The sequence below is a fragment of the Malania oleifera genome, chromosome 4, assembly GCF_029873635.1.
Source record: "Malania oleifera isolate guangnan ecotype guangnan chromosome 4, ASM2987363v1, whole genome shotgun sequence".
NCBI lineage: Eukaryota > Viridiplantae > Streptophyta > Magnoliopsida > Santalales > Ximeniaceae > Malania > Malania oleifera.
Genome location: NC_080420.1, coordinates 4316531 through 4460709, shown reverse-complemented (window position 1 = coordinate 4460709; position 144179 = coordinate 4316531). Strand labels below are relative to the sequence as shown.

The following is a 144179-nucleotide window of genomic DNA, read 5'->3' as shown; positions in this document are numbered from 1 at the left end:
CTATTATTAGTGACGGTTCTCCTAAACCGTCACTAATACCCTTAACTAATTTTTTTAATATTTTTTAAACAAAAACAGTAGTAGTGACGGTTTCAAAATCGTCATTAATACCCCATTATTAGTGACGGTTCTCCCAAACCGTCACTAATACCCTTAACTAATTTTTTTTAATATTTTTTAAATAAAAACACTAGTAGTGACGATTTCAAAACCGTCACTAATACCCTTAACTAATTTTTTTTAATATTTTTTAAATAAAAACACTAGTAGTGATGATTTCAAAACCGTCACTAATACCCTTAACTAATTTTTTTTAATATTTTTTAAATAAAAACACTAGTAGTGACGGTTTCAAAACCGTCACTAATACCCTATTATTAGCGACGGTTCTCTCAAACCGTCACTAATACCCTTAACTATTTTTTTTTTATTTATTCATAAATATTAGTAGTGACGGTTAGTTAATCATCACTAATAAGGGATTTTTAGTGACGAATTTAATCTGTCACTAATACCCTAGAATCGTCGCTAATATTTTTCTAGAAAAATTTTCGCACGAAAATTGTTTAACGTGTTGTTTTTAGTGACAAAAGTATTAGTGACGATTTTAACCATCACTAAAAGTTGGTATTAGTGACGGCTGCTAAAATTGTCACTAATGCTTACACTAATACCAACTTTTAGTGACGAAATTGAATTTGTCACTAATACTTTCGTCACTAAAAACCAGTTTTTTGTAGTGAAATTTTCGTGAAAAAATGGTGTAATAGAGTCGCCACTAACCTTTTAGTGTGGTTAGAACACTTGATTACTACCCAATTAAGGGTAGAATTGGTCTGCGTTACTAAAATGGGCTCGGGAGTACGGTTACGCAAGGGGAAGGTATTCGCACCCCCTACGCGCCCATTCTTATGAACGGTACTAGATTAGTCAAAAATTATCCCAAGATAAATTTAATAAGCCTTTAAAAATACTCCCTTTTTAAAATTGTAAAAACAAATACCCAAAAATAAAATAAAATATAGGTATTCCCTTAAAATCGGGGCATATCATGCTTTGAAGCTCAATGCCCTTCTTTGCAATCATTGGGCTCAGAAAATAGACAAAATAGGTTTTTACAAAAAAATAACTCCCAGGTATTTTGAAATTTATAGGATTTTTTTTAAGGAAAATTGACTTTTTTGAAACCTTGGGAGGTTTTGGGCTCATTTGGGGTAAAAATGATTTCTTGGACCTTGAAGAAAATGATTTTGTGATTTTTTTCTAAGTATAAAAACATTTTTGTGACTTTTATGATTTTTCAATATTTTTCTCGAACTTCAAAATAGCACAAATAAAATTAAGACAAAACTCGTAGAAGTCAAAGTTTGAAAATATTTTGGGAATTTTTCCTAAAAAACTTTTGTGATTTTTTTGGCATTTTATGATTATTTATGGGGTTTTTTTTTAATTATTAGACATTTAAAGGAAAAAATAATAATAATAAATAAAACATTAAATCGGTTCCATGTCGGCTTGGGGGTTCAAACAATTTGTAAAAAAATAAACAGGGTTTAGGTTCAAGGTTGAACCTAACTTTGGGTTTGAGTCCCGGATTCACAACTTCATACCCCGTTTATTACACTTCCAAATGTAACCCAAAAAGGAAAAATCCATTAGTTTTACCTCTCGTCTTCCTCTCCTCCAGTCTTCTTTTCCTGGCGGTGAGTCTACAGGGGTCAGTCTACAGCGTCTTCCCGAGGGTGGTTATTGAGCTCTAACTCGAGGCACTACGGAGTGCCTTCTTCAGATGGGGTAACCTGGCACCGGTAGGAAACTGGATCGGTCGACCACTTGATCTTCTAAGAAAATGAAACATAACTTCATTCAATAGAAGACTTCAATATTCTAAATCTTCTCCTTACCACTCAGAAAAACTAGCTTCACAAACTTACAATAGAAGACTTCAATATTCAAAATTTTCTTCTTACCATAACAAAAACTCCTCCCCCTGTGCTTAGAATGAGAAGACTATTTATAGATTTAGCTTGGGGCAAGTATGGTAAAGAAGATATATTGGAGTAATTATGGGGGAAACAAAACATGGAGTGAAAAATGATGGAGGGAATATAGCATAGAATGAATGATAAAAAGGGGAACAAAGCATGTGGTGAGTGATGATGAACGAACAAAACATGGGATGAATAATAATGCAAGGAATACAGCATGGGATGAGTGATAAAGAGGGGAACAAAGCATGTGATGAGTGATGATATGGGGAACAAAGCATGGGGTGAAGAATGATGAAGGAAATATAGCATGAGATGAATGATAAAGAGGGGAACAAAGCATGTGGTGAGTGATGATGGGGGGAGCAAAGCATGCTTGCATTTGACAAACTAGATAAATAATAATAATAATAATAATAATAATAATAATAATAATAATAATAATAATAATAATAATAATACTAATACAGGGGTCTTAGAAGCCGTACGGAGCCCAACGGAGATGTGTGGGGCCCACGCGCCATGTGGGGCCCAATGGAGATGTGTGGGGCCCACAAGTCATGTGGGGGTTATAGGAACCTGAGCTAGCATGCACCGGATATAGGGATCCGAGTTAGCGTACTAAAGGAGGTAACGTGCACCAAATGTAGGAATCTAAGCTAGCGTACCAAAATGAGTGACGTGCATCGGATGTAGGAATCCGAGCTAGCGTACCAAAGATGTGGGGCTCACAAGTCATGTGGAGCCCAATGGAGATATGTAGGCCCCACAACCCATGTGGAGTCCATGAGCCGTGTGAGGCTTATAGGAACCCGAGCTAATATGCATCGAATATAAGGATCCGAGCTAGCGTATTAAAGGGCGTAACGTGCACTGGATGTAGGAATCCGAGCTAAAGTACCAAAGATGTGGGCCCCACAAACCTTGTGGGAGTGTTTGACATGAGGTCTCTTTGGAAAGACCTGGTTAAAATTGGGGTGTCTACAGTAAGTACTTCAAGTATACACCAATATGAGATTGTTTGAAGCTCATTAAATATAAGAGACCTAAAGACCTAATTTTTAATCTTGAAAAATATTTTTTAAGTAAAAAAAAAAAAAAAATTTCAAGATTTGAGAAGCAAAAAGAGTTTTTACAAAGAAATCTTAAAAACAATATTTTGAACTAGACAGAAGCCTGACTGAATACCCTCAGTAGGTTGACATATTTAAATTTTTTAAGATTGACAGACAGAAGGTCATTAGGCGACTGACCATACCTTGATAGAAGCCTGACAGGGTAAAATAAGAAGCATGACTGGGTTTTGCCAGGCGACTGCCACCCTTCTGACTTTCAAATTAAATTGGGTTTTAAAGTTGACAGGCGCCTGACCTAAAGCGACAGGCTACTACCACGTGGTAAAATTCAATTTTTTTATAACGGGAAAGTTTTTAAAATTGATTGCTTGGGGCTCAAACTTATCTAAAACTTGGGCACTATTCCAAGTAAACTTGGGGACAAAGTAAATTACTTTTCTAAATCTATAAATAGCCTCCAAGGCCATTGATTTTATTCACCAAGCATCAATTTCAGCTCTCAAACTCTTTAAATTGCTCTCATCTTTCTAAGGATCTTTTGCTCACATATTGCTCACGAAATCCATTGAGATTTTCTAATTCTCAATCACTGATTGTGTGCTCAAATTCTGAATCTTTCACTCATTGAAAGAATTAGTCAATGATAAAATTCCTTGAGCTTCAATTTCAATTTCATATTGCATTACTTTGAAGTATATAGTTTTAATTTTGTACTAATCTGTTCTTTGAGAGAGTGTTCTTGTACGCAGAAATTAGTTTGTTTTTCTTGTAGTTCTTGGACGATTCCAGGTTGTTGGATCATTGCCCAAGCATGGGGTATTGCTTGGAGAGGTGATTACTATAGCCTATTAAAGGAGTGCCCAAGCGTAGGGTATCGTTTGGAGAGGTGATTACTCTAGCCTACTGAAGGAGTGTGTAATGGTTTTGTTCCGCTCGAAAAAGAACTGGTATAGTGGAATCTTTTGGTGGTATTGGCCAAAGGTGAGAATGTAGGGTGGGGATAAGCCGAACCTCATAATAAATCCGGTGTCACTCTCTTTCGCTTACTCTCTTTATTTTCAGCATAGATTAACTGCGTTGATGATTTATATTTCTTAATCATAAAAACTACGTAGATTGGATTTTAAATAAGTTGAAGTTTAATTTGTTTTTGGGATTGTGGAAACCAAAAGGAAGTATGTTGATTGATCAATAATTTCCAAATACCTTAAAGGAATACGTTGATTGGTTAACAACCCAAAACCTATTAACGGAAGGTTTATTTGAAATCTGAATTTTGGGAAGAGTGTGGATGTTATATTGATTATCATAAAGAAAAATCAAATTCATTCTCTGCAAGGCTTGAATCAAATTTCATTTACACAGGGCTACAAAGGTTGAAACTTATCTAAGAGCTGGAGCTCATATATTGATTGAATATATTATGGTTGAATGGTTTAAAGTTTGATATTGATTAGGGTGTGTTGATATTCCAAAGTTGTGGTTAAGCTAACTAAGTATTAAAGGTTAAATTAATCTTGATAGTACTGTAGTGCATATATTGACTTGTGCTTGATAAATCAATTGTTTGATTGGGTAATTAAGTTTTAATAAATTGTGTTTTGGTTTGAGGATTGAATAAGTAAACACTTTGCTGTGTGATTGTTAAATCAACAAGAGGTTAAGAATCTTAAAAAGAATTAAAAGAAAATTTTAAATAACCCAATTCACCCCCCCTCTTGGGACTACACCTTAGTTTTCAATTTGTATTAGAGCGGGGTCATAACAAATCCTAACAAGTAGTTATATAAAGATTTATATAGCACACTTAGGCGTAGCTCCCTTTGGAGATGGTCAATCCTCAACTAGGTCTTCCATCTTTTGTGGTTTAAACTATACATTTTGGAAACAACGTATGAGAATCTATCTTCAAACAATGGATTGGAAGGCATGGAAGGTAGTCACACATAGTGACTTAATCCCTACTAAACTAGTAGATGGAAAAGAAGTACCCAAAGAAGAAAAAGACATGAATGACAATGACCATACGATGTTGCAAGTAAATTCAAGCGCTATAAATGCTTTATATTGTACTCTTGATATAAATAAATTCAATAGGATCATGACTTGCAAATCAACCAAAGAAATATGGGATAAATTAGAAGCAACCTATGATGGTACTATTAATGTAAGGGATAATAGGATCGATATGTTAACTAGTGAATACGAAGCCTTTCGGATGAACCAGGATGAAACAATAACTAGTATGTACACTAGGTTCCTCAACGCATTAGAAAAAACCTACACCTCTTATGAAATGATTAAAAAAATTCTTAGAGGGCTGCCACCCATATGGGAACCAAAAGTCACAGCAATAACTGAAGAAAGAAATTTGAAAAACACTTCCCTAGATGAATTAATAGGTTCTCTCCCCACCTATGAAATGGCTATGAACGAAAGAAGTGGAAAATCTAAGTCCAAGAATTTGTTGCATTTAAAGCCTCAAATAAAAACTCTAGTGATGAAGATGAAGATGAGATGGATATAAATGTAATTGCCTGCATATCCAAGAAGCTTGCAAAAATCCTTAGAAATAAGAATAAATTCACAAGAAAAATCTGGAACTCAAAATTCGAATCAGATGAAGAAGAAACCAATAAAAAGAAATCAAGGAATAAAATCCCTACATGTTATAATTGTAAAAAGAATGGACACATAAAACCAGATTGTCCACAACTTAGGAAGGATTTCAAAAATAAAAATAAAAAGGCAATAAAAGTCACTACTTGGGACATCATGAGTACAAATAGTTCAGAAAATGAATCAAGTGACCAAGAGGTTACTTGCTATATGACATGGGATGATGATGACGAACAAAGTTCCTTATCTAAATCGGTCAATGAGCATAGTAGTGATTCATCTAATGAATCCAATGATGAGAGCATGCCATTTTATGAAGATTTACAAAATGAATTATTCAAAGTTCATAAGATCCTAGCCAATAAACAATATACTTCATTGAAAAATAAGAATGAAGGTACAATAAAGGAGTTGGAATCCTTTAAACTTGCTCAAAGAGAAAAAGATTTAAAAATCAAGAAAATAGAAAAGAAGAATGAAGTTGTGATAAAAGAGTTATAATCTAAAAATCTTGCTGAAAAATAAAAAGATTTGAAAATCAAGAGATTAGAAAGCAAGAATGAAAAGTTTATGAAGGAATTAGAAGACTTGAGATCCCAATACTATATGGAAAATGAGAAAGATCAATATATTTCGGAATTAGAGAATAAAATCAGAAAAAATATATCAAAATCAAGAAAAGGACAAAAATATACAAAATTCAGAAATTTATAATCTTAAGAGAGAAATTGCGGATTAAGACAAAATCATCTATAACTTCACAAAAGGAAAAGACAATCTTGACAAAATGATTGGGGCACAAAGAATGTCCTTAAATAAAAAAGGCATAGGATTTAATGTAGTAACCGGAAAAAAAATATATAATAATAATAATAATAATAATAAAATAATAAAATAAAATTAATTAATTAAATTAATAAGTAATATGAACAGTATGATAAGGAACAAATATATATATATATATATATATATGTGTGTGTGTGTGTGTGTGTGTGTATATATATATATATATATATATATAAAAGGTATGAAAGCTTCTTAAAGAAGCTTTACTTTACTTTACTTTACTTAAGGTTTATTATATATATATATATATATTATTAAATTAACACAAGCTTCTTTAAGAAGCTTTGAAGGTAAAATCCAAATTTAATTGGATTTTTGGTGGATGTGAGTTCATTCTCTCTCTCTCTCCTACGACTCTCTCTCTTCGATTCCGGGTTAGTTTTACGCCGGATCGACAAACCGAAACCACCACGACGCTCCTGGCGAAGTTCTCTACAAGTCTGCCGGAACGGATCGTCAGGAAAACAAAGTTGGATTTCATCCCAAATCCAAGGTAAGGCTTTATATTCAATATTTGGATGTTTGACAGTTGAAGAAAGTAATATACGCGTAAAAATACTGAACTTTAATACTGAAAATTTTCAGTTCCAGGGTATTGATTGGGAACGTTGGGAATCATCCCTAAGTTAAGGTAAGACTTTTTAAGTCGAATTTGATTTAGTGGTAGTTATAGAAAATATTGTACGTACGAAAATACTAAACTTTAATTCTGCGAGTTTTCATTTTCAGGGTATTGAGTTGAGAACCTTGTGGGTACGGGAAAGATTTTCTTAGGGGCTTTTCAGGAATCAGGTAAGGGGATAAACTAAACTAGTTTTGTTTTGAGAAAATGTATGTATATATATATAGCATCTGGTTTCAGGAAAAATAAATATATTTATATATATGATTTATATTTGGAAAATACTGTTTAAATGATGATATGTTGAATACGTAGAAAATTTGTTTAGTGTGGCATGAGTATAAAAATGTTGTGAAATACTGTTTTTTTTTTTTGAATGGGGACGATATGGATTTCTATGATGGAAAACCGGCGTACGGGCCGAGATATTTTTATATGTATATGTGATGTGCCGGCGTATGGGCCGTGCTATATGGATGAGATTTGCCGGCGTACGGGCCGTGCTATGTGATTTGCCAGCGTACGGGCTGTGCTATGTGATTTGCCAGCGTACGGGCTGTGCTATGTGATTTTCCGGCGTACGGGCCGTGCTATGTGGTTTGCCAGCGTACGGGCTGTGCTATGTGATTTGCCGGCGTATGGGCCGTGCTATGTTAAAATGTGTAATACCGGCGTACGGGCCGATGATTTTCATGATACACGTATATATGTAAAATGATATGATTGATGTGAAAATAAATGATATGAGATATTTATGTATCACGGTTTTAGTATATGTATATGATATCAGAACCTAGTTGGCTTGGTCTAGGCTAGTACTTGCACGGTACCGTTGCTATGTGTCCATGGTCCTCGTGATCATGATATCTGTGTTAACGCCGCTGTACGGAGTGGTGTGAGATTGGATGGTTGATGTGGTTATTTTCAAGAAGTGTGCTGTTATCGCCCCTGGTGTACGGACCAGTCTAGGTAGACCCATCGGACCTACAGACTACTGTTTGACTTGGCAGTGGTCGGCCAACCATTGTCAGGTCCCGCCTTCGGGCCACACAACCCAGTCATGTAGGGGTAATACATGACAACAGCCAGCTAACCTACCAAGATTGTTTTATGTTATCATTAGTGTATGAGATGAGATATGTTTATGAAAATGCAGTATATTCTGCTATGTGTTGATATGCATATGTTTTCCCATATTTGATAAACAGTATTGAATATGTTATGTATGGTATATGTAGAACACAGAATACTCATATTGCCACACACTGGTATTAGTTTATTTCCCTTACTGAGAGGTGTCTCACCCCTAAATCTTATACATTTTTCAGGAGCCCCTGATAGGAGAGCTGGAAAAGCCCCGCTGATCTAGATCAGTTGTTTGCCCTCTTTGGAAGGGTAAGTTTTTGGTAGGGACAGTTAGGTTTTGTGGGAGATTGTCCCTAGATTTCATTTTTGAGATGTATATACTGTGAGATAGTAATTGTAGTGACTCTGGTATGTGTTGTGCACAATATGATGAGATGTATATGATTTTATACTTTCTGCTGCGTAGACTTCTGCTGTATGTTTTGTTATATCCCTGGTGCCCACGGGCCCAGGTGGATTGTGACCTGCTGAGCTGGGATGTATAATGTGATGATAATTTATTTATAAAAAAAAAATATGTGAAAAAGGAGCAGGTCGTTACATTTAATGGGGCTGAGAATACAAAGAAAAAAAATCTCTATATGGGATACTTTACAAAAGTCTCTAAAGATTATGCTAGCACATCTTCAAATGCTTACACTCACACCACTTGCTTCCTATGTAAGAAGAAGGGACATATAAAGTTTGAATGTTCATTAAAAAAAAAAAAGGGTGTGAAAACTAAACAAGTATGGAAAGTAAAAGAAACATCTTTTGTTAAACCATCCGGACCCAAGAAAGTATGGGTACCAAGATGAAATACTATGACTAAATCCTTCAATTTCAATTGATATCAAATCTATGAAAAATCATACAAGGATATTGAACAAAATTGAAATAGATAATAAGGATAAAACTTTTCAAGCTTATTAATGTTTATCTTATTGAAACTAATGAAAATTGTTGGCCTCAATGAATGAATGAATCATACAAGGCTTAAATTAGAAATTATTAAATTTTGAAAAGAAATATGAATATTGGGAATCCATATGAAAGAAAATGTAAAGCAAAAATCAAGCTTATTGCATGAAATTTGGATTAAGAATTTTGAGCAAAAAGAAAAATATTTAAGAATGAGAACAATTTGAGCAATATTATAGCACAATGCACATAATAATGATTTGCTGATATACTTCTATACTAAAATGCTGAAATTACCAAAGACATGTATATGACTTGACTTGACTTATATTGATGTTTTATGGCTCACTATATATTGAAAATTTGAGCATGAAGTTATTGAGCATGATCATGAAGAATGAAATCTTGATATGATATATAAGTATGAGATTAATTCTTAACCATGTCAAATGATGGATCACCTTATATATATATCTCTTGCATGATGTGACATAGCATTGGTATTTATGAAGTATATTGGTATCCATGATTATTTCAATGAATATATTAATTGGTATTTGAGTATGACAACATACTTATATCCATGAGCAAGTTATGATATTAATGATATTGACATGATATTGGTATTAGTATTCATAAGCATATACATGATATGAATAAATATTTGAAGCATGGGATGATAAACTTAAAAGTATAATTGATATCAAATCTGAATATATTAAATTCAGGGGGAGTATTATGACTCATTGCTTGTATTATGATTTTTCCCTAATTTTCAATTGGTATCATATGAAATTATCAAAGTGGTATCATGAAATAAACAATTGGTATCATGAATTAATATTAAAAGTATCATGAATTATGAATGAAAAATATGACTTTTGAAGTATATTTAGCTAATATGAATTGTGTGCAACATATGCTTGTTTGTGAATTTAAAGATATTACAATACATATGCAATATGAATTACAAATATGAAATATGCATGACTATCAAAGAAGTTTTTGAGCAAATTTTGAGCTAATATGAATCTTTACTAAGATCTATACTTTTGAGTATGGTTGCTCAATGCCTTAGCATTTATGCGTTTTTTTTTTGTTGATATCTTACTCTTTTTTATTAATGTCAAAAGTGAGGAGAAGTTTTTGGTAAAAATTGAGCATGAGCACGATATTAAAAATTGAACAATCATTCAATATCAAGTACTTCTACCCCTTTTGATATATATATACTTGATATTGAATGATATTGATATTGAATGATATAATTTTAATATATGAGCATGGCATGTAAAAATAATTTATAATTTTTGAAATTGACCTTGATATTGCAAATATTATTAAAATGATGCTTATTGTAAGGGAGTGTCTTTTTAAGGCTTACTCAAATTTTTGCTCCTTATTTGTCATTATAAAAAAGGGAGAGATTGTTGGCTTTACAATACTTAAAATCTTTTTTTGATGACAACAAACAAGAGAAACTTAATATATTTGGTTGAGTAATGATATTTCAAGATTTAAGAATGAGAATACAAAGTAAAATGATCACAATTAATGAGTCAAAGCATGGATGCAAAGATGATCAAATAAAACTTGAAGAACATGAGAGCATGGATGTTACGAAAGGACTTGCTAAAAGTTTAAAATATATCAAAGCTTGAAGACAAGTAAGGGAGCCAAAGAAAAGCAAAGCAAGAGAGGTCAAAGAAAAACAAGCATGAAGACTCAAGCACTGAGAATGTCAAAGTCATAAGAAGTCTTTATGTAAGTACTTCAAGTATACACCAATATGAGATTGTTTAAAACTCATTAAATATAAGAGACCTAGAGACCTAATTTTTAATCTTGGAAAATATTTTTTAAGTAAATAAAACAAAATTTCAAGATTTGAGAAGTAAAAAGAGGTTTTGCAAAGAAATCTTAAAAACAGTATTTTGAACTAGACAGAAGCCTGACCGAATACCCTTAGTGGGCTGACATATTTAAAGTTTTTAAGATGAACAGACAGAAGGTCATCAGGAGACTGACTAAACCTTGACAGAAGCCTGACAAGGTAAAATGAGAAGCCTGATTGGGTTTTGCCAGGCGACTGCCACCCTTCTGACTTTCAAATTAAACTGGGTTTCAAAGTTGACAGGCGCCTAACCTAAAGTGACAGGCTACTGCCACGCGGTAAAATTCAAATTTTTTATAACAGAAAAGTTTTTAAAATTGATTGATTGAGGCTCAAACTTATCTAAAACTTGGGCAATACTCCAAGTAAACTTAGGGGCCAAGTAAATTACTTTTCCAAGTCTATAAATAGCCTCCACGGCCATTGATTTTATTCACCAAGCATCAATTTCAGCTCTCAAACTCTCTAAATTGCTCTTATCTTTCAAAGGATCTCTTACTCACGTATTGCTCACGAAATCCACTGAGATTTGCTGACTCTCAATCACTGATTGTGTGCTCAAAGTCTGAATCTTTCACTCATTGAAAGAATTAGCCAGTGATAAAAATCCTTAAGCTTCAATTTCAATTTCATATTGTATTACTTTGAAGTATATAGTTTTAAATTTGTACTAATCTACTCTTTGAGAGAGTGTTCTTGTACGCAGCAATTATTTTGTGTTTCTTGTAGTTCTTGGACGATTCCAAGTTGTTGAATCATTGCCCAAGCATGGGGTATTGCTTGGAGAGGTGATTACTCTAGCCTATTGAAGGAGTGCCCAAGCGTGGGGTATTGCTTTGAGAGGTGATTACTCTAGCCTACTGAAAGAGTGTGCAACGGTTTTTGTCTGCCTGGAAAGGAACTAGTATAGTGGAATCCTTTTGTGGTATTGGCCAAAGGCGAGAACGTAGGGTGGGGATAAGCCGAACCTCGTAAAAAAACCCAGTATCACTCTCTTTCCCTTACTCTCTTTATTTTCAGCATAAATTAACTGCGTGGATGATTTATATTTCTTAATTATAAAAACTACATGGATTGAATTTTTAAATAAGCTAAAGTTTAATTTGTTTTTGGGATTATGGAAACCGAAAGGGAGTATTTGGTTGATCAATAATTTGCGGAAACCTTAAGGGAGTACGTTGATTGGTTAACAACCCAAAACATATTAACAGAAGGTTTATTTGAAATCTGAATTTTGGGAAGAGTGTGGATGTTATATTGATTATCATAAAGAAAGATCAAATTCATTCTCTGCAGGGCTTGAATCAAATTTCATATACACAGGGCTACAAAGGCTGAAACTTATCTAAGAGATGAAGCTCATATATTGATTGAATATATAATAATTGAATGGTTTAAAGTTTGATATTGATTAGGGTGTGTTGATATTCCAAAGTTGTGGTTAAGCTAACTAAGTATTAAAGGTAAAATTAATCTTGATAATACTACAGTGCATATATTGACTTGTGCTTGGTAAATCAATTTTTGATTAGGTGATTAAGTTTTAATAAATTGTGTTTTGGTTTGAGGATTGAATAAGTAAGTAAACACTTTGCTGTGTGATTGTTAAATCAACAAGAGGTTAAGAATCTTAAAAAGAATTAAAAGAAAATTTTAAATAACCCTATCCACCCCCCCACCCCCTTCTTGGGACTACACCTTAGTTTTCAAAGCTTTAAGTCTTCTGACTTCCGTTTCCCTTTTGCCTTATGTGTGTGTTGAATAATGAACTTGTTCAAGTACTTAAAAACACACATAAGAAACTAGTGATTTGTCAACATCAAAATAGGGATCGGATTCAAAAAGTCAACATCATGTTTTATACCAAATTCTTTTTGTCCTTGTAGATTTTTGGACATCTTGAACCCAACACCAACTTCGTCTGTGATGCACTCAATGTTCTATTCTTTTCATATGTAGTCGGTCCCAAATCAAGATAAAGGAAGAGGGTTGTGTTAGATAACCGCAAATCAACCTAAAACTTGTCAGATCACTATGATATAAATCATTCTATATATCAATATATATATATATATATATATAATAAAACATTAAATTAAAGAACTAATCACAATCAAAGCAAATAAGTAATTACTAAAAAAGTGAATGAAATTTGTAAATGATCTTATCCTATATTTACGAACATGGAACTTCAATCCTGGATTTGGACAAAACATTAAACTACTTCTAAAAGACTAAAGAAAAATTTTTGATATTTTTTATCTGACGACTTTCAAAACACCTAACCATCCTCTAAGAGTTCTTCATTTTAGTTTTAAATTCCTTTTATGTCCTAAAATTTTATAAAATGTCCAATATACCCCCATTAAACAATTTTCATGTTATTAGATTCTTAATATGTCCATGTGATACAAATAGCCACATAATCGTTCATCTTCCCCATACTCTCAATTCCCTTTGTTTCCTTTCCTGATCAAAAGAAGATTTTTTGTATTCCTTTTGTGCCAACTTTTTTTCTTTTCTTTTCTTTTTTTTTTTTTTTTGTTAAAGAGAGCGGCACCTCCTTTTATTTATTAATATACCCTCACTTTTGGTGGAGGAATACCATGGTTACAAGACCAACCAAACTAGCACAACAAAACTAAACATAACTGACAAATAAGATAAAAACATAAACGCAACCAAACTCAAAACAAAATACATCAAACAAAACTCTAGAGTTAAACTAATGACGAACAGAAACGAGACCCCACCTATCCATCTGAAGAATACCTTTCAGATAACATGGTAGAAGGTGTTGTTCTTTGTAGATTACATTATTTCTCACTTCTCTATCTTTAGCAAGAAAATCAGCCGCATTATTGCCTTCCTTATATTGATGCATCATCATGACGTTCACTCCTTCTACCTGCACCACGAGCTCCTCCCAAAATTCCCAAAGATACCACAAAGTACATTTGTAATAACCCGAAAAATATTAATAGTTCTTCAAATTCCTTGTTTAATTCAATTGCATCTTTATCAGTTCTTTTGGAGAAGGTATTTGACTCATCGAACACTACATGAATAGATTCTATGACCGTCAATGTTCGTTTGTTATATACTCTATAGGCTTTACTATCTAAGGCATACCCTAGGAAGATACCTTCATCTGATTTCACATCAAACTTCCCTAAATGCTCATTGTCTCTAAGCACAAAACACTTACAGTCAAAGACATGAAAATATGATATGTTTGGTTTATGGCCATTCCATAATTCGTAAGGAGTCTTATTAAGTGATGGTCTAATTAATACTCTGTTTAGAACATAACAGGCGGTATTCACTGCCTCGGCCCAGAAGTACTTAGGTAATTTATGTTCATTAAGCATAGTTCTAGCCATTTCTTGTATAGACCTATTCTTTCTTTCAACTACACCATTCTGTTACGGTATTCTAGGAGCTGAAAATTTATGGGCAATTCCTAATGAATTACAATAGTCTTCCATGCCTTGATTTTTAAATTCTTTACCGCTATCACTTCGAATTTTAGTACTTGTATATCCCTTTTCATTTTGGATTTTTTTTGCACAGGTTTATAAATTGTTCACATGTTTCATCTTTGTGACCTAAGAATAGTACCCATGTGTATCTTGAAAAATCATCAATTATGACAAAGGCATATGATTTTCCTCCTAAACTCTGAATTGGGTTTGATCCAAATAAGTCTAAGTGTAGCATTTGGAGTGGCCTAGTAGTGGAGATCTTTTTCTTCTTCTTAAAGCTTGTTCTTGCTTGTTTTCCTAGTTGGCATACATCACAGATTTTATCTTTCACAAATTTAGTCTTAGGGAGTCCCTTAACTAATTCTTTCTTAACTAGTTTTGAGATTAAATCCATGTTTGCGTGTCCTAGTCTCCTATGCCAAATCCAGCTAATTTCATTCATAGCAGAGAAGCATGTCACACTCTGTGAGGTTAAGTTATCAAAACTTGCGGTATATACATTTTCATGACGTTCAGCAATGAATAGTATCTTATTATCAGTTTTGTGTTCAACTTTGCACTTGTCATGTTCAAACGATACTTTGTAGCCTTTATCACATAGTTAGTTTATACTTAGTAAATTGTGCTTTAAACCTTCCACCAGTAAAACATCATCAATAATTAATGAAGAATTATTACCAACTTTACCTACACCTGTGATCTTTCCCTTAGCATTATCTCCAAAGGTGACAAATCCTTCATCCTTGGGTGTGATGGATGTGAACTTTGCTTTATCCCCAGTCATGTGACGTGAGCATCCTCTATCCATATACCATTTGTCTTTTGGGGATGCTGATCTTAAGCAAATCTGCAAGACACAATCAAACAACTAGCCTTGGTACCCAGATTGTCTTGGGTGCAGGGGGGTTAGTACTAGATTGACCTTTAACCTTCCATACTTTCTTAATTTTTACATCTTTATTTTTGAAAAGACAGTCGAATTGTATATAACCCAACCTTCTACATTTAAAACATGTAGTATTTCTATAATAGTTCTTGGTTGGAGTATATGAATTTGACTCTTTTGTAAAATAACTCATGTAAAGATGTCTTTTCTTTAGATTTACCTTACCATTAAAACCGAGCGCTTCCTTTTCTGGGGAATTTCTTTGAGATCTTAGGAGCTTTTCAAAATTGTTTTGTCCTTCCGTAAATTTACAAATAATTTCGTATTTATCTTTCAAATCCTTTTCTAACTCCTCAATTTTCAAATCTTTATTTCTTATGAAAGATGCATAAGATTCATTTTGACGTTCAAGTAAGCTTGATAGTTCTTTGACTTTACTTCTCAACTCAGAAATTTTCTTTGTTTTCTTCTCAAGCATTTTAATAGTGAACAGGTATTCTTGTTTCAATTCATCATATGAAATCATCTCATTTTCATTTTCTGACTCACTAGAATAATATGAGGATAATGAAAAAGATGTTTGTACCTCAAGGTCATCATGTGCCATTAGACACAGATTGGCAACCTGGTCGTCGCTCGATTCAGATTTTGAACCGCTAGTGTTGTGAGTATCCTAACCGACTTTCAGTGCCTTCTTCTTTTTCTTTGAGGCTTTCACGAGCTTGGGGGCATTCAGGTTTGATGTATCCAACTTTTCGGCAGTTGTAGCATGTTAGTGGATCCTCCTTCTTTTTCTTCATGCTAATCTCTCCTCTTTCCAATTTAGAGTTTGAACTTCTTGTTCTTCTTCAACAACTTCCCAAACTTCTTTGTTAGCAAGGCCATGTCATCATCCATTTCGGAATCACTTCCTTCACTTGAGTAGCTTGATGATGCCTTAAGTGTAGTGACCTTCTTTGCTTTGCTTTGCTCATTTTTCCTCTCGTTTATTGCCAGCTCATAGGTGATGAGCGATCCAATGAGTTTGTCCACTAACATCTCCTTGAGATTTCTCCCTTCTGCTATTGCCATAGCTTTCTCTTCCCACACTAGAGGTAATCCCCTGAGTATTTTCCTGATCAACTCATAACTAGGGTAAGTCTTTCCAAGTGCATTTAAAGAAATAATGACGTGTGTGAATCTAGTGTACATGGATTGTATAAATTCATCAATTGTCATTTTAAATGCTTCATATTCACTGGTGAGCATGCCAATCCTACTATCCTTGACTTCCTTAGTACCTTCATATGTAACTTCTAATTTTTCCCAAATTTCTTTAGCCGAGGTACATGTCATTACCCTATTAAATTCATTTACATCTAATGCACAGAAAAGTAAGTTCATGACAGAGGCATTGATTTGTACTGACTTCCAATCTTCTTCAGTATATTCATCTTCAGTTTTAGGTACATTAATCTTATCAATTACTTTGATGGGAATGTGATTTCCCTTAGTCACTATTTTCCAAACCTTCCAATCTACATTTAGTAGATATATGCTCATCCTACATTTCCAATAGGTGTAATTTACACCACAGAAAATGGACAGTCTAGTGGATGAGTGTCCCTCACCGAATAGAGTTACACCAGTGTGTGTCATGTGAACTTTTTACAAATTAACTATCAAGTCTATGTAAACTCTCTCTGATACCAATTGTTGAATCAGGTGTAATCCCAACAGAGATGGTGAATTGAGTATTTAAAAATTTTTTGACACTTATTTACCACTTAAACCCTTCTTATATATTCACCAATGAATTCTTGTTATTCAATTAATTATGTACAATGTTATCCAACCTATACATGTAATATAAATAATTTAAATGCAGTGCTAAAAGTAAAGAATAAAGGGAAGAGAGAAGACAAACACGATTTTTAAGACGTTCAGCCGACTTTGCCTACATCCTCGCCTTGAACAACCACTCAAGGATTTCACTAAATCCCTGCTCCTTAAATTGGGACAAGACTTCTCTTACAATCCGCTGCTTACAAGAGGTACAGCTTCCTCCTCACCCGCTACTTACAAGAGATACAACTCTCTCCTCATACCCCAGTTCACAAGACGAACCGTGAATACAATGAAATCTGAAACATTCAAAATTGCTTCCAACAAAAGCTTGTGAGTACAATTCAAATTCCTAATACATTAACACATGATATAACTTGAAACTCAGAATGTATGAAACGATACAATCGTTTATGTATGATATGCTTCAACGCACAAATCTCTCCTTAACCAAAACTCCCAAGTAATGATATATTTAAAACTCTTTGGAGAATTTTAGGATTCTTAGTTCACTTTGCAAAAATGTACAAATATATTTGATGTGAACTTATTAATAAAAACTTTGTCTTGAATATTAAATCAATCAAAATCACAAAGTTTTCTTTCAAATATTCAAACACAACACAACCTTTGCAATCTGCAAATATATATAGATATGAATTCCAAAGATCAAAAACCAATGTGACCTATTTCAGAAAATATCCTTCTACACTATATGTATTTAAGAACTCCAATGATATCTAATCAAGTGGATTTGTACTATTAAAAGTATAGTCTTTGAATGGAAAAACTCACTTGAACCTAAAATATTTAATCAATAGCTAAACCAGTTTTTAAGTGGTAATCTTATCAAAGTGATTTAATATATATATGCACACTCAAGATCAACCTCTTAATACTTAATCAAAAATAGATTTTGCACTAATAAGCTCTATGAACAATATATATATATATATATATATATATATATATATATATATATATATATGTATGTATGTATATCTATATACTCTTGAATCAAAAAATCAATCAACCAATAGATAAAAAACTTTCTCAAGTAATGATCTTTTCAAAAGCAATTTTTATATGTATGTGCACACTCAAGATCAAACTTTTCTAAAAATATTCAATAGTAAGTGATGAGACGAGAAGCTCTTAAAAAATAGCTTGAATCACCAAACCCCAATACCAAGAAGAAATAAAGTTGAATAAATGAATGCCCTTTAATTTTCGGAGTAGATTTGCCCAAAGAAGATGAATGGAGAATGAAGTGCAGACAATTGTGTAGCTATGAGCTCAAGTTTCTCTACATTCTTGCAATAAGATATGTTCTCCTCTTGTTGTGTGTCTTCACTCTTTCTCTAGGATTTAGATATTCAGTATATATAGTGTCTTACCCTTGGAATTGATCTCAACCGTTGGATCAAAGAAATAGCTCGCGAGTTATTTTAATAAAAATCAAATTTTTTAAGTTTCCTGCAAGTTCAGACACTGAGGTCGAAGCCCAAGCGACCGAAATTCCTTAAACTTTTAAAAAATTAACTTGGAATACAGGGTCAGGTGCCTAAAAAGAGGTTCAGGCTCTTGAAGTGGCTAGTTAAAGCACCTGAAGTCCCAAGGTCAGGCGACCGAAGTGCCTCGGCCAACTTGCTGTGTTTCCCATTAATTCTTCAAGCTATCGAACTTAATCTTCAGGCTCCTGAAGAAATTCTTCAGGTGACTGAGGTTGAGTTCAGGCTACCGAAGTCCCCTTTTTCTCAATTTTTTTTTTCTAATTTAAAAATCTATTTTGCTCTCTTTCTTGGGTCTTTTATAAAACATATTTTTCATGATTTTAAAAGTATTTCTAAGTCCAAGAAAATCCCCTAATGATATACATGAAATGCAAGAATCCAAAAATCATTCTAAGTTATGTTGAGCCTCAAATTAAATCATATGAAAATGTAAGTACATGAGTTCTAAATACCCATTCCCAAGATGTTCTTGAACTTTGCCGCTTGCATCTTGATTCTCATACTCTTTGAGTTCTATGGATTTTGCCAAGATATGTTAGCTTTACTTTGTGACTTCCATGACTCGTTATCCTTCCGTGCATACTTAATATAGTTCATGTTCACAAACTTAATGCACAAATCAAATACCAAGTGATTTGTCATTATCAAAACTGGATTGGACTCATAGAGTCAACATGCTCAATATCATAACCATCCATCAGGGTTCACTACCACATACCCGCAATCATTATGCGGTATTGGCATTTCATCAATCATATTCAAGTATATCATAATTCAGATCAATATAAATATTCTCATCATTTTCTATGCACATTTCATCATCTTATAATAATATATATCATATTTCATGTATTTTCACATTTTTCCAAAATACTCATATTAGTAATTTGTACAAACTTATTTTTCATGCAAATAATTTCCACTCACATATAAATACCATATTTCATTATTTTCCTCTAATCATATCAATCATTCTCATTTCAATATTTTTTCAGAAAATACTCATCATTATATTTCACATTTTTCAACACATGTCATGTGCCACACAGTTTTTATCTAATATTCATAATATATTAATTTCAGACTCCAAAACATCACAAATTAATATTACTCAAATGCCACACAATTTATCTGATATTTATATCATAATAATTTTTAGGCAAAATACAATATGTTCATTTTCATATATTAATTCAAATGGTAATTCTAAAAATACTGCTATAATTTATTCTACTTACCTAGCTTACTGAGAGTCTCGTTAGAACCTCAAATCCTACGCTCTTGGCGCCCGAAATTCAAATCCTGAAATTTACATTTTTCTCAGATTAATTAACTCATTTCCCTAAAACACTACCCATCTAGCCCCTAGGCCCCATGCACTCCAAATTAACATTTAAACCAATACTTGACACCCCCACTTAATTTTCTGAATTTTGCCTGCGGGTCCCAAAATTACCCCCGCGGAGCTCACTCGAGCCTTAAATTCCAAAAATCCTACTTCAACTCTAAATGCTCAACATTTTAGCATTTTTAAATTAATCCTAATTAATTAATAATAAACCCCTTAATAACTAGCTACCCCAAATTTGGGATTTTACACACGATGATCCCACGAGAATTATGTCTCACTAGACTTATAGAGAATCATCCCTACATTCTCGTGGTGGTGTCTGTTCGTCAATTAGGCTTATAATTTGCAAGAAATTAAAGAAAAAAAAAATTGACTTGCCCCAGGAAATACGTCTACGCCGCTCCTACCACTAATCCGCTTTGGTAGAAATGACGGTAGCGGAGAATGGAGTCCAGTGGTATTTTTTGATTTTCGATCGGACGAAAATTCGTCACAAAATCGAGAAGAGGGGGAGAGAGAATGAGAGGAGAGAGAGAGTTCGGAGAACTGTGGGGGAGGAGGGGGTCTGGCGCAGGAGTCTTCCTGAAGAAGAAAAAAAAATTTATTTCTTTCCTTCCTTCAGGAATGATCCTGAAGGAAGTATAATAATAATAATAATAATAATAATAATAATAATATATTTAATTAATATTAATAATAATATATTTTATTTATAAAAATAAATTTTAATTATTTTATTTTTTAAAAATCATATTAATTAATTAATTTTTTATTTTTTATTTTTTATTTTTTTTAGGAATCATCCCACTAATTTTGTATAGCCCTTTTTTGGGGTTATTACAAATTATGTTTTGCTCGTTTTCACTTGTTTGAATTTGCTACTTGTTAAAAAGACAACTTGATTTTTCCTATTTTTTGTTATTCTACATGTTTTATTTTGTTATTATGTGTTGAAATATTTTTATACATTTGAGGTGAAGTTCTTATGAGAAGATTAGATAAATAGACATGGTTTTTTATGTGAAGTTTATAGATAGAAATCACTTATTAGAAGTTAGGCTAGAAAGTTTGTATACAGAGACTACACCTTAAAGGGAGATTATTTGTCATTCTCTTTAACATAACAACTAAATTAATTAAACTTGAATAATCATTCATTTGACATTAGCTTTATTACATGGTTTATTCATATCCATAGTAACTAACCATCATCTCTAAAAAAAAAAAAAAATTGAAGTGCAACAAAAAAAATATATTTGAATAGCATTATATATATTGTTGTGTGAATGAATAATGCATACGAAAATTACATCTTGAACTTTTGTTTTTTTGGGTAAAGTTGGCTTCAACTCGGTCTTTGATTTTTAAATTTTATATGATTTTTAGTACATAAAACTAAGTTATTAAATGAAAATGATCAATTCTAACTTTCTTTTCTAAGTAATTGGATCAAAACTTACATTCGAGATGAGCAATACAATCTTTTGAAAGTGGTTACTTAAGTAATTTGGCAAATCACGTAAAGATCATAGGCTCAACAACTATTAGAGAGACCTACTGTTTAACATTATGCACAACAATATATAATTCTAAGTTAGTAAAAGATACTATTGTTGGAACACTTTTGTAATAACTTCTTACTGAAGGAATGGTTATTGAAGAGTGTTACACGCTTCAATCAATTGGGAAAAAAATGTCAAATTCAGAGATTAGTGTGTTTTTTTTCAACTAAATTTCAATAGTAAATTATAATTTATCCCTTCCTTCTAAATTGAATATGACTTTCTCTTATCTTGTTCTTAAATTTAGTGCGAATATGTAACCTCTAATTTGTAATGGATAAATTTTTTTATTTTCTATTTAGTAAAATTATTTAAATATATATATATATATATATATATTTTTTGCATCCATTTTGACATCTTTATTCCATTGATGCTCATTTTAGGTTTTAGAGCTTCTTCTTTTTACATTATAATAGATAAATAACTTGACATTGCAAAGTTTTAGCTTGCTTAAAGAAATCTTACTATAATTCATTTTTTATGTTAATTAAACATTAAGAAATCAGTACAAATTTGACACTTCATTGTTGGACTAAAATTCCCCAGTATTGAAATGTTTATAATGGAACTTTGAATAGTTTAGTTTACTACTCTAAGTTCATTTAAATGTGCATCTATAATTTTTTTTTATCACCATAGTAATATAAAAATTATTACAATGTTGTTACAAAAAGTATCAAATGTTTTTTTTTTTCCATGTTGTTACAATGTTGCCTTTTGTTCAATTTGTGCCTTGCAACGCTTAACAAATTTTGTACCCAATTGTTATTTCTTCGTATCATCACAAATTGGACCATTTTCTATATACAAAGCTTGAATCCCGGCCTATTTTGAAATAAATGTTTATGTATTGCAATTATTAATTCCTCTTGGTTTCTTTCTCCTCGTCCCTAAGACAAAATATTTTTAATGTCCTTAGGGGATGACTTGAAAAGATTCGTCATGTGACCAAATGAAAAATATTGACAACTACAATTACTAAATTAAAGATTTTCCTTCACTCAAATTAAAAGAAGATATAATATATAACATATATATATTAACGCATCTATTTTTTGTTTCCAAAGTTCCGTGGGTTCCATTACTCAAATTATCAATATCAAGTGGTTTAGTCATATTATAAAATGATTCCTCTCCAACAAATGTCAAAGTTCATGTGTGTAAATAATGCACCATGACTAAAGAATATGAATTGGATGTTATCAATTAAGCAACTCAATACAGTGGTGCACGAGTATATTATAAATATTGTGTTTTGACTATAAAGAATAGAAAACTCTAAAATATTGCTTTCGACAATCCATTCAAGATAAAACTTCTTTTTATACAATTAACTACAAACAATATAAGTGTGCATCTTATTGTACTAACAATAATATTATATAATTTTTTTTATTACATAGGAACTCCAGCCACCAACGAGTCATTCAAACCCTCTGGTGCGGCACCAAACCTACATATCATCGTCCTCTGCCCCCCCCCCCCCTAGGTCTCTCAAATTCCTGCATCTAAATAAGTCTTGAATTTACATACATAATTATACTATTTTCTATCTAATATCTTACAAACTTAAATTCAATATATGAAATTTATGTTCCTAAACATAATTTTAATATTACCATTAGATGCTTCACCTAAGTGATAAAAATTAGGGTAAAAGATACCTACCTCCCATGAGATTTGACAAAATGATGAAGATTTTTCTTAAGGTTTTAAAACAGTTACATACCTTCTTTGAAATTTCGAAAATATTATTGAACTCTCGCCAAAAATATACTGATATGCCCATAATAAATCACACTAATGAGGGCAGGTCAACGCTTATCTCGCACTCTCTCTGGGTCTGACATTCTGACGAGTGATTAGCTCCGACCTAATAAAGAGGAGGAGAGATCCACGCCAACACCCTTAATAACCGAGTGATAGGCGCACACACCTATTGCTGGAGAGCGATTTACGCCCCTGTGCAATAAATTCGAGTCAACCAGCGGTCAACTCAAGCCCCTATAAGAAGGGATTTGGAGAAAAGGCAAAGGTAAGTGACAAAACACTATTCTACTGTTGCGTTTAGCCTCCCTAAAAGCGTTCCTCTTACTTAGGCATCAGGGAGATCTCCTGGAGTACACCCCGGGTCCTCCAAGCCTTTCTTCTCTTCCTCTTTCAGGTCAACGGCAGTCGAAGGAGCATCCCCATTATTTTAATCCCGCAACAGTTGGCGCCGTCTTTGGAAATCTACTTTTAGGAGGCGATACTATCTTGCTCTCGACTTTCAACATTCCAGCAATGCCAACCTCGCGCAATTCTACCTCGTTCCCTGCTACAAAAGAACCATCCCAATCCATCCAATCCACGCCGGCAGAGTCATCAGGTGTTAGTAGGGAAGAGTTCCTCGCTTTCCAAAAGGAAATGAAGGACATGCTCAACCAACTCTTACAACAAAAGAGTCAAGAAGGGCACGTCCTTCCGCAACTACAGGAGAATCTTAGTGCAGACAAGCAAGCTAACAAACCAGTGGAGAAAACCCAACCCAACAAGAAGGTAGAGGATGCAAATAGCGTGGACGTCAATCAACAAAGATCCACAGAGCTTGAAGAAAGAATCAAAAAGATAGATCATATAGAGAAGATGATGAAAGAGAGCAGAACCAAACCCTACTATGGGGAAGCATCCACGAGGCCTTCGGAGCCCCCATTCAATAAAGAAATCATGGAGGCTCCATTGCCAAGTAAATTCAAGATGCCTACTTTTGACCAGTACGAAGGCTTATCAGACCCAATTGATCACCTAGATAATTTTAAAATGTTGATGCAGTTGCAAGGAGCTCCAGACGCAATCATGTGTCGAGCTTTTGCAACCACCCTTAAGGGTACTACTAGAAATTGGTACCGCACACTGTGACCTGGATCCATCGATTCCTTCTCAGACATGGAACAACTCTTCACCGGCCACTTCCTTGGCAGCAGGAAGGTTGCTAAAACAACGAGCCATCTCATGAGTATGGCGCAAGGAGAGTAGGAGACTCTAAAATATTTTATGCATCGTTTCAACATGGCAACTCTAGAGATTTGCAACTTAGACATAGGGGTGGCACTAGCAGCCCTGACAACGGCTCTCCAGCCTAGAAGCTTCTTATACTCACTGGGGAAAAAGTCACCGGTAGACATGGGAGAACTGATGGTCCGAGCGCAGAAGTACATCAATCTGGAGGAGATGATGGATACGAGAGGAAGTCGCCTTGAGCGGAAAAGGAAAAACAGTAGCAGGGAAAGAGGAGATCCCCATAGATCCGTAAAAAGACACGAGACTAGTACGCTGCACACGGATCAAAAGATGAAAGGACAGCACAACAAGTTCTCCACCTACACACCCCTAAATGTACCGCGCTCAGAGTTACTAATGCAGATCAAAAGGAAAGACTACATCTTGTGGCCTGAACCTATGCGAACGCCTCTACATAAGCAGAACATGTCTAAGTTCTGCGCATTCCATAGGGATCATGGCCATGACACAGAAGAATGCATTCAATTGAAGAAAGAAATCGAAGTCCTAATTAGAAGGGGACATCTATCAAAATTTATAAAGAAAAAAAATCCACAAAGGGAACCACTCGAGCAGAGAAGGCATGGTGCAAAAGAGAAAGAAGAGCATATCATTGAGGAAATTGCGGTGATCTTCGGAGGATCCGCTAGTGGAGAAGATAGCGGGAGTGCACGCAAAAGATATGCTAAACAGGTGCTGACGATGGAAAAGGGGGAAACCAGTAGCAAACGAAACAGAAAAGATGACGTCATAATCTTTGACAGTGGAGACGAAGAAGGAGTATAGCAACCACATGATGACGCTTTAGTGCTCTCCCTACTTGTGGCCAATTACATGGTCAGACACATATTGATAGACAACGGTAGCTCGGCCAACATCATGTTCTGGTCGGTCCTGGTTGGAATGAAGATCGGCAAGGAACGACTCAAGCAGGTCTCGACCCCCTTGGGTACAATCATGTTACCAGTAACGATAGGGATGACCCCGCAGCAGGTAACAACGTTGACAGAATTCCTGGTGGTCGATAAACCTTCGGTATACAATGTCATCTTGGGTCGCCCTTTCCTTAATGCAGTTTGGGCTATAACGTCAACATACCATCTTAAAATCAAATTCCCTACACCACAAGGGATAGGGTTTGCAAAGGGAGATCAGGCCGCTGCTCGGAGTTGCTATGTAATGGCCCTAAAAGGGAAGATGGAGGCTAGGGAAGCTCTAACGATGGAAGATCTAGAAGTAAGGGGAGAGTATCCTCAGATTAGTACGGTAGATTAAGATATCAAGCACATACCTTTGAAGGGCCACCAGGAGAGGAGTATACAGATCGGGGATCAATTGCCCAAAACCTTGAAAGCGGAGCTGACCGAACTATTGAACAAATTCACTGATTTGTTTGCGTTGGTCGGCTGCAGACATGCCTGGCATCGACCCTGCAGTCATAGAGCACAGGCTGCAGGTCGATCCCAACCATAGACCTGTGAAGCAGAAAAAGAGGAGCTTTGCAATGGAGCAGATCAGAATAATCGATGAAGAAGTGACGAAGCTGGTACAAGCCAACTTCGTCAGGGAGGTAGACTATCCGGAGTGGTTGAGTAACATGGTTCTAGTAAGAAAGCCTAACAGAAAATGGCGCACTTGCATAAACTTCACTAACTTGAATAAGGCGTGCCCAAAAGACAGCTTCCCTCTTCCCCGAATCGACCAGCTAGTAGATTCAACCTCAAGGCACGAGCTCCTCAGCTTCATGGATGCCTACTCATGATACAACCAAATCCCCATGAGTCAAGCAAACGAAGAAAAAACGTCTTTCATCACCGAAAGGGGTCTGTATTGTTATCGGGTGATGCCCTTCGGGCTAAAAAATACAGGAGTCATATATCAGAGATTGGTGAACAGGATTTTTAAAGACCAGCTTGGAAAAACAATGAAAGCGTACGTGGACGACATGTTGGTGAAAAGCTTGGTAGCGGAGCAACATTGCAAAGACTTGAGGGAAACATTCGAACTCCTTCAACAGTACCACATGAAGCTGAACCCATCGAAGTGTGTGTTTGGTGTTTCTGCAGGAAAATTCCTGGGCTTTATGGTGACTCGTAGAGGTATAGAAGCAAACTCAGATAAAATAAGAGCGCTATTGGAGATGGAGGCCTCACGGACGAAAAAGGAGATCCAAATTTTGACAGGGAGGATAGTGTCCCTCAGTAGGTTTGTCTCTTGCTCAGGGGACAAAGGCTTACCTTTCTTCAAGGCACTACAAAAGAAGGGAGGATTCGAATAGGGGGAGGAGTAGGCCAAAGCCTTTGAATTGCTCAAATAGTACCTCGGATCCCCTCCACTCTTGACGAAAGCAAAGAATGGGGAAGACCTTTACCTTAATATAGCATCCATAGAAAGTGCCGTCAGCTCTGTCCTAGTTCGGGAAGAAGGCAGGAAGCATTAACCCATCTACTACACTAGCAAGGTGCTCAGCGGAGCTGAAAAGAACTACTGTAAAGCCGAAAAAGCCGCGTTCCCCATCGTTTGTGCAGCGCGAAAATTGAGGCCTTACTTTCAGGCCCACAAAGTAATAGTGTTAACAAACCTCCCGATGAGACAAATTCTATAGCGGCCGGAGAGTTCGGGAAGGATGATGAAATGGTCAATCGAGTTAAGTGAGTTCGACATACAATATCAACCAAGACCCGCGGTCAAGGCCCAGGTGCTCACTGATTTTACAGTATAAAGGTTCTCCGACTCATCCACTAAGTCAGACGTATGGACACTACATGTTGATGGGTCATCTAACGCTGCTGGAGGGGGAGCTAGATTCATCCTTTCGGCCCCTGATGGCACTGAAACTCTTTTCGCACTGAAGCTTGAGTTCACAGCAACCAACAACGATGCGGAGTATGAAGCTTTGCTAGCAGGCCTACACTTGGCAGAAGTATTAGGGGTGGCACAGATCAAGGTATTGAGTGATTCTCAGTTGGTGGTAGAGTAGCTGAAAGGAGAATTTGAAGCTAGGGATCCAAGAATGAAGAAATATCTTGTTAAGGCCCAAGAATACGAGAAAGCATTTGTTCGGTTCGATATAGAACACGTACCGAGGGCAGAAAACAAAAAGGCCGACGCACTCGCGAAATTGGCCTCAACGACCGGAGCGGAGTGGAAAGACACTATTTATTTGGAGCAAATAGGGAAACCATCATACGGGGAAGAAAAAGTTAACTCAGTAGAGTCCAAAATCAACAAGAATGATTGGAGGGCGCCTTTATTCCTATTTCTTCAGGATGGATCCTTACCAAAAGACAACAAGGAAGCTCGAAAAGTGAGAAGGAAAGCGGCAAGGTATACGCTGATAGGCCAGGAGCTGTACAGACGATCTCTAACACTGCCCTACCTTTGTTGTCTAAACGATGAGGAAGGGACATACGTACTAAGAGAAATCCACAAAGGAGTGTGTGGCAACCACCTTGCCAGTAGGGCCCTAGCCCACAAAGCCATGCGGCAGGGATTTTACTAGCCTACAATGAAGAAAGACACGGTTGAGCTCGTCAAGAAATGCGACAGATGTCAACGATGTGCAGCTATACCACACGTACCCTCTAATTTACTCTCCCCTTTAACCATTCCCTGCCCCTTCGCACAGTGGGGAATAGACATTCTTGGACCTCTACCACAAGCAACAGGTCAAAGAAAGTTTTTATTGGTAGCAATAGATTATTTCACTAAGTGGGTAGAGGCTGAACCTCTAGTCACCATAACAGAGCGGAACATTACACACTTCATGTGGACATCAGTGGTTTGTCGTTACGGCATCCCTTGGACGATAGTTATAGACCAAGGGAAGCAGTTCGACAACGATCGCTTCAAAAAGTTCTGTTCGGACCTATCTATTAAGCTCCTCTTCACGTCAGTGGCGCACCCCCAGAGCAATGGACAGGTAGAGAACATGAATCGGACGATACTGCATGGACTGAGGATGTGACTCGAATCCATGCAAGGTAGATGAGCAGAGGAACTCCCTTCCCTTATATGGGCATACCACACCACCATGAAAGCAGCAATAGGTGAAACCCCTTTCATGCTTTTTTTTGGCGCAGAGGCAGTCATCCCAACAGAGGTAGGGATACCCTCTTGGCGAAGACAGTACTTCAACGAGCAAACCAACAGTGAGGAACTCGGATCAGAAATAGACCTGCTGGAAGAGAGACAGGATCATGCGAGTTTAAAAGTTGCAGCATACCAGCAGAGGGTAGCAAAGTACTACAACAATCGCGTCAAAGTACGGAATTTCTAGGCAGGAGACTTAGTCTTAAGGAAGACGCGAAACAACCCGTCCGAGTTAGGGTCGCACAAGTTAAAGCCCAACTGGGAGGGCCCTTACAGGGTCACAACAGAGATAAAACCAGGGACATACAAGTTAGAAGATGTAGGGGGGAAAGAAATTAAGAAGACATGGAACTCGGGAATGCTAAAAAAATACTATTCTTAAAAACCGCTTTTTGCAGCGCTGTAATAAAAGTATCCATTACAAAAGTTGCACTACATCAATAAAGTTTGAAAAATTCAAAATACAAGTTCGGTTCTTACAAACTAGTTGGCTTTACTCCCTTCTCCAACTTCCTCCTCCTCCCCTTCTTCATCCTCCTCCAGATCTTCCACAGACTCAGGGCACTCGTTGCCATAACCATGAGAGCTTACACCACCAAGAGAAAGCTCAGGATGTTTGGTCCTTACTTGATTCCAGCACCTCCTAAATCCCACTCGATAAGCTTTGGAGGTATCAATAATGCACTGGTTAGAGTCTTTATACTCCTTTACGGCAATTCGGGAAGCAGTAGCAGCAGCAACAGCTTCTTTGGCAGGTAGTTCCTCCCTACGAAGGCAATCGACCTCTGCTTGCAGAGCCCGCTCGCGGACCTCGGCCTCATGTAGTTCGTTCTGAGCAAGAACATACTTCTCCCGGGCACTGAGTGTCTGCCGATACATCTCCGCAACCTTCTCCTCCTGGGCTAGAGCCATTGTCGCTAGCTGTGGAAGAATACAAGGTACGAAACAATTAACAAGACTATGTATAAGTCCAGAAGAATAAAGCCAGTTAAGTAGATACCTGGTACGAGGTATGGCGAATCTTCGCTGAGAGAGCGTCAGGAAGAGTGCACTGGGCTTGCACAAAATCCTCAACGTGCACAGCCCGACGGAGAGCAGAGGCAGAACGGGTCGACTCGTGAAAAATCGCTTCAATCTAAGCCTGCGGGGTTGGAGGAGGGGCAGCATGGACCTCATCAGTAAGGGCGCCGGAATCACCTACCACAGGTGCATCCCTTTGAGAGGATTTCCTTCGATCTCTCTTCTCTTCTTCCTACTCCTACTCACCCTTTGCTTCCTAGCTTTTCCCATAAGAGATTCATACCTAGTGAAGTCCATATCTGCAAGGATAAAAGAGAAAAGGAGTAAGAACGCCAATAGTAGAGACAATATCTGAACATACACATATACATAATCAGGGGGAGGAATGACTTGGGGAAACGGGGCTAATCCCCCACTGCACGAGGACACGCTCTTGGAGCAGCTCCTCATGAGGGATAATACCCTGTTCACCGAGGACACGAAATTCTTTCAAGATGGCCTACTCTTCGGGGGAAAGTCTGGGAAGGAGATGGCACACCCGAACTACAAAGGAAAAAGGGGTGAAAGGAGAAAAGATGAGTTAGACGGATAACCTACTAGTAAGCCCTGCAAAAGAGGGTGGAAAAAAGATAGACAACGTTACCATCAAGAGGAGAAGATCTAACAAAAGAGCCCGTGTAATTCAACTCTCCCGAGGCAAAGAAGTAACGAGTCTTCTAGTTATGAATGGAAGAACTGCCTGGTGAGAAAAGTTTATAGCCTGGTAGAGAGTTGAAATAATATAACTCCTTCTCCGCAGAATGAGATCGTATTTGGAAACAACTTCTAAAAAGAGGAACCGTAGGCTAATGGCCCAAGCGGAGCAAAAGCACGGCAAAACAGGTGAACGAAAGATAAGAGTTTGGGATGAGTTAAGAAGGTGCTATGCGGTAAAAACATAATACGTTAGAGACAAAAGAGGGAAAAGGAAGCCTAAGATCCAAATCTTGATAATCGGTATAGAGGCAGAGCTCCTCGGAGTTTTGATCAAGAACTGACTCAGAAGCAGATGGCAACCTAATAGTAATATTCGATGGTATGGCAAAAAAATAACGAACATTCTGCAGGTCGGAGGAGGTGAGGTCACAATAAGCGCTCCGAACTATAGTAGGAACCCTTAAAGGCTGTGAGGAAAACTCCATAGGGAAAACAAAGCCTGAGCGAAACAATGCCTAAACCTAAGGATCAAATGAGCAAGCACCAGCAAAAACAAAGAGGAAAAGATGCCAAGACAGATCAAGACAGTAAAATTTCACACATAAACAGCTAGGCCATCTTACAAGAAAAGATCAAACATACAAAGTTAACGCAAGAACAACGAAGAACATGAAGAACAACAAAAAAAATGTCATAGAGAGGGAAAGCGTACCTAGCACCAAATGGGGGACTTGTGGAATGAAGAAGAGAAGAGAAAGAAGGAGTCCTCTCAGAATGAAGACGAGTGCGGAATGAAAGAATCCACTGGCCTTTATAAAGAGAGGAGAGCACGAACCCCTGTGGCGGGAATCTCAAGAGTTTCCATTTACAAAAAGTATTGCGTCTCGAGGGAGGAAAAGAACACAGAAAATCTCTGACAAATGCACGGACGCAGCTTCCCAAGGACAAACGCTACCTCGGAAAGACCACATCGCCTCGAACATAACGTTAGACGGATGACCATAAATGAGAACTTTCCTCCAACCCACTTCCCAAGGTAGAACGCATTTAAAACCTGCTTTTATGTATCTCTCGCGGGACAGAAGCGTGCAATGACGCCTCGGAAAAGTGAAACAACCAACAGATGAGCACGACTCATCAAGCGGATAGGCCAAACTGACGAGCACGACTCGTGAGGTCAGAACAACCAACAGATGAGCATGACTCATCAGGCGGATAGGCCAAACTAACGAGCATGACTCGTGAGGCCAGAACAACCAACACATGAGCACGACTCATCAGGCAGACAGGCCAAACTGATGAGCATGACTCGTGAGGCCAGAACAACCCAACAGATGAGCACGACTCATCAGGCGAATGGCCCAAACTGACGAGCACGACTCGTAAGGCCAGAACTGCCCGACAAAGGAGCACGACTCAATAGACGTAAATGCCCAAATAACAAGCATGACTTGTAAGGCCAAACAGCCGAGCAGGTCGGATAGCTCAGCCAATTTCCCTCCATGAGACAGGTCGGACTAATTCCCTTTTTGGAGTCGGGCAACTTAGCCAATTTCCCTCCATGGGACAGGTCGGACTCATTTCCTTTATGGAGTCGGGCAACTCATCCAATTTCACTCCATGGGACAGGTCAAACTAATTTCCTTCATGGAGTCGGAGAGCTTAGCCAATTTCCCTCCATGGGACAAATTGACAAATCCCTTTCATAAAGTAGGACGAACAGGTCGGAAAAATTCCTTCCATGGAACAGGTCGTCCAAGCTTCACTCCAGGGAAAAGGTCGACAGCTCGGCCCGAGTAACTCTTCAAAGAGCTCGGCAAAAACAGCTCAACCCGAGCAATTCTTCAAAGAGCTCGGACGAAACAGCTCGGCTTGAGCGATTCTTCAAAGAGCTCGGAAGAAACAGCTTGGCCCGAGCAACTCTTCAAAGAGCTCGGCAAAAACAGCTTGGCTAAAGAAATTCTTCGAAGAGCTCGGACGAAACAGTTCGGCACAAACAGCTCGACAAAATAGCTCGACCCGAGCAACTCTTCAAAGAGCTCGGTAAAAACAGCTCGGTCTGAGCAATTCTTCAAAGAGCTCGGACGAAACAGTTCGGCACAAACAGTTCGGCAAAACAGCTCGACCCGAGCAATTCTTCAAAGAGTTCGAACGAAACAGCTCGCCCCGAGCGATTCTTCAAAGAGCTCAAAAAAAATAGCACGGCCCGAGCAACTCTTCAAAGAGCTCGGCAAAAACAGCTCAACCTGAGTAATTCTTCAAAGGGCTCGGACGAAACAACTCGGCACAAACAGCTCGACGAAACAACTCGGCACGAGGAGCGCGGAAAAACAGCTCGGTACGAGCTGCTCAACTATTCTGCCAAAAAAAAAAAAAGAGGAACACAATGGAGCGTTAAACCCTCTAAATGGAAAGATGCAAACAAAACCATTATTCAAAATTCTATCCAGAAATTTGAAACTGAGGGGGGGGACAACTGATATGCCCATAATAAATTACACTAATGAGGGCAGGTCAACGCTTATCTCGCACTCTCTCCGGGTCTGACATTCTGATGAGTGATTAGCTCCGACCTAATAAAGAGGAAGAGAGATCCACGCCGACACCCTTAATAACCGAATGATAGGCGCACATACCTATTGCTAGAGAGCGATTTACGCCCCCGTGTAATAAATTCGAGCCAACCGGCAGGCAACTCAAATCTCTATAAGAAGGGATTTGGAGAAAAGGTAAAGGTAAGTGACAAAACACTATTCTACTGTTTCGTTTAACCTCCCTAAAAGCATTCCTCTTACTTAAGCATCGGAGAGATCTCCCGGAGTACATCCCGGGTCCTCCAAATCTTTCTTCTCTTCCTTTTTCAGGTCAACGGGAGTCGAAGGAGCATCCCCATTATTTTTATCCCACAACATATACAAATATTTTCTAAAAAAACTTATCTTTTTATAAAATATTTAAAAAAAAATACGTTATTATGATAAATCTCATGGAAGATTCCTAAAATTTTTTAAATTTCAATGTCATTATTTTTTACCCTAAAAATTATGACAAAAGGTAAATAAGTGAAAGCCTCCCATGAAATTTCCTTGCACATTTCATACGGCGCCCGCCGCCTGCCATGTGCCATCCAATCCTTGAAATACAAATCTAATAAATGGTCATCTTTTTCAGGCTGGTCCGTTCAGGCGACTTTGATTTTCTCGCAAATTCTGCACTACGGCGGTCATAATAAGTAATAATGCTTTGGAGGACCCAGACAACGTCGGGATAAGGATTTAGGTGGGGGAAAGTAAAAGAAAGGGAATAGGAAGAAATTTTAATTTTTTATTATATTTTTTTTATATTAAATATAATTAAAAATATTAGTTTGTTTGAATATAATTAAAAATTTTAAAAAATTAAATATGAATAGTGTATAAAAATTAATTGTTCATTGATTTGATATATTTTTATTTTTTTTTAATTTCTTTGATAATCAAATATGAGAAATTGGATTTCTCTATGTTTTTTTATTTTTTTTTTCTTTTTTTCATATTTTTCAAGTTCCAAACGAGGCATGAGTTTATCGTGGTTTTGAAAATTTTATAGGGTTCCAAATAAATAGTGAAAATGAGAATTGTCCCTTGCAAGTTGGAAGGGAAAAAATCAAAAAAGAAAAAGGAAATGTATTTTTTTTTTTTATTTTCTCTTGATATTAAACACAACTAAAAATAAAATTGCGTTAAATCGAGTCATACTCTTGAATTTTCAAATATGACACTCCACTCCTTGAGCTTTCGAAAACTATCAAAAAATTTCTTGAAGTTTAATTTTATTGGTAATATAAGCATTTTATTGTTGACTCCAAGTCAACCATCAAGTAAATGAGAAAAAAAATGCATTTTACTCATAATAAAATAGAATCTTAAAATGACATCGATTTAATGAATTAAATTGAGAAATAATGTTTTGTTTAAGATCTAACCGATTCTTGAGTTGATTAGTCCAACATGTCCAATCCTTTTGGATCTACTAGTATGACAAAAAAATTAGTATTTTTTTTAAATTATTGTAATACGTGAAAATAAAATAAAAAATATACTAGTAAATCATAAAAATACCAAGTAATTATAACGCTACAAAATGTTTATTAGGTTTATTTTTTATAAAAAAGTAATGATTAAACATATTATAAAGCAAATAAAATATAGTTTAATATTTTTAAATTCAAGTAACCTATCAAACATGGTGTTAAAAAATTGTAAACTAAAATAAAAGGTATAAAATTGAATGTTAGTTTTTTCTATGTGTAAAATATGAATGCTAAATGGATAAATAAAATTCAAATTTATATTAATTGGTTGACTTTTGTTTAAGAAAATCCATCAATTTTTCCAGATTTTATTCAAAGTTGCATTGTTATAAAATATGATAGTCAACTAGATCTGAAAAATGAGCAGTAATTTGGCCAACTAACCAATCTGAGCCGATTTTTAAACTAGATTTTTATTTTTTAAAGATTTAACTAGTCATTTAATTTGGATAAAATATATATAACAAATATTTTGGGACAACATAATCATCTAAGTATTTTTTTTTTTTCTGAATTATTAGTTTTATTTATGTATTTTTCATATATTTAAACATTTTTTTCAACTGGTTTATCTAAATTAGTTGTTGGGTGTTCAATTCACTTATAAGTTCAATTTTCAAAATATATTGTACTTAAGTCACTAATTTTTTCAACTTATTTTATTAAATTAATGTTATTTTAAAATTTTTTCTTAACAAAATTGAATGAAAGAGTAAAATTTTATTTTCCTTTTCACTAGACTTAACAATTAAGCAACGATCAACTAATGAAAGGTTCATTTTGTTAATAAAATTAAATTTTAAAATTTTTTTTGGTATTTTTTAAAATATGGGAGGGTGGAGTGTCATATTTGAAAAACTCAGGGAGTGTTACTAGATTTTACCAAATAAAATTTATTTTAATGTAATTAAAAGTAAGAAAAATTAAATGCTAATAATGTATAAATAAAACATTTTCATTATTTCACTATATATCATATTTTTTTGCCTAACTTTCCTCATAATCAAAAATGGAAAAAATGGATTTATTCAAAATTTTATTTTCATTTTTTTAATTTTTCCAAGTTTTAAATGTGCCCTCTTGATTCATTTGGAACAAGAATTTTGTTTGCAAGAGGAAAAGAAAGAAAAATAAGAAAGAATTTCTTTTTTCATTGTATTTTCTCTGAATACTATTAGAAATGAAAAATTATTCTTATGTAATTAAAAATTAAGAAAAATAAATTGTTAATGGTTTGTAAATTTATTTTTTTTATAAATTTTTTATTTTCTTTGTCACTTTCTCTTATAATTAAACATGAAAAGTGAATTCTTTCATAATTTTTTTTCCTTTTTAAAAATTATAAATTACAACTAACGCACTAAGTGAAATCTATTTTCATTCTTGTAATTTTAATTAATACAACTAATGACTTGTATGTACTAATTTCACGTAATTATATTTTACATAGTAAAAAAATTTTAAAATATTATTATTGATGTAGTTGTAAAAAATATTTTTATTTATTTTTTAAAGAATTAAACGCATGTTATTTTGTTCTGTAGTTATTTTGGCCTTTATATAAAAAAATTAAAATTATAATTTATTAAGCAAAATCTATTTAAATTTTTATAATTTTAATTAATATAATTAATAACTTATATTTACTAATTTCATGTAATTATATTTGCCATAATACTAATTAAGTGATGGTAAATTTTGATCTTTGTATACATATAATACTATAAAGCTGGTATCATTTGTTAGGAGCTTAACTTTTAAAATAATAATAATAATAATAAGAAGTTGTAGTCGTGGAGCGAAATTATGTCTTTTTTGTGATGGTTTCAAGTTTCAAAGTAATGCATAGTTAGTATAAAAAGGTTGTTGACGTTAATACAAGCACTCGATGATGAAATATACTCAAACAATGATAAGAAGAATAAAAAACACAACTAGAACATACAAGATTTACGTGGTTTGACAATGACCTACGCCTACATGAGCAGCACTTGGGTTTTTATTATAAACAATGTCTTTCACCCCAGTAGGGTTACATAATGATGTTTATATAACATCTAATGTATACAGAAGTGTTCTAGTATAACTAAACTATATCCGTAGCAATCCCCTAGAGGAAAATCCTCTAGATAAGCCCAATCTACAAACCCACAATTTGAAAATACGTGATTTGCGCCGATGAAAACCGTCTATGTTTTTGTGCTGAGCAAAAAGTCTCCTGCATACTACCTAAAACCTCTTCTCATGCAATTGTCCCTTTCTTCACGAAGCTCTCCCCTGTATATGTGATCTGTTGACCTTATAGGTCACGTCCGGTTTTGATAATGACAAATACCTGTTGCATTTAATGGATGTTTGAGGATATGTGTAGGTATACAATTGGCAGATCAAAATCAAATAGCACAATGACTAAAAGTTGAAAGACCTGAAGACCTTGAAAAGTATTTCATGTTGTATTGTAATTTATATATTTATCATTTTGGGTCTGTAATAGTAAGATAGGAATATGGTCTGTAATAATTAATGTCTTACCTGCATGGTAGGATGTATAAGCTCAAAACCATAAATGGACCTTAGGGAACACCCTTCGATCGACTTGGCACCAGATTTTTTTGGTATCCTCAAACTAAAAAGGACCTAAAAATGACCTTAGGACACTCACATATGCATAGATATGAATGATCATTTGAATAGGGTGATTGCATGCTTAAACAGGATCGAAATGCACTAAATGTGCACATTCGGTCGACTGTACTTGTTAGTAAAAATTCCTCCCAATTGACCGAACCGGTGCCTGGTCGACTGATTGACCACAACCAGATCAACCAAACTTATTCAATTCATTTATACCTAGTCGATCGAACTCCCTAGGAGTCAACATTTTGACCTTCTAGTCGACCGTGTCCAAAATGAATAACAACGCCTTGGTCAACCGAGTTCCCACGTGTGAGAACTCAAAGGTCTGGTTAACCGAACTAGATTGTTCAAAAAGTTTCCGTTCGATTGAATTGTGCTAAAAGGGAAAAATTGCCTTGAACCTTCAAGTCTGGTCAACCAAACATGTTGTTCAAATGATGCCTAGTTGACCGAACTTAAAGTAACTCGGTCAACTGAACCTGCCTTGGTCGACCAATGCTCTTGGGTTGCCACAAATTTTTTACCGCAATTAATATTTTAAATGGGGTTAATTATATTAAAATATATTAAAACTTTCCTAATAATTCCATATGTGTCCTTAACGACTATAATAAGGGGGAAGTCTATATATATCCCTTCATTTGGAATAATTAGTATGAGATTAACAAAAACAATTAGCAAATATCCTCTGATTCTCAAAAGCTCTATTTCTCATATTCAAACTTCATTTCTTCATTCTTACTCATCCTCATTGCAAACCTTGCTAAGTAAGAGTGCTATTGTGAGTATCTAGTTAAGCTTACACTCTCATTAGTGTTAGTTGATTGAAATATATTTTTATCCGAGAGTAAGCTTGAAGTTTTTCTAGGAGACTTCAATAAGAAGTCTTCCGTAGGAAAACTTTGTAGAGCTTGTAAGTTTTGCATCATCATTGCAATACTCAAGAGTTCGTATTGCTTTTTGTTTGTGAATAAATTTTTACAAACCGATTTCAAATATCTCGTGTGATTTACTTTGAGAAATATTTTGTTGAGATATTTGTGCATACGCAAAAAGATCTTTGTTGAAATATCATTTGATTGATTTTATTTTATTGAACATAAAGATCAAATCGTTTTATAAATTAAATCTGAATATCTGCACGGTTTTCTTTGTCTCGGCGAGCTAAATGCAATAGTGGCCTCAAAACGTAGTTTTGATTCACTAGATAGAGCTCTGATTTCGAGATCACTTTCGATCTAGCTTTTCTGCTCCAACCAGTCTCTAATACCACTTGTTAGGACTGGAGGAGCCCATGGGTGGGCTTGATACATATGGGTGAACACCAACTTGACCCAAAAGCTCAAGCCATTTGGGTCTTGGGTCCATCCATGTATATAAGCAACGATCATCCACTTTAATTTTCCAATGTGGGACAAACTCACAAGTGGAATTCTCAACAATCTTCCCCTCACTTGTGAGTTCCAGCTGCTCCCCCTTGAACGAAAACCGTCTCCCTTCTGGGACAATTCTCCAACAGTTGCTCAAGTGGGCCTTACCACTGGCGCCTTACGTGCGTCAGATTGCATTCCACGTTCCTTCGAACCAATCCTACCTCTCACGTCTTGACCTTATTCGGATCCATCTGCAGCCTAGATGATCCTTATTGGCCTCAGCCACACACTTGGTCCTCTAACTGTTAGCACATCAGGAGAATTAGCTTCCCGTCTCGACTTTTTACGATGTCGCTCACCCAAAGTTACGAACCGTCGTCTATGATACCACTTGTTAGGACCAGAGGAGCCCATGGGTGGGCTTGATACACATGGGTGAACACCAACTTAACCCAAAAGCTCAAGCCATTTGGGTTTTGGGTCCATCCATGTATATAAGCACCTATCATCCACTTTAATTTTCCAATGTGGGACAAGCTTACAAGTGGAATTCTCAACAGTACAAATATATTTGTTGAGATATTTAAAGTGTTTAAAGGATCTTTGTTTGTGCATTGTGATTGAAATCATTATTTAACACAAAGATGATATCATTTACACTCTCACGTACTGACTACAATATTTGCATAAATATTTTAGAGTAGACACTTAGACTACACTGAACTTATCAAATTCGATCTTTTGGTAGTATATTGATTATACTGTGCATATTGGGTATATATCTGCTTTACATGAAAGCATAATCACTGTACCATTTGATTAAGAAATTACTGTTGTATTTCCAGGTGTGGCCTGAGGGGGCGGTAATCCAACCTGGAAGGATTGTGTAGGTTGAGGTCAGCCCTGTGCTAATTGACCTAGTTATTTAGGTGTCGCTCCACCCGTTAAGTGAGCCTATAGTGGTAATCCTTGTGCTTGTTAGCCAAGGTGAGGACGTAGGTAATTTGGCTGAACCTCGATAACATTTCTGGGTGTCGTCTCCTTTACTACTTTATTGTGCATGCTTCGTTAAATTTCTATTACAGTTTAAATTCTATTGTATATTTAGAGTGATTTATTTTACATGCACTAGATTGACCTTAGGCTTGTGAAATATTGTTGTTAGTGGATTGACTTAGGGGATAAAATTTTTAAATACCAATTCACCTCCTCCCTCTTAGGATTGCACCAAAGCTAATAGATCCACTTTGAATATAAGTCACATCCCCAACAATCTCCACCTTGGTGAATATTCACCACCTTGGAAATCTGAAAGCATAATCGCTGCTCCACTCGGGCCTGTAGACTAGGACTCACCTCCCCTCTAACACTTGGATACGTAAACCAAGTCCAAGCTGCGCTTGAACTTGACCGTGGTAATAGGAACTTCATCTAGCTGAACACCCAAATAGTTGAACAATCCTTCGAACCACAATGCTACCTTGGCAGCCTTAGCCTCTATCAAGAACTTCGATCTAATTGTAACCAGTAGACCCTGAGATTGCACCCCGGACTTCCAACAATTAGGCCTTCCTACAATGTACCCCATTGCAATCCTCCTATTGCCCAAGCTCCCTGTATAGTCTCCATCTGCGAACCTCACAACTAATGGATCCCTTTGTTGTTCGCCGAAGTACCCAACCGCACTGGCGTAGGAAACCTTTGACATGACCCAAACATTACCATTCGTCCTCGAGTATTGAGTGGTAGATTGTTTACTTAGATTCGCTAATGGTGTACTAGTGACTGGTTTAACATGGTTAATGTTAAACCTCACCAACACCTAATCCCCAAAACCACTCTGAGATAACCACAATCTCCATGTAGTTTTGACCACACAGCCGCCTTGAGATAACACCAATCTTCCAGTAGCTACAAAGTCACTCTGAGATAATCCTAATCTCCCTGTAACTTTAACCTTGCGAATCTCCAACCCAAGAACACTCTTTGCAGCACTCAAAACCTTCATGTCAACTTCCTTTCTCAACAGAGTCCCCAACTGATTTACCTCGGACGGAACCTTTCTAGAAATTGGCATGTCACTCATATAAAATCATACAATACTTGTCCACTTGCTGCCTATCACTCTCTCCCCCTCTAAGAGCTCCACCAACCCTCTTGTCTGATTATTATACAATACTTCCATCTCCTCCACCATGGCACCTGTCCACATACTCTTCTCCTGGACATGCACTACCTCCTAAAAAGTAGTAGGATTCTTCCTGATAGTAATGGTTGCATAAGACATCAGATCACACCTAGGCGATGGCCTAATAGTGCCTCTTGGCCCATTGTGATCCTGTTGGTCTCCTGAGTTTGAACTCCTTAGATTTCTGCTCTAAGTATGAAACTCCACCTGCATCATAATCTCCATTTTGCTCCTATTTATCGTGTGATACTGCAAGTCTCCTAAGTTAGAACTCCCTGCACTTTTGCCCCGAGTCTCCAACTCCACCTGCACAACATGCTCATTACTACTACTGCAGCTTTTTGGCACCCATTTCTCTCCATCTACCTGAGTAAATTGCCCTATGGCTTTAACGCCTAAAACCATGTCTTCACCAATCGCCACCCTGTTTGTCATTGGATCACCCAACTTGAACCCATCTTTCTTATATACCAAAAAGATGCACTGTCCGGACATAACACCAAGCCTAGATCCTATCTCACTGGAAAAGTGTATAGTTGGACCTTCAAAGTCTACTATATAACTAGTCCAAGCCTCTCTAGCAACTCTTCCATTTAGTGATTCCTTTGGTGATCGATTAATCGAGAAACACATCATACTCGCTGACTTCACCCAAAATTCCTTTGCAAGCCCTACATACACCATGATCTACTCACAAAACTTCTTGAACACCAATGTACTCAGCAATAATATTTGACCTGAGGAACTCTCTCCAAGTCTAGTACTCCACCTCAGACACGTACAAGTTACACCTGGCAAACATCTTAACCTTGTGCCACATGAGATACCCCCAGATCTTTCGTGATAACCTCATGAAATACCCACGTCCAACCCGTGATGTTGCCCTCGTGGTCCCCAAACATCCACACCAATGTAGTTAAAAATACTCATAATTTTGTTTGTGGTTATATTACACAAAACAATATTTTTCTAACTCAAAACTCCCAACTGCAGCTCTATCTACAACTGTATTACCCTATAGTACATAATAGGGACTCAATTTTAAAATAATAGTGACTCGATTAAAATAACAGATACTCAATTTTTAAAATAAAAAAGACTCAATTTTAAAATATCAGGGACTCAATTTTAAAATAAAAGAGACTAAATTTCTAAAATAAAAGGGACTCAATTTTTAAAATAAAAGGGACTAAATTTTAAAATATCAAGGACTCAATTTTAAACTAAAAGGGACTCAATTTTAAAATAAAAGGAACTCGAGGAGGACTTAATAATAAGATTTTTCAAAAAGAACTCTTAAATTTTTGGAATATAAAATTTACCCTTCTTCATTACCATGTTGTTACGATAGGTCCCCTCAGATAGAAAAAGAGAGGTTTGATTAAAATTGAGGTTTCTATACTGTCAAAATTCTGGAAAAATCTGAAAAGAATAAACTAATAAAACAAAAACTAGAGAAAACATAATATTTAGAGTCGAAGATTCTTCCATTCTTGTTAGACCTTTAAAAAACTAACTCTCTTAAAAGCAGTAAAACCCAACACCCCTAACTAGTTGCCAATTCAATTTTTTCCCTTAAAAAATCCATGCATCATGCTACCACCATAATCCCCACAACACTGTAAAAAATAGTGCACTTCCAAAATGCAACCCTTTCCTTCCTTCTAACAAAGCCCCAAAAAGAAACAGACAACAATTCCTCCATCGAAGTTGGGCAGAGCCAAGATTCTCTCATCCCAACATATTTAGATAAGACCTTCAAAAGGTCTCCTATCTGCAACAAGTTATTAGTGTTGATTTTATTAAGCATAGTCAGCCATGTTGTTTAAAGGATATATTTGTTCAGTGAATTCTAATGCTGTTTTTTTTTTTTCTTATCCTACGTTTGGTTCGGTGAATGTTTAATTTTAGGAATATATTAGTTAGAATATAATGTCATATCACCCAGGTCAAACCTCGCCAATATTAAAGGAGGAAGTCATGAAGAGGTAAACCATCTCATTCTAAACCTATTCTACTGTTGTATAAAATCTTTCAAGTAAATCCCTTACCTAAGCATCGGAGTGGTCCCCCGGACTACACCCTGGGTCCTCCAAACTGTTCATATTTTACTTTTTTTTTTTAGGCGATTGTGATCGGAAAGCATCTCGAATGTTATCCGACTTTTTCATTCAGCAGCAATAACTATTCCCAATTTGATCATGGGAATTTATATTCGTTTTTTATTGCATGTTGAATGAAATTAAAAAACGTACAAGGAGTATCCATTACTTAAATTTTCAAAATTTTCACTATATTTCATCTTATTTTAAAGAATAACTATCCCCCAAACTAAATGAGTCATTACTAGCTCACTTTATTAAAAGTTTTGTAAAAGTTTTAAAATAATAATAATAATGATAATAAAATGTGTTGGTTTTTTATACTTGTTATTATGGGGAATTGGATTTTTTAACGAGGGGGGAGTGGGTTGAGGTATACTTTAAGTTATGAAACTAACGAACCTGTATTCTAAAAGTTTCATATTTGTAGAATATATAACTAAATCAAGAAATTTAGTTTTTTATTTTAATGATTCAAATAGTTGAAACTAGCAATTAAATAGATTTTGTTTATAAATTAAATATTAACTAAAATAAATCTTCCACGTACATCACACTTGCTTCCACTAGTAAAATATAGCAGAAAGCAATCAAATTCAAAGAAAATAACTATACTACTCTCTTTGAATTTGTAGCGAGGTAGATGAAAAATAATTATTAACTTATCAAAAGCAGCGAGAATGAAAATATTCCATCAGTGTCATTTCCTTAAGTAATAAGATCCATACTACGGGTTGGTTTGACTTCATAACTATATATATTTTCAAATAAATTCTATTTGATAACTAATAATTTTGACAAACATTGTTATTTCATATTTTTTTAATATCATGATATTTCTGCTCGCTATACCATTTTTTTGCGAAAGTATTACAAAAGTACTTCAGTCAAATGGTAAGCCATTAGTCTAACTAATATTATTCATTGTTAAAGAGCAAAATTTGAGTCTTATTTAAAAAATAATAAATTCAACTTCAACCTGAGTATTTTTATTTGAGTAGAATTTAACTTGTCTAAATTCAAGGTTAAAACTATTTTATTAATTTAATTTATAATATTTGGATTCAAAACAACATAACTAACTTGTCATAATGGGAAATACTGTTTGAAAATAAATTTATACTTCTTCCAAGTCCCAACGGATAACATGACCATGCATGTCTTCCGGTAGTAAGTGGGCGGTTGGAGTTGGGCTTGTGCCTTAACTTTGGGCCCATCGTGGGCCTATGATTTTGATTAAAGCCCGACCTGGGCTTATGCTGCAATTTAATGACCACTCAAGGCCCGAGGCACAATTGGAAGCCCAAGTGGGCTTGATTTGTTATGAAGGCCCACTAAGGGCTTTATGTTATGAATTGAGGCCCATTATTTTTTGAGATCCTTAATTAATTTTTTATTTTTTTTACGTGTAGGGAGTTTTGTAACAAATGTAAATGAAGAACGCAAATATAAAAAATTAAACATGAAAATGATCCACTTACTAAGACTCTTTCAAGAGAAAAAAAAATAGGTCTTTGGGGAGGATCAAGCTGGTCCTCCTCCTCTCTCTTCAGGAGCGGACCAATAAAATTACTCCATTTGAATGAGGTGGATTCCATGTCAAAATAAGCCAAAATTAAGGAAACTAAGAGCAGCAGCAGATTTGCTATACTAATTTTTAATTTCAAACCTACAGCCAATAAGTTGAATTTGAAATTTAATCATTTTGTTTTTTTAATTGCAGGAGAAATCGTTTTGTTGCTGCGATTTTGATGGTTTCATGACACTTCTCCGACGAGCTGCTGCTGCCCCTCCTGCGACGCCGGCTGTTTCACGGCGCCACTGCTTATGCGCCCACTTCTCCGGCGAGCTGCTGTCCCCCAGGAAGTCCACCCTCTCCATCTCCCAACCAAATTCCATGTATTAGTTGCAGGGTCGTCGCCTCACTCGATCGAATTTTGCGGGTCAACTTCTGTTACCACTATAAAAAAAAAGTCCCTTAATAATGCGCAGTTAGTCACAAAAACAAAATTCGTCACTAAAATTAAAGTTATTAGGGACGAAAATAGCATCTGTCACTAATAATGCATTATTAGTGACGGTTATCGATATGTCACTACTACATTCGTCACTAAATGTAGGTTTTCCCACTCTAATGATGATTCGAATATATTAGCAACGATTTTTCAGCTATTAGTGATGAATGTTTCGTCACTAATAGTAAACGGTTTCAGACTATCACTAAAATTATCTTTTAGTGACGGTTTTTAAAGTCATCACTAAAAACTTTCCCAAAAATTCCCTTTCTTCCCCTCCCACAAAATCCCAAGCATCCCAAATCCGTCTTCTCTTTCTTGCCCTTTTATCCCACATCCCATCCTTCTAGTGCATGCGATTCGCCAAAGAGCCACCTGCCACCGCTTCCGACCAACAGTTTGCCACTTACTGTCGCCACTACTCGGTTTTCGCTTGCCGCAACCCCAACTTGCTACTGCCTACTGTTGTTCTTGTTCCGATCAATCATAGCCTTATTTATTTGGCACAAGTGTGTTTTTAAAAAGAGTGCATAAACATTGGAGTGAATAAGATCTCCATAATCTATCATTTCACTTTACATAGGGGTGGCAAAATAGGTTCACAGACCAAGTTTGGGCGAATCGTAAACGGGTTAGGGTTTGGGATAGGAGAGAAACTGAGACTTTGAGTGAGACAGAGAGAGCCAAGAGGGAGACTGAGAGTGAAAGTCGAGAGCGAGACGGAGAGTGAGAGGGAGGGGGAGATTGAGGGTGAGATCGTGAGAGGGAGGCTGATACTGAGAGTGAGACGGACTGAGGCGAAAGAATCTGCAGAGGTATGAGGAGAGAACAGTGGCGAGAGGTGAGAGGATCTGCAAGGCTTGACTCTTGAGAGACGACAAGACTAGAAGAGAAAGATGGCATGCGGCGACGACATGCAAGTGCGGCATGCTACGGTGCTAGGCTACCTGGAAGAGGAAGATTAATGATGGCATATTGGCATGGGGTGCGGGCGGCGTGCTGGGCAATGGGTGTGGGTAGAAATTAGGGTTACCTTTTTGAATGTGTATATATAGGCAAATAAACAGGTGACCCAACTTGAACCCAACTAACACGTTTATTAAATGGGTCAAGTCTGGGTTGACCAATTTATCAATGGGTTGACTTGTATTAAACCCAAACTCGATTTAAACGAGCAGGTTACGAGTCACCTATTGGGTTTTAACCCATTTTGCCTCCCTTAACTTTATGCATCACAGATAGGGGTGGCAAAACGGGTTCACGGGCCAGGTCTGGGCCTGTCGTATACGGGGCAGGGTTAAATGGGTCACAACCATGTAAACTCTAACCCGCCCGTTTAATAAATGAGCAGGTCACGAGTTACCCGTTTTAAAAAATAATTTAATTATTTTAAAATTTTAAAGCCAAATTAAGAACAGAACAATATGTCTCTTGGTTGAGGAAGAAGAAGACGAACTGCGGACGACCATGGTGTGCTGGGCAAATGACCAGACGAAGACGGCCAAGGGCCAAGGATGCACGGCGTCGGTGGCAGTGGAGTGCAGGTAACTGGTAGCGGTCTTGGATTTGGTTAAGTGAAGTTTCAGGACTCAAGAGTATTGATAAAAGACCAAGGTCAAGTGCTTGAAAAGTTTATTGAAAGCTTGTACTTAAAACTAGAAGAACTTGATGAAGTATGTGTTGACCTTATAGGTCACACCCGGGCTGGATTACCGCCTCCTCAGGCCACGCCTGGAATGCAACAATATGTTCACAACACAACTGGTACAATGATTATGCTTCTCAAGTAAAGTAGATATGTACCCAATATAATCTATCACATGCACATCAACAATATAGGTAATGTAAGCTCAGTGATGTGATTTTGTGCAAGCAACACTCAACAAGGTATTATCACTAATATGTTTAAGAGTGTTCTAATCAAGCTGTATCTGTAAAACAGGTTTATATCAAATCTCAATGTTCAATCAAAGTTTCAAAGATACTAGTCAAATATTCAAATTAACTCAAAAGATTTTCTTCAATGAAATAAGCACGCGAGTAGTTTGAAAAATATTTTAACTTGTAGAAAATATTTTGCACAACAAAATCAAAGATATGAGACACTTGCAACAACAATGCAAATATCCTAAGCTTACTAGTTTATCCCAACATAAGATTTATAATATTGAAATTTGTGGGATAAACTTAACTAAACTCCCAAAAATGAATCAAACAATCAACCAAACAAATGGGAGTATTAGCACTATCTAATAAACACAAGAACAATCAATAAACTCTCACAATATCAAGATATATTAAGAGAATAAATATTTGAGAGTATTTTGGGCAAAATAAGATTTTGAGATAGAGAGGATTTTTACTAATTATTTTGGTTAATCTCTCCTTATTCTTCACAAATGAACTCATATTTATAGACAAGGTCAAAAATATAATCGTTTGGGACCTATTGGGTATTCTTAGAAAAGTATAAAATGTTTGGGAAGTATTAACCCTCATTAACTTGTGTTTACCTCAGTTAAAATAATTTTAATTTGGCAAGGTTCGGGTGGCTGAACCGAGGTTCAGTCGCCCGAACATACAAATTTTTAAAAAGCCTTAAAAATGGTTCGGTTGCCCGAGTTTTGGTATGGTAGCCCGAACAAAAGTTAGTAGCATTTTGTTCGTAGGTTGGGGTGCCCGATCATAGGGTTAGTAGCCCGAACTCAGATATTCGGTCGCTTGGGCCGTTTTTGAACTAGTTTCCTCGGTAGCCTGAGTTGGCGAGGGGTCCCTATCAAAGGATTCGGGCGCCCGTGGAAGATGTGTACAAAAATGGTTCGATCGCTCGAGAGCTAGGTCAATTGTTGACTTCTCAACAGTTTGGGTGCCCGAGGAGTGTCCGAGCTCTTTCAAACTCCCCCATAATATTCAATTTAATGCATTTTTAACACTCCTTAATTTTGTATGGTATATGTGCATAAGTGTTGGGGACCTAGAGTCATACTAGGGTCTTACTGAAGCCGTTTTGAGATAGTCTCAAAAATCTAGCGTCGGTCGACTGAAGAGTGCCCTAAGGTCATTCGGTCCCTATGGTCAATCTACGGTCATTTTGAGCTTACAAAACCTACATGCATGACTTGTAGAGATTATTAAAGATCGATATAAATTATTACAAACCCAAATATAAAATAAAATATAAAGATACAACTAGAAATAGACATTGGTTTTCATGCGATGCTTCTTTGCAAATCCATGAAATACGTCAAAAAATGTGCGTGTTTAAGTGCATCTTAGCTTCCATCTCTCATCTGTCATCTGTGCTTAGACAAGTAATCTTGTTTATACACTCAAAACACACAAATGAGATAATGTGATTTGTCATAATCAAAACAGGGAGCCAACCAAAAAGTCAACAAAAACTATAGGCTCAAATAGCAACACAAGAAGCGATGAATTAGGTTTAATTAAATTTTAATTAAATGTAAATACTTGAATGCTAAAACTTAAACTAATCAAACAAATTAAGCAACTCTACACAAATATTAAAACAATTAAAGAGACTATGGACAGAGAGATACAAACTCTTTTATGGCGGTCCAACCATACCAAGCCCACATCTACTCTTTCAAGGTTCCATGGTTTAAGATTTCACTAAGACATTTTCTTACTTAAATGGAAATAAGGTCACTAATTACACCCTTTGCTTTGACAAGACCAAGAATATCAAATAAATTTAAATATAGGAGAATTTTCCTTATAAAGGCATATTTACAAATGGAAGACCATTGTGGTTACAAAAACTCTCTAACAAGATTATCAAATTAAGATATAAAAGTTGTCAGGTCTCTTTGAAAGAGGATTATCAAATTAAGAGATTAATGAAAGAATAAAAGTATATGAATATACAGATAAGACAGCAAATGACTCTCTTACGATTCGTTAGGTCTAGAGAACATGTATACAAAGTTTGGAGTCAAACTAGTTGTTTTTCTGCCTATGGGACGTATTAGCTTGTTTGGTTGGCCACTCTTCTAGGTCGAACTACCCATTAATAACTATTTGTTGAACACATTAAGCTCAACGTCTACTCAACCTATCCTAAAATCTGATCAATTGGGCAACTATCCTGTCATGGTTGGTTGACTAGTTGATCATCCAGGGCATTCAACTGGTCCATGCAAAGTAGCTCAAATCTATCTCATTTTCGTTTGGTTTCATTTGTTGTGCCTCAATATGATTATCTCGTGGGATTTTAGTACATACAACACTACAAATTGAGAGTAACAAATACAAATAAATAATAAAAGGTAAGTTTTTATGTTCTCTCAATCGTTCAATTCTAATGGCTTAAAACCTATTGAAACATTACTGAAAAGCGAAGTCATTTGATCAAAATAATTTGTTATCAAAATCAAGTTGATAAAACCTTCGAACTAACAAGCTTTATTCATCACAAGTAAAAATGACAAGTAATTTGACCTCACATGATTTGTTAAAATTTATTAAATAAAAAGATTTCCTTGTGATTATTTTTTTCTTAGTAACAAAACTCTAACAATATGTATAGTAGACCAAATATTGATTGCTGCATTAATGCTGCAATTTGAATAAACGTATGTTATTGTTCATCAAATTTATTAGTTACAAATTATAGTATACATAATTGTTTATATATTTTTATTTATAATAAATATTCTCTTAAACTTGCATTCGTTTTGCCACCTAATACAACCTTATCGTCATTGAAATTTAAAAGGAAAAAATATTATGTATCTCAAGATGCGAATCCCAAGATTTGTTTAGAGCAAATAACAAGCGAACCCCACACTAGTGGGTCCCACTTGTGGTGCCCACTCTTATGTCTCTTTTGGGACATATCATGGGGTAGACTCGTGAAATATATATATGCTTGCACCAATTTTGAAAAGAAATATGAAATTTATTTAATAATTTTGTTAGTATTAGAGAAATTTAAGACTCCTTCGACTGTAGAAAATATTTTTTATTTTTTGCTTTTATTCATTTTGTAAAAGAAATATAAAAAAAAAGTTGACTATATTTTCAATCTTACAATATCTATATAAAAATAAAAAATAAAAAAATGTTGACAATATTTTGCTATGAAAATAATTTTTATCTTTTATTTCAGTGCTTAAAATAATTTAAAAAATGCCACCTCATTTTTTTAATTTTCTAAATTTATATAAAAAAATATAATTTTTTTTTATTTTCTAGATTTTTGATGAAATTTGGATTCAATTTATATGGATTTAGAAGAAAAATAATACAAAGTTATATTGAATTACTTTTAAATTCATACAATCCAAATCTCAGCCTTAAAAAAATCAGAAACATTCTAACATATAACTTTTTGAGAAATTAAAAAGCAATTTCTTTCCTTTGAAATTATTTCAGAATCTAGGAATAAAAAATAGCAGTTATTTAAAAACCATACAACTTTTTAAAAATTTTAAATACAAATTTTAAAAAAAGGATTTAAACATAAATTATAATTTTAACCAGTCCTTAATTTTATTTATTTTTGGAATAAAACCCTTCATTTTCATACTGTTCAAAGTTCAATTTTGACCTCCATCACTAAACGTCATGAGCTGCTGAGTTCTGTTCACCTCCACCGTTCTCCTCTGCCAGGGCACTGCGCCTCTCTCTCTCTCCCTCTACCTCTCCCTCTCTCTCTCTCTCTCTCTCTCTGCATACATGACTGATCATTGGACTTTTTCTTTCATGCAGTCTCTTCCTCTAGCGTCACAGTTAGGTGACAAACAGAAGAGGTTGCTCTGTTTGTTCTCTTTGTGAGCACACCCTCCCTCTCTAGTCCTCTCAGGTAGAAGTGTGTTTCGTGCCCATTGGCAAAATGTGTTCTTTAGCTTTCATTGTTTTTGTTTCCAGCGCTTCGTGTTTACAAACTGAGAACCCTATTTCCTTTTTTTGTTTACTGGTCTTTTACGGTTAATGCTGTCTGAATCACGTGTTTGTGCCTATGCATGCCCTGATCCTTCAAGCTATGTAAAACCAATTTCCCTTTTAATCTGGATTCCAGGTCTTAAACCCTAGTTCCTCTCTCTCTCAATCTTTTATTTTGGGCCAGTTCTGCTCCCACTCAATTCTTGGTAGGTGTTCCTATTTGAATTCGAGGCGATAATTGTTGTTTACGGTTTGTGTTTTTGCATGCTTTTCGAGTTGGTTAAGTTTTCTGTTAGTTGGTTTTCTGATTTTCTCTGATTTGGGTGGTTGTTCCCTACCTGGTTTAAGCATTCCCAGAACCCAGAACTGTCATTTAGGGTTTTTTTTTTTTTTTTAAAAAAAATGAAAAAAAATATTTGACACAATTGTTATTGTCAGATTCAACATCTTAGTTTTGAATTTTTCTTTTTTCAGCTGGTGTGAAAAAGCGGTTCTTTTGAATTTGGCCTATGTTGAGCTGATGCTCCTTTTGGGGCTCCATAGATAATCAGGATGTCTGCAGATAATGCTGTTTTTGTGGCATGGGAAGAGCGAATCATATCACAGGAGCGGGGCAACCGCATAGTCCACTTTTACTTGAAGGATAGTTCAGGGAATTATATCCGTGCTGTTGTAGGAACTGAGAGGAGCATAAGGCATATGATCTATGTTGTTTCAGATGAGTTCATGCAAGCTTACAGGTTTGAAAGATCAATCAATGCGTGCACCAAATGGAGAGCACGGAGGGAGGTGGTAGAGTGGCTCACATCGTTGGTCTCAAAGCATCAGCGCATGTTGTACATTTCAAGTATGTACTGCTCAAACTGCAATGTTTAGAATTTAATTTGCAGAAATTCAAGATATTTAGCTCCTTATGGAATGTAACTTACAGTCCCTTGCAGGCCTATTGCCTATCGGATGAAGGCTAGCAATTAAGCTGCCGCGTTTGTGTGCATGAATTGCATGGAAATTTATCCTTTTACAACTCTGGCCCCCACTTTCCCCCTACTTTTTTATTATGCTATGAATGTTTAGGTTTGTTCATATTTTTTTGTTACCCAATGGAATCGTAGCTTTATCCTTGTGCTTCTTTTGTGTTGTTCAAGTTCTATTTATTTATTTTTGTGTGTGTGTAGGAGTGTGCACTTATATGTTTGCATGTTTGTAGAGGTCAGTTTTGTAGAACTTTGTAGGGAAAGTTTAGTAACTAAAAATTGTTTGCTAGGAAACAGTAGGACAAAATGTATGAACTGAAAATTCAGTAAATAAGGAAATGATGGAATAGTTGACGTTAATGGTAACGTCGTACCTTGAAATGATTGATTTTGTTATTTGGGAATCTGGATCAACTATCTTCTTAAGATATTGCAGAGGATATTGCACATTGATGGTTCAGTTTGTAGTAATGCCTATTTAGTTTTGAAAAAAAAAAAAGCCTTCATTTGATGTGGGAGAAGTCATGTCATACAGATAAAAACGTGGCAATGATGGTAAAGAAAAAAAAAAAATACACAAAGAATGAGCATGTGTAACTAGGGATGTTGAGATAATGATAATACAAGAAATGATATTATAGGAAATAACTGCATATGTGGATGCATAGAATAAGCATTAATTGAAGATGGAATGAGAAAGAAAAATATATTAAGATGCTTTCCAAATACATAACAAAGAGAAATAGATGCATTGCTAGAAGAGTGAGTACAAGGGAGGTATTTATAAGATTAGAGAAACAGGAAGGAAAACACGTGTTAAGGCCACGGAAGAACCAAAATGTGAATTAAAGTGAATTTAATTACATTATAGTGTTTCATTGTAGAATTTTTCAATTTGTGTTTTATTTGGATACAATATATATATATATATATATATATATATATATATATATATTAACAGGAAAAATGAAATACAATACAAGGAGAACAAGATGCCTTTGGGGGGGAAAAACACACAACAACAACAAAACCAAGCCTTAGTTCCACTAAGTAGGTCAGCTATATGAATCCTTTTTCGCCAATTTATGCGATCATGGACCATTTCTTTTGATATATTCAAGGATACTAAATCCTTACTCACTATCTCCTCCCAAGTTATTTTAGGTCTACTCCTACACCTTCTATTGCCCTCCACAGTAACTAAGTCACTCTTCCTCACAGGTGCACTATAAGACTTACGTTGCAAGTGTCCATACCATCTGAGTCGTCCATCCCTTATCTTATCTTATCTTCTATAAGAGTTACACCTAACTTACCATGAATATGTTCATTCCTTAATTTATCTTTCAATGTTATACCACTCATCCATCTAAGCATTCTCATCTCGGCAGCTTTTACTTTTTGGATATTATGTTTCTTCATCGCCAACATTCCAATCCATATAACATAGCTGGTCTTATAGCTGTTCTATAAAATTTTCCTTTCAATTTTAAGGGTATTTTACGATCACATAGCACACTTGAAACACTTCTCCATTTTAACCAACCTGCTTTAACTTTATGCATTACATCATCTTCAATTTCTCCTTCAGCTTGCATAATAGATCCAAGGTATCGAAATCTACAAGTTGTATTTATTTCTTTATTATCAAGTTTAATTTTGTCTCCAATATTCCTCCTATCATTACTAAAATTACATTTCATATATTTTGTTTTATTTCTACTTATCCTAAAGCCTCTAGATTCTAAAGCTTCTCTCCATAATTCTAACTCAGCCTCTACTCCGTCCCTAGTTTCATCAATTAATATAATATCATCTGCAAACAACATATACTATGGAACCTCCTTTTGGATACTCTTAGTCAATTGGTCCATCACTAAGTAAAAAGAAAAGGACTCAAAATAGATCCTTGATGTACACCTATGGTAATTGGAAATTCTCTAGTTTCTCCATCTATAGTCCTTACACTAGTCATTACTCCATCGTACATATCCTTAATGACATCGGTATACCTACAACATACACCCTTTTCTTCTAAAACCCACCATAGAACTTCCCTAGGTATCCTATCATATGCTTTCTCAAGGTCAATAAATATCATATGCAAGTCCCTCTTCTTTTTCCTAAATTTTTTCATTAATCTTCTTAAAAGATAAATAGCTTCTGTGGTAGATCTCCCAGGCATAAAATCAAATTGATTTTTTGAGATCTTCGTTTCTAACCTTAATCTTTGGGGGGGAAAAACAACAAAAGAAAAGTTAAATCAATTACCAAGGAGCTGCCCCCTAATCTAGTTTGAAGGTTGGGCAGTGACAACCCCCAAAAAGCCCAAATTAATGATCCCTAGAAGGAGGCAAAAAACAAAAATCTGTCCCATAACAATCAAGGGAAAACGTACAATCCTTGAAAATGCTTGAATTCCTCTTAATCCAAATGGTACACTAGATAGCAAAAGCGATGCATTTCTTTGAAGGCCTTTTGTGTTTCGGTTTCGCTAAAACCCAAATATCTCACTTTCAAGAAATCCCTCATGACCCAAGGTGACACCCAAGCTTCACCAAAACAAGAGAAGAGAGCACCCCGAAGAAGGTTTGCCAAGCATAATTGTAAGTGCAAGGACTTGAGTGTAATACTAATGGTATTGGTTACCAAGCATGAGTGTATGGATTTGAGTCTTGAAAATGGTGAATTTTTTTATGCAAATGAAATATATTGAAAGTTAGGACCATGACACTGGCACCTTGGCAGACCGTGAATTGGTATGAATAGTCTAAAAAATGTTACATTTTTTTTTTGAAATGCCAAATCTAGAAATCCAAAGTTAATTCAATATTTTCCATATAAGATATATATCTATATTTTTTTAGAAGTAGAATGGAACTCTATTGCAAGGTAATTATTTTTTTGAGTCATTATTACTCTGCTTCACGAAAAAAATCTGTTTTAAATTTAGAAACATTTCTACATCCTCTCTTAATTTATAAGTTCCATTCTCATTTTCACCTGTATATTTCTGAACTGCTAACATATCACATTTTTTAGCATGAGCTATACCAAAATCCAATTCCACTTTTACAACTACAACACCTCATGTTTTAGGTGATTTTTGTTAGCTAAAACTCTGAAGGACTCAATTGACGAGAGTAGAACTAAGTTAGAATATGGCCTAAGATATATAATATTTTCTTCAGGCCGCATCATGGAACTATCAAAAAGTTATCTTCACCTCCAAACATAAATAGAAATGGAACTTGTAGAAAATTCCCTAGAGACAGTTTGGATAAATGATATTCATGACATTCTTCATACTAATTACTGAGAATTGAAACAAAAATAGATAATACATTTGATAGAAAAGAATTATCGACAAAAGTTGGATGTGTCTTGATCTTAATCAGTGAATTGGCTGAAAAATCAACGCTAAGTTTCCATATTGAAAGTTATAATTTACTTTTGCTATTTCTATTGATATATGTTAGAATACCACTTTACCTAAAAGCATTAGCTGTTAGGCTGTGGGCCAACAATGTATATCAAGCTTTAGTAGCACTCCACTACATGTGCAGCCCAATTGCACTTGAAGAGATAAACACATAATGAATAACACCCATATTGAGAACTCGATAATTTTTTTAACAAACATTAAACATGGGCAACGAGACTAGAACCTAGGACCTCCTCGCAACCATGTCTCTAATTCTTTGTTAGAATATCACTTTACCTAAAAGCTTAAGTTGTTAAGTTTTGCACTAACAATGTATATCAAGCCTTAAAAATATAAATGTTTTTCTATTGTTGGATGAAGGCAAAAAAGTGAATTTCTATCAATGAGTTGATGGATCTCTAAGTTCATTTTTCTTTCTTGTCAAAGAAGGCAAAACAAGTGGGTTTTTATTTATGAGTTGGCTGATCTTTGAATTTATTTTTTCTATCCACTCATAGTTGTCTATCCATCAAGGGATAGAAATGTCATATGTTAGGTGAAGCTGCGCTTTGGAAGCATGGTCGTGAAATTCCCATTTAATTTCAAAAATTATTGTGAAAGTTTTCATTTTCCAGCACCGCAAAATTGTAACGTACTCAATTTTCATCTTGCAAAAGTTCCACAAAATTGCCCAAAATTTATCAAAATTCAAATTTTCAACAAATTTTGTGGAAAAGTTGACTATGATACAAAATTCCGTTGGTGAAATTTGTGATTGGAACCCTTAAAGTTGAAATTTGTCTTAATAGTCTTTTTTTTTAATAACGATAGAAGAATGATGCCACTATGGGAATGATCATGTTGAGACTTCTTAAAATCTTATACAAAATTGAACTTAGATGTTAACTCAAACATTTTATTTGACCTTTTATGTCTAAATTAGTAATGCTTGCATAAGAATTAATATTTAAGTAATTCATATTGGGGGAATGACACTGTCCAACCTTCGAAAGGATTAAATGGCAGCATTATTGTAATTATTTTATTTGTTTTTGGAGTACATCTTGCTCCCCTCTCGTTGTATTTTTGTATGTTCTTTTTTATATATGGTTTTCTTTTTTTTTTTTCAAAAGAAAAAAGGAATTTCATTCATATCAATTGAAGAATGTCTAATATGGTTCTTATTTTACCCCTCCCAGCTCATTGAATCCTTTCTTTTGTAATGAACTGTTGAGACCAGTCCTACATTTTGTCTTTGTGGGAGCGAGGGGAAAAGGGGTTTAGTGGGAAGAGGATTGTACTAGGAAAGAAGCAAGGAAGTCAACCTCTTTTAAGTGTACAACATGGATTCTAGTTATTGTACCTAATGCACCACAGTTTTGTCATTGATGTGTTTTATTTACAATATTTTACTTCTAAAATTTCTAAAGTTCCATAAATCATATGTTTTATTAAGAATTTCCATAATTTTTAAAAATCAAAATCAATGTTGAAATTCCAATTCTGCATTTTATTCAAAGCCGAAATTTAAAATCTTGTTTCGGATGGGATGTTCGCATAAAATCCTAACTTTCAACTTATAAGGTGGATCGTTTTTGCCCTTCTTAAAATACTTTTCATATCTTTTTCGCTCATTTATATGCATAGCATACTTTCTACTTGTTATTGTCCAGTCTAAAAAATTCCTAAGCTAGGTCTAAAATTTTATGTTTTTTGTTGTGATTGTCTCTTTTTCAAATGATTACAATAGTCCCACCTTTTGTTTATATGATGTTTCATGTTTATCTGATTTCAATTACGAGTTTACATGCATTGGCCATGGTAGTGAGTTTCCTCTGTCCTTGTCAAATTGTTTATCATGAAAGATATTAGATTTATCCCTGTTAAAAGCATTAAGAAGCTTGGAAATCATTCCCCCATAATGGATTAGATGTTCACATAATTGCATCAGTAATCGTGTTCTAAAGCAAAGAACAAGCCTTTGACAATGTGTTATTGAAGTCAAAATCTACAATGTTTATTAGAATCATTTATTCTTCCAATCTTAGAAGGTATCATTCGATTCGGTTGCATTGCAAGCTTCCTTTTTATTTATTTTGGAGCAAATGAGTTCATACTAGTATGAATGTGTAAGGAAGACAAATTGATTGGATAGTTTGAAACATTATAAAATAGAACAACTGCTGGGAACAGATTGCTATAGGGGCAAAGAAAGGATTTCTTTTCTTTTTTGTTCATGGTGCGTGGGGAGGGGGAGTGTATGGATGATAATTGAATAATTTTTACAAGTGAATGTACATTTCAGTGAATAGAAATGACATGGATAGTTCATCTCATTTTTATATTATAAAAAATGAAAATCTGAGTTCAGCTCAAACTAGGTGCATGAATTACTGAATCCCACACTTCAAAGTCAGAATATTTGGATTGAATGCGCTGTGTGCTCTTAACTCAGCACCATGATACAGTAATATTGCAAGTTATCATTTACATTCCTGTGCTGTATTATTGAATTCCTCTACTCATTAAGTAGTTTTCATCATCATTTAGTGATGAGCATTGGAAAGCAAACTTACCTTTGAAGCAGCCCCATCCACAATCTCGTTGACACTTCTAGAGAATTTTGGTATCATATTCCACTTAGTTTTTCCTCACCTGCACTTACCATCAGCTGTGTGGCTGTGGGTTTAATGGGCCATTGTTATCATCTTGATTATGAGAAAATAACACCTAGAACACTGTCATTTGTATGAACATTCCAAAACATAAGAGTGCTTTCATTCCAAAAAACAAACTTGAATGATCTAAAGTTTTAATTCAATATTTTTCATGTGGCATATATTTATTAAAAAAAGTGAAGCATTATCACATTATAATTTTATTTTTGATCATTATTAATCTGCTTCACTAAAGAAGATTTCTTTTAGGTTTAGAAACATCTCAACATCCATTATTCAACATAAAAGAGTCATTACTCATTTTTCACCAATGTAACATAAAAGAGTCATTACACATTTTTCACCAATATATCTATAAAAATATACTCCTAACATATCACACTTAGCATGTGCCACAGCATTCTCATTCTCATTCTTCAAACCGGAGCATTCCATGTTCCAAGTAACATTGGTTGTGGCACATTCAAGCTATAGTGAACAGGGTACAATGGTGGGATATGACTTTGCTTGTTTGCAACTTTCGTTAAAACTTAATTCACTAGTTTAAGATGTATGAAGTAAATTCTTAGCCCCAAAAAAAGGCAAATTTACTTAAGGAGGAAAACCATTAATATGATTTAATTTCCTAGCAAGGGCATTATTGTGACTGGCTGCTTTATTATATTGGCAAGATTTAGGAGCCCCATTATGTGAAAATGAGCTTCGCTGCAGCATACTGCCAAAATGTTGTAATTTAAAATTTTCCATCCTTGCACCATTCCTGTAAAGTAGCATTTATTATCTAAGTTAAGGAGTGTAAAAGTTGTGTCTGATAGAAAAAAGAAGTTGTTTCTTAACTAGTTAATACTTTTTTTACTAGGAGGAAAAGATTATTAATCTGCCATAACTCTCCTCGAGTAAATGTTCAAAACCCAATTAGATTGCACCACTTTTCAATGAGATAGAAGCCAACCTTTCATCTTGAGCTTGTATCACACTCTAGGTTAAATATCTTCTTCTTCGATACTCTCGATTCCATCTCGGCTGCATGAGAAAGGGGATGCTATGACATCTCCGGCAAGGTCTTTGTTTAATCCAGTCTACAAGAGATTTGGTACTGTTTTAGACCTAAGAATCTCTTATTTATTGGATTTTAAATTTTCTTCTTGTTTCAGCATACTTTCTTAATGTTAATCGCAATTCAAACTTTTTGATTCTCAAATCCATGATTTTGAGGCTTGTTTTACAAATTCGAGGGTTTGATCTAATTTAACCTCACCTTTTATTTAGTATAATTTTGATCTGACATTTTATTTATTTTTATCTTTTCTTCGTCCTTGCTTCTTTGGAAATATAATGAATTTTCAGTGCATAAATTGCATGTTTGTTTTAACACATTTTGGTACATGATCTCCTTAATGGCAAGGAAGCTGCACCAGATTTTCTCTAGGCTGTTATTCGCGCATCCTGCATGGTAAAAAGATTGCACTGTTCAAAAGATTGCATTGGTTGTAGAGTCGTACTAACACTATATTAGATGCTGTTTGCTCAAAGCATCAGGGAAGTTTTTTATTTTCCACTGCTTATGTATAGGCTAATTTTAGATATGGAGGGATCTTTTTATACTCCTTTAGGTGACATGTATTTAAAAGAAACTGAAATGCATCTTTTGTTCTGGAATCGGAGAGCGAAGAAAGAGAAACAGAAAGAAGAGAAGTGAAGGAGGAAGAAGAGGGAGAAGAGATGCGGAGATTTCAAATTCACTAAAATCTGTGTACAAAACCTACTGATGTATGTAGAAAAACTAAAACAAATAAAATTACAAATGAACCCCTCATCGATTTATTAGGAAAAAAAACCCAGTGAACTTTTAAAAGCAAATCCGAACATAAACATAATCCTAATTAATTAGTCCTAAAAAATTGGGCTTGGGCCCAGTCATTCCTTTAGCCAATTCTTCTGAATCAGCCTCCGACGTGGGTGTATTCATTATCCAGCTTCCTTTTCTGCATCATGATGTCTTCTTAAATGTTTTTTCTACCTCCAACAGGCCCTTATACATTTGATGAAAATTTATTGGTGCATGTTTATGGCAAATTTATGGCTTGATGGTGTGAAGCAACTTATGATTAGTTCAATTCATCATGGTTTTGGATTATAACCATTATCACAAAGGCTAAAAATGGAAGCTTTATTGTTTGCTAATGGCTCTGAATTCCTCAATTTGATTTTGCAATTGTTGATATTAATTAAAACTTAGATGTGTTAGCATATTTAATCTTGTTATTGATGGGTCCTATTTTTGGTGTTTGTCAACTGAGGAAGTGCTAGATGCTCAATTAATGAAAATTTGATGCCTATTTTTGTTTATGCATATGCAAGTGCAGTCATTGCTACACATTTCAATTTTCAATATATATAAACATGTATAGCATTCTATTCTAGAAAATACATGAACACCAGCGGCCTATCATATTACATGGAGTGCAATGTGACTGTAAACTATAAGAAAAATGCATCTTATTAATGGATCCTTATTTTGTGATGTATTCAGTTTTTACAAGGTTCAAATTTCCAGTTTCCACAGCCTCATTATGAGATTAAACTTGGACAGGTTGATGGTCATCTAGCCACATTGTCTGTTGACCAATTTCTAACATTTGTATTCACCACCTCATAAGATTAATGGCTCCATAATTTGTCTTGAGTCTTTCTTAAAACACTTTATTTTTGGCAAGCAGAATGAAATCTCTGAGATATGTTAACATTCAATAACAGATTCACGGACAAATGACACAGCACAAGCTCCAGGATCTGTCGAATTGTCAATGAGTGGATTGAGTGCACATGAGACCCATATACAAGATCAGATGGTATCCATTTACAGTCATTTCATTCTGAAGGTGTTTGGGATGGCTTAAAATTGTGTGACATTACCATTAAGTCACCTTAAGTATTTTCACAAGTCATCCCAAACGCCCCCAGCATATGCTTCTATTTGTTCATTTAATGTTTTTAAAAATTATTTGAATTCCTCATCTTGGATACAGAATTCAAGGAAGTTGAAAGTTCATAGTTCAGACATTGTATGGTCAGGCATTGCTTGGATCTGTAGTAAACAGCTTAAACACTACCCAGCCTTTTGCAGGAATGGAGCTACCATAGCTGTAGGCATCAAAACATTGCTCCTCTTTCCCTTTTAATTGACATTCGTAATCATTTCTACATGTTTTTTTCTCTTTTTTGATAAAAATCATTTCTATATATATATATATATATATATATATATATATATGTTTTCTCTAATGTGCAGGTTCATTCTTTTGTATTCATCATGGCCGAAGAAGAAAGCCACTATATTGGCTATTTGGAAGATATGTATGAAGACAAGAAGGGACAAAAAAAGGTGAAAGTACGGTGGTTTCACCACAATAAAGAAGTCAAGAGTATAGTTTCTCAGCTGAATCCACACCCTCGAGAAGTTTTTGTCACACCTCATGTTCAAGTTATCAGTGCAGAATGTGTTGATGGTCTTGCAACAGTTTTAACCCCTAAGCATTATGAGAAATGCTTGGCTCTTGTCCCACATAGTTTGGCATCTGGAATTCATATGTGCTTCAGGCAGTTTAGAAACTGTAAAGTCAAGCCCTTCACATTGACTAAATTACGAGGGTACTCTAATCAAGAAATCCTCTCTTGTTTAGATAATGCTGTTGTCTCCAAACATGAACTCAAGTGCCATCAAGTGCATGGGGAAGAAGAGGACCAGACTACCCATGGGGATTTGATGAGGGAGGGTGCTACGTGGAATAGCAGTTGCGGGGGCAATGATACTGTTTGCCTTGGTGCAGCCCCAGAAATGCAGATAACAAAATCTGAACCAGCATGCCAGAGTTTGAAATTAAGGATATCAAGGAAACCAACGGGCATTCAGTTTGTTAAGCCTCAGCCCAATTATCCTCTATTCTTAAAGGTCAATGATAAGATAGAGCTGCTTTGTCAAGATAGTGGCATCCGAGGTTGCTGGTTCAGGTGTAAGATCTTGCGGGCATCTCAAAAGAATGTGAAAGTTCAATATGAAGACGTACAGGATGTTGAAGGATCTGGCAATCTTGAGGTATGCAAATACTTGTAACTTTAAAATTTTCCACCTGTGATACAGCAAAAACAAAATAGAAAGGAATGAAACATAGATGGTGTGGTTGAAGCAAACATTGACTGCTCACAGTTGGTAGGGCACACCTTTACTGGATCCTGCTGTGAAACTATGTTGTAAACAGCCATGTTCTTTCAATTATTGTGGAATGTTTACCGCAGGCCTTTGCGATTGATGCTATCTGTTGCTCCCTCCTTGGTTTAGTAGCTTGAACATTCAAGATTCCAAGGCAGCTGTTACTTTTTGGTCTTTGAGAATGTGATCAGTGTGTGTTGAAATAATGGTGCTGGTGTGATTAGAGTGAAGTAGTGAACCACATCTAGTATTGCTTCATGATCACGTCAATCGAACAGCCTTAATATGTGACTTGGTGTAAATTGTGAAATGTCTGCTTCCCTGATCAAAATAGTGTTTCCGGTGGACCAAAACACTACCCAGGAAGAAAAATAATTGTTCACATTTTATTTTATTTTATTTCATTTGTTTTTCTGGTTTCTACAGGAATGGGTCCCTGCATCCAAAGTGGCATCCCCTGATAAACTGGGCATGAGATGCTTAGGCCGTCTTACAATCAGGCCACGCCCAATTGATGATTCTGTTGGCTGTAATTTGGATCTTGGAGCACCAGTGGATGCATGGTGGAGTGACGGCTGGTGGGAGGGTTTTGTTATTGGAGTGGACCCCTCTGTAGATGATAACCTGCAAATATATTTCCCTGGTATTCTCTAATTTGGCAATCTTCTGCATTTATTTTCTAGTTTGTGTCTTTTTTTATGTGGCCGATCTCTGCATAAAATACTAGTGATTTATGTGATTTTTCTCTCATGATCTTAGGTGAAGATATGTTCCTGATGATCCCAAGAAAGAATCTGAGGATTTCTCGTGATTGGATCGGTCACAGATGGGTTGATATAAAAGCAAAGCCCAGTGTACTCTCTAGCATTGCCAAGGCATCCAATTCTGTCAACACTGTATTGCTTGACCAGTTTCTCACTAAATCCAAACTTGAAGTAGTTGAAGAAGATGGACAAGAACAACCTGGTTCAACCTCATCTGAAAACGTCCCAGAAATTGAGACGACAGGTAAGTTGAGGAAGCGATGCCGTACTGATGAAGAAGACGAAGTAAAGAATGGCAGTGGTGCTGCTGCTGGTGCTGGTGATGATGATGATAAAAGCAATGATTACCCATCTATTTTTGAGGCAAAAGGGTCACCTAAGTTGTCCAACTAGAAGGATAATGTGTTTGCGGAGGTTTTCACTATGATGGTTAATCTCCAAAATGGATTCCATTGTTTTTGTAAATAAGGGAGGTTTTGTTGAGGTTGGAGCCTTACCCTGGATCGGATAGGCCGGGTGGGGGGGAATAATTTTGAAGCAAGGTTCTGCATCTCTCAATGTCGACTAGGGTTTTGGAGAGCAACTCACCTTGAGTCTTACAAGCTTGCATCATCACCTCTATTCAGACATGTAATGTGTAGTTCCCTGATTTACCCCAACCCATTTCCTGTTCCTCTTTCCCATCTTACCTAGCATAAGTATATATAGGGGCTCTCTTATATTGGAGCTTGGAGAGGAGGATTAATCCTCTTAACTTCAGCAGGGATGCAGGTGTACAGCAACTGCAGTGTTTTGTCGTTGATTCAACTGTTGAAGAGAAACTAGTATTTTGAATGCATGTGGGAATAAAAAGCAATTGCTATTATTTGTTCCTCCCTCAGTTCTGTTGATTCTGTTTTGTGCTTTTGCAGATATATCCATTATGCCCATTTTCTATTATGTGTTAAATTCATTAACTGTGAAAGGTGGTGATGAATCTGGATGTGCCTAAACCATGGGAAAATTAAAGACTTGTTTAGTTGAGCAAAATAATTTATATATTTTTATTAGTTTTTTAAATACCTACAGGATTTTATTTATTTATTTTTTGAGTTCTTAACAGTTACATGAAGGTTTGTACATAAGTTTATGAAATTTTATTGTAAATTTTTAAAAAATAAAAAAATGAGGTAATATTTTGTAATTCTTTGAATAGTTAAAAATTAAAAAAAAAAAATGTATAAAATTTTCTTCTCCCAATTAAACAATAAAAAATAAAGTTGTTTATTTTAATTAAACAAGTCGTCTGTTGTGAAGGTGAAGCAAGGTCACTTTAAAGACCCAAAGAATTATAGTAATTAAATAATAAAAAAATGAGAGAAAAATGAATTTTTTTAAAAGAAATTCAGCAGGGTATTATTGACGAGTGAAGAAGTGCTCATCTACGAGCAAGATTATTGGGCTCGTCGACGTGGACTTGCGTCTCGTCGACGAGAAGTTACTGAGAGGACTGTTTTAGACCCTGAAACTCGTCAGCGAGGGGAAGGTATTCGTTAACGATGTTCCTTCATTGACTCGTCGACGAGGCCATGTGGATAAGTTTTCTATATAAGCTCAAAAATCCTTTTTTGCTGCGAGAAATTTACAAAATCTCTCTCTCTCTCTCTCTCTCTCTCTCTCTCTCTCTCTCTCTCTCTCTCTCTCCTACGACTCGCTCCCCCTTCTCTCTAGAAATCCGGCCCCGTTTTTTGCTGGTTCAACAATCAGAAGCTGCCACGTCACTTTTGGGAAAATTTTCTACAAATCTGCTGGAGTGATTAGTCGGTCAGGCTAACTTGGGAACTGTCCCAAATTTTGGGTAAGTTGATTATTTTAATATTTATTAAGGTATTTGGTATTTCTAGGTTGAGGAAGGTATTAGATGAGTTTATACTGAAGTTTTGTTGGGAGAAATGCAAATTTCAAGTTATTAAGTTGGAGAACACACGAGTGTGATTTTGGAGTAATTTGTGGGCTTTTCCATAAGTCAGGTAAGATGATAAACTAAGTTAGTATTTTCATGAAATTATATATTAATATACAACTTTTATTTTCAAGGAAATTATGTATGTTATAGAATTGAGTTTGGAAATACTTTTGTTAACAGGAAAATGATTTTAATACAGTTCAGCAAGGAATAAGATTTTGTGTAGATTTTATGAAATGAACAATATTTATTTTGTGTGACATGAGTATGAAATTATACGATTTTATGTAATATCAAAATATTATATTTTCAGAATAAGCATGTTATTACTGTTTTTAGGAAGAAATTAAAAATGGTACAAGGATTTCAAACTATGAGGTTTTATATGATATGCCGACGTAAGGGCCGGGGTTTTACATGATATCCCGACGTAAGGGCCGAGATTTTATATGACATGTTGGCATAAGGGCTGTGATTTATAAGATACAAATTGCTGGCGTGAGGGCCATGGTTTATATGTTATGATATGCAAAAATTCATGAAAATATTATCTTGACTAATACTATTATGAAACAGTTATGTATCATTATTGAGATTTACTATATGTTATCAGAACCCAGATGGTTTGGTTTAGGTTTTCACGAAGCACGGTACCGTAGCTATATAATCATGGTCATGTATATGTTAGTACTACCACTTGTCATAAGAGGCAGTGGGAGATCGGCAGTCGATGTGGTTTTATGGTAGTGCAGACATCCCTCTAGTGTCCGGACCAGGAGGGACAGACCCATCGTACTTATAGACTTATATTGATCTAGCGTGGTTGGCCAGCCATTGCTAGGTCCCGCCTTCGGACCTCACAACCTAGTCATGTGGGGTTAATACATGACACCAACCAACTATCCATTCAGGGTGTTATTTCATGTATACAAACTCAGTATATTATATCATGTTATGATAAATTATGTTTTAAACAGATATGAAACAGACAGTTTGACTAGATATGATTTATGTACTGTTATATATGTATATAATGAAAATACTCATGTTGCTACACACCGATGCTAGCTTATTTCCCTTACCGAGAGGTGTCTCACCCAAGCTATATAAACATTTCAAGAGCCCCAGATGGAAGAGCGGATAAAGCTCCGTAGCGTTAGAGTTCGATTGTTCTACCCTGTCTGAAGGGTAAATCATTTTGCTATGGTCTGACAAATTTTTGGGTGGTGACCCTAGGCCACTTTTAGATATTTTGGGATGTGTGTATGTATATGACAGTTGTAATAAAACTCTGGTATTGTGTTGGTTGGATGATTTAGTATGTATATGATTTTACGTTTCCTGCTACTTAGGTGTCGGAGTTGTATTTAAGGTATATTCTTGGTACCCATGGGTCTAGGTTGATTATGTTTTATCAGGATTATTATATTAAATGTTATTATGAAAAAAGAAATAATGGTAAAATAGGCAGGTCATTATAGTTTGGTATTAGAGCCTAGATTACTAAGTTCTATAGACTTTAGAATGCAGCGGAAATGATACCAGAGCTAGGGAAAGAATTTAAGGTTTTTTTCTACAGTTTAGAGGCAGGACTTCCGTGCTGGTTTTTGTGTGTTTCTTGGGGTGACAATTTCAGGAAATCCATAATAAACTATTGTCGGGTTGTATTTCTAAAGTGTAGGACTGTGTCTTGAAATAAGATAAGGATGTCAAGATAGGTGATTTTGGTTAGATGTGTAAGTTATAAGGATAGGGTCCCTAAGCCATGTTTATTGTCTTTTCAAGATGGACCCTAGAGGAGGTAGTGCCCATGCGAGTGGTAGTAAGGGTGTAGAGCCCTCGAGTGCAGGCGGGACTGATTCTGATGTAGTACTACGTAGCATAACTCAGTAGGTTACGACTGAGATTGCTAGGAGCTCAAGAGAGCAGGGAGGCTCATCTGTAGGCTATGGGTGCACGATAGAGAAATTTACCAAGATGAATCATCCCACATTTTCAAAAGGAGTTGATTCTTCAGCCGCCGAGAATTGGATGCAGGAGATCGAGAAAGTTTTGGTAGTATTGCAATGTACGGAGGAGCAAATGGTTCTTTTCGCCACCTATAAACTGATAGGGGAGGCTGAGAGGTGGTGGACTGTGTGAGACTTTTGGAGCAGTAGAAGATGGCGCCGATAACTATGACATGGGACCAATTTAAAGAACTATTCTTTGATAGATATTTCCCAGCCACTATCAGGGAAGCTAAAGTGGAAGAGTTCTTGAATTTGAAGTAGGGACAGCAGTCGGTCTAGCAGTATGCGGCACAGTTTATAGAGCTCTCCCGCTTCGCCCCGTATATTGTTTCTGATGAAATAAAGAAGGCGAGATAGTTTGAAAGGCGATTGAGGTAAGGAATATGTAAGCGGGTGGTAGTACTGAAGATACATGATTTTGCTGAGTTAGTTGACAGAGCAGCTTTGGCCAAGGCTAGTGAGCGCATGTATGTAGAGGAGCAGGGATAAAAAAAGAGATTTATGCCTTTAGGCTTCTAGCAGGGAACTAGGCAGGGTTAGTGGAGGAGAGGAAACTATGACAGAGGACAAAGGTAGGATACTGGAGGTCGTGAGTTGCAGACGGTGCATAATTTTCCTGTTTGTCAGACTTGTGGAAAGAGACACTTGGGAGAGTGTCGAGTGGGCAGCGGTAGGCAAGGAAATCTGGTGCGAGATTGCCTTACACCACCTGGTACCGCTCTTGCTCCTAGACCATACCAGGGAGGCTATCAGGCGACCTGTGGAGGCCAGCAAAGGAATGTAGCTCCAGCGAGGGTCTATGCTTTGACGCCTGGAGATGCTGAGACAGCTGGTAATGTGGTGATAGGTAAGATTAACATGATTTCATTTAAAATTGTATTGTTTGATTCAGAAGCCACCCACTCGTTCGTGTATATAGGGTATATTAGATTATGTAGGACAGAAACACAGTTGTTAGACACCGAACTGGTAGTAACTATACCGATAGGGTCAATAGTGAGGTGTAGTAGAGTGCTCAAAGGCTATCTAGTTGATATTCAGAGGAAAGTTATGCCAACTAACTTGATAGTATTGGACATGCATGGGTTCGATGTAATTTTTGGAATGGACTGGTTGGCAGCCAATTATGCCAGTATAGACTGTTGTTTGAAAGAAGTAATATTCATACCTCCAAGAAGACTAGAATTCAGGTTTATAGGGTGGCATGTGCAATCTCTGCCTTAGTTAATATCAGTTATACAAGCGAGAAGATTACTCTTAGATGGTTGTTAGGGGTTTGTGGCCTGTGTAAAGAAGGTGTCTGAAAATGAATTAAAACTTGCTAATACACCAATGGTGAAGGAGTTTTCAGATGTCTTCCCATACGAGCTACCTAGGTTGCCTTCTGATCGTAAGGTAGATTTCGCTATTGATCTACTTCCCGAGATGACACCGATTTCTAAAGCTCCTTACAGAATGGCTTCAGTAGAGTTGGGAGAGTTAAAAGACCAGTTACAAGACTTTCTAGATAAGGGTTTTATTCGGCCCAGTGTATCACCGTGAGGAGCTCTAGTGTTATTTGTAAAGAAGAAGGACGGGTCTATGAGGATGTGTATAGATTATAGGGAAATTAATAAGGTGACAATCAAGAACAAGTATCCTCTACCCCGTATAGACGATTTATTTGATCAGTTTCAGGGTACGTGGGTCTATTCCAAGATTGACCTCAGATCAGGCTACCACCAGGTGAAAGTAAAAGTAGAAGACGTCTCGAAGACAGCCTTCAAGACCAAGTACGGGTATTATGAATTCCTCGTTATGCCTTTTGGTCTGACGAATGCTCCTGCTGTGTTCATGGACTTGATGAATAGAGTTTTTCACCAGTATTTGGACCAATTCATTGTATTTTTCATTGATGATATACTGGTTTACTCAAAGAGTTTTTAGGAGCATAAGACGCACCTACAGCTGGTACTTAGATGCTCAGGGAAAAGAAGTTGTATGCTAAGTTTAGTAAATGTCAATTTTGGCTAAAGAAAGTGTCATTTCTGGGGCATGTTATTTCAAGAGATGATATTTCAGTGGATCCCAGCAAGATTGAGACAGTGTTGAATTGGGAAAGGCCGAAGAACATTTAGGAAATTAGAAGTTTCTTGGGATTTGCGGGTTATTACTGTCAGTTTGTAGAGGGGTTTTCAGCTTTGTCAGGACCTCTCACGCGTCTGACCAGGAAGAATGTTAGGTTTAAATGGGATGAGGATTGTGAACAGAACTTTCAAGAACTAAAATAGAGGCTTGTCACTACACCAGTGCTGATCATTCCATTAGGGGGTGATGGTTATGTCATTTACAATAATGCGTCTTTGAAAGGGCTCGGTTATGTATTGATGTAACATGGTAGGGTTGTAGCTTATGCCTCTTGACAGTTGAAAGAGTATGAAAAGAACTACCATACCCACGATTTGGAATTGACTGCAGTGGTGCACGCGTTAAAGATTGGGAGGCATTACTTGTACAGTGAAAGATGCGAGATATTCTCCGATGACAAAAGTTTGAAGTATTTCTTCACTCAAAAGGAGCTGAACATGAGACAGAGACGGTGGTTAGAAATTATTAGAGAATATGACTGCACTATTAGTTACCACCTAGGAAAAGCAAATGTAGTAGCTGATGCTCTGAGTAGGAAATCAGTAAGACCAACACTGGCAGTTATGGAGGTTCAACATCCGATCCATATGGATCTAGAGAGACTCGGTGTAGAGTTAATAAAGAGTGATCCTCAGGAATTTATCGCCAGCCTGGTAGTGCAGCCTTCTAACGACCCGAAGAATATTGTTATTTAAATAATAAAAAGGGAGGGAAATGGAAACGGTAACAGAAGGAGGCAGCCGACTTTGTCGATGAACGTGCACTTTGGGATCTAATGACCTAAGAAATTTTATTAGGTCCTCGTCGACGAACACAAGGGATTCGTCGACGAGGGTATAAGAGGGCCTCGTCGACAAAGACAAGTTTCGTCGACGAGAAGATACTGAGAGGTTATTTCAAGTTCTGAATTTCGTTGATGAGAAGATGATGTTTGTCGATGAAACTTCTTCTTGGCCTCGTCGATGAGATGACGTGGCTTGTCGACGAATTCCACAGTATAAATAGTGCTTACCTCGGATTTTAATGTAGCAAAAGTCAGAAAAACTCTCTCTCTCTCTCCTCCCTTTAGTTTCTCCCTCTTCTTTCTTCGATTTCGGCTCCATCATTCATCGGATTGAAGATCTAAGGCCACCACGACGCTCCTGGGGAAGTTCTTTTCAAGTCAGTCTGAGCAGATCATCAGTGGGACGGAGTTAGATTTCATCCCAGATTCAGGGTAAGGTCTTTTAAGCAAAATTTGGCTTTCTAGTAGTTGTAAGAAACGCAGTAGACGTAAAAATAGTGATATTTTATTCTAGGATATATGGTTTTCAGGGTGTTGAGTGGAGAACCCTGCGGGTGTAGGACCCGTCATAGTAGGAGATTTTTAGCAGGAATCATGTAAAGGAAATATGATATGCTAGGCATTTCAGTATAAATTATACGTTTTTACCAGATTATTATTCACAGTAGAAATTTATACAGTTTATCAAGTATGTTTAATATGTTTTAAATTACTGTGTGGCTTGGGAATATAGATATAGTACAGAAACATGTTTTACAGTATATTTCAGAGTTATGTTATACAGAATATACGGACAGTGAATATGTTTTACAACATTTTTAGAATACCATGATTATACAGTTTTACAGTACCATGACATACAGATTTACGGTTAATCTCAGAAACATAGTTGATATAGATACAGTTTACTACAACGTCATGGTTAATACAGTTATTACAGAATCATGGTAAAACATATAGTTGTATATAGAGATGTATTATATAGTATCAGACCATGATGGACCATTACAAATATAGTTTACAGAGCATGGTACCGTTGCTATATACAGAATAGAGTGCAACCACCTATTTAGATAATACATGGTAGATAAGTCGATCGTGCCCACGTGTGGACAGGCTCCCCATTAGATATGTGTTAAGGAGGGCCGATCGGACTGACAGAGTATAGTGATTTATCCTAGTAGGCCAGCTAGTGATAGATCTTGCCTACGGCGAATCCGGGTATTTGGAGTTACGAAGGCGTGGCTGGGCACATATTGTATTTTCCGGTTTGTGCTTTTTAGCAACTATCTGACATTGGGTGTATTGGGATCTAGAAATATTTTGCTATAAACGTACATGAAAACCCTCTTTGGATTTGCCCAAGATCTTTGGAATTCATTTATTTCTCTCAGGGGTGGCTTGCTTTGGTTTTGGTGCATTTCATGTAACAGGTTTGTATGGTCCTGGAATATGGGTTTCCGATCCTTATGAACTAACTGTAAGAACCCGAACTGTGATATGTGGATTTTTATGTAAAAGAGGGGTAAAATGGAAATTCTGCAGGCTTCATCAATGAAGCCAGAATTCGTCGACAAAGGTAGTAGGATTTTCGTCGACGAAATTTAGAGGTTTGTCGACGAAGGAAAGCCGAGAGGCGGAAAATTGGAAATATCAGGCTTCGTCGACGAGGCCTCCGATTGCTTGACGAAATTCTGGATTTTTAGTCGACGAAGACACCTTTTCGTCGACGAAATCCCTCGGGTCAAAGGTCTATAAAAGGATATTTTGGGGGTTGCTTAGCTCCTAAGTTTGGTTTCCCTCTCTCTCTCTCTCTAGGATTTCGAAGCTCTCTCTCTTTCTCTCTTCGATTCCTTCACCGTTTGTTGCTGGATTCACAAATCCAAAGTGACAACGAGGATTAGCGAAGGATTCTCTACGTTTCTACTGGATCGGAATCTCATTTCGAGCGTTTTCAGGTTTCGGGCCAAATTCGAGGTAAGGCTCGGTTTTCATTTTTGATTTGGTATATGTGTAGTAACCTGGATTGTAAGTATGTTTAGTACTATGGTTTGTAGGTTTTGGAGTCTCGGTTCGTAGTTTTGAGGACCGTAGAGTTCGTAGTTGGATTTCGGGTTAAGGTAAGGGGATTCTGTTTATATCAGTCCATTTTTAAAATCAGGATCGGTAAGCCTATGGGCTACGATCGTATATATGTTTTGACTACTTATTTGGGAAAATTCATAGGGTAAAAACACAGGATTTTTGGGTTACAATTTTCGGGAAAATTGGGGATTTCGGGTATCAAATCTATTTTGTTTGGAAAACTGTTTGTCTTGTTTAAACTGTATTATTGAGGTGACCGTAATCCATATTTGCATAAAATGTATACTTGGAATTGTAAACGATATGATTTGTCGTAAACCAAATAAGTGTGGTACGTATGAATGTATGTATGTTGTTCCAGATATTTTTGAAACAGCTATGTGGCGGTTTATTACTGTACGCTGAAATGTATAGGGACGTGAGTTCCCAAAATGATTCCAGGTTTTGTGAAATCGGCTAGTGGCGGCTAATTATCGTACGCCGAAAGTGGCTGGCTCTATATCCAGGGTGTGAAATATCACTAGTATGGTTCAGCTGGTCATCGAAGGTGTGATCTACACCATATGTTGTAATGGATTCACAGTGGGCCTAGGTCGTCGCAGCGTAGTTGTCACATAGTAATGTAATCGGGGTTAGACCAGGTGACCTTGTGTAGTTGCGTATGTAGCAATGGATTTACTATTGGGCCTGAGTCGTAGATCTTCGAAGTTACATGTGTTGGAACATAACCGCTGTGAGACTAGGTGACCTTGTGTAGTTGCGTATGTAGCAATGGATTCACCATTGGGCCTCAGTCATCGCAGCATAGTTGCGTGTGTAGCAATGTAATCGCTATGAGTCTGTGGTGACCTAGTGTAGTTGCAAACTAGTGTGACGACACTGACCGTATGTATGTATGTATGTATGTATGTTGGGTATCGTATGAACTAGAATGGTTTTTTGTGAAAATACTGGAACTGTATGGAAATGTATGGAACTGTTTTGAAACTGTTCGAATTGTTTCAACCGTATCGTATGTATAGTGTTATGAAGTATGTAAAATAACACTGGTATGCCACACACTGATATAACCTGTTTTTTCCCTTACTGAGAGGTGTCTCACCCCAAATATATACAAATATTTTTCAGGTCCTTCAGGTAGCCGAAACTAGCATCCCAGCATCCGAAAGCGGGGGTGTGGTTTAGTTACTACTAGTACTTGATAGGTACGAGTTTTGTAACCGAGCGGTCATGATGGATTTTGTAGACGCCCGTAGTATATATGGTATTTGTAGGGATGAATAACCTTGTATGGTATAGACTCTGGTATGGTACAGTTTTATGTATAGAAAGATCGTATTCAGTTGCATATTTTGATGAGTATGAACGTATGTATGTATGTATATAGGGCATCCGTTCACCCCACAAGGTCGGACCCTCTTTGTATGTTGTATCAGGTATGTTTTAATTGATACAGAGACAGGTTGGGTTACTTAAATTCACTCCTGGGTCCCATTTTCGGGTTCGGGGCGTGACACTAACTAGAAAAGTTCAATCTGTAAATCCAACGTGGGGTGTGGAGGGTTTTGATCCTTTTGTTCCGGGGGGAAAAGCCTCTCATCATATTGCAGCAGGAACATTAGGCATATTAGTAGGCCTATTCCATCTTAGTGTCCGTCCGGTTAAATCATGACATACAATTATCCATCCAGGGAAGTTTTTAGTTATTATCATGTATGTACAGTTTCACAGAAATTGGGAATATACTTTTAATATATATATATATATACCTAGATGGATATATATATATTAAAAGTATTATGTATAGAAACCTAAAATATTGATATGTTGAGCAACATGGAAGAAGGTGGTGGTTTATATTACTTGTACTGCATTTACAGATTCAGTTATACATAATTATATAAAAACAGATTTTCATAGTATTGTAACTCACTTGCCACACACTAATAATAACATATTTCGTCTTATTGAGCGTCGTCTCATCCCATTAAATTAATATTTTTCAGGTAATTCAGCCAGACGAGCAGATCAGGCTCGCAGGTAGTGGGGCTTCAGTACTGCCCTGTCAAGAGAGTGAGTATTTTTGGGAGTATTTCTGTATAGCCTTAGCCTAGTTGAAGGTATTTTGAGAAACAGTCGTATATGTATAGTTTGGGAACAGTGTAGCTCTCTGGTATTGTACATATTTATATATGGCGGTGGTTATGTGATTTTAGCTTCTTGCTGCTTAGGTGGATGACTAATTTTATATAGGAAGGTATTAGAGAAATGGAATTTCCCAATAATTACTAAAAAAAAAGAACCCCATTAATTTAGTAGGTCGTTACAAGCCTACTCTACCGGAAAGGGTTAAGACAACTCAGAGAGATGATGCAGAATTAGTAGAGCTGATAGCTAAGGTGCAAGATGAACAGGGAGATGAATTTAGTATTTTTTATAACGGGGCCTTGAGGTTCCATTCGAGGTTGTGCATGCCTGTAGATGCTGATATTAGAAGGACGATTTTAAAGGGAGCTCACAGGTCCTTGTACACAGTTCACCCAGGTAGTACTAAAATGTATAGGGATCTGCGAGAGTCATACTGGTGGAGCGGCATAAAAAGGAAAATTTCTAAATTTGTACAACAGTGTCTGACGTGCTAGTAGGTAAAGGTTGAGCACCAGAGGCCGGTGAGCTAGTTGCAGCCACTTTACATCCCAAAGTGGAAGTGGGATCATGTATCTATGGACTTTGTGACTAGTTTTCTACTGGCACCGCATGATCAAGATGCTATTTGGGTGGTCGTTGATAAATTAACGAAGATCGCTCACTTTATTCCTATTAAAGTCAACTACTCCATGGACAGACTGACCGAGATTTATGTTTAGGAGATAGTCCATTTTCATGGTGTGCCAGTGTCTATAGTGTTAAATCGAAACCCACGTTTTACGTCATAATTTTGGAGGAGCTTTTAGAGGCTCTAGGGTCTCAACTATCCTTTAGCATGGCATTTCATCCTTAGATGAACAGTTAGATTGAGAGGGTGATTCAGATATTAGAAGATATGTTGCAGGCATGCGAGTTAGATTTTGGGGGTAGTTGGACCCAGTATATGTCACTGGTAGAATTTGCATATAATAACAGCTATCAGACCAGCATTGGCATGGCACCTTATGAGGCGCTCTATGCTAGGAGATGTCGTTCTCCTTTATACTGGGAAGAGATAGGTGAGTGACGAGTTGTGGGGCCAAAACTAGTGCAACAGGCATATAATAATGTTCAGCTCATTAGAGACAAGATTAGTGCAGCTCAAAGCCGACAGAAGAGTTACGCTGATACTCACTGCAGGAAACTAGAATTTGATGTTGGAGATCATGTGTTTTTGAAAAAAGTTCCATTAAAGGGAATTATAAGATTTGGAAGGAAGGGTAAGCTTAGCCATACGTTTATTGGCCTGTTTAAGATCCTTGAAAGAGTGGGGTCAGTTGCTTACAAGCTAGCCTTACCACCCATTTTTTCCAGAATACATGACGTATTTCATGCCTCTATGTTAAGAAAATACGTCCTAGACCCCTTATATGTGATCAGTTATTGTGAGATAGAGTTCGAGGATACTCTAACATATGAGGAGGTACCAATGCAGATTCTGGATAGGAAAAAATAGGAATTGCACAATAAGAAGATTCCTTTAGTAAAAGTCTTGTGGAGAAATCATGCAATGGAGGAGGCTTCATGGGAACTCGAGGAACAAATATAACGGAAGTACCCGTATCTTTTCAGCAGGAATCAGTAATAATTAGGAAAAGTTACTAGTGAATGTAAAATTTCTTTTGTGCAGGTTAGTTAGATGTAATAATTTTCTGGTAGTATATAATATTTTGGTTGTGGGAGAATTTTATTTTATGTATAATTGTAATCTCCCAGAACCTTAAATGTAACCACGGTATTCCTCCACCATAAGTAAGGGGAAGTAATAAAATAAGTAGTCAATTTTCTTTAAGGGATGGTGAATCGCTAAAATAGTAAATTTCGAGGGCGAAATTTTATAATGAGGGGAGAATGTAAAGACCCGAAGAATTATAGTAATTAAATAATAAACGAAGGAGAGAAAAATGAATTTTCTTAAAAGAAATTTAGCAGGGTCTCGTTGACGAGTGAAGAAGTGCTTGTTGACGAGCAGGATTCTTGGGCTCGTCGACGGGGACTTGCATCTCGTCGACGAGAAGTTACCGAGAGGATTGCTTTAGACTCTAAAACTCGTTGACGAGGGGAAGGTGTTCATCGATGAGCTTCCTTCATTGACTCGTCAACGAGGTCACATGGATAAGTTTTCTATATAAGCTCAAAAACCCATTTTTGCTGCGAAAAATTTACAGAATCTCTCTCTCTCTCTCTCCTACGACTCTCTCCCCATTTGACCTTATAGGTCACGCCCGATTTTGACAATGACAAATACCTGTTGTATTTAATGGATGTTTGAGGATATGTGCAAGTATACAGTTGGTAGGTCAAAATCAAATGGCACAAGGACTAAAAGTTGAAAGACCTGAAGACCCTGAAAAGTATTTCATGTTGTATTGTAATTTATATATTTATCATTTTGGATCTGTAATAGTAACTTAGGAAAATTTTCTGTAATAATTAATGTCTTACCTGCATGGTAGGATGGATAAACTCAAGATCATAGATGGACCTTAGGGAACACCCTTTGGTCGATCGACGCCGGATTTTTTCGGTGTCCTCAAAATGAAAAATACCTAGAATGGCCCTAGGACACTCACACATGCATATATATATATATATATATATATATATATATATATATATATATATATATATATATATGTATATATGTATGGTCATTTGAATAGGGTGATTGCATGCTTAAACAAGACCGAAATGCACTAAATATGCATGTTTGGTCGAACGTACTCTCAAGTACAAAATTCTTCCCGATTGACTGAACCAAGACCAGGTCAACAGTTTGACCACTTCCTGGTCGACTGAACTTGCCAGTTCATTCCTTCCCAGTCGACCGAACTCCCTAAGAGTCAACATATTGACCATCCGATCGACATTGCCAAAATTGCATGTCAACTACCTAGTTGACCGAGTTTCCACATGTGGAACTCAACGGTCTGGTCGACCAAACTTATTAGTTCATTTGATTCCCGGTCGATCGAACCGTGCATAGCTCGGTTAACCGAACTTCCTTCGGTCGACCGGTGCTCTTGGGTTGGACATGATTTTTTACCGCAGTTAAATTTTTTAAACGGGATTAATTATGCTAAAATGTTTTTAAACAATATTAAAAATTCCCTACATGTCCTGAACGGTTATATTTTTGGGGAACTTTATATATACCCCTTCATTTGCAAAAATTAGCAAGAGATTAGAAAAATAATTAGCAAATTTTCTCTGATTTTCAAAAGCTCTATTTCTCACATCCAAACTTCATTTCTTCATTCTTACTCATCCTCATTGCAAACCTTGCTAAGTGAGAGTGCTATTGTGAGTATCTAGTTAAGCTTACACTCTCGTTAGTTGTAGTTGATCGATATATATTTTTATTTGTTAGTAAGCTTGAAGTTTTTCTAGGAGACTTCATTAATAAGTCTTTCGTAGGAAAACTTCGTAGAACTTGTGAATTTTGCATCATCATTGCAATACTCAAGAGTCCGTATTGCTTTTTATTTGTAAATTAAACTTTTACAAACCGATTTCAAATATCTCGTGTGATTTACTTTGAGAAATATTTTGTTGAGATATTTGTACATATGCAAAAAGATCTTTATTGAAATATCCTTTGATTGATTTTATCTTTTTGAACACAAAGATTAAATTATTTTATAAATTAAATATGAATATCTCTTGTGGTTTATATTGAGAAATATTATTTGTTGAGATATTTGAAGTGTGCTTGTGATTGAAATCATTATTTGATACAAAGATCATATCATTTACACTCTCACGCACTGACTGCAATATTTGCATAAATATTTGAGAGTAGACACTTAGACTATACTGAACTTATCATATCCTATCTTTTGGTAGTGTATTGATTATATTGCACGTATTGGGTACATATCTGTTTTACATGAAAGCATAATTACTGTACCATTTCATTGAGAAATTACTGTTGTATTTCCAGGTGTGGCCTGAGGGGGCAATAATCCAACCCGGTAAGGATTGGTTGTGTAGGTTGAGGTCAACCCTGTGTTAATTGACCTGGCTGTAAAGGTTGAGGTCAGCCCTGTGCTAATTGACCCGGTTGTTTAGGTGCCACTCCACCCGTTAAGTGAGCCTATAGTGGTAATCCTTGTGTTTGTTAGCCAAGGCAGGGACATAGACAATTTGGCCGAACCTCGATAACATTTCTGATTGTCATCTCCTTTACTGTTTTATTGTGCATGCTTGGTTAAATTTCTATTAAAGTTTAAATTCCATTGTATATTTGCATTGATTTATTTTACATGCATTAGATTGACCTTAGGCTTGTGTATTACTGTTGTTAATGGATTAACCTAGGGGATAAAATTTTTAAATACCAATTCACCCCCCCCCCCACCCTCTTGGGATTGCACCAAACCCTACACCGTTCTTCACCGATTCGACAATCGGAAGCAGCCACGTCACTCCTGGGAAGATTCTCTACAAATCTGCTAGAGAGATTTGTCGATTAAGCTAACTTGAGAACCATCCCAAAATTTGGGTAAGTTGATTATTTTAATATTTATTAAGGTATTTGGTATTTTTGGGTTGAGGAAGGTATTAGATGAGTTTATACTGAAGTTTTGTTGGGGGGAAATGCAAATTTCAGGGTATTGAGTTGGGGAACACACAAGTGTGATTTTGGAGTAATTTGTGAGCTTTTCCGTAAGTTTTGGTAAGAGGATAAATTAAGTCAGTATTTTCATGAAATTATTTATTAATATGCAGCTTTTATTTTCAAGGAAATTATGTATGTTATAGAATTGAGTTTGGAAATATTACTGTTAACAGGAAAATGATTTTAATACAGTTCAGCAAGGAATAAGATTTTGTGTAGATTTTACGAAATGAACAATATTTATTTTGTGTGGCATGAGTATGAAATTATACGATTTTATGTAATATCAAAATATTATGTTTTCAGAATAAGCATGTTATTACTGTTTTTAGAAAGAAATTAAAAATGGTACAGAGATTTCAAACTATGAGGTTTTATATGATATGCCGACATAAGGGCCGGGGTTTTATATGATATGCTAGTGCAAGGACTGAGGTTTTGTATGACATGCCAGCGTAAGGGCCGTGATTTTTATATGATATGCTATGCCAGCATAAGGGTCGTGGATTTCATGTTTTACTATGCTGGCGTAAGGGCCGTGATTTATTAAATACAAATTACCGGCGTAAGGGTCGTAGTTTATATGTTATGATATGCAAAAATTCATGAAAATATTATCTTGACTGATCTTATTATGAACAACTATGTATCTTTATTGAGATTTACTATATGTTATCATAATCCGGATGGTTTGGTTTAGGCTTTCACGAAGCACGGTACCGTAATTATATGATCACGATCATGTATATGTTAGTACTACCACTTGTCGTAAGGGGCAATGGGAGATCAGAAGTCGATGTGGTTTTATGGTAGTGCTGGCGTCCCTATGGTGTCTGGACTAGGAGGGGCAGACCCATCGTACTTATAGACTTATGTTGATCTAGTGTGGTTGGTCAGCCATTGTTAGGTCCTGCCTTCGGGCCCTACAAACTAGTCATGTGGGGGTAAGACATGACACCAGTCAGCTATCCATCCAAGGTGTTATTTCATGTATAGAAACTCAATTTATTATATCATGTTATGATAAATTATGTTTTAAACAAATATGAAACAGACGGTTTGACTAGATATGATTTATGTACTGTTATATATGTATATCATGAAAATACTCATGTTGTCACACATTGATGTTAGTTTATTTCCTTTATTGAAAGGTGTCTCACCCTAGCTATATAAACATTTTAAGAGCCCCAGATAGAAGAGCGAATAGAGCTCTACAGCGCTAGAGTTCGACTGTTCTACCCTGTCTGAAGGGTAAGTCATTTTGTTAGGGTTTGACAAATTTTTGGATGGTGACCCTAGGCCACTTTTGGATATTTTGGGATGAGTGTATGCATATGACAATTGTAGTAAACTCTGATATTGTGTTGGTTGAATGATTTGGTATGTATTTGATTTTACGTTTCCCGCTTCTTAGGTGTTAGAGTTGTATTTCAGGTATATCCCTGGTACCCATAGATCTAGGTTGATTATGTTTTATCAGGATTATTATATTAAATGTTATTATGAAAAAAAAATAATGGTAAAATAGGTAGATCGTTACAGTCACATTCCAAACAACACGCCGAATTGCATGTCATCTTTCATCTCTATTAACCTAATATTTGATATGCTGAATAAATAAGTTGAGAGTGAAATGAAATAAATAAATAAATATATATATATATATATATATATAAATATAGTGATTATGTAATTTAAGAAGTAATTCTATTTTATTTCATTGCATTCTTGTTTCCCGAACAAATCATTTGTTGTGTTTGGAGGTGAGTTGATAAAATGAGGTAACATTGAAATAAAAATGTTTCTATTTATATAAAAAAAAAATTACATAAAAGCCTTAAAGATCAATGGGAGTACTTGGGTTGATTACAATGGTAATCCCTAAAATTATTGTCACAGTTTTGTTTTTCAAATTTTAATTTATTGTGCTAGCAGTCTCAACTTATGACTCGTCATCATGTGATCTTAAACTGTGCACACAATTAAATTTGGTGCATTTTTGGAGATTCAATAATGTACTAAGCAAAAAAATGTTCTAAATACACAAATAGGACTTGTGCAAGCACATGCCTTGCATACACAATTATTGGGTACCTTGTCAATATTATTAAATTGTATTTGAGAGGATGAATATCAAATTTTGAATTTGGATTTAGTGAATTTAGATAAAATTTAATATAATTTTATATTACATTTTGTACAAATTCACACAAATATAAATTCAAAAACTCTCCCAAGCATAAATTATGAATATTTTCTGCTCATTAGATAACAATGAGGATGCTTGGCAAAAATAAGTGTAAACTCTAAATAACTTTGCAGCAAGTTTAACTGTTTACCACCCACAGAGGAACTAAAGTGCAACTTGGATGATAATTTATGGACCAACTGTGCAGTTTACCCTCAATAATTCAATCCTAGAAACCTTAATCCTGTGTTTGGAAATCTTAAGTAGTGTTTGGAAACATGAGCTTGGAAAGTTAAATTTTGACTTTGTATAAATTCACACAAAACTCAATGCAATTTTATCACATTTTACCTAATTTCACTCATTCGTATTCATATTTAAAGTTCATGCTTCCAAAGGCACGAGTAGAAAATTGAAACTTTACGTACATCAATTAATGTAAAATAACCAAATGTATTGAATTTTATTTAAAATTATGTAAATCTGAAAAAATGAAATTCGCATTTTCAAACACAACTTGCATATGTTAGCAGTTATCAAACTATTGCTACAATATTCTTGATAAAATCACCCATAATTTGTAAAAGTCTTCTTCTGACAGTTTAAAATAGCTTATTCAATATAGACTGAAAAATTTGTAATATACTGATACATATTTTGGAGCAAGACGCGCTCGTTGTTCACAATATCATAAGCCCCAATCCCTATTTCAATATCCATATAATTTCATTTTTCACATTCTGGGAAAAATGAAATAGATAATACAGGGTGTGAGAATACAACTGAGGCGTAGAAAATAGAGTGGTGATGGATGGGAATTGCCCTTAGGGTGGGGCAATGCCCTTTTTAACAAGCATTTCATAAACCCTATCAACTTTACTTGGTTCAACTTTAAATAAGCAATGGGCATCGGCTTTCTTGGTGACATTTCCACTGAAGATTTCTATTGAAATTATTTCTTGCATCTTCAGATAATAGGATGGGGGTAACCTGACATCACGGCATAGCCGTTTCTCCTGCCAAGATAATAGAGCAATGTCAAAATGCTTGCATTAAGAAATTAGCACAACATATCCAACCAAAAGAAAAAGACAAGAAAGAAACAGAAACCTAATCAAAACAAGAACTAAGATGTAGTGCTGTACACACGCACACACAAACATATTTATATACATACATACATATATATACACACACATAACCATGTTATCTACTTATCTGTTGAGGAAAAACAATGGTTGTCTTTGGATTCGCACTTCTTTCTTTTCATAAAATTGGTCAGCCCATGAGTCAAGTGGCAATGAGAACCTAACCACATATTATTATTTCACCAGCAAATAAATGATAACAGGAGATTTCTTTCGTTGGAGATGTTTCTGGCAACATGCAACGATGGTGATGGGTTGGACCAGCATTTTTGCCATATTGAAGGGGGAAATTATAGGCAGGGATCATAGCAAGCTTTGAGGGGTTGACATGGAGTTGAGATGCCTAGTCTGTGGTTCAAGAATGTGCACATAGGCTCCAAGATGTAGGGTAGACAGTCCATTTTCTCGTGAGGTAATTGAGGATTTTAGACACAATTTTACACAGATTTTAGATGAAGTTTTGGTTGCCAATTAGGTTGTTGAGGACACCAAGAGGGGAAAGAGGCGAGTTACTCTTAAATTGGTTTTTGGCAAAGCCTACGATATGGTGAGTTGGAGCTTTTTGTATACGATTACGGCTAAGAATGGTTTTGGGTTGGTTCAAATAAAGTGGATTAAAGGTAGTATCTACAATGAACATGCATGTTCTAGTGAACATGGGGATTGAGGCAAGCGGGTCCTCTCTCTCCTTTCTTGATCGCAATGGCGGTATTGAGTAGGTTGACAAGTCTTGTTCAGGGGTATGATTTTGTGATCTTCAAGTGGGTAGGGCAGTTGTAGTGTCTTATCTTCAGTTTATTGATTGGACCATTTTTTTTTTCTCAAAGATAGCATTGTGAAATTTCAGAAGGTTTTAACTTCACTAAAAATTTTCAAGAAAAAATCAGAATTGAAGATTCATCTCTGGGAGTGGGTTGGTTGGCAATCCTGATATTAACATTGTGTGCATGTTGTGGTTTTGAGTTGGAGAGAGGGTTATATCATTTTTACAATGGTCATTTTGACGTATTTGTATCTCCTTCTTTGAGGTAATCTTAGTTCTTTTTCTTGCTTTTCAGGATCTGGGTGGAGAGAGCGTGTAGAAGGTTAGAGGGGTGGAACAGGGCTTATTCTTCCTTAGTTTTTTTTGTGAAGGTGGGGGGGGGGGGGGGGGGGACGCATTAGTCTCATTACGGCTGTTCTTTCTGATCTTTAAATTTTATTTGCTCCTTATTTTTAGAGTCCTTGTGAGCGTGGCTTCTTCTCAGGAAAGGCTTATGAGAGATTTGTGCATGATAATACGAGGGATCATCTTGTTGGTTGGGACAAGATGAGGAGACCAAAATCTGAAAGGGGGCTTGGACCCAAGTAATGTTGTGCTTAAAAATATCTCTTTCGTTGGGAAATAGTTATTGCGGTTTCCCTTGGAAGTAGAATCCTTATGACATAAAGTTGTTAAGAATACGATATGCATCGGAATGGTTGGGATACTAGAGAAAGTGGCATTACTTCTCATGTGAGCCCTTGGGAATTTATTTCTCAGGTTGCTCATTCCCATCCTCCTACCCCATTTAGACTTGGTAATGGGAATCTAATTTGGTCTTGGGAGATGTTTGGATGGGTGAGGTTTTGCTGTTGTTGATTCCTCATTTTTTTAGAATGTCTTCCACACATAATGCCTTAATTAATTCCTTCTCTTCTTTAAGGTGGGTTCGCTCCGTTGGGATTTTCATTCTTTTTCAAAATCTCAATGGAAGAGAAGTTGATGAGCTCACAATTTTGTTGAGGGATTCGGATTTTTTTTTATCCTCAAATAAGGAATGATTCAAGATTTGATTGGGGATGCTTCCGGCTCTTTTACTATGATGAAAAAAAAAAAAAAAAATTTCAACATATGTTGAAATCTTCTAGTCCTCATTCTTTCTCTTTGAATAATGTCACTTGGAAGGCCGGGGCTTATTTAAGATAAAGGCTTTCAAACGGACTCTAGTTCTCCTTAGGATTACTAATGACTTGGTAAAAGTGCAGAGGATTTATAAGACTATCAGCCTGGATGTTTGCCCCATGAGTTCGAAGTCTCATGAAACCAGTGACCCAGCAAGCATCTTTTCCCATTGTAGGGTGGCAAAGCAAAGCTCTAGGGCAACCTTTTTTCTATTTTTGATGGCGTCAGTGTTTCCCATTGACCCATTGTGGTCTGCCCCTTTCCGGACTCCACAAACGCAGGAGCTTTGTGCATTAGCTGCCCTTTTTCGGGGTTTCACCATGTACAGTTGAAGCTCTTTTATAGTGAGGGTTTGGGGTTGTGGGATTAAGAATGGGATCCTGTAGTGGAAGTGTGCAATATTCATTTTTTTTTTAAGACTTTGTGCCTCAAGAGGAACACCAAGATCTTCAACAGAAAATCACACTTTCATATTTATTATGGGATAGAGTTGTTTTCCTTGCTTTTTTTGGGCACATTCTTTGGAGCTTTTAAGGGGAATTTTGCTTATTGACCTCCAAAGAGGGATTGGAGGGGACCTTTACTGTAATTGCTTGACTGGTTGCTTTTGGAGGATGTTGTATTCCCTGATATTTGCAATTATCTTTTCTTTTCTGTTAATGAAACTCTTTTTTATATACATACATACAATGAATTCTTTAAATTATGTTCATGTTTGTTCTTATAATTTAATTAAATTCTTTTCCTATGCCTTCAACAATTACTCTACCTTACTAAGTTGTCTAGGCAAGATATGATCACACAGTAGTATTTTTTTTTAAAGAAATTGAGCATTTCTATTAATGTTTTAAATGGCTCAATTGAGGCTCACTTCAAGATGAGAGACACCCAAAATACCTTAAAGGCTCAGTCTAAAATACCAAATCCTAAAAGGCCAATGCATTATACATGGAGGTTTATACATTTGTACAAAAGGCATATTTTTTGTGTCTTCTTAGTTGAGGCATACGCATTTTGGTATGCAAAACTCAAGTTAGATTCAACTAGAAATTTTTAACCATATGTTTGTATGAAAAGAATGTCCTAACATGGAATGGTCTAAACTCTTGAACCTCAACCATTAAAAAATAATTGAGAGTTGCATTTAGGTCTTGAAAATAATTTGAATTTTGTAATGTTATAACTATCTCTTGCAACTATTTGCTTAATAACTTCAAGCTAGTACTCTTTGAAGAGCTACTAACAGGTGGTTTATAAATTATATCGATTTTTGAAAATTTTATTTGTAGTTATATTAATTTTTATTATATTTAAAAAATGTATAATTTAATTACATGATACATCATTATTTAAAACATAAACTTCTCAAAAGGCTTGTGCCTAAATGGCTCATAGGGGTGAAGACACCTTGCCATTCATTTGTGTAAGGATATTTTAAGGGAAAATAGATATCCAAAAAGAGTCGTAACTTATAAGTAGTTATGGGTTATAAAATGTTAGTTAAAAATAGTTCATGGGCTAGTTATGGAAGCCTTATATATTTTTCTATATTGCGCTAGTTTCACTATTCAACCAATATTTATATAGGGGTATTTTAGAAAATTAAAAATGGCACACCAAAGAGTGGGGAGTCTCCTTTATGTGTGTGCTTGGGCACATGTGAGGAAGGATCCATCAAGACCGGTATAAGAATTAGTAACATTTACACCAGTCATATTTTTATCTATATTTCATCTTGATGGGAAATGTCAAGAGGTCATGCACAAGCAAGATTAAGGAATTTAGAAATTTTGTATTTTCCACATACAACAACAAACCAAGCTTTCAGTCCCACTAGGATGGGTCAGCTACATGAATCTTTTCCCACCAATTTATGAGAAATTATTAGGTATACTGAATTTATCATGTCACCCATAGACCAACCCAATAAAATCTTGACAACTTATTCTTATGCCACATAAGATATTTAATTTTTCAATTAATCTTTTCAACATACTAATTTCTTAACCTCTCCCTCTATATCTCACCCACCTGGCCCACCCATCTATCTGCTCCGGCAACAAAGCAGGTGGTCACTATACACCATCCTACCCGCTGCCGAGGCCGTCTCCCTCATCTGGTGAGCCGTGAGCATCATCCTTGACACTGCAGGTGCACCAGCAAACCTCATCCAGGAAGCGAAGTTCCTTGGCACCATCTTCCACCAAGAAACATTATTTTTTCCATCTCAAATCCATCATTCCTGTTAGCTATTAGGCTGCATTAGGTTGTGCAGGACTAGATTTAAATTAGAACCACAGCTATTTTCATATATCCTCCCCATCCAAAAGAAAAAATGAAGAATTATTCCGTGGATGCATTTAAATTCTTTTGCAAATTCGTTGGAAAAAAAAAAAAGAGCAACAAACAGTAAAATGCCTTACTTTTTGTGTATCCAAACATAATCATTACCCTTGGGTTTTGCTATTGTCTTCCAAATCCTAAATTTTGATGCTCTCATTGAATATTGCTTGGTGCTAACATTCTAACAAAGAATGCTAATCTAGATGCAAATTGGTTGATAAATTCTATAAATTAAAATATTGAACATTTGTAGGAAAAGTAAACAGAGGAATTATAAACAATTGAACCTTATAAACAACCATTTGATCAAGTCAGATGAGTTTTGCAGTTCTTTGAAACCGAAACAATGAAAAGCAACCTCTAATTTAATTTAATCCCATTTTCTTGCTTCTCTCAAAAGCAAAACAGATCACTAAAACAAAATACAGAGCATGGATAATTGATGATGACAATGACAGAGAGAGAGAGAGAGAGAGAGAGAGAGACCCAGTTTCCAATTGGCTTCTGTTCTTCTGTGTTTTCTTAGAAACCAAGCAGAGGACCAGAGAATAGAAAGAAAACATAGAAATTGAAACAAAACGATTTCATGACTCATAAGCACGAGAAAGTGCGAATAGAAACATGCAGCTGCCGCCAGAGCAGGTGGTGGAGTGTAGAAGAATGTATAGGGGGGCACTTGGGTGCAGGAGCAAGAGAGGGAAGGAGAGTTTAAGAAAATAGGGTTTTGAAAAAAATTAAAAAGCTTATGTGGCATAGGAATGAGTTTTCAAGACTTTATTTAGTTGGTCTATAAGTGAAGTGATAGACTCAAACTACTTAATAATTTCTCCCAATTCACACGATAGGGGACAAATTCCTCCAACAATTTGAGTGCTATTAAATCCTTACTCACTATCTCATTCCACATTATTTTAAGTTTATCCCTACCCCTTCTACGGTCACTAACATTAACTAGCTCACTCCTCTCTGGTGCACTATTTGGCCTACATTACAAATGCCCAAACCATACAAGCCACCCCTCTTTTATCTTATCTTCTATAGCTGTTATGCATAACTTACCGCAAATATGTATTCCTTAATATACCTTTTGAGGTTACTCATCCACCTAAACATTCTCATTTCAACAAGTTTTACTTTTTGAACATGTTTCTTAGTTGTCCAACATTTTTATCCATATATCGTAGCTGGCTTATAGCCATCCTACAAAAACTTTCCTTTTAATTTTAATGGTCTTATGCAATCAAAATGCTGGAAGCACTTCTCCATTTTACGCAACTTGCTTTAACTCTATCTATTACATCTTTGATTTCTCCTTCGGCTCTCATAACAGATCCAAGGTATCAAAATCTATTAGTGCAATGAATTTCTTGGTCATCAAGCTTAATATTTTCTCCAATATTCCTCTTGCCATGACTAATATTATATTTTAAAAATTCTGTCATATTTCTACTTATTCTAAAATCTCTAGATTCTCAAAATTCTTTGTATAGTTATAACTTCAACTCCACTTCACCACTAGCTTCATCAATCAAGACAACATCATCTCCAAACAACACACACCATGAAACCTCATTTTGGATACTCTTAGTAAGTTCATCCATCAATAATGCAAAAAAGATAAGGGTTCAAAGCAAATCCTTGATGTACACATATTGTCAATGGAAATTCTCTAGACCCTCCACTTATAGTCCTAACATTAGTCATTAGTGTACATAACTTTAATGACATCGGTATACCTACTATATACTCCCTTCTTTTCTAGAACCCACCATAGAACTTCCTGGGTATTCTATAGGCTTTTTCTAAGTCAATACAAACAATATGCAAGTCCCTCTTATTTTCCATAAACTTTTCCATTAATATTTTAAAAGGAATATAGCTTCTGTAGTTGACATTTCAAGCATAAAACCAAATTAATCTTCTAAGACTTAGTCTTTGTTCAATTACTTTCCCACACTTACATTTTATGACTCATAAATTCAATTCCACAAGAGTTATTATAACTTTGGATATCTCATTTATTTTGTATTATAGGTATTAAAGTGTTTTTCTTCCATTCGTCTAACATTTTCTTAATTTTTATAAGTTTTAAATGAATTAGGTAAGCATATAATTCCATTATCACCTAGGCATTTTCAAACTTCAATTTGGATGACATCCAGTCCTAGAACATTTTTCTATTTGTTCATCTTTTCTTAATGCAAACTTAACTTCATTAATTCTAATTTTGCAAATAAATCTCAAATTTTCAGTCATTTCATCATCTGTCAAATCTAATTTAAGTTTTCTACTTGGCTTTCATTATATAACTAGTTAAAGTAGCTTCACTATCTCTCTTTTATATCTTATTCTTTAACCAAGACACTATCACCTTCATTTTTATTTTTATTTTTTTATAGATTTTACATTATCTAAGTGCTTGCTCTTTCGTTCTCTAAGCCTCTAAAAAGTTTTAATGTCTCTTTCCTTTTCTTTTGTATCTATTTAGCATATAAATTATTAAAAGGTCTATGTTTGGCTTCATTAACAATTTTTTTTACATTTTTCTTGGATTTTATACTTTTTCTTTAATTACAAAGAATCTTCCTCTAGATTCACCTAAAATCTCTTTTTCTATCCAAAAAGTATTTACGTTTACACTATTCCCTATTGTCCAATCACCATCTTTAATCATTTTATCTTTAAAATTTATTGTATTTTCTCTCTTTAGGTTCCACTATCTAGTTCTCTTGCATTGATTTATGTTACACTTTCTTTTCCTTGTTTTAATACATATATCTAACACTAAACTTTATGCCGTGCAGTTAAACTTTCGTCTAGGACAACCTTACAACACTTACATGATAAACAATCTATCCTTCTAGTTAAGGAAAAATATATTTGACTTTTATTTTGTCCATTCGAAATTATTAAGTGTTTTTCTCTCTTCTTATATTGGGATTCAATTTTGTAATTTTTAGCATTTAGAGATTTGCAATTATGTTTCATTAAGTGGAGATTTGCTATTATCTTCCCAAATTATGTTTCCTTATTTAGGGATTTGCTATTATTCCCAAGAGATGGTATCCTTATGGGAGTTTATATTATTTCCTAGATATTATTCCCTTAATTATTATTAGGAGAGAGCCTATGTAAAGGCCTGATGTGTAACTGTGAGAGGCGCATCCAAGATTCCAAATATTGAGAATTAAGCCCTAAACAGAGTCATGCTTTGATTTCCCTTTCTCTTTACTTTTTCCATTTATTTCCTGTTACCTTCATTTGTTTTCTCTTAATTTTCTATCATTTTTCTAGCTGATTATCTGCTGCCAGTCAGTCCTGCATCACATTTTTACTAAACCACCATTAGATCTAATAAATAATATGTTGCTCGTCAATTGTCAAGTAAATTTGATATATTTAATAGATTCATGACCAACTATTGTTTTAAAGAATATATTTAACAACTAAATTTTAATGTTCCTAGTAAAACAAATCTTACATTCAATAAATTTGAAACTTCTCCTGCATGATCTACATGACTAGATTATTAAATCTAACAGCATATATATATTTTTTTATGATCTGTGCAAAAAGATAAGAGTGGTGTAAGTAGAATCAAAAGTTCTTACCCCACTGTCAATAGATCCCTCCTCTATATGAAAGATTCTGTTTTTTTTTTTTTTTTCGTGTGTATAGTTGTTATAAATTCAAGTATATGTTCAATGTCGTTTATGACTGAATATTAAATGTTATGTAGATTAATTTCTTTTTAAGTATGTAGTAAATGTTGTTTATAATAAGTGTTAGCTACCATCTGTATTAAGTCTATTAAATACTATTCATATTAAAAATGTAGATTAATTTCCTTTTAAGTATGTGGTAAATGTTGCTCATAATAAGTGTTAGCTACCATCTGTATTCCCCCCATCAAGCCTAACTTCATTTCCTCCTTGATCAAACAACTTAAGATCCAATTTTCATCCAACAAACACTGAGTTTCAATATCTTTCCCAGAGATTTCTAGGACTGGAGTAGGCAGAACTCCATCCTTAACCTCATGTTCACAAAGGTTTTTATATTAAATGTTATTTATATGATGTTATTTATTTGTCTAGAAGTTAAAAAGTAACAAAAATATTTATATATTGTTTTAAAAGGCGAAGGCATAAGGTGAGGCATTCTAACCCTTGCCAGGCGAGGCGTAAGCCTTTCAAGAAATTTTATTTTTAGATTAAAAAAATGTAAATAAATTACATACACTTTTAAAAATAAATAAAAATTAAGGAAATTACAAATAAAATTTAAAATATATAGAATATAATTTGTAAACTGCTTGTAGAGCCATTCAAAAAAATACTAACTTGAATTCATTAGGTAACATGCCAAGAGATAGCTATAACTTCACAAAGTTCAAGTTATTTTCAAATATTTGGCGTGCAACTCTCTATTATTTTGGAAAGGTTGAGGTTCAAGATTTTTTAGATACCAACTCATGTTACAACATTCCTTCCATATAAACATGCGGTTTTCTAGAAAAGCCTAAATTAAACTTCACGCATCCAAAATCATAAGCCTAAACTAAAAAGGAGTAAAAGGCATGCCTCTGTGCAAATGTGTAACCTGGGATGTCTAATGCATTCGCTTTCTGTGGATTTGGTATTTTAGGCTAAGCCTCAAGGCCTTTTAGGCACGTGTTGCCTTGAAGCGAGCCTCAAGGCAAGTGTTGATTGAGCAAAAGGCATGCCCTTTGTACAAATGTGTAACCTGGGATGTCTAATGCATTGGCCTTCTGGGGATTTGGTATTTAAGGCTATGCCTCAAGGCCTTTTATGCATGCTCACAGGCAAGCATTGATTGAGCCTTCTAAAACATTGCAAGAAACTCAATAGCAAATTTAACATAAAACAAAATCAACAAAATTTGAGCATCAAATGAGTTTACTTCTAGTACTTTGTATACCGAAGTGTACCCTATGAATCAATAAAATGTTGGTCTTCCATGACACTGCAGGACATTCAACACCAAGGTCCATCAACGCCAATACAACATCCAAGCCATCCACTGGAATGCTACCAAGAGTGTTTCAATAACCAGTGTGGACAAATATTGGCCAGGACAATTCATTTTGGTCCAAGAAAATCAAATGGCCAACGAGGTTGGTTCGTAGAATACCATCAAGTTTTGAACTGGTGATAATTTTTTTTTTTTTAACCTTGGTTTTCAAATAGTAGAAAAAAACTATAAATAATAATGGCATACTTACAGTTTCAGAAAGTAAATCGACTCCAGGGAATTCCATTATATCCAGACCATTTACAGAACCTGAAGAAACTTGTCCTGCAGCTCCTGAAACAGAATCCTCAATTTCCTTGCCGACAGATTCTGAAACCACGCTCACATTTACACCTCCCTGACTGCTTGGGCCAAGCTGATTACTTTCTCTTACTCTGCGAGCACTTTCTTCAGCTTCCCTCTTTCTTTTAATTTCAATATATCTGTCTGCCCCAGCTGGTGATCGGCAACCAGCAGATCGAGCTTCCTGTTAAATTGAGGGGACAAAAAGAGAGGAAATGTTGATTCATTCTGATCATGCTTATATAAAGCCACAATGAACTTACTCAGGCTAGTGTAAACAAAAAATTCAAATGCTAAAAAGCGAGCTAATAAGATTGGAGAATGAATAATTACATACAGACTCACAGAGACATAGACAGTTATTGCTAGGCAACCATCATACCTTAAGTTCTTTAATTCTTTTCTGAATCCGATGTTCTGTAATAATACTCTGAAGGAATTCTTTGTGCTCCTCCTTCGAATGAAAGCGCATGAAGACATCAAAATGCCGATATACCTCCTTCTCTTCAAGTGAACAATCCTCCTCAATAAGATTTGAATAAAGCAAATTCCTTTCTAATATAAAATCCTTCCGCCGCTTCCTCTCATCAAGCCTAACAGAAAATTTATATTATCCATGAATCAAGAGGAAAGCATTAAAGCAAAAAAGATAGTGGCATAGTAACTATCAGACAAATCTGCCATTCTTGTTCCCAAAATGTTTATATACTAGGTACTCAGTTTCTTTTTTCCTTTTTGCATTTTCATCTGCATCCTAAATTAGGCTAGAAAGTATGGATGACTCACAAAAAATTTGCATATCGATGTACAGAGACAGAAATATAAACTACAATAGTGCACCTACCTCTTTGAATAAATACGCAGCACTCGCAGTTTCAGCGCACGCTCTTCTTCAGTGTCAGTTTCCTTAAAGTCCATCTCAGCCAGTAATTGTTCCGCATCATTGTCATATTCAGGATCAAACTCTTGCCTTTTAGGGTTATAACCACTTAAATCAATCAAAGGACCTTCATTTCCTGAAGCACTAGGCCTCTTCCCTTTGAATCCCTGGTCTGTTTGTAGATCTGCCAGCCGTATGAAAACAAAATGAATAAACAGATAAATAAGTACATAAAGATGGCAATCCCATTACATATGATATATCAAAATAGTTTGGCCAATTCATTACAAGATTATCATCACCAAAGCAAAAGGCTAAAATGAGAGTGTGTTGACTGTAATGAATGTCAATACAGAAAAATGTGAAAATGTTGTTCATTTTCTTTCAATCCCATGTGAAATCGTGACCCATTTTCTTTATAGTTGTTTAGTTTTTTAGTTTTTGATTGGTTGCTGGTCATTGGTTTATTGGTTTTGATTATGTTGGTTAAGGTTGTTTTAGGGTCTTGGTGTTTGTTTTTAATGTCCCAAAGTCTCAAGATTGGAACCATGGTATTCCTCCGCCATAAGTGAGGGGTTTTCTAATAAAGTTTAGGAGGTGCCGCCCTCTTTTTTTTTAAAAGTTTAAACTGGTGATTTAGTTGTTGTTAGAGGCAGTAAGAGGGGCAAGGGAACCATGGAGCTCAAATAACTTGGGCCAAGATAGTGAACAATGATTTGGCATCAACTCCAGTTAACCTGGATTGTGTGAAAAGGTGGAAAATGATTCATACAGCCATCCCCACATAATGGCTTCAGGTGTTTCAGTTGTTTTGTGAGGAAAAAGTACTTCTAGGTTTCTTTTTTTCTCTTTTTTTTTTTTTTCTTTCAGAAAAATGTCCAACTAAAATAAGAAGCCTAAGGAATCCAAATATTCCTCAAAAGAATAACTAGTTAGATAATTGTTAAGGCAATAAATCCAAAACGGGACACAACTCATTTTTTCAACACTAATTATGTTCCTTTCAAATGAGAAAACTGATACAGTGCCAAGAACCAGATTTCATTCACTAGTTGCAACTTTCATATAGAAACTCGAGAATACTTCCAAAAACCATCTACCTAGTCTTACAAAGTTGCTAAATATTCACTGTGAAGAGTCCAGTAACACATTCAACAATTATTGATGACTGTAGAGGTTCACAAAGGCAGGAATTTAATTGTCAAGCAGGTTGCCCACCATGAAAAAATGGTCTAGACTTAAAACATGAGATATTGCAAATACCAGTTACACAGCCCAATTTCCTTCACACACTCAATAGCACCAGCTCCTTGAAAGTGTTACATTTTGCAACAGTTATAGGATGAACATCCATGAAGAAGATAAAGTTGGAGAGCTAGATTGCCATTATCAGTAGGGCCAAAGAAAAGCTACAATATGGGGGAAGAATTCTATTAAGAACCTATTTCATAAAATACAACTTCCACTTTAAGGACGTCAGGCATCTTCGACATGCGTCATATTGCTTTAACAGAATCTATTGCTGCATATTCATACGACTGCAATGGGCCCTAGAATCAACCTCTGGTGAATTGATGAATGAGAAAAATTGGCATTGAGATTTTTAGAATACAATATATGACAGAATCATGAATAGCCATTACACACACACACACACATATCTATATTATGTGAATGTATACTTACCTGCATTTGAACTGGATAGTAACTGGCCCAATGAACCACCTTTATTTGAATCTTCAATTCTAATTAAGTACAACAAGAAGAGCAGGTTTCAGAAGATTTACTGAATAAACTCCGAAAACATATGTGTAGAAGAGAATCATTGCCATACTTGACTCTCGAAGGAGAAAGAGATTCTTCCTTCAAAGTAAGCTCCCCCGGCAGAGAGAAGCCTGTGAAAGTAACAAGCAGTTTATGTTTTGAAATAGTGCTGCAAAGAAGCAAACTACTACGTAGAAGACAACCCCACTAGGCGAGCATAATAACCATAAGCAGGCAATGCATCATATTGATTGAGGCTATCCCTTCTAACCTACTGGACATTCAAACTAAAAGTTTTAAAAGAAGAAACTAAATTTTTTCTACAAAAAAAAAAAAGGGAAGATATTAAAGAGTAAGGGAAAAAAAAATACAAATAGGCCAAACAACAAGTCTCATGACTCTCATCCAAAAACCTGGTCCTACTTAGGTTGTGACCTAAATTGACCAGATCATTGGTGGTCCCACTAGGCTCTCCTGAAATATTTTTTTAACAGTTTATGATTTACAATGCATATCAAATGCATGGCAGCCAAATCTCATTATGGGCAAAGACCTCCCCTCCCAAAAAAAAAAAAGTAAAAAAAAAAAAAAAGGGAAAGAAAAAAGGACCAGAAAGGCCGAGGAATAATGGCCAATATTATCACAAACCTTTTTTGTCCTCACCCTGTCCTTTAGCCATTGCAAAAAGCTCTTTTCTGTTTTTCCCAGCAACATGAGACATATCCTAGAAGAAAATACATCCTAGAACTTAATAACTGACCAAAATCACAAAAGAAAATAAAAGATGACTTTCTTCAAAGTATTTCATACCGGAAGAGGAAAGTAAGGGGAGTTCAAATATACATTCGTATAGTGGTCAATGCAATGTTCTTTACTCTTTGTCCCAACATGTTCAGCAACTTCTGCCCAGTTCCCCAAACCATACATTTCAATTCCCTAAAAATAGGAAATTTTATACAACAGAAATTCCAGAGACATCAAATATAATACTCTATATAACGAAATATGAAACTATGCGCATAAAGAAAAATTTGTAACAATTTCTATTGAAAAATATTTTTTTTTTAAAAAGGTGAAGTTACCTCTAGCAGCAGTATTTCATCATCTGCATTCCAGTCTGGACAAATTAATGGGAAAGATAAATTATCCTGTTGAATAAAAAGTATGTAGATAAGAATTAAATAAAAAGAAAATGATCATTCTAGATAACCCATTCTCGAAAGGACTTAGGACAGAATCACAGTTTGCTCACATAGACACTTAACGATATAAATAAAGAATGGCAAAGAATAAAAACAATTTCTAGAACACTGTTCAATTGTTGAAAAAGCACAAAAAAGAAAGAAGGTTTATCCGCATCAAAACACAAACTGCTATAGAGACGAAAGCAGTTGAAACAGAATTGACATTCAGATTGGACAATTGGAGAAAACTAACAAAACTTTGCACCAAATGCATGAATTGCCCAGATTTTATTTTATTTGCAAACCCAAAAAAATGGAAACCCAAGGCAGACTCTAAAAAAAAAATTAAATATAAAATATAAGTTAAGAGTTCAAAATATTCAACAAAGAACAAACCAACATTTGCAATATAGGCACCATACATCATGCATCTCTGACAAACAGAGTTTGGAGGACCAGCGAAGCAAACAATTGTAAATGAGAAAAGTCTTCTGAATTTAAAAAAGAAAAATGTTAGGCACTTGTTAAAACATTTCTGTTTTAAGAAATTTGCTCATTCATCATCACATTCAAGGTGAGGCCAATAAATCAGATGCAATAATATTTCCAAAAATAGTACCCTAAATAGTGCCCTTAGGACATTTCATACTTATTAACAAATTCCAAAATAAATAAAAATTTCCAGATACTTTTAAGAATTTCTTGGAAAGTAGGCACAAGTTTATTCAATGTTTTAAGGAGCTATTTTGCATTAATGTTACTAACCATAACCCTATAACGGTGATCACTTTTATGTGGTGTCACCTCAGCTCCAACAGAAAAGCACTCTATACACAGGTCAAAATCAGAACAGACAGCACATTTGATACGAATTTTCCCTGTAATGTCCTTGTTGCAATAATTGCAATGGTAAGCCCTTTTCTCACCTGTTCCTTGACCTGATTCATCAAACAAAAAATTCATGAGAAAGATAAATAACAAAAACATACATTTAGTGGGATCAACACAACTAAAAGGTAAGATGATACTCCAAGGAGATAAGCATATTAGCAACAACTGATCACAACAATTAGCACATGGTTATGAAAGCTTCAGTCCTACTATGCTGGTTTAGTGTCAACCTGTTATATGTTTCCAAATGCAGACTTAAGGAGGAATTTCATGGAACTCATCTTGCAGATCGCAGGCCACATTAACAGTCTATTAGGATTTGAACTACAACTTACTTCAGAGTTGAGAGATCCCATCCAGTAATCAACTAAGTACAAAATGAAAATGTGAGTTTTAAGCAGAGCTCCTAAAAATGACCCCAATCTTCAAATTATTTAAAATTTTGCTAAAACAATCTGCATACTTATCCCAGTTGACAATTTACATTTCCAGCTTTTGAATGGAGAGAATGTGCTGAGTCTGGTAACACAGAGAGAGAGAGAGAGGTAAAAAGAAAAGTCAAATTGCTTAACAAGGTCCTAAATTGCCTTTTGTTTTCTCATTCTATTGATTAACAAATCTGGTAAACCAATTACATGATGGCAGGGTCCTACATTTCTCTCCTGTTATCTCACTCTATCAACCCTGCTATAACCAAACAAATTTGATACCCAATTACTTGACGGGGCAAAATACCTGCACTTGCAGACTCTAAATTTTCCCCAGTAGAGGCACTCTTTTTCCTCCTCGACCTGCATAGGAAAAAATAAGTACTAAGATAACACTACAAAGGTATAAAATGCATTCAAACAATAATTCGACTTGATTAAACAAGACATTAATATAATGGAAAACATAAGTCAAAGATATCAAAAATGAAAGAAATAAATGTCAATTAAATACAAAAGAATTCTTTATCATTAATGAGAGATTATTTAGGCCTGTTGAAAAAGTATGATACAATCCAAAATGGACTGCGTAGTACTTTTACTTCCAACCTTGAGGGACATACATTCACTAATTCATGGTCTCACATCCAGAAACACTTTAAAAATTAGAAGTTCCAAAAATTAGAAGTTTTATGTTTTAATCATTCTCTACCACTGCTGAAGCCAGCATTGTCCAATTTGGGCGTAATCATTCCCCCAACTCACACCTCCATGCCTGAGCTATTTTACAAGGCCGGGCAACTTGTGCATAGGACTGCCAGTTTTGAACCACCTTTCGTGCCTTCTTACTAGATTTTTAAGTCATCACTAGAGTTTGTCAGGTAATTAACATAGTAACTCACACACAGCACACTTAACTAGAATGTAACACCTAGTGCACAAGGTTGCCATGCTATCAGGGTTCTAGGGAGACCAAGATGTATCATGTACATGTACTCAGTCTTACCTCCCCACTTGGAGAGACTATTCTGTTATTTGAACCTCTGACTTTCAGGTTTGGCGGTAATCTTAACATCGAACTCCATGCTTGTAGCACATTTAATTAAAAATGCTAAAAAATTTAGAAATACTTAAATCCATCCCTATAACTCCACCTGCAAGGCACTCAGTGTCTTAATTTTTTCCACAGATGGATGGTCCTAAGCCTAGGTAAAGGAGGGTTTTGTGAGGTAGGACCATACGAGGCAGCAAAAACTTGTCAAATCTGTATGAAAAAATCCTTGCCGATAATTCATTGAGGGTTCCCTCGTCAAAGGATATTATATTAGATTGTGTGGAATGAGGAAAGAGGATTATGTCACCAATCCCACCTTGTGCCATTTAAAGGTTCAGTGGTCATTGTTTTTGTACCTAAATCCAGTCTTGTGAACAGACTAAAGCAAGCAGATTGTCCGCAACCAGAGCATCAAATGAAGTTAATTTAACAAAAACTTTAATCCCTTTTTTCTTTAAAAGAATGATAATGATGTCAATTGCAATATAACCCAAAAAAGTTCATGATAGACTTAATGAAACTCATGCAACCAACAATATCTCAGCAAATGGCTTGCTGTCCTCACAATCACACAGAGTCCCATTGTTACTGAAAATTTTAGGGTCATGAGCTCAACTCTAGTAACATGCAAAGTTGCTAAGGGTTTCTTTAGTTGTGGGAAATAATCTTCATTTTCTTTGCCATTTTTTTTTTTCAAAATTACAAAAAATGTCAACTGTTTTTCAGTCTCCAAACATTTATATTTTGTTTGGGAACTTGGAGTTTGGACCTATGATTTTGATTTGCATGGATTTGTAAAATGTATTGTCTCAGTCAAATGGAAAATTTCGTACAAACCTAAATCCAATGCTCAAAATACATGCTCCCAAACCCAAACTTCTATACGGAAAACATGAAAAACAATTAAAAGAAATTTTTTTTCTAACTTCACTGTACACAATGTTGGAAAATTCAGAAACATTATGTCTAGAAAACTTGCCACGGAAAGTGAAAACTGTTTTCCACAACCAAACAGAACTAAGCAGTAAATTTCTAGCATTTCACGTAATAGTGTGGTCTGAAGTAGTGCATATCATTCTCTGCATATATCACAGCGGGTACCCTAGGAAATCAACCAACCTGCAGAAGTTCAAAACACACACACACTCACACACACAGAGACCAACTATCAAATCCCTTATGGAGCAAGCTCAAATGTAATTGAATCAAACAAAATTTCAAACAATTATACTAATTCAAAAAGCCAAAATTGATAATGGGAGATAAAACGAGAAGATTGGGGAAGAACAGAATGAAGACCTCTGGGTGGGGTCGTCGTCGGCCGAATGAAAAACTCCGCGAGAACGACCCATTGATCAATTTGTTAAGGTGAAGGGGCTCGCGAACGCCTACGTATGCGTGTGAGATCAATTGGAAGGCAAGAGATCGAGTTTATGTACCAGAAGAAACCCTAGAAGGCTAGAATTATCATCCGCCATTGTTAACGGCGGTAGCCGGAGGTCCGACAGCGGAAGACGGCTTCGAAACCGGGCAGAAAATAAGGATGCATGTGTCCAGTGGTAAACGACTTGGAAATAGTTGGAAAGAAAACTAAAGCCTGAAATCAAAACTAAAAAGTTTTTTTTTTTAAAAAAAAAAACTTATAAATTAAATACTTACAACGGCTTTAATTATACTCTAAAAAAATAAATCAGAATTTTTATGGGAGAATGATTTTTTTTATTTTTTAAATTATTTAATCAAATAAATATTTTTCTTGTTCAACATCTTTCTACAATATTCTTAATTTATAAATTATTTTTAGTTAAAATATTTAAAAATTATAGATGTAAAAGTAATTATACAAATTCTCTCTTCAAAAAAAAAATTAATACATAAATTGTATTTTTATCGAATCAATTTCAAAAGGTGTAACAATCTGTAATCATATTTCAAGGTTAGAAATATTGAAATAAAAATAAAATTTATTTAATAATATTTTATGGTTTATTTTTTTAGTAGTTTGAGAAAAATCATATTACATGTGGAAACTAAAAATTGTGAAATATAATTAGACGGATTCTTTTTTAAATATATATATATATATATATTTACGTAAATTGTATGAATTTTTATATTATTTTAAATTCACTAGAAAGTTTTAATTAAAATTTTGTAAACAATTTTAAAACATAATAGTAAATTTCAAATATTAAATTACCATGGCCAGTGTGAGTAAAGATAATGTAATAATGCAATAAAGTAAAAACATGTCCAATAAAAATGTAATAATCCAATCATTTTAGATTATTATTTTATGTCATTAGCCCACACTTAGTGAAAATGTGATTACCAAATTAGAGGTGGTGTTATAATTTTATAGATAGATGCAAGATTATACCCAAATATCCCAACTTGTCCACAAAATCTTGTGCAAGTCTCATCAATTGAATGCGAGAACAAGTCAATTGAGAGTCTCTCTTCATCTCTCTTTACACTCCTCTAAATTTTTAGGGTTTTGATTTGTAGATCTAAATTGTTTTTTGAAATGAAAAGAAGGTTGATCGAGTTCCTTTTGCCAGATTTTATTGAAACTAAATTTGCTTGTAATTGCCCATCCCTTCCTCTTTGCAATATTCATACTTCTTTCTTTTCAGCTTAATTTCGGCGATTTTCTATTGCAAGTGAATCTAGTGTTTTTAATTTTTTAATTGCTACTTATATTTGAATTAATAATTTAACAATAACAAAGTTAATATACAATTTCAATAATTGTAGTTAACAAATAAATTAATTTATGTAACAATAATAAAACAAATAATATTTTGAAAACTCTCCATAAAGAAGGTGATTAATTGTTTGAAACCTCATCACCACCAACAACAATAACAACAAGCCTTAAGTGTAACGCCCCGAACCCTTAAACCCGGGTCCGGCGCGTTATACCTGATAAAATCTCTGATAATCCATAATCCATAATATACACAGCGGAATACATAACCATAGTCTCCATATAATATAATACCAGAGTTTACTAATTCTAACGACCAATCATAATAAATTAACCATCCATCAGTAATCAAATATATGCATGTCTCCAAAACATTATCCACTAATATCAATATGTTTTACAACTATCCTTTCATAACTGAGTTAAAACATAAAGATATAAAACATAAAATATACATATCAGAATTAACATAAAAATATACCATTTTCTCTTTCTATTTACCAAAAATGCTATAAAATCTCGAGCTCTCTACGTTCGATCCTGAGAAATCCTAAAAAAAAAAAAAATGAATTCATATTCGGGTGAGACACATCTCAGTAAGGAAAGAAACAATATATTAAACTCAGCGTGTGGCCATCATGAGATTATACATATCATTTTATAATATTTGCAAATCATTAACATAATACTGAAAGTCATTTTCTGATCCTAAACAAACACATGCAAATGTTTAACCCACGAGATTACCCAAGGATAGGGGTGATTACCCGTCCATACAAGTAGCATCCTTCTGCTCTGATACATTTAGCAACCCGAAAGTCATAATTTAAGCATACCAGGACACTCACCTTACTCAGTAAGCCATCAAGTGTTAGATGGATCTCGTACTCATGCATTCAACAATAGTTTACCAGCAAAGGCCCTAAGAATTGGGAATTCTACCCGCCCATACAAGTAGGTTCCCTCTGCCCTAGTGCGTTATGTAGCTACAGCCACATCTGAAGCTACTAGTGCACTCGCCTTACTCAGTAAGCCCTCAAGAGAAAGGTACGCCTCGCCCAATCGTAACATGTTCTACGTACATACAAACTTCTATTATCATAATACATTATTTTTTTCTGTCATTATACATTCATGCACATTCATTCCTGTTCATAACTTAACTTTGCATTTCGTTTCACTTTAAGTGACCCTTTCCCATTTACATCATTTACCTTTGTCATTTCATTTCATTACCATTTCATCGTCATTTCATTGCATAACATTTCATTTTATTACTTCGTACTACAACTGGTCTTTAGCCATCATCAGTTAGTTTACGTAGAAACGTGCTAAATCTACTAACACAACTCCTTTTAGCTATCATCAGTTAGTCTACACAGAAGTGTAGTAGATCTGCTAACATGGCTCTCTTTCAGTTGTTTTACATTTACATGGTTGCATTTAACATACACAGGTAACATTGTCCATATCATATTTTATTCTCATTATTTTACTTACTTAGCCTGCATCTCATACATTTAACATATAATTTGCACAGATTCTCATGCCACATAATTTAGCAATAAAATTCATACACTGCCTGTAAAATAAGCCAACCAACATTTAGTGTTTATATACTGAAAATACCTTTCATTTCTTACTTAATTATCCTGAAAATATTTTTCCACTTTCATCAGTTCATTTTCGCATATACATATCTAATAAACAACCCTAAATTCGAAGGAAATATAAATTAAACAGTTGGCATTTTACCCATACCGAAACATATACACGTACATATAACACAATTTATTTTTTTCTTTAAATTCATAAAAATTCTGATTTAATATATATTTTTCCCCTTACTTGGTTTCTTGAACTACACCAACAAGGACTTCAAAAAATACCTTCGGCGCTCACCCAGATCCTGAAATTAAATTCCTAATTCCAATAAATTATTCTTGAATAAAATATTATTTAAATATTTCTTAAGGTCATAATTCCTAAATAAATAAATATACCCTTAAATTTAGCCAAATTGTCAAATTTCCCAAATCCCACTCTCGCTTTGGAGTAGGGCCTAGAAAACCCCAATTGAAAAATTATCTACATCAAAATGACGACAACGACGATTAGGACCCCGTGGTGGTGCCTGATCATCGATTCAACAGTAAATTTAACCAGAAATTGAGAAATTGGGAAAAAATTACCTTTCCTCAGGAGAAGTGCCTAAGTCATTCCCACGACAAATCTGCTCAGTAGAAATGTCGGTGGCAGAGCTAGGAATCCAAAGGCACCTTCCGTTTTCCGATCGGTTGAGTTTTCGTCAAGAAATGAGGGGAGAGGGAGAGGCGGAGATGGAGAGGCGAGACGACGAGAGAGAGCTAAAGCTCTCTGCAATTCCCATCTGCAGAAGAAGCTTTAGCAAGCTTCTTTATTTTATTTTTTTTTCTTCTTTTTTTTCTTTAACTTACCTTTTATATAATTATATACATTAAACTAACATATTACATATAAATATATATATATATATATATTATACTTTATATATATTAAACTTACATATATATATATATATATATATATATATCTTTATTCCAATTTTTTTTCTATTTTTGTTTATTTATTTATTTAATTTAATAATGTTGAATTAATTCATTAATTAATTAATAATTACTCTCTTTTTTTCATACTATTTCTTTTTGCTTGTTTATTTAATACATTAATTGAATAATATTTAATTAATTGATTGATTAACAATTTTAATTAATTAATAATTTTTTTTTAATAATATTTTTTTTTTTCGGGTTATTACATTAAGTCTCATTAGGTAGCGGTTGATTACATGAATCCTTTTCGCCAATTCACACAATCGAGGGCATTTTCCTTTACTAGTTTAAGAGCTATTAAATACTTACTACCTCATTCCAAGTTATTTTAGTTGTCCCTACCATTTTTCATGCCAAAAGCAACAATTAACGCACTCCTTACTCATGCGCTACTAGGCCTAGGTTTCAAATTTTTATACTATCTAAACTTCCCCCTTATCTTATCTTTGACCGGTGTTATGCCTAGATCATTGCGTATATACTCATTTCTTATTTTATCATTTAATGTTATGTCATTCACCCACCGTAAAATTCACATTTTGAAAACTTTTACTTTTTATATATATTGTTTCTTAGTTGCCCACCAATTCGAACCATAAATAACTAGCTTTATAATCGTCTTATAGAACATTTTTTTTAAAAAAATTTTAAGGGTATTCTAAGGTCACACAATACACATGACGCACACCACCATTGTACCCAACCTACTTTATTTCTATATATATTACATAATCTTTAATTTCTCCTTCTACTTGTATAATAAATCCAAGATCAAAATCTATAAGTGTTATTAATTTCTTAATTATCAAGTTTAATGTTCTCTCCACAACTCCTCTTACGTTACTAAAAATTACATTTAATATATTTTTTATTATTCCTACTTACCTAAAACCTTTAGACTCTAAAGCGATTTTCCAAAGCTCTAACTTAGATTCCACACCACTTCTACTTTCATCTATGAAGACAATATCATTTTCAAACAACATATACTAAGGGATCTCATTTTAGATATTCTTAGTAAGTTCGTCAATCAAAAGTAAAAAGATAAGACTCTAAGTAGAACTTTGATGTACACCAATTGTGATTGAAAAATATCTAGATTCCCTTTCTATAGTCCAAATGCTTGTCATTGCTCTATCATACACATCCTTAATGATCTCAATATATTTACTACATACCCCTTCTTTTCGAATATCCAACAAAGAATTCCCCTAAATACTCTATTATATGCTTTCTCAAGGTCAATAAAAATCATATACAAGTCCCTCTTCTTTTTTCTAAACTTTTCCATTAATCTTCTTAAAAAATAAATAACTTCTATTATCCATCTCCTAGGCATAAAACCAAATTGATTCTATGAGACGCTCGTTTCTAGTATTATTCTATATTCAAATACCCTTTTCCCAAATTTTTTTTGTATGATCAATTTTGAATATCGTTTTGCTTTTATATAAAGTTTGACATGTCTTTTCTCCATTCCTCTGACATTTTCTTGGTTCTTAGAATAATCTTGAATAGATTAATTAACCATATACTTCCTTTATCTCCTAAATATTTTCAAACTTCAATTGGTATGTTATTTGGTCCTATAGGCTTTGTTGGGGATGTGACTCATATTAAGTGGAACGCATGCACCGGGAAAGCCTCGTGAAGCAAAGCTGGTTATAGTAACCATCGATGGTTTCCCTATAATCGTCGACAGTTTCAATTCAGTCTACAGGTTTCAGCTCCCAGAATAAAATCATCAACGGTTTGGCTGAAACCATCGATGGTTTCGTTCGGTGCAAGTTACAATTTTTTGAATTTGGTGATTTGTAGATTGGGAGTTTTGGAGGATTTTCCTCCGAGGATTGCTACATGAGTGATTTAGATAGGTTCTAAGACTTCTTTATGCATAAGGGTTCATTTATATACATTATTTTGTAACCCTTGATGTAAGCTTGACATTGTGATGGTAAAAATCCATTCAATGCTCCCATGGACGCAGGCACATTGTCGAACCACATAAATCTTGTGTCTTTGATTATTGCTTTCGTTGATTCTCCTTGTAAGTGATTGCTTGTTTCGTATATTCATAATTTAGTGCTTGCATTACTTGTTCCGGATTCAATTGTGTGTGGTTTCCGTTGCACATTCGCATCAACAATTGGTATCAGAGCTATTGGTTGCAATGGCTGGGATCTATTCCATGAAATTCAATGGAATGGGAAATTTCGAACTTTCACAGAGGAGGGTTAAGGACTTTCTGGTGCAGCAAGGTACGGTGAAGACACTATACGGAAAGAAGCAGGAAGGCATGGACGACACGAGTTGGAAGGAGTTGGAAGCGAAAGTTGTGACTAGTATCAAGCATTGCCTGGCCGATGACGTGATGTATCATGTCATGGATAAGAAATCATTGGCATTGGTTTGACTAAACTGTTAGCTTTTACCGTAATCCCAAGAGGGGGGTGAATTGATATTTTCAAATTTTATCCTCTAGGTCAATCCCCTAATAGCAGTATTACACAACCCTAAGGTTAATCTAGTGCAAATAAGGTAAATCAATATAAATATACAACGAAAATTAAATTGCACAAATAAATTAACCAAGCATGCACAATAAAGCAGTAAAGGAGACGACACCAAAAATGTTATCGAGGTTCAGAAAACTACCTACGCCCCCGTATTGGCTAACAAGCACAAGGATTACCATTATAAGCTCACTTAATGAGTGGAGCGACACCTAAATAACCAAGTTAATTAGAACAAGACTGACCTCAATCTTTACATACAATCCTTACCGGACTGGATTACCGCCCCCTCAAACCACGCCTGGAATACAATAGATTTCACAATAAAATTTGCGTACAACCAATATGCTTCTCAACTAAGTAGATTATGTATCAACGTAATCAATACACCACTGAATAATATGATAAGAAAAGATCAATGTAGTCTTAGTGTCTACTCTCAAATATTTATGTAAATATTGCAGTCAGTACGTGAGAGTGTAAGTAATAGGATCTTTGTGTCAAAATAATAGTCTCAATCACAATGTAGCAACAAAGGTCACAAGCACACTTCAAATATATCAACAAATATTTTTCTCAAAATAAACCACAAGAGATATTCAAAAATGGTTTAAAAAATTTATTTGATTTTTGTGTCAAGATGATAATATCAATCAAAAGATATAGTAAGAAAAATCTTCAGCACTCAAGCAAATATCTCAAAATGTATTTCTCAAAGATAAGCATAAAAGATATTTTGAAAGTGATTTTTAAATTTTTTTTCACAACCAAAACACAATATGAACTCCTTGAGTATTGCAATGACGATGCAAAACCCAAAAGCTCAATGAAGTATTCCTAAGGAAGACTTATTAACAAAGTCTCCTAGAAACACTTAGGGCTTACTCTCAAGATAAATAAATTTCAATCAATACCAAACAAGTGAGAGTGTAAGCCTAATGAGAAGAACACTCAAGCACACTTACAAAGTGATATTAGCAATAAAAGTGAGTAAGAATGAGTGCAGGATGCTTGAATATGAGAGTAGGAATTTTTGAGTTTTAAAGGATTTTTGCTAATTAAGATTGCTAATCAGTTGCTAATTTTTGCAAATGAGGGGGCATATATAGAATTCTCCAAGATTATAACAGTTTAGGACATATTGGTCATTTTAGAAAAAGTTTAAGTAAGGTCAATAAAATTTAACAATGTTTTAACCTCGGTAAATTTTGCCAACTCGAGAGCACCGATCGACCGTACTTAAGGTTCGGTTGACCGAGTGTCTCAGTTTGGTCAACTGTGAAAAAATTGAATTGAGAAGATGGTCGACCAAGTGGAAGGCGATTTTCTGACCCGCGTAGTTTGGTCAATCGTACTTAGTTCGGTTGATCGAACTGGTCGAACTTCAGTTGAACGAGATATTTTGAACTTAAGGGTTTGGTCGACCAGGTGGTTGGAATTTCCCATATGGGGGTTTGGTTGTCCAGGCGTTGCCTATATATTCTTGGTCGGTCGACTGAGGGGTCAACATGTTGACCCAGGGAGGTTTGGTCGACCGAACTTCCCTATGTATCAAGGTTTGGTCGATCGAACATACCAATTTGGGCATTTTCAGTCCTTTTATCTTTATAATGTTGACCTTATTCACATGATGATTAACTTATTTTAATAGGGCACTCTTTTATGCATGCATGGGGGACCTAAGGTCAATTTAGGTCTTTTTGAGCTTATCTATCTAATCATGCATGTAATGCATTGATTATTATAGACAAATTCCTATATACTATTACAGACCCAAATAAGAAATGAATTGAAATACAACATAATATAGTCTTCAAGGTCTTCAAACTCTACTTCATGTGTCATCAATTTGATTTGTTAATTATATACCTGCACATAAACTAGATAGCCATCAAATACTTTAGTATTTGTCATTATCAAAAACAGGTGTGACCTATGAGGTCAACATTCTCCCCATTTTTGATGATGATAAATACATCATGTAAAAAGTGGGTATAGCCTTGAAAGACTCCCCCTGACAATATGCATAATTAAAAAAATCTTTTAATGCAAATAATTTTTCAAGTACAAGGTACTGCCCAAATTTTGCCTCTCATCTCTATCTCCCCTTTTTGGAAATAGCAAAAATGACTATAAAATAAATAGCCATAGGCATTGGGTATGATACATTAATACACAAGATAAGTTTGGAAAATTTTTAAAATTTCGGCAGCATGCCGTTTGAAAATAGGACATTTTCCCTGTATAAAAATGACCTGTTTTAAGTTTTAAGGTTAACAGTTTATCCACAACTACTTAACCCAAACAATTTCAGTATGATCAAGACATAAAGCATAAATACAATCATCATCATGCAGTAGATATGAGATTTATGCATTGCAAAACACAAACAAATTTACATAGTCTAAACTAATGAAAGATGTCAATTGTTATATCAATTGTTAGACGTAAGATTCATTAGAAAGCTCCCCATAAGTTGATGCAATCTATTAAATATCTAGGAAGCATCTCTACTATGCATGAGACCTTGTTCACATCTAATTTGTATGAACCTATCTTTTGGAAGTGGTTTAGTGAAAATGTCAGCTTATTGTTCATTTATGCATACAAACTCAAGTGCCACATCACCTTTATGCACATGATCACAAAAGAAATGATGTTTTATCTCAATGTGTTTACTTTGTGAATGTGAGATAAGGTTCTTAGAGATATTTATTGCACTAATATTATCACGTTTAATTGGTACAACATCATAGTGTAATCCAAAATCCATAAGTTGTTGTTTCATATAAAGAGTTTGAGCACAACAACTTCTAGTCGTAATATATTCTGCTTCGGCTGTGGATAAAGCAACTGAGTTTTGTTTCTTGGAGAACCAAGAAACGAGAGATTGTCCTAAATAGTGACAAGTGCCACTAGTGTTTTTCCTATCAACGTTATTACCGCAAAATCAGCATCAGTATAGCTAACAATCTCAAAGGTCGTATGCTTAGGATACCATCATCCTAACTTTATGGTTCCAACTAGATACCTAAGGATTCGTTTAACTACTAATAGATGAGATTTCTTAGGAGCGGCCTGAAACCTAGCACGCATGCACACACCAAACATAATATCAGGTCTACCAGCAATAAGATATAGGAGACTACCAATCATGCCACGATACAATTTCACATCAACAGGGATTTCTCACTCATCTTTATCAAGTTTGATGGAAGAGCTCATAGGAGTACCAAGAGTTTTACTATTTTCCATATTAAATTTCTTTAGCAAGTCCCTGACATATTTAGATTGACATATAAAAGTTCCATTTTTTGCTTGTTTAATTTGCGGCCCTAAAAAAAAACTAAGTTCACCCATCATGCTCATTTCAAATTCACTTTACATGCATTTGGCAAACTCATTACCCAGCTCATCATTAGTTGCTTCAAAAATGATATCATCAACATAAATTTGAACAATCAGCATATCATCATTTTTGGATTTAATGAAAAGTGTAGTGTCAATTTTTTTCACAGGAAAACTCATTTTCTAGTAAAAAAACTACTAAACCTCTCATACCAAGCTCTAGGAGCTTGTTTCAATCCATTCAAGGCTTTGGACAACTGGTATACATGATCTGGATATTTATGATTTTCAAAACTGAATGGTTGTTCTACATAGACTTCTTCATTAATATAGCCATTAAGAAATGCGCTTTTAACATCCATTTGATATAATTTAAAGTGCTTAAAAGAAGCATAAGTAAGTAGCATACAAATGGCTTCCATTCTAGCAATAGTAGCATATGTTTCATCAAAATTAATTCCCTCTTCTTGATTATAAACTTGGGCAACTAGTCTAACCTTATTCCTAGTTATTACCCCATTCTCATCTTTCTTATTTTTATATATTTGGTTCCTATAATTGTATGATCATTAGGTCTAGGAACTAGGGTCCACACTTTGCTTCTTTAAATTTGATTAAGTTTTTCTTGCATGGACATCACCCAAGACTCATCCTCTATTGCTTCTTTAATATTTTTAGGTTCTTCTTGGGACAAGAAAGCAGAATGACTCATTAGGTTTTTCAAGGAAGATCTTGTGGCTATACCACGGGAAGATTTACTTATGATTTGATCTATAGGATGGTTCCTAATGAATTTCCAATCCCTAGGCAACTCCTGATTTTCATTGTCATTGTTATTATCTTCAGATGATTTATCATTAATTTCTGAATTCTCACTTGCATTGTTTTCAAAAAATAACTTATCTAAGAATTTTCTAATGTCAATGTCATCTTCATCATTTTTCTTAGAAAACAGATTAGATTCATCAAATACAACATGAATAGATTCAATGATGGTTGAAGTTTTTTTATTGAAAACTCTATATGTTTTGCTATTAAGAGAATAACCTAAGAAAATGCCTTCATCATATTTAGAATCAAATTTTCCTAAATGTTCATTATCCCTAAGTACAAAGCACTTACAACCAAAATTATGAAAGTAGGAAATGTTAGGTCTATGGTTGTTCCACAATTCATAAGGGGTTTTATTAAGTAAAGGTCCAATCAACACCCTATTCATGACATAACATGTAGTATTTATGGTCTCAGCCCAAAATATTTAGATAGCTTATGTTCATTCAACATGGTCCTACCCATGTCTTGCAATGACCTATTCTTTCTTTTTACCACACCATTTTGTCGAGGGATCATAGGTACAGAAAAGTTGTGTGATATACCCTCTAAGTAACAATAATTTTCTATACCTTCATTTTTAAATTCAGTGCCTTTATCACTTCTTATGTGAGTTATCTTATAACCTTTTTCATTTTAAATTCTCCTGCATAGCTTAGTAAAGTGTTCACATGATTCATTTTTATGTGAGAGAAATAGCACCTATGTGAACCTAGAATAGTCATCAATAATAACAAAGACATATGATTTTCCACCAAGACTTTGCACAGAATTAGGACCAAACAAATCCAAGTGGAGCATTTCAAGTGGTCTGGAGGTAGAAATAAATTTCTTTTTCTTAAAGTTAGATTTTGTTTGTTTACCCATTTGACATGCATCAAAGATTTTATTTTTCACGAAAGGTGTTTTAGGCAAGCCTTTCACTAAATCTTTTCTTACTAGTTTTGACAACAAGTCCATGCCAGCATGTCCTAAGCACCAATGTCATAACCAACTAACTTCATTTATTGTAGAAAAACAAGTTACTTGTTGTGAAGTTAAAATATCAAAAGTAGTAGTATATACATTTTCATGGCGATTTGCAGTAAAAAGAATTTTATGATTTGATTTACTTTCAACTATGCATTTATCATTTTCAAATGAAACTTTATATCCTTTATCACACAATTAACTAATGCTCAACAAATTATGTTTCAAGTCATCAACTAATAGAACATTATCAATAACCAGGGAAGGATCCTTACCGACCTTACTTACGCCGATGATGCACCCCTTTGCATTGTCACTAAATGTCACCTACCCTCCATCCTTGGGAGTGATTGAAGTGAGTTTTGCCTTGTCGCCGGTTATGTGCCGTAAGCACTCGCTGTCCATGTACCACCTGTCCTTGGAGGAGGACGATCTCAAACACACCTATAAGATAGACTAAGTAACTGACGTTGGTCCCCAAATTTTGTTGGGTCCATGGGGTTTAGTGACTGGATAACCCTTAACTACCCACACCTTTCTAATTTTTATATGTTTATTCCTAAGTGAGCAATCAAATTGAATGTGACTGATTTGCTTGCATTTAAAACATTTTAATCGACACCTTGGATCTTTAGGTGGGATATGAGATTTTGTTTCATGTGTGAAATGTCCCAAATAAATATTAGGTCGTCTAGTATTTTCAACACCATTAAAATCAAGTCCCTCTTTGCTAAGAGAGTTTCGCTAGGCTTGAAGAAGTTTTTCAAAATTACGTTGGCCCTCGGTAAATTTAAAAATAATTTTGGAGCTATCATCCAATTTTCTTTCAAGCTCATCAATTTTCAAATCCTTTTTCTTAAATAATCGAAGTATGAGAATTTTTTCCCATTTCAAATAATTTTGACCAATTCTAGCATTTATTTTTCAAAACATTATTCTCCTTGGTCATTTTATTCAACAGTTTAGACACACGAATATATTCCAATTGTAATTCTCTAAAAGTAGACATGTTATCAGATTCACAATCATCAGAAGAATAATATAAAGATAAAGAGCAAGAAAACTATACCTCATCATCATGTGCCATCAAGCATAGAGTAGCAACCTCTGAATCACTGCGGTCTGAGTCTGAGTCACTGCTACTTAGTTTATCCCATGAAGTGCCTGCTTTCATGGCTTTCTTCTTTTTCCTAGCATCCTTTTTCAGTAGTGGGCAATCCGGCTTGATATGCCCAACTTTGTTGCAATTATAGCACGTAGGAGTATTTGACTTTTCCTTTCTTTTACTCGACTCTCCGTTATCAGATACAGACTCCTTATATCTTTTGTATGACTTTCTATTCTTTCTGAAGAAACTGTTGAATTTCCTAGTTAGCATGGCCATATCATCCTCAGAATCAGGTTCGTTGCATTCGCTAAATGTATCAGTGGAAGTTTTTAATGCAGTCACATTTTTTTCCCTATTATGTTCATTGAGTCTCTCATTTATATCTAATTCATAGGTAATCAGTGAACCTATCAATTCGTTTAATGTCATGGTCTTAAGGTCTCTACTCTCAGAAATGGTTGTAGCTTTAACTTCCCAAACAGGAGGTAAGCCTCTAAGGACTTTCCTAATCATCTCATATGTAAGATAGGTCTTACCTAATGCACGCAGTGAGTTTATAATGTATGTGAATCTAGTGTACATAATCTGAATGGACTAACCTACATTCATCCTAAAAGCCTCATATTCACTAGTCAGCATATCTATCCTACTATCTTTTACATCTCTAGTGCCTTCATACGTGACTTCTAATTTATCCCAGATTTCTTTTGCAGTAGTACATGCCATTAGTTTATTAAACTCATTCACATCAAGACCACAATACAAATTATTCATAGCAGTGGCATTTAAACTAACAACTTTCATATCATCATCATTATATTCTTCCTCAATTTTAAGAACTCTAGTTGTACCCTCAACTTTCATAGGAACATAATTTCCCTTAGAGACAACCTCTCCACACCTTCCAATCTATACTTTGAAGGTAGATGTACATCCTTTGTTTCTAGAAAGTGTAATTAACACCACTGAAAATTAGAGGTCGTGTGAAAGAGGGTCCCTCAAGGAAAGGGGTCACGGTGCTATGAGCCATCCTAGATCTTTTGCAAAATAACTATTAAGTCTATGCTACGTGGCTCTGATACCAATTGTTAGATTTTACCGTAATCCCAAGAGGGGGGTGAATTGATATTTTCAAATTTTATCCCCTATGTTAATCCCCTAACAGTAGTATTACACAAGCCTAAGGTCAATTTAGTACAGATAAAGTAAATCAATATAAATATGCAGTGAAAATTAAATTGCACAAATAAATTAACCAAACATGCACAATGAAGCAGTAAAGGAGACGACATCAAAAATGTTATCGAGGTTCGGAAAACCGCCTACGTCCTCGCCTTGGCTAACAAGCACAAGGATTACCACTTTAAGCTCACTTAATGGGTGGAGTAACACTTAAACAACCAGGTCAATTAGCACAAGGTTGACCTTAACTGTGATACCCCATGGATGAAAGACTTAAAAGATTAGATGTTACTACCCATATCAACAAGGTGCACCTTTCTTTTCGGGAGCTTTCCCATAAGAACTTCATAGTTAAGCGTGCTTAGCTTGGAGCAATCTTGGGATGGGTGACCACTTGGGAAGTTTTCTTAAGAAGTGTGTGAGTGAGGAAAAAACACACTGAAAAGGACACGTGTTGGTTTGTGGGGCCAGTCATTAGTTGGATAAGGCCTGCCCCTTGTTGTCTGGTCTAGGTGGAGGAGGAGAAATGCAGTGCTCCCTGGCATACCCAGGTTGGGGCGTTACAAATGGTATCAGAGCCAACACCCAGCCGGAAGTGTGGTGAGATTCACATCGCTTAGGTTTGGAAATGTGGGTTCGCAATGAGGACGTTGCGTTCTATAAGTAGGGAAGAATATGATACCCTATGGATGAAAGACTTAAAAGATTAGATGTTATTACCCATATCAACAAGGTGCACCTTTCTTTTCGGGAGCTTTCTCATAAGAACTTCATAGTTAAGCGTGCTTGGCTTAGAGCAATCTTAGGATGGGTGACCACTTGGGAAGTTTTCTCAGGAAGTGTGCGAGTGAGGACAAAACACACTGAAAAGGGCACGTGTTGATTTGTGGGGCCAGTCATTAGTCGGATAAGACCCGCCCCTTGTTGTCTGGTCCAGGTGGAGGAGGAGAGATGCAGTGCTTTCTAGTATACCCAGGTTGGGGCATTACATTAACCTTTACATACAATCCTTACCGGGATGGATTACCGCCCCCTCAGGTCATGCCTGGAATACAATAGATTTCACAATAAAATTTGCGTACAACCAATATGCTTCTTAACTAAGCAGATTATGTACCAATGTAATCAATACACCGCCGAATGATATGATAAGATAAACTCAATGTAGTCTTAGTGTCTACTCTAAAAGATTTATGCAAATACTGCAATCAGTACGTGAGAGTGTAAGTAATAGGATCTCAATCATAATGCAGCAACAAAAATCACAAGCACACATCAAATATCTTAACAAATATTTTTCTCAAAATAAGCCATAGGAGATATTCAAAAATGGTTTAAAAAATTTATTTGATTTTTGTGTCAAGATGATAATATCAATCAAAAAATATAACAACAAAGATCTTCAGCACACAAGCAAATATCTCAAAATGTATTTCTCAAAGATAAGCACAAAAGATATTTTGAAAGTGATTCGTAAAGTATTTTTCGCAACCAAAACACAATATGAACTCCTTGAATATTGCAATGACAATGCGAAATACAAAAGCTCAATGAAGTATTCTTAAGGAAAACTTATTAACAAAGTCTCCTAGAAACACTTAGGGCTTACTCTTAAGATAAATAAATTTCAATCAACACCAAACAAGTGAGAGTGTAAGCCTAATGAGAAGAACACTCAAGCACACTTTCAAAGTGATTTTGGCAATAAGAGTGAGTAAGAATGAGTGTAGGATGCTTGAAAATAAAAGTAGGAATTTTTGAGTTTTAGACGATTTTTGCAAATTAAGACTGCTAATCAGTTGCTAATTTTTGAAAATGAGGGGGTATATATAGAATTTCTCAAGATTATAACCGTTTAGGACATATTGGTCATTTTAGAAAAAGTTTAAGTGAGGTTAATAAAATTTAATAGTGTTTTAACCTCGGTAAATTTCGCCAACCCGAGTGCACCAGTCGATCGTACTTAAGGTTTGCTTGACCGAGTGTCTTAGTTCGGTCAACCATGAAAAAATTGAACTAAGAAGATGGTCGACCAAGTGGAAGGCCATTTTCTGATCCGCACGGTTTGGTCAACTGTGCTTAGTTCGATTGACCGAATTGATCGAACTTCGATTGACCGAGATATTTTGAACTTAAGGGTTCGATCAACTAGGGCATTGCTTATATATTTTTGGTCGGTCGACCGAGGGGTCAACATGTTGTCCCAGGGAGGTTCGGTCGATCGAAGTTCCCTATGTATCAAGGTTTGGTCGACCAAACATGTAACACCCCAACCTCGAAGGGTCTGGGATATTAACTTTTTACTACTGATTTATAGCGGAAGTAAATAAACTCAATTATTATTAAAACAGAGCGCTAATTATCCATATTACAATTATTTATTTCAAAAGAAGAAAAATTACACAAGCATAAATATTTGGCATCATACTAATATTTCTAATCAATCTTTATTTTTCTATTCCCACCCGCATGCTTTCTAAGCTTGATTTCTAACATGCTCTTCAGAGTCATCTGAAATAAAAATATGATTGGAGTGACACGACGCTCAGTATGTAAATAAGATTATTATTAGTGTGTGGCCAAAATGAGCTTTTAAAAAATTTCGTAAAACAATATTTAATACTATAACTTCAAGACTGCTTTTAGAATAAATATAAATTTAAAAATTTCTACATAAAACTTTTACCATCAATTACAACAGTAAAATTTTATAATCATATACTATAACTGTTAAATTAAACTTTTAATTTTAAAACTATAAAGATATTTAATGATAAACATACATATACTTTTCCTTATACATTTTCCTTAGATCGTCATTTAAGCACTAGAATTATCCTTTTCATGTAAACTTACACTTTTCCTTCAAATCATCAGTAACTTTGTACACGTAATTAAATATGTATAAACATATATTGTAAAAACCATCCTTAAGCCTGTTTGCTGTAAGTCATGTTTACCCCCATGACTGGGTTGTGCGGTCCGAAGACTGGACTTAACTGGCTGGCCGACCAAACTAAATCAACGTACGTAAACTTTAAGTGAGATTTTTTTTATTAAGTCCTGGTCCGGAACCAGGTGTGCACTCAGGAGAAATCCACTAACATAAATAGGCACTCTGTAAACAGTGTGGGTGCACTCTGATCCGTTTAAACTTTAAGCTGCGGTACCGAACATCTGTAACTTTGAACTTACTTTGCCATAAGGGGTTTTAAAACCATCTTATTATAATTTATGCAATTTAAAATAATATCGTGAAAATCTCATATTTTCATGAATAATGCAACGTAGAAATAAACTCATGCCACACAATTTTTGTGTTAAATATATATATAAATTTTTTTTAATAGAAAGAAATGCTGAAAATTTACCTGAGTGGATTAGAATATTTCTTAACCAAAAATAAATAAATGCAAGAATATTAAAATTAAAACTAGTATAATTAAATATGCGTAAGAATAAACTCATGGGAATTTTACGAAACTAAGTAACATAAACGAAATTTACTTACAAATAAACTCGGGTATAAATTTTAAATAAAAAAAAAAAAAAAAACTAACATAATCAAAATTTATTTACCTTCTTCCTTACGAACACTGTAACTATCTCTAAGAAATGAGATCAGAAAGAGTGGGTGATTAAGAACTTACTCAAAAATTCTCTCTCCACCACAATTTCTTTCACTCACTAATCCTTCTCTTCCTTATTATGGGATGGGGATGGATGCCGTGTGGGAGTGCTTGCCACTATAAATTTTTTAATTAATTACTTACCTAACTAATCAATTAGTTGATTAATTGTTTTATTATTTTATTATTTTTCTTAATCATTATTATCATTATTATTACTTTTAAACTATTTTTAGTATTTATTTATTTATTTTTGAATAAAAATTAAATTTGAATTTTGAAAACTTATGTGGGCTCCACATGGTCTTGTGGGCCCCACACAACTTCGAGACTCAAATGAATCTTACGTAATTCGAATAACTCTCATACGATGTTATGCATCCTACATAACTTTGAGACTCGTGTAAACTTCCATACGACTTCGGGACTCATGTGGGCCCCATACAGTCTTGTGGGCCCCGCATAGGATACCTATATTATTATTATTTTATCATATATTTCTACAAATTATATCAGTCAAAACATTACTTATTTACGTATATAAACAGTGTCTTGTGGCTCCGCGACTCATGTGGACCCCACATAGTCTTGTGGGCCCCACATATGATACCTATATTATTATCATCTTATTATGTATTTCTACAAATTATGTCTATCAAAACACTATTTTATGTATATATACTTATTTGCGTGTATAAACAGTGTCTATCCTATTTATCCTATGAACTTTCATTTTGACTAGGCCGACCTCCAGGGAGCGACTAAGCCGCAATGGTCTCTAAGCACTCGCTTAGACAAGGTCTTTCTTAGGCATCAAACATGAAATCAAGGATCCTACAGAAAAAAACACTTCTGTATTGATATTAACTTAATGACCATTTTTATTATTTTATTATTATATTATTATTGTGCTTTAATTGTATATATATTTTTGGGTCATTACGGAACATGCCAATTTGGGCATTTTTGGTCCTTTTCTCTTTATAATGTTGGCCCTATTCACATGATGATTAACTTATTTTAATAGGGCACTCTTTTATGCATACATGGGGGACCTAAGGTTAGTCTAGGTCTTTTTGAGCTTATCTATATAATCATGCATGTAATGCATTGATTATTACAGACAATTTCCTATTTACTATTACAGAACCAAATAAGAAATGAATTGAAATACAACATAATATAGTCTTCAGGGTCTTCAAGCTCTACTTCATGTGCCATCAATTTGTTTTTCTAATTATATACCTGCATATAAACTAGATAGATATCAAATACTTGAGTATTTGTCATTATCAAAACCGAGTGTGACCTATGAGGTTAACAAACTAAAAAGTCAGTATATGTCCAAGTAATTGACGAACAAGTTGTATCTTAAGCAAAAACTATATTGGCTTAAAATGACAGAGGGTTTGGACCTAACTTAGCACATCAACACATTCAATCATGTTATTAGTGATATGAAGCGAGTTGATATGCAGTTCGAGGAAGAAGACAAAACATTGATGTTGCTTAAATCCGTACCTACGTCTTCTACATATGAGAATCTTGTTACGACTTTGACATGGGGGAAAGAAACACTGGAGTTGTAGGATACCACGAGTGCATTGTTGGGGTTCCATTAGAGGAAGAAGGCCACCGATGAGAGTTCATAAGGTGAAGGCCAGCTCGTGGCGAAGGATAATTAGGATCGTGGGAGAGGCAAGTTCCTGGGTGGATCGAGCAACAATAGGGCTCAATCCAATTCTAAGAAGATGAAGGACATGCGGTGTTTTAAGTGTGGGAATAAGGGGCACATAAAACCCAATTGTCCATAGAGAAAGAAGAGGAATGCTGAAAACAAAGAAGGTTCGTTAAACATGGTGAATGTAGTAGAAGAAAGAGACTTTGGGAGCGGTGATAGTGATATGCTCTAAGTTTCATTTGGGTCAGATGAGTTCGTAGATTCTTGGATCTTGGACTCGGCGTGTTCTTATCATATGACGCTTGAAAAAGACTGGTTCACTATGTACAAATTGGTAAGTTCTAGTTCCATTATGATGGGAAATGATGCTCCGTGCAAAGCTGTCGAAATGGGGAATATCATAATTAAGATGTATAATGGTGTGGTGAGGATGCTATGTGATGTTAGACACATACCAAAGTTAAGGAAGAATCTGATTTCGTTAGGTACCTGGGATTGTATCGGGTTTAGTTACAAATCTGAAGGTGGGGTAATGAAAGTGAGCAAAGGCGTTCTAATCATGATGAAGGGGAAGAGAGTACTAGGGAATATATACACATAGTTGGGTACTACGGTTGTAAGCGAAGCTGCAGTCGTAGAGTCTTTTGACCTTATAGGTTGTTGACCTCATTGGTCACACCCAGTTTTGATTATAACAAATACTCTTGGTACTGATGGTTGTACTAAGAATTGCATGTAAATTCACCTTGTGCACGCTTTAGGACTAAAAGACATAACATGATGGCGTGAGGTGTTCGTGCTAAAGAATGAAGATTTATGTGTTGTATTTTTGTATTCATTTGATTATTTCTTCATTTTGGGATGTAATTTATTATGAACAGTATGCGTGTATGGCTTGTAATAATTTGCATAATGCATGGTAGGTAGGTATGCTCAAAATGACCAAAGTTCGGTCAACCGACACCAGATTTTTTCTGGTAGGATAGAAAGTCCTTAGGTCTCTAAACAAATGCACAAAGAGTCCCCATTATCATCTTCATATCAGGGGAATTACAATTGGATAAAATTAGACTGAAATTTGAAAAGGTTGAGAGGGTTCAGACGACCGAACCTATGTCGTGTAAAGTGGCTCAGGCGACTGATCAAAGTCAACATGTTGACTTAGTTTCGAGCGACCGAACCTTTTTTGAACGTATCTTCCTCAGGCACCCGAATGCTCTTCAAAACACTTTTCAACTACTCGGAGGACTGTCTGTTTACATTCAAACAGAGGCTCGGGCAACCGAACTACCTAGTTCGGTTAACCAAACTCAGCTTCGGGCACCTGAACCTTGGACGTTTGGCTACTAACTTTGATTCAGCTAACCAGTCCTCAACTCAGGCACCAAAACCTCTTAAAATTGATTTTTTGACTGTGTTTATTCAGGCACCCAAACCTCAGGCTGGGCACCCGAACCTTGCGGGTTAAAATAATTTTTACTGATTTTTAAATAGGGCAAACCGGGTTAATTTTCTTAATGATATTTTAGACAACTCTAATTATACCCATTGTGTCCTGAATGGTCAAAAAATCCTCCTTACCTATATATACCAGTTCATTTGTCTTAATTAGCAATGATTAGAAAATTTGATTAGGACAAAATTCTTTCAACATCCTAAACCCTATATTAGCCAAATATTCTTTCAAGCACTCACATATTTCTCATTCATGATTTCTCTAAGCATTTTGAGTATTTCGAGGCTATTGTGCTTAACTTACTTAGCTAGAACTCTCACTTGGATTATTTGTTTGATTGATTTTCTTTGAGAGTTTAGCATTAAAGTTCTTCCACGGATTTCATTTGATAAATCTTGTGTGGGAAGACTTTGAGGATTTAGGTTCTTGCATTATTGTTGCAAGTTATCTAAACCTAATTTTTGTGTGCAAAAATCTTTTATCAAAAAGCTAGTCTTTCAAACAACTCCATTGTGCTTTATACATTGAAATATACTATTGAATTTGTTTGATTTATCTTGCTTAGATATACACTCTAGATATGGACTGAAAATATATACATGATTGAGTGTTAAGCACACATTAAAGCACTGAGCATATTTACATATCATTCGTGCTTGCATTATTGACTGAGCTATATTGGTGCACACATCTACTTGTGTTGAAGCTCATTTTCGTGTACAAACATTTTTATACACATTGGTTGTATTCCAGGCTCGGGCCTGAAGAGGGAGACTAGCCCTGTGAAAGAGTCCCGGATTGGCATAGACCCGGTTAGGAAAGCTAGATGCCCCATCCTGTTAAGGCGTGTCGGTTAAGGTCAGCCCCTTGAATCGACTTGGTTGTGTAGGTGCCGCTCTACCTGTTTAAGAGAGCATTTTAGTGGTAATCCTGTGCTGGTGTGGCCAAGGCAGGGACGTAGGCACAGTTGGTCGAACCCCGATAACATATCGTGCATGTTCTTTACATTTCCGCAATTTACATTTACTGCACGTGTATGTGTGTTTGATGATTGCATAGACTAACCGCAGGCTAAATTACATTGTTGTTAAAATCAACATACCTAGGCAACAAATTTTAAATATCCAATTCACCCCCCCTCTTGGGGTTGCACCATAACTATCATAGGTCATATCCCATTTTGATCATGACAAATACTGTGGTATTTAATATTTGCCAAGTTTGTGCGCAGGATCAGTTGGAAGTATCATATAGTGCACATGACTTTGAAGAAAATGAAAACCCAACATATTTATTTGTTATAATTTATATTTCATTCAATTTGGGTCTGTAACATTAATTATCTATCCGTCTATATTAATTAATGCATGTCATGCATGGTAGGGACTATAAGCTCAAGACCATAGATGGATCATAGGGATCACCCTTGGGTCGACCGACACCGAATTTTTGGTACAAATTAAAAAGTTCAAAGACCTTAGTCTAACCTTAGGTCCCAATATACTGAATGAAAAAACCCCCATATATCTTAGATGTACTATCCATATGAGTAAGGGTAACTTCAAAAGAAGGTTAGAAATCAAATGCACAAATTTCACGTGCTCGGTCGACCGAACTTGAACATGCTGAGAACCTTCAGTCGACCGAACTCCCCCGGGTTAAAAAGTTGACCACTTGGTCGACCGACCTCAAAATGAACGTCAACGCCTTGGTCGACCGAACTGGCACATGGGAACCTCCCAACGTTCTGGTCAACCGAACTTATAGTAGAAAAGTGACATGGTCGATTGATCACCCAAGTTTGGTCAATCGAACTCAATCCAGTTGACTGAACCTCAGTGGTTCTGAAAATCACCTTAAGCTTGGTCGACCATCTTCTTAGTTCAAATTCATCCTAGTCAATCAAACTGAGCACCCCGGTCGACCGAACATTAAAAATGGTTGACCGACCCTCTCAAGTTGCTTGAATTTTACCGAGGTTAAACTGGGTTATTTTTAATTAAACTCAATTAATATTTTTCAAAATACCCAGTGTGTCTCCAATGACTATAATTTTTCCCATCTATATATATGTGTATTCATTTGCAAAAATTAAGGGTGATTAGGGTTTTTGATTAAATATTTTTTTCTCTAAAATCCTTTGAGCTCCTTTTACATATTCAAGCCTATACTCCTCACCTTTTCTCATTCCCTTGAAAAACCATTTTGAGTGAGAGTATCTTGAGTTACTCCATAGTGTTTATACAAGCTTATACTCTCATTTGTGTTATTTGATTTTTGATTTTAGTGAGAGTAAGCCTAGAAAGTTCTCCCCGGTGATTTAATTCATAAATTCATTTTTGGGGAAACTTGTTAAGCTTGCGAATCTTTGCATTCTTATTGCAAGACTCTTGAGCTTGTCTTATTTGTCTAGAGAAAATATTTTTAACAAGCTCGTTTTTAAATAATTTTTGTGCTCGAGTTCCTGAAAATCCTTTTGAGATATTTGATTATATTTTCTAAATCTTTGAAACCCTACTTGCGGTTGAAATATTTACATATATTGTTTCAAAGATATTATTTTAGTATACTCTCACACTCTGATTGCTCGTTGACATTAGCTTGAGAGCAAGTTTACATATCTACACTGAGCTTATATTTCCTATCATCTAGAAGTACATTGATTATTACTTGTTCGTATTGGTACATAATTTGCTTGTTTAGAAGCACATTTCCTTGTACACAAAAATTATATTGAATATCTGTTGTATTCCCGAAGTGTGGTCGGAAGGGGGTGACTATCCTTGTGAGTAGTCCCAGATTGGCTTTGACCCAGTTAGGAAAACAAAACACACCATCCTGGGTAAGGTGTAGTTGTAGGTTAAGGTCAGCCCCGTTAATTGACCTGGTTGTAATCGGTACTTCTCCACCCTTGAAGTGAGCCCCTAGTGGAATCCTCTTACCTGTGAGCTTGAGGTGGGTACGCAGGCAATATTGACTGAATCTCGATAACATATTGTGTGCATTTTAAATTTTCACAATTTATATTCCAGCATATGTATGTTATTCTGTGAATGTTGTGCATGACTTAATTTCCGTACATTTTATTTATCTGCGCATTTGTGATTTCATAGACAAACCCTAGGTTGTGTATTACTACTTGTGAAATTGAAATCAACTTAAGAAATTTTAAATACCTAATTCACCCCCCCCCCCTCTTGGGAAAGCACCAATTCAAACAAAGTCTGAGTCTGATAGTATTGTTTTGTGGCATATGCGTTTAAGGCATATGGGTGAGCATGGAATGAAGAAACTTCACAAGCGAAATCTTTTGAAGGGGGTCAAATCATGTAAGCTGGATTTATGCAAGTATTGTGTGCTTGTGAAGTAGAATAGGGTTTAGTTTATGACAACTACGCACAAAATGGAGGGAATACTGGACTAAATTCGTTCAAACGTTTGGGGGCCGGTGAGAGTGGGATCACGAGGGGGACATGTGTATTTCATGAGGATCATCGATGATTACTCACAGAAGGTTTGGGTGTACTTCATGCAGCACAAGTCAGAGACATTTTCTAAGTTTAAATTGTGGAAAGCTAAGGTGGAAAACCAGACTAGGAGAAAGATTAAGTTCCTTGGGACATATAATAGAACTGAGTACACGAACTTGAGTTTCAGAGAGTTTTACGAGTAGCATGGCATATGGAAACATTTTACGGTATGCCAGACACAACAAAAAAAATGGCGTGGTGAAAGGATGAACCGAACCCTAGCTGAAATGGCTCAGTTGCTAGAGTTGAATGCAGGGCTCGCTATGAATTTTTGGGCTGAGATAGTTAGTATAACTTGTTTCTTGGTAAATAGATCACCAATGACATCACAATATGGGAAGGTTGTTGAGGAAGTGTGGACAGATAACGAAGTAGACTACTCTGAATTGAGAGTATTTGGGTGTCCAACCTATGCACATATTCTTGATAAGGAGAGATTAAAGATTGAGGCAAAGTCTAGACGGTGCATCTTTCTGGATATCAAAAAGGCGTGAAAAGGTTCAAGTTGTGGGATCTAGTGGCAAAAAAATTGGTAATCAGTAGAGACGTGGTTTTCAATGAGAAAGCCATGTTGTGGTGTATTCATGTGGAAATAGCAAAACAAGTTCTAGAAAATCGTAGCAGCAACGAGTATGCGATTTAGGTGGAGTTGGAGAGACAAGGCAGAATTTCGGGGAGTTCTAACTTGAGAGATCAACTGACGGTGCAGGTGGAGTCAGAAACTCATGGTGGAGATGACGATGTTCAAATTTTAGGGGAGTTCTAGCTTGAAAGACCAATGCAGTATAGCTATAGACAGACCCAAACACATCGTCAGGCCACCCCCAAGAACAGTTTTAATGATATGATGTCTTATGCGCTTACCATTAGCATTGGGAATCATTGCATAAGAATCATATGTGGTGGGTGGGTGGGTGCTATGGTGGAGGAGATTGAATCATTGCATAAGAACCAGACGTGGGACTTGGTGGAGCTTCCAACTAGCAAGCAGACGATTTGATGCAAGTGGGTGTATAGGAAAAAAGAAGCTATTTTAGAAAATGAAAGAGAGAAGTACAAGACTCAATTGGTAAAAAAGGGATACTCGCAGAGGAAGTGAGTTGATTATAATGAAATTTTCTCCCCTTTGGTCACGCACACTTCCATCAAGGTAGTGTTGGGACTGGTGGCACAATACGACATGCATCTAGAGCAGATGGATGTAAAGACGATGTTCCTCCATAGTGATTTGGAGGAGCTAATTTACCTGACACAACTAGAAGGGTTTTGCCAACCTAGATAGGAGCACTTAATTTGTAAACTAAAGAAGTCACTTTACGGGCTGAAGCAGCCTCCGAGGCAGTGGCATAAAAGGTTTAATGCCTATATGATCCGTATTGGCTACAAGAGTTGTGAGTATGATTGTTGCGTCTATGTGAGAAGTCTTGAGGATGGTTCTTTCATATTTCTATTGTTGTATGTTTATGACATACTGGTTGCTGCTAAAGACATGACTGAGGTAAATCAGTTGAAAACTTTGTTGGGAAAAGAATTCAACATGAAAGACTTGGATATAGCCAAGAGGATTCTTGGCATGGAGATTCGTAGGGACAGAGCTACAGGGAGACTATGATTATCTCAGGGCAGCTATGTGGGGAAGGTGTTGGAGAGGTTTAGCATGACTAATGCTAAACCAGTGAGTACATCGTTAGTGAGTTGTTTCAGACTGTCTACCGCTCAGTGCCCCAAGACGAATTGTGCTGCCATGATTTTTATAATAATCATTAATCTACATACTCAAACATCGGCCACGCCAGAATCTCTGATATCGTATCAACATAACCCGACCCACAATGGGATACCAGGTAAATAGTCATACAAACAATCCTAACAGTGGAAGTCAATATATACAAATCATCCAGAATAGTAACCAAAGTACAACACATTCAGACACACACACACACACACACACACACACACACACACACATATCCAACACAGTCCTAAAATCAAATATAACTCTAGGGGAATCCTCCATCCCTATCTTAAAACACTCACCCTGTCTAATTAGGGTATCAGCTCCCCTCTATCTCATAGCTCTATCTCCAGGACTGTCATGGTTCCCTGAAATATTTAGATAATTGGGTGAGATATATCTCAGTAAGACGGAATAAATTATTTAAAGTGTGTGGCAGTATGAGTTTCATTATATCATAATATACATATACATTTCAATGATAACACCATCTGAGAAAATACACCAATCATTCTCATAATCATATAGATATAAAACACAAACTTTTATAAGCTTTATTCCCATCTTTCATCTCATTCACATGTAACCCATATTTACCAGCGAAAGTTCCTGAGGATAGGGGAGATTACACGCCCATACATACAACTCCCCTCTACTCTGATATCGTTTGTAACCCTGCACTATTAACTCGGGTACGACTACAACTGATACTTATTAGGGAACTTACCTTACTTAGTAAGCCCTTAGGCGTAGAGTTTTAATTTGCCTTATTTATCTATGTTATTAAACTCATGCTCTTTCTTTTTAATTTCAATTTCATTTCATCATCTAGCACATTGCCCTAAGAATATTCTTTCTACGTCATGCTTCACCCCATGGTCGAGGTTATGATACTCTGAGGATATTCTCCACGCCATGCTTCACCACATGGTCGAGGTTATACTGCCCTGAAAATATTCTCCACATTTCATCATTCACATTTCACGTTTCTGTACTCACAATTCATTATTCATAATGCATTATTTGCAATCATCATTCATCATTCACATTGCATTATTCACACTGCAGTGTTCACATTTCAGTATTCTCATTTTAGTTTTCACAATTCAGTATTCCCATCTCAATATTCACATTTCAAGATTTACATTGCAAAATTCACATTGCAATATTTTCATTTTCAGCATTCACAATTCATCTCATCATATCAATGATATTTTCATCATTTCAAAACGTATTTATTCTCATAATAACATATACATCTTATTTCACATTATTCAGTATTTCTCAGTAAAACATTTCCATATTTCATATTTCATCATTTCTCAGAAGATACTCTTCAGTACATATCACTTTTCAATATTTCTTAATAAAACAATTCTTATATCTTTACAATTCAATATATAAACATCACTAGGTTTCTCTTATATTCACTACTGCACAAAACCTTTCCATATATGCTTTTATCATATTCTCATTAATCTCTATGCACATTACACAACCCAATTTCAACATATTCTTAGTATAAATCATACGCCACACAATTGCGTCTAATATTCATATCATAATATTTGCAGGAAAAATATCAGATTTTCCTTTTTCACATATTCATTCAACTAGTAATTTTAGAAAACACTGTTATAATTTATTCCCCTTACTTGACTTATTGAGAGGCTCGTAAACACCCAAATCCTATGCCCGTAGCGTCCGAAACTCGAAACCCTAAAAAACACATTTTCCCAAGTGAAACAACTCATTTCCCAGAACAATTTTCGTTTAACACTTCCTAGGTTTCGAATACACCAAGTAACCCATTAAATCCTAAAATATCTTACTTACCCTGATTTTAGGATGGTGCCCCAGAACTCCAAATTGAAAATTTGTTTCGGTTAAGTTGTAGAGAATCTCCCCACGAACCTCGTGGTGGTTCCGATCGTCAATCCGGGTTATAACGAAGATGGAATCAAAGAGAGAGAGAGAGAGAGAGAGAGAGAGTGAGTGAGTGAGTGAGAGAGAAAATATCTCGCTAAAAAGGATGGAAAAGCTATTTATAGGCTGGCGTTCGTCAATGAGTTTAAGTAATTTGTCGACGAACCCATGAAGGCACTTCGTCAACGAGGAGGCTAGTTCATCGACAAACTTGAAATTTCCTGTAATCCCCAAACTCTCGGTATCTTCTCATCGACGAGACATGTGTACTTCGTCAATGAAATCTATAGGACATTTGTCGACGAATACAATGGGTTTGTCGACGAATCCCTACTGGCCTCCCTTTTAAATTTCCTTCCTTTTTCTTATTCTTTTCCTCTCTCTCTCTCTCTCTCTCTCTCTCTCTCTCTCTCTCTCTCTCTCTCTCTCTCTCTTTTCTCTTCTTTTATTACTTTTATTAATTTAATTTTTCAGGTCTATAGATGAACAATGAGGTTCGTGACATGTCGAAGGTCCCAGTGCCAGGGCAGTGGGGTGTCTGATTTATGCTATGGTATATACGAGGTCGGACCTGGCACAAGTTGTCAACTTGGTAAGCAAGTTCTTTTCGAATCCAAGTTGACAACATTGGGATGCGATCAAGTGAATTCTCAGATTCTTGAGGGGTATAACCGAATTTGACATTATGTTTAGTAGACAATAGAGTGTTCCATCAGTGGTAGGGTACGTGGATGCTGACTACACAGGAGACTTGGATGACAGGAGGTCTACCACAGTATACATATTTACCCTTGTGGGAGGACCTATTTGTTGGAGGTCTATGGTGCAGTCGCTTGTTGCCTTATTTACTACTAAGTCAGAGTACATTACAATGGTTGAGGCTACCAAGGAAGTGTTGTGACTCACAGGATTGGTTAGGGAGCTGGGTGTCCAGCAACATGAAGTTTGGCTGCAGTGTGATAGTCAGAGTGTCATTTACTTAGCGAAAAATCAAGTGTATCATGCGAGGACAAAGCACATTGATGTGCGATTTCACAGGATCAAGGAAATGATTGCTTTAGGTGAACTTATACTTGAGAAGGTTCACATCTGACAATGCAGCTGATATGTTGAAAAATTCTATCACAATAGACAAGTTCAAGCATTTCTTGGACTTAATTAATGTCTCCAAGTGCTAGACAAGAGACGGTCCTAATCTATTGTCCCAAGTGGAGCAGCGGGTATGCTTTCGAATTTCTCCTAAGTGATGAATATTCGCCAAGGTGGTGATTGTTGGGGATGTAGCTCATATTGAGTGGGATGCATGCACTGAGAAAGAATCATGAAGTGAAGAACAAGGAACCTAGTTGCAGTAACCATCGACAGTTTCCCTATAACCGTCGACAGTTTTAGTTCGGTCTACAGGTTTTAGCTCTCAACATAAAATCATCGACGGTTTGCGATTTTTTGAATTTGGTGATTAGTAGATTGAGGGTTTTGGAGGATTTTCCTCTGGTATTGCTACAAAAGTGATTTAGATAGGTTCTAAGACTTTTGTATGCATAAGGGTTCATTTATATACATTATTTTGTAACCCTTGATGTAAGCTTGACATTGTGATAGTGAAAATTCATTCGCTGCTCTCGTGGAAGTAGGTACATTGTTGAACCACATAAATCTTGTGTCTGTGATTATTGCTTTCGTTGATTGTCTTTGTGAGTGATTGCTTGTTTCGTATATTCATCATTGACTACTTGCATTACTTGTTTCGAATTCAATTGTGTGTGGTTTCCGTTGCGCATTCGTATCAACAGATTTCCCATTTTTTATATTTTTCAAAGTCATCTTAAATCCAATGACTCTAATTTTGCGAATAAATATCTTATTTCTAGACTTTTCCTCATATGTCACTTTCAAATTCAATTTTCATTTTGGTTTTCATCAAATAGATCGAAATATATTTGTAAACTCTTTTTTATTCTTCTTCATTAGTTAAGATATTATTATTCTCATCCTTTATATATTTCACATTACCTAACTCTTTGTATTTTTTTTTCTCTAAGTACTGCAAGTTTATAAATTTCTTTTTCTTTTTTTGTATCTTTTTTATTATATAAAATATCATAACCTCTATATTTAGTTTTACTAATAGTCCTTTTTTTTTTGTATTTTTTTTCTTGCCTCCTTATACTTTTCAAGGTTTTCTACATTTTTACAATTTTGTCATATTTTATACCAACTTCTTTTGTCTTAACAACTTTTAGGACTTCTTGATCCCACCACCAACTTTCTTTACTACCTAAGTATCTTCCATTGGACTTACCTAAAATCTCTTTTGATATTTTTATGATAGAGTTAGTCATCTTATTTCAAACAGTATTCCTATCTACCTCTTAATCATTTCATTTTTTGAATTTTATTATATGTTCTCCCTTCAAGCTCCACCACCTAATCCTTTTGTGTTGATTTACTTTACTCTTTATCTTCCATTTTTAGTATAATATCTAATTTTAAGACTCTATGTTGTGTAGTCAAACTTTCCCTTAGAATAACTTTACAATCCTTGCTAGATAGAAAATCCCTTTTGTCAACATTGGGTTTTAAGGATCCATTTGGGTTGTCAACAATTGGTGACCATTTTTATCTTTGAAAACAAATTCGTCATTTTTTTTTTCGATAAGGTAAAACAAAATAAAACTTTTTAAAGAAATTAGATTCGAGAGTACAATGGAGGTAACAATTCAAATCCTCATTTTTGAGAATTCAAAGGGTTAGCACCCTAAAACACTTGTTCCATTGACTAGTTGTCGTGCTTACTTTATGTGTGTGTAAATATTCCATTTGAAATGGTTTTTTAAAAAAACTAACCCTTGAAAAGGTTTACATAGGGTTTATAAAAATCCTATTACTTTGAAACCGAATCAAAAACGAAATAAACAATACAAATAACACACATAACATACACATACATAACAAACAAGTAAAAAATGCAAGGGGATTTGAATTCTTTGTTTATTATGATTGAATCTGTAAAGTAGACTGCCTACATCTCCACAAAATAGGAATCAAGCCATTGTAGTTCAAAAAATAATTTATTTTGAACAAAATATCGAACAACATGAATTTGCATGATTTTTAGCTTGAAATCCTGATTTTATCTTCTAGAAATGAGGTCTTTTAATCCACTCAACCGCCAAATCATGAATGGTCCATTATAAGGGTAAATTTCGTAAAAGACATGTTTGGTTTATTTTGAAGGAAAACTCTAAAACTCATTGAAAAGTGTGGATTTTTCGGAGAACCACAAACTTGGCTTGAGTGTCAATTTGAAAAAATTGGAGAACACTCAAATATCGCTTCATAGGTGTATAAACCTAAGTAAAATGAAAACTTTTGCAAAAAACATTGATGTCATTGTGATGAAAAGAGTGGAGCGCACCCAAACACCACTTCATGAATGTATAATCCCAAATGATTTGAAAAACTTTGCAAAAATCTTGATTTTTTTGGCAAAAAAAACTTACAAAAATCCATTGATTGTTGATAAAAAATAAAAAAAAAAGTTGACCTTTTATTGAGAAACCATGAAAACTCAAAAGAAAAAGACTCCTAACATCAATTACAAGTACTCTACCATGTTTAAAGATATTAACATACTTGAAATTTTCCAAAAAATCAAGAGAGAATTCAAAATATGCATCTAGGGAATTGATAGTCGACCACAAGCAAGGTCGATTGACTACCTGTAGCCAATGACTATATATATATATATATATATTAAAAAAAAAAAGGTTAGTCAACCGCCTAGTGTGATCGATCAACTGTCTGAAGAAGAATTTCAATGCACATATATGATTTTGACATCTTATTATGTTTTTTTCCTATGCAAACACGAAAAAACGTGTCCTAAGATCCCTAACATGCATTTTCGACATAGAATGGGGAAGAAGCCATGAAGTATGAATCACTATATTCAAAGAATCACATGCATGTCTCAATATGTGAAAGTCAATCATATGCATGGAAATGAACGAAGTGAAGGATTTGACAATGACCTTTTAGAAGAAGAACCCTTTGTTAGTCATGTGGAAGACCCTTCACTTCCAATGACACTTCCAAAGTCTCATTCAAGATAAGAAAAGTGTAATTTCTCTTCTTTCTTTCCTTCAAATGAAGATCCTCTTGAACCTCACGAATTTCTCTTAAAAATATGCTCATTTTCCCCCTCCCCTTTCGATTTGGCCTAAAATCTCCTTGAGGATTCCCTTTTAGACACCTTCAACAGAAGGAGGGAAAACCATTTTTTAATTCAAATTTTGAAATTCAAATTCAAAAATATGCATTTTTTATATAAAAAAGGGGAAGAAACCATGAAGTACGATCACTACGTTCAAAGAATCACATACATGCCTCAACATGTCAAAGTCAATCATATGCATGAAAATGGATAAAGCAAAGAGTTTGACACCAACCTTTTTGAAGAAGAACCATGTATAGATCAAGTGAAAGAGCTCTCATTTTGAATGACACCCCCAAAATCTCCTTCAAGAGAAGAGAAGTGTCAATCTCCTAACTTCAATTTGGCTTTCTAGGACAAATCTCTGCTTTCTTTTGCTGCACCAGTTGCAAGGGATGATGTTGGTTGAATAATAGGAGTTGGGGCAAAAGTTTACCTAGTTACTGGGGATGCCCTCGCTGCCATAATTTCCATCAACAAAGCAATGACAATAGATTTGCCTCTAGTTACCTTTGGAGGAGATGCAAAAAATATCATTGAGCAAATGTCTCAACCACACATAGACATTAGTTGGAGCTATAGCCAAATTATCAAGAACATAAGAAGCTCACAATGGTAAGGGTGAGCAAATAGTCGGTTCAACCAAATTCATTTAATTAACCGAATCAACCGAAATTTTTGGTTAATAATTTCTATTAATTGAACCTACTGAACAAAAAAAGCTTACCAAACCGAACCTGGCCGAATTACCTTTTCGAGCAATTTGGTTAACCAAATTTAACCAAAATATTTTGAAATTAATTATTAAAAACAACATATAATTGTAATTTTTTTACCAATTACAACTTAATTAAGCAGCTCGTCTATTAATTAAATTTATAAAAAAGATATTTTGCTATTGAACTATAAGAGTAGAAATTACATTTTACACGGTTACCTAATTATGATTGTATTCCCTCCGTTATAGTTATTGTCAAAGAGCCTCTGGTTAAGAATCAAGTGGGTCATACCGTTATAGTCCCGAGCTGTGTGTGATACTGTCCATCTGGAAAACATGGACAATTTGATTGTTAGGCCTTCAACTGGAGATTCTTAACTTGAAAGTGAATTTCAAAAAAGGTGTGTTTATATATGCATGCTGTGTAGGAGTAATAGAATTATGTTTCTTGTTGAGAAACAACCTAGAAGCATTTTTTTTTCAATTTACTACAACAAATGAAAAAGAAAAAATGTTTCCACTACTCCCTCTCCTTACTGCTTTTGTTTTTATCTTTTTTCACTTTTCTGCCCTCGTGATTCTCTCTCTCTCTCTCTCTCTCTCTCTCTCTCTCTCTCTCTCTCTCTACAAAGCTTCTTCCTCCTCTCCTTTTTACTCCCTCCCAAAAACAAGCACGCGCACACTCTTTATCTTTTCTCTTTCATGGCCGCTTGTTGAGGAAATACTTTGAATGACTCCTTATGTAATGACCTGAAGATTAATGATATTTAAATAATAAAGAGAGAGGAAAATGGAAACAGAACAGAAAGAGGCAGCAGACTTCAGCGTTTGTCGATGACAGTATGCTTCGTCGACGAGTAGATACCCAGAGGATACTTGGGTGACTTTGAATTTCGTTGACGAGGGGGTGAAGTTTGTCGACGAGTTGCCTTCTTGACCTCGGCGACGAGGTGACATGGTTCGTCGACGAAGTTCGGTGTATAAATAGTGTTAAACTCAAATTTTACGTAGAAATTTTCAGCAGAAAAACCCTTTCTCTCTCCTCTACAGTTCCTCCCTCTTCTCTCTTCGATTTCAACCCTATTAGTTGCCAGATCAACAATCAGAGGCCACCACAACGCTCCTAAGGAAGTTCTCTCCAAGTCTACTAGAGCGGATCATTGGTGGGGCTGAGTTGAATTCCATCCCAGATTCAAAGTAAGGCCTTTTATTCAAAATTAGGCTTTCCAACAGTTGTAGGAAACGTAGTAGATGTAGAAATAATGATATTTTGTTCTAGGAAATGTTACTTTCAGGGTGTTGAGTGGGGAATCCTATTGGTGTAGGACCCATCACAGTTAAGCGATTTTAGCAGGAATCAGGTAAGCGAAATATGCTATGTTAGGCAGTTCTAGTATGATTTTCAGTATAAAATATATATTTTTACTATATTTTTATTCACAACAGGAATTTTATACAGTTATCAATTATGTTTAAGATGTTTTAATTACCGTGTGGCATGAGAATATGGATATAGTATAGAAATATGTTTTACAGTATTTTTAGGACTGTGTTTTACAGAATATACAAACAGGGAACATGTTTTACAGTATTTTTCTTTCAAAATACCATGATTATTTAGTTTTACAATACCATGACATATAGTTTTACAGTTAATTTCGGAAACGCAGTTAATATAGATGCAGTTTATTACAGCGTCATGGTTAATACAGTTATTACAAAATCATGGTGAAACAGATAGTTGTATATAGAAACTAATATATAGTAGCAGACCCTGATGGACCATTACAGATACAGTTTATAGAGCACGATACCGTAGCTATATACAATTCAGAGTAAAACCACATATTCAGATAATATGTGGTATACAAAGTCGATCGTGCCTATGTTGTGGACAGACTCCCCATTAGATATGGGTTGAGGGGGACGATCTGACTGACGGAGTATAGTGATTTATCCTAGTAGGCCAGTCAGTAATAGATCCCGCCTACAGGCCACACAACCCTGTCATGAGGGGTTAAATCATGACATACAATTATCCATAGGGAAGTTTTTCAGTATTTATATGTATATACCGTTTACAGAAATAGAGGATGTACTTATGTATATTAGAAGTATTATGAATAGAAAACTTATAAAGACAGTTATGTTAAGCAACGTGAATAAGGTGGTATTATATATTATTTGTACCTGTAGTCCCAGATTCAGTTGTTCATATATTTATAAAATCAGATTTTTATAGAAATCTAATTCACTTGCCACACACTAGCAATAGCATATTTTGTCTTACTGAGCATTGTCTCGTCTCATTAAGTTGACATTTTTCAGGTGATTCAATTAGGCAAGCAGATCAGGTTCGTAGGTAGAGGGGCTCAAGTGCTGCCCTGTCAATAGTGTGAGTATTTTTGGGAGGTCACCTCTATATAGCCTAGTTTCAGCTGAGGGTATCTTAGGAATAGTAGTATATGTATATTTTGGGAGCATTTTAGCACTCTGGTATTGTAATATATGTGTGGTTATGTTCTACATATTCAGCTTCCTGCTGCTTAGGTTGATGGTTAGATTTAGATCAGAAGATATCAGAGCAATGTAAATTTCATAGTATTTAGTATAAAAAAATCTTAATTAATTTAGCAGATCGTTACAGTTTGGTATCAGAGCCTAGGTTGTTAGGTTTTGTAGACTTTAGAATGCAGCGGAAGTAATACCAGAGTATAGGAAAGGATTAGAGGTTTGTTCTGTAGTCTGGATACAGGATTTTCGTGGTGGTTTCTGTGTTTTTCTTGGGGTGACGATTTCAGGAAGACCATAGTAAACTATTATCGGGTCATGTGTCTAGGTTGCAGAACTATATTTTGAATTAAAATCAGGGAAAGTAATTAATTATAAATTGGAATAGAATAGGTTGTAGGAGAGTTTTTTCAGGATGGATCCAGGAAACAGAGGCACGAACACTAGGGAAGAAAAACTAGGACCTTCCAGTATGGGAGGTGGAGATACTAATATCGTATTGCGCAACATCACCCAGCAGGTGGTGGCTGAGATGGCCAAGAGCTCAGGAGAGTGTAGCTGCACGATCGAGTAATTTACGCGGATGAAGCCCACATCTTTTGCTGGAGGAAATGACCCAGTTATAGCTAAAAATTGGATATAGGATATTGAAGAGATGCTGGATGTGCTTCCATGTACGAATGAACAAAAGGTGATATTTGCGGTATTTAAATTGACAAGGGAGGTGAAGCGCCGGTGGAGATCAGCGCGTCTGATTGAGGAGCAGAGGCCGGTTCCTATGCCGGTGATGTGGGACAAATTTAAGGAGCTGTTCTTCGAGTGATATTTCCCTACTATCGTTCAGAGCATGAAGGCAGCAGAGTATATGCACCTGGTATAGGGGTAGATGACAGTATCTCAATACGCAGTTTGATTTATCAAGTTGTCGTGCTTTGCCCTACATTTAGCACCAGATGAAGAGAAAAAGACAAGGAAATTTGAAGAGGGTTTGCAGCAGAATTTGTTTGAGAAGGTGATTGATTTTAAGGCTCAGAAATTTGCAGAGATCGTAAATAGGGATGTGATTATTAAGAGTGGTATACAAAGAGGTATTGCAGCTCAGAGCCAGAGGAAGAGGCTTGCGCCTCAGAATTTTCTGGCTGGTTCCAGCAAGGGTCCATGGAAAGGAGGCCATGATAGGGGAAATCAAAGGTAGACGATAGGACCTCAGGAGAATCAGGGCAGGCAGTCTTACCCGGAGTGTCAGACATGCGGGAGACGGCATTTGGGGGAGTGCCAGGTAGGGAGAGATGTTTGTTATCGTTATGGGAGACCAGGCCACATGGCTCATGCATGCCCAGGACAGCCAGACCAGGTCCTAGGTTCCAAGCCCTATCGTGGGGGTTATTAGGTGCCTCGGGGAGGTCAGCAGAGGAATGTGGCGTCGGAGCGAGTGTATGCTATGACGTCGGGTGATGCTGAGGCTGCTGCGAAGGTGGTGACAAGTACTTTTGCTGTTTTATCATATCCAATTACTGTTTTATTTTATTCAGGTGCTACATATTCTTTTGTATCTACATCCTACGTTAAATTATTTGGAAGTGAGACCCAGTTATTAGATATAGAACTGTTAGTAGCTACACCGTTTGGGTCAGTGATGAAGTGTCAAAGGGTACTCAGAGACTATCCAATATAAATTCAGGAGAGAGTGTTACCAGAAGACCTAATTGTGTTTGATATGTGTGGATTTGATGTAATACTGGGTATGAATTGGTTGGCTGTTAATCACGCCAGTATCAATTGTTATAAAAAAGAAGTAATTTTCATACCCCCTAGCGAGCAGGAATTTAGATTCACTGGTTCATGTGTACGTGCTCTGTCGCAATTAGTGTCTTCTATTCAAGCGAACAGATTGCTCCTGGATGGAGGTCTGGGGTTTGTGGATTTTACAAAGGAATCGTTAGAAAATGAATTGAAACTTGATAGTACACCAGTAGTATGAGAATTTTTAGATGTTTTTCCTGAGGAGCTATCGGGGTTGCCTCCTGAACGTGAGGTGGATTTCTCCATAGATTTACCTCCAGGGATAGCACCGATTTCTAAGGTTCCCTACCTTATGGCTCCAGCTGAATTAGGAGAATTGAATGATCAGTTACAAGACTTTTTGGATAGGGGATTTATACCACCCAGTGTATTGTCGTGGGGAGCTCCAGTGTTGTTCGTAAAGAAGAAAGATGGGACTATGAGAATGGGTATTGATTACAGAGAGATTAACAAGGTCACTATTAAGAACAAATATCCTCTGCCCCGTATAAATGACTTGTTTGATCAGCTCCAGGGTATGCGGGTGTATTCCAAGATCGACCTTAAATCAGGTTATCATCAGGTGAGGGTAAAAGTAGAGGATGTGGCGAAGACAGCCTTTAGGACTAGGTATGGGCACTATGAATTCCTCGTTATGCCATTTGGTCTGACGAATGCCCCGGTTGTGTTTGTGGACTTGATGAATAGAGTCTTTCACCAGTATCTGGATTAGTTCATAGTGGTTTTTATTGATGATATATTGGTTTACTCAAGGAGTTTTGAGGATCATGAGGCACATTTGAGACAGGTACTGCAAACTCTCAGGGTGGAAAAGCTCTGTGTCAAGTTTAGCAAGTGTGAATTTTGGCTTGAGAAGGTTGCATTTTTGGGCCATGAGATCTTAGGAGATGGTATTTCAATGGATCCCAGCAAGATTGATGCAGTGGTGAATTGGGCTAGACCGAAGAACATGCAAGAAATCAAAAATTTCTTGGGACTAACAGGTTATTATCGTCAATTTGTTGAGGGGTTTTCAGCTTTATCAGGACCTCTCATGCATTTGACCAAGAAGAATGCCAGATTTGTGTGGGATAAAGAATGCGAGTAGAGTTTTCAGCAATTAAAGCAGTGGCTGGTCACTACACCAGTACTGATGATTCCATCAGGAGGTGATGGTTATGTAATTTATAGTGACGCATTTTGAAATGGCTCGGTTGTGTACTGATGCAGCATGGTAGAGTGATAGCTTATGCCTCAAGACAATTAAAGAATATTAAAAAATTACCTTACTTATGATCTGGAATTGGCTGCGGTGATACACATTCATTGAAAATTTGGAGGCATTACTTATATAGTGAGAAATGTGAAATATTTTCTGATCACAAGAGTTTAAAATATTTCTTCATACAAAAAGAGTTGAATATGCACCAGAGGAGATGGTTGGAACTTATCAAGGATTATGATTGTACCATCAGTTACCACCCAAGTAAAGAAAATGTGGTTGCTGATGCATTAAGCCGTAAATCATAGGATACAACGTAGTTAACAGTAGTAATTCAACACCCAATCCAGATGGACTTAGAAAGGCTGGGTGTGGAGTTGGTGGAAAATGATTCTAGGGCCTTTATTGTTAGTCTGGTTGTACAACCTACACTATATGAAAGAATTAAAACTACTCAAGGGGAAGATCCAAAATTAGCAGAAGTGATAGCCAAAATATAGGATGGTCAAACAAAGGAATTCAGCATTTCTGATGTTGGGGCTTTGAGATTTCACACTAGATTGTGCGTGCCTACAGATGATAACATTAGGAGAACAATTCTAGAAGAGGCTCACATATCTCTATTCATTGTTCATCCTGGCAGTATGAAAATGTATAGGGATCTACGAGAATATTTCTGGTGGAGTAGTATAAAGAGAGAAATTACGGAATTTGTGCGGCAATGCTTGACGTTCCAGCAGGTTAAGACTGAGCACCAGAGGCCGGCTAGTCAGTTGCAGCCACTTTTCATTCCTGAATGGAAGTGGGACCACGTATCCATGGATTTTGTTACTGGACTACCACCGGCACCGCATGGCCAGAATGTCATTTGGGTGATTGTTGACAGGATGACAAAGACAGCTCATTTTTTGCCCATTAAGGTTAGCTACCCTATGAACAAATTAGAAAAAGTTTATATACGGGAGATTGTTCGACCCCATGGAGTGTCGATATCTATAGTCTTATACCGTGACCCACATTTTACATCACGGTTCTCTCAGACAGATGGTCAGATAGAGAGAACGATCTAGGTACTTGAGGATATGTTGCGAGCCTGTGTGTTGGATTTTGGGGGTAGCTGGACCTAGTATTTGCCATTGGTAGAGTTTGCTTACAACAACAACTATTAGGCTAGCATAGGCATGACACCTTATGAAGCGCTTTATGGTAGGAGGTGCTGTTCTCCTTTATATTGGAGTGATCTAGGTGAAAGGCGAGTGTTGGGGCCAGAAATAGTACAACAAACGTATGATAAAGTCTGACTTATTCGAGATAGAATCAGTGCAACACAGAGTCGGCAAAAAAGCTACGCGGATACTCGCCGTTGGGAATTAGAATTTGAAGTGGGCGATCATGTATTTCTGAAAATAGCACCACTGAAAGGAATCATGAGGTTTGGGAAGAAGAGTTAGTTGAGCCCTAGGTTTATTGGCCCATTTGAGATACTCAAGAAGATTGGGTAAGTTGCCTATCGACCAGATTTACCACCATCTTTATTCAGGATTCATGATGTATTCCATGTTTCCATGTTAAGGAAATTAGTCCCAGATCCTTCTCATATCATCAACTATGCAGAATTGGAACTCAGTGATGTTCTAGCATATGAGGACGCTCCAGTACAGATCTTAGATAGAAAAGAACAGGAATTGCACAGTAAGAAGATACCACTAGTAAAAGTCCTGTGGAAAAAATCACACGATAGAAGAAGCTTCTTGGGAGCTTGAAGATGATATTAGACGGAAATACCACCACCTGTTTAGTGGGTTATAGCAGTGATGTGTGAATTAAAGTAGTGGTAATTTTGTTTTGTTTAGTACAATATAATTGTAATGTAGAGTATAGGATAGGTAGTATTTTAGTTTTTGGGGAATTTTCTTTTATAACTATAATCTCCCAGAACTACCTATGTAACCACGGTATTCCTCCGCCATAAGTGAGGGTAAGTAAAAAAATTAGTAGACCGTTTTGCCTTTAAGGGATGATGAGTTATATGAATAGTAAATTTCGAGGATGAAATTTTATAAGGAGGGAAGAATGTAATGACTCGAAGATTAATAGTATTTAAATAATAAAGAGAGAGGGATATGCAAACAGAACAAAAGGAGGCAGCAGACTTCAGCGTTCGTCAACGACGTTGCACTTTGGGCTCGTCGACGAGGGTGTGCTTCGTTGACGAGTAGATACCGAGAGGATACCTAGGTGACTCTGAATTTCGTAGACAAGGGGGGGAAGTTCTTCGACGAGTTGCCTTCTTGATCTCATCGACAAGGTGACGTGGCTCGTCGACGAAGGCCGGTGTATAAATAGTGTTAAACTCGGATTTTACGTAGAAAATTTCAGTAGAAAAACCCTCTCTCTCTCTCTCTCTCTCCTCTACGGTTCCTCCCTCTTCTTTCTTCGATTTTGGCCCCGTTAGTCATCATATTGACCATCAGAGGCCACCACGACGCTCCTAGAGAAGTTCTCTCCAAGTCTGCCGGAGCGGATCGTTGGTGGGACTAAGTTGAATTCCATCCCAAATTTAGAGTAAGGTCTTTTATTCACAATTAGGCTTTCCAGCAGTTGTAGGAAATGTAGTAGATGTGGAAATAATGATATTTTGTTCTGGAAAATATTACTTTCAGAGTGTTGAGTGGGGAATCCTATGGGTGTAGGATCCGTCACAGTAGGGGATTTTAGCAGGAATCAGGTAAGAGAAATATGCTATGTTAGGCAGTTCTAGTATGATTTTCAGTATAAAATATATATTTTTACCATATTATTATTCACAGCAGGAATTTTATACAGCTATCAATTATGTTTAAGATGTTTTTATTTTTATGTGGCATGAGAATATGGATACAATATAGAAATATGCTTTATAGTATTTTCAGGACTATGTTTTACAGAATATACAGACAGGGAACATGTTTTATAGTATTTTTCTTTCAGAATACTATGATTATTTAGTTTTACAGTACCATGACATACAGATTTACAATTAATTTCAAAAACATAGTTAATATAGATACAGTTTATTAGAGCATCATGGTTAATATAGTTATTACATAATCATGGTGAAAGAGATAATTGTATATAAAAACGTAATATATAGTATCAGACTCTGATGGACCATTATAGATACAGTTTATAGAGCACGGTACCATAACTATATACAGTTCAAAGTAAAACCACATATTCAGATAATATGTGATATACAAAGTCGATCGTGCCTATGTTATGGACAGGCTCCCCATTAGATATGGGTTGAGGGGGCCGATCTGATTGATAGAGTATAATGATTTATCCTGGTAGGCCAGCCAGTAATAAATCTCGCCTACAGACCGCACAACCTTGTCATGAGGGGTTAAATCATGACATACAATTATCCATAGGAAAGTTTTTCAGTATTATATGTATATACAGTTTACAGAAACGGATGATGTACTTATGTATATTAGAAGTATTATGAATAGAAAACTTATAAAAACAGTTATGTTAAGCAACGTGAACAAGGTGGTATTATATATTATTTGTACCTGTATTCCTAGATTCAGTTATTCATGATTTTATAGAATTAGATTTTTATAGAAATGTAATTAACTTGCCACACACTAGTAGTAGCATATTTCGTCTTACTGAGCGTCGTTTCATCTTATTAAATTGACATTTTTCAGGTGATCCAACTAGGCGAGCAGATCAGGCTCGTAGGTAAAGGGGCTTCAGTGCTGCCCTATCAGTAGTGTGAGTATTTTTGGGAGGTCACCTCTATATAGCCCAGTTTTAGCTGAGGGTATCTTAGGAATAGTAGTATATGTATATTTTGGGAGCATTTTAGCACTCTGGTATTGTAATATATGTGTGGTTATGTTCTACATATTTAGTTTCCTGCTGCTTAGGTTGATGGTTAGATTTAGATCAGAAGATATTAGAGCAGTGTAAATTTCATAGTATTTAGTATTAAAAAAAAATCTTAATTAATTTAGCAGGTCGTTACAACCTGTGCCTGGAAAACAGTCGTTGCAAACCCACATTTCATCAAAGAAATTAAATCCTAGGGAGTGACTGTTTTACATTGATTCCAGTTAAGAATCTGCACCGCCAGAGACAACAGCAGGTCGTTTTACACTGGCCTCCGCCTTTCCCCCATCCCGGTTATATTTAAATTTTATTTAATTATTAATTTGATTAATTCGGTTAACCTAATTGAAATTCCTATTAACCAAACCGACAATTGATTAACCGAAAATTGGTAAAATCGTAATCGAACCAAACCGACCAAAATTGGTCGGTTAATTCGGGTTTTCCCGAATTATACTCACCCCTACCCAAAGGGGCTTCTTAGGATAGTTATGTTTCATTCATAGGGAGGCAATTGTACTAGTTCTCTCAATTGCATCTTGGGCAACCTCGGTTCAGGTTAAGGAGGAGTGTGCACTTCCTATTTCAAGGCTTCTCCTAATAGTTCAGAAGGCTCTCATTGAAGATTTTCGACTACCCTCGCCAACTACGCATTTGTTGTTTTGACAATATTCGATTTGAAAATGGGTAGTGAACTGAGTGAGTAATACCCATTTCAACTTTCTTAATAATGAGGCAAAGTCAACTCGTCCATAATTCATTAACATAAAAGGGTTCATCCATACTCAATTATTTAATAAGATCAATATGGATGGAGAAAGGGCTATGGGACAACATTGACATTTGCCGACCCTGGCCAAAGAAACCAATTCTACCATCACCACATAATTAACCATTATATTCACTCATTATCTAAGGCAAGGACCATAAGGAATAGGTCAATATCTTCCACCAAAGAAAAGCAACATAGCAACAAAAAAGAAACATAAACAAATAAACAACAGAGAATGGTGTTTTCCATTAGGCTGCTCGAAGAAGAAAAAAAGTGCTTCGCTTGGCATAAATCATCAGCCCCAATACTGAATGAACACCATCAAAGGATCAGTCCACTGTAAAAATTGCAGAAGTTGCCAGCACTGGCTTCCAAGAAAGGAAAAAAATTTCGGACAACCTGGTCATTTTCTCTACACTCTTACACATCAACCATGGAAAAAGAAGGGCTGTAAAAAATAAAATGTCATTTTCACACTCTAGGTCTCTCCTTCTCTCCAACCAATCTAGCAGGGTTCCCCACAGCGGTGCCCTCGGAGGGCACTGCCCTTAAAACCACGGACCCCGCACCAATTTTAGCCCCTTCCCCTATAACAACATTCCCCAAAACCTTAGCCCCTGCACCTATAAAAACTCCGTCTCCAACCTTGGGGTGCCTGTCCCCAACTTCCTTTCCAGTCCCTCCCAGGGTCACACTGTGCAAAATGGAAACCCCGTCTCCGATCACCGTGGTTTCGCCAACTACAACTCCAGTGGCGTGGTCGAGCAGGACCCCCTGCCCGATCCTCGCCCCCGGGTGGATGTCGACGGCAAAAACCTCCGAAACCCGGCTCTGGATCACCAGAGCCAGGGCAGCCCTCCCCTGTGACCACAGCCTATGTGACACTCTCTGGGCTTGCAATGCCAGAAACCCTTTGAAGTTCAACAAACACTGAACATAACTGATGCAGGCGGGGTCTCTTGCTTTTGCAGCTTCAAGATCTTCTCTGATGGCTGCTCTGATCTTGCAATCTTCATCGAATGCTGTGGAAAAAACTGTGACGAGGGAATCACTGGAAAGGCTTGAATTGGCTAGTTTAAGTGCCAGGTGATTTGCCAGTGCAGTTTCCAGAGAATTGTGTACCAAAATGGAAGAACAATAGTAGTGAGAGAGTATGGGCTCTTGTTTTGAATCAAACAGAGCCTCTTCTTGGATTTTCCCCCATAAGTGATCGTCTTCATCAGCATCAGAAGTGCAGGGTGGCTTGCTCTGGCAACTTTGATTGCCTGAAACAGGGTTTGAGAAACAGGGTCTGATGAATTTGAAGGATCTGCATGGAAAAATGTTAGAAATTTGGCATTGGCCGGTTCTGTCATTAATGCAAGCTGCCATTTTTGCAGCTCTTAGCTTGCTTTTGGAGAAGAAAGAAGCAAAATCAGAACAAATTGTTAGTGGGTGTTGGAAAGAGTTGCGTGGAGATTATATACAGAGGATGGGGAGAAGGAAAAGAACCAGCAAGAAAGTTCATGGAAGTGGCAGGGTGCCCATCTTCAACTTTAAGCCAAAAGAAAGATCTGTGAAAATGGTCAATTCTGAATTCTGATTTCCCTTTTGACTTGGTTTTTAATTTCAAGAATGGCTTGGTGACCACGGAATTAAAGACGAGGACCATATGAATCCAAAAGAAAAAAACAAAACAAATTAAATAAAATAATTAAAGAGAAAGGAGAGGTTTTGGAGGATTCTTTGTGGAGGATGCGTCAGCACTTAGGTAAGCATGCATGAACAGGACTGACTTTGGACATGGCGATAGATCTTTAATAATTGCTGCGTTGAATCATGAAGAAGGTTTACAGAGCCAGGAAATGGGATTTTCGCCTGTACAAGGAAGGGTTCATTTTTTAAATAAGAAACAGAGCTTTGACTTCGGCAGGACAGTGGCGGCTGCTTCTCGTTGCAGAGCAATGTATCAGATATGTGTACGCTATATGGTCCGCAGTGGTAAGCACCATTGCTTACACTGTGTGGTAAGCACCATCCACATTGACCAAATTCTAGCTTTAGTTCAATCCAAAGAAA

At 35.8% G+C, this 144179-nt stretch overlaps 3 protein-coding genes across 5 annotated transcripts; 1 reads left to right on the top strand and 2 right to left on the bottom strand.

The window, feature by feature from the left end:
- The first annotated feature begins 50513 nt into the window (after window positions 1-50513).
- Window positions 50514-63783, top strand: LOC131153008 (uncharacterized). Of its 3 annotated transcripts, XM_058105015.1 has the most exons (8): window positions 50535-50777; window positions 50994-51063; window positions 51332-51704; window positions 60691-60785; window positions 60963-61079; window positions 61226-62029; window positions 62570-62786; window positions 62903-63783. In XM_058105015.1, the coding sequence occupies exons 3-8, from the start codon at window positions 51410-51412 to the stop codon at window positions 63298-63300; spliced, it is 1926 nt and encodes a 641-aa protein (XP_057960998.1). In that variant the 5' UTR covers window positions 50535-50777; window positions 50994-51063; window positions 51332-51409; the 3' UTR covers window positions 63301-63783. The 3 variants fall into 3 exon arrangements, with proteins under 3 accessions (XP_057960997.1, XP_057960998.1, XP_057960999.1); XM_058105014.1 differs by lacking the exon at window positions 50994-51063 and having other exon boundaries at window positions 50514-50777; XM_058105016.1 differs by lacking the exons at window positions 50535-50777; window positions 50994-51063; window positions 51332-51704 and adding an exon at window positions 58836-59026.
- A 17671-nt stretch (window positions 63784-81454) lies between these two features.
- On the bottom strand, window positions 81455-99396 carry LOC131153007 (transcriptional adapter ADA2b). Its single transcript, XM_058105013.1, has 12 exons — window positions 99112-99396; window positions 97066-97121; window positions 96205-96377; window positions 95338-95403; window positions 95066-95191; window positions 94904-94979; window positions 94326-94386; window positions 94178-94236; window positions 92456-92675; window positions 91994-92204; window positions 91520-91795; window positions 81455-81875 (listed from the first exon to the last, which is right to left on the bottom strand). The coding sequence occupies exons 1-12, from the start codon at window positions 99162-99164 to the stop codon at window positions 81684-81686; spliced, it is 1569 nt and encodes a 522-aa protein (XP_057960996.1). The 5' UTR covers window positions 99165-99396; the 3' UTR covers window positions 81455-81683.
- A 42825-nt stretch (window positions 99397-142221) lies between these two features.
- Window positions 142222-143692, bottom strand: LOC131153005 (serine acetyltransferase 1, chloroplastic-like). Its single transcript, XM_058105012.1, has one exon. It carries the CDS (start codon window positions 143490-143492, stop codon window positions 142593-142595), a length of 900 nt encoding a protein of 299 aa, XP_057960995.1. The 5' UTR covers window positions 143493-143692; the 3' UTR covers window positions 142222-142592.
- Between the last annotated feature and the right edge of the window lie 487 nt (window positions 143693-144179).

Excerpts from the sequence above, each read along its gene's own strand:
- LOC131153008 (XM_058105014.1), top strand. The coding sequence starts at position 51,410 with ATGTCTGCAGATAATGCTGTTTTTGTGGCATGGGAAGAGCGAATCATA. Across the intron at positions 62,030-62,569 it reads AAGGATCTGGCAATCTTGAG|GAATGGGTCCCTGCATCCAA; the intron begins GTATGCAAATAC and ends TGGTTTCTACAG. Across the intron at positions 62,787-62,902 it reads CCTGCAAATATATTTCCCTG|GTGAAGATATGTTCCTGATG; the intron begins GTATTCTCTAAT and ends TCATGATCTTAG.
- LOC131153007 (XM_058105013.1), bottom strand. The coding sequence starts at position 99,164 with ATGGGTCGTTCTCGCGGAGTTTTTCATTCGGCCGACGACGACCCCACC. Across the intron at positions 96,378-97,065 it reads TTTAGAGTCTGCAAGTGCAG|GTCAAGGAACAGGTGAGAAA; the intron begins GTATTTTGCCCC and ends TTGATGAATCAG. Across the intron at positions 94,387-94,903 it reads ACAGGGTGAGGACAAAAAAG|GCTTCTCTCTGCCGGGGGAG; the intron begins GTTTGTGATAAT and ends TTACTTTCACAG.
- LOC131153005 (XM_058105012.1), bottom strand. The coding sequence starts at position 143,492 with ATGGCAGCTTGCATTAATGACAGAACCGGCCAATGCCAAATTTCTAAC.